The sequence below is a fragment of the Coregonus lavaretus genome (genome assembly GCF_964263955.1).
Source record: "Coregonus lavaretus genome assembly, chromosome: 18".
NCBI lineage: Eukaryota > Metazoa > Chordata > Actinopteri > Salmoniformes > Salmonidae > Coregonus > Coregonus lavaretus.
In genome coordinates this window covers 33,860,717-34,004,895 of record NC_140005.1, presented here as the reverse complement: position 1 = coordinate 34,004,895, position 144,179 = coordinate 33,860,717, and the positions used below count along the sequence as shown (strand labels likewise).

General features: G+C 44.0%; 1 protein-coding gene across 1 annotated transcript; it reads left to right on the top strand.

Annotated features, from left to right (window-relative positions):
* Positions 1-47,758: 47,758 nt before the first annotated feature.
* prkd1 (protein kinase D1) lies at positions 47,759-111,523 on the top strand (the record flags this gene model as incomplete). The annotated part of the gene is made up of 19 exons (XM_084182281.1): positions 47,759-47,965; positions 90,804-90,942; positions 98,516-98,647; positions 99,249-99,412; positions 99,766-99,789; positions 100,023-100,227; positions 101,007-101,084; positions 101,490-101,682; positions 104,553-104,676; positions 105,598-105,675; positions 106,140-106,419; positions 106,743-106,795; positions 107,227-107,299; positions 107,532-107,638; positions 107,919-108,080; positions 108,565-108,663; positions 109,531-109,798; positions 110,667-110,752; positions 111,290-111,523. 19 exons carry the CDS (start codon positions 47,759-47,761, stop codon positions 111,521-111,523), a joined length of 2,706 nt encoding a protein of 901 aa, XP_084038407.1.
* Positions 111,524-144,179: the final 32,656 nt, after the last annotated feature.

The window sequence follows — 144,179 nt, the reverse complement described above, 5'->3', positions numbered from 1 at the left end:
CTTAACCCAGCTCCTAAACCTAACCCTTTAACTACTTAGCTAGCATGTTAACTAACCTTAACCCCTAGCCTAGCTAACGTTAGCCACAAATTAGAATTTGTGTACTGTACACAAATGCTTTATGAAGAAAGAAAATCGTGTAACACACACGAAATGTGTTGTGATAAATCGTGTAATACACACAAAAAAGTTGAAGTCGAATAAATAATTTGTCTTTCACAATAAACTGTGCTGGTGTGTTGAGCTTAATTGGTTGATTCAAGCAGTACTACTACTACTAGTTATTATCATAATGACACATTTGCTAATTCCTAGATTGAGGTCATTCCAAGGTCATTGTTCGAGACTAGCATTATTCGAGGAGCACCGATCAGAATGTAATTCTTTAACTACGCAGATAGCTGCAGCCATATTAGCCTAGCCCTCCTTCGCTCAGCCATCTAATGAATAGGGCAACGTGGAATGTGCCACAGCCAGGGAAAATGGCCCTTCTCTCTCTCTGGAACCAGAGCCTGTTCATTACAAACTTAAAGCACTCAGAGCCAAAAGGCTCACTGCATGTCTCTCGCTCTCTCTCTGCTTTTCAATTGCGTAAATGCTCTATAAATATAGTACCAACATAGCAATACATAATTAACCAGGGTTCTGTCTTCCAAGCGTTCCTTCTTCCACACAGCTGGGTGAAGCAAGGGGTGCTTAGAGGGAAGTGGCGGGGTTAGGTTAAGTTCGCTCCACTTGGGCCTTTGAGTTGGCAAGCAATTCCCTGGATTATCTGGGTTTTCAGAATAAGGCATTATGTGCTTATTGACAACATTGGAAAACTAGCAACACCCACAGTGGAGGCTAGACGCCCACTGGTGGAAAACAATGCCACACAATCAAGTGCTCTGTAAATTGTTGTTGTTGCAATTGGGTTCACACTCCAAAAGGAAGATTATAAACTTTTACAGTGAAATGGTAATACCCTAATTCTTGTGTAATCTCATCCACTGGGATGGAATGGAATGCCATGGGAAATACATATTTGAGATTCTGTTTCCAACACCAATACCATTCCTTTTCAAATATAGTATCAACAAAAACAATGGGTCAAACCTAGAGAATTGTGTTGGATCTACATACCATATTTCTCATTTCTTTTGAAATAATTTTGGGACATGCACCATCAATACTTTTTTTATGTAACCAGTTTATGTCAAAAACTCTTCAGAGAGGAGGTACTGAAATCATGAGCGTCATGCGTGTGAGAAATGCCTGTCTGAATCACGGCTGGATCACCACTACTGTAATGGGATTAAATATTCCCCTTCCTCCTCTCCTCTCCCCTCCTATCAAATCAAATCAAATGTAATTTGTCGCGTGCCGAATACAACAGGTGTAGACCTTACCGTGAAATGCTTACTTACAAGCCCTTAACAACAATGCTGTTTTAAGAAAATAGAGTTAAGCAAATATTTACTAAATAAACAAGTTAAAAAATAAAAAAGTAACACAATAAAATAACAATGAGGCTATGTGCGGGGGTACAGGTTAGTCGAGGTAATTTGTACATGTAGGTAGTGACTATGCATAGATAATAAACAGCGAGTAGCAGAAGTGCAAATAGTCCAGGTGGCCATTTGATACATTTTTCAGCAGTCTTATGGCTTGGAGGAGCCTTTTGGACCTAGACTTGGCGCTCCGGTACCTCTTGCCGTGCGGTAGCAGAGAGAACAGTCTATGACTGGAGTCTTTGACAATTATTTGGTCCTTCCTCTGACACTGCCTAGTATATAGGTCCTGGATGGCAGGAAGCTTGGCCCCAGTGATGTACTGGGCCGTACGCACTACCCTCTGTAGCGCCTTACGGTCAGATGATGAGCAGTTGCCATACCAGGCGGTGATGCAACCGGTCAGGATGCTTTCGATGGTGCAGCTGTCAAACTTTTTGAGGATATGGGGACCCATGCCAAATCTTTTCAGTCTTTTGAGGGGGAAAAGGTGTTGTCGTGCCCTCTTCGCGACTGTCTTGGTGTGTTTGGACCATGATAGTTTGTTGGTGATGTGGACACCAAGGAACTTTAAACTCTCGACCCGCTCCATTACAGCCTCGTCGATGTGAATGGGGGCGTGATCGGCCCTCCTTTTCCTGTAGTCCACGATCATCTCCTTTGTCTTGCTCACGTTGAGGGAGAGGTTGTTGCCCTGGCACCACACTGCCAGGTCTCTGACCTCCACCCTATAGGCTGTGTCATCGTTGTCGGTGATCAGGCCTTCCACCATTGTGTCGTCAGAAAACTTAATGATGGTGTTGGAGTCGTACTTGGCCACGCAGTCATGGGTGAACAGGGAGTACAGGAGGGGACTAAGCACGCACCCCTGAGGGGTCCCCGTGTTGAGGATTAGTGTGGCAGATGTGTTGTTGCCTACCCTTACCACCTGGGGACAGCCCGTCAGGAAGTCCAGGATCCAGTTGCAGAGGGAGGTGTTTAGTCCCAGGGTCCTTAGCTTAGTGATGAGCTTTGTGGGCACTATGGTGTTGAACGCTGAGCTGTTCAGCATTCTCACATAGGTGTTCCTTTTGTCCAGGTGGGAAAGGGCAGTGTGGAGTGCGATTGAGATTGTGTTATCTGTGGATCTGTTGGGGCGGTATGAGAATTGGAGTGGGTCTAGGGTTTCTGGGATGATGGTGTTGATGTGAGCCATGACCAGCCTTTCAATGCACTTAATGGCTACCGACGTGAGTGCTACGGGCCGGTAGTCATTTAGGCAGGTTACCTTCGCTTTCTCCTGGTAATCCGTCTGTTGACCTGTTTAAAGGTCTTGCTCACATCGGCTACGGAGAGCGTGATCACACAGTTGTCCGGAACAGCTGGTGCTCTCATGCATGCTTCAGTGTTGCTTGCCTCGAAGCAAGCATAAAAGGCATTTAGCACATCTGGTAGGCTCGCGTCACTGGGCAGCCCGCGGCTGGGTGTCCCTTTGTAGTCCGTAATTGTTTGCAAGCCCTGCCACATCCGTCGATCGTCAGAGCTGGTGTAGTAGGATTCAACTTTAGTCCTGTATTGATGGTTCGTCTGAGGGCATAGCGGGATTTCTTATAAGCGTCCGGATTAGTGTCCCGCTCCTTGAAAGCGGCAGCTCTAGCCTTTAGCTCAGTGCGGATGTTGCCTGTGATCCATGGCTTCAAGTTGGGATATGTACGTACGGTCACTGTGGGGACGACGTTGTCGATGCACTTATTGATGAAGCCGGTGACTGAGGTGGTATACTCCTCAATGCCATTGGATGAATCCCAGAACATATTCCAGTCTGTGCTAGAAAAACAGTCCTGTAGCGTAGCATCCGCGTCATCTGACCACTTCCGCATTGAGCGAGTCACTGGTACTTCCTGCTTTAGTTTTTGCTTGTAAGCAGGAATCAGGAGGATAGAATTATGGTCAGATTTTCCAAATGGAGGGTGAGGGAGTGCTTTGTACGCATCTCTGTATGTGGAGTAAAGGTGGTCTAGAGTTTTTTTTCCCCTTTGGTTGCACGTGTGACATGCTGGTAGAATTTAGGTAAAACGGATTTAAGTTTGCCTGCATTAAAGTCCCCGGCCACTAGGAGCGCCGTTTCTGGATGAGCATTTTCTTACATTTTACATTTACATTTTAGTCATTTTGCAGACGCTCTTGTTTGCTTAAGGCCTTATACAGCTCGTTGAGTGTGGTCTTAGTACCAGCGTCGCTTTGTGGTGGTAAATAGACGGCTACGAAAAATATAGATAGCGTGGTCTACAGCTTATCATGAGGTACTCTACCTCAGGCGAGCAATACCTCGAGACTACCTTAATATTAGACATCGCGCACCAGCTGTTATTGACAAATAGACACACACCCCCACCCCTCGTCTTACCGGACGTAGCTGTTCTGTCCTGCCGATGCACGGAAAACCCAGCCAACTGTACATTATCCGTGTCGTCGTTCAGCCACGACTCAGTGAAACATAAGCTATTACAGGTTTTAATGTCCCGTTGGTAGGATAGTCTCGAACAGAGCTCATCCAGTTTATTCTCCAGTGATTGCACGTGATGCCAATAGAACGGATGGTAGAGGCGGGTTACCCAATCGCCAGCGAATTCTCAGAAGGCACCCTGATCTCCGCCCCCCTGTATTTCCTTATTTTCTTCATGTGAATGACAGGGATTTGGGCCTTGTCTGGGAGCAACATTATATCCTTCGCGTCGGACTCATTAAATAAAAAATCTTTGTCCAGTTTGAGGTGAGTAATTGCTGTTCTGATATCCAGAAGCTCTTTTCGGCCATAAGAGACGGTAGCATCAACATTATGTACAAAATAAGTTATAAACAATGCGAAAAAACACAATAGCACAATTGGTTAGGAGCCCGTAAAACGGCAGCCATCCCCTCCGGCGCCATTCTTCCAAGCCCCAACCTTGGGTCTCAGCCTTTATTATGCTTTCTACCATGGCATTGTTGAATACTCGTTTCTGATTGGCTTGAAGGTCATTCTAGAGCATGCATTATTTCCCTATAACACACGGGATAGGACTTGTCTTCTTTGCCTCGTTCAATTGAATTCCTCTGTATTATTAATCAGCTTTTAGGAGATTTGTGAACCACAGCCTTATCATGTGCAATGTTAGTAAATTCACCTGCAAAAACATGCCAACCTGGGCCCCAGAGCGCAGTGCTGCGCTTTTAATCCAACTTGACATCAATAATTCTGAGCTGTGGTTGAGGAGCAGACTTGGTGCAAACAGGGCAATTGTTTTCATGCTCTTTTAATGGTTTGGTTCAGGCAACACATCACAGTGCAGACGTTTCTCAACAGTGAGTGATTCTGTCAACGGGGGAGAGTCTGCGCCGGCCCTCTTAATTGCTTTAACAAAATATTGAGGGTTGTGGTGGAACCATCGAGCGTCCGGGGCACTCAGGGTTCCAGTATATAGTGGGTAAGCAGGGTTGTATTGATTAGGGCACAATGTAACGAAACAAGCATTTCATTGGACGTGTCCAGGTAGTCCCTCTGTTTTCAGTCCATTTTCTTCCGTTTAGTGCCTAATAAATACAACCCAGGTATTCTGAAGCCTAACCCAAATCACACTACTGTTGCACCAACCAGCGTACACCGCTGCTCCTCCTGCACTGAAATGAAACGTACTGATGCATAACCAAATCTGATTTGACACTTGAACAATTTGTTGTACATGCATTAACGTTCGTGTTATTATGACATGTGTTGGAATCCGTAAGGGCTCTGGGGGAGAGCCCCCCCAGAACCCCCCCGGATTTTCATCTCTCCTGGATGAAAAGACATGCTCATTAATAAGCCGACCATGAGGGCCCCTGACAGGATGGAGCCCAGGTCTTAACCTGGCAGGGGGCCTGCAGGTGAACTAATTTGTTCTGCCAGGTCAGGTTCTGCAGGCCTGGATTGGTGCTAATGATGGGAAGACCACGGATCAGAGCTCTGCCAACAAGTGTACAAACCTCAACCGCTCTGCCCAACCTGTCTAATGCTCCGCTGGAGTTCCTCTCTGGATTAAAAAACGTCATGACTTCCAGACCTTATTAGGCTGGGCTGGCCTGGCTCACTCTCCCCTGGTCTCTCCCTGCCTCCCCTGCTCTCCTCTTGCCTGCCTCAACCGGTCTCACCTGCCTCCACCTGACTGCCATTGCCTCCCCTGCATGTCTCCACTTTCCTAACACTGCTATCTCCCCTGCCTCCTCTGAGTAAGCAGACCACAGAGCAGTTTTGGCTGCAGCTTAATGAAGCATGGATAAGAGCAGAGACTCAACTACTCTGAACTCCCCCCCACTACAAATGGACATGTGTTTATAATGCATCACACTTCAGAGGACAAACAGTAGAGGGAGAGAGCAAGGGGACATCTTTCTTTTCTCTTCCTCTCTTTGATGGTGTCTGTCAAACAATATTTCCTCCAGGAAGAGCTTGGAGAGTTGTATGGCTTGCAATGTGGGTATAGGTCCTCCTCCCTCCAAATATGCAACACTGCGTCTTAGACTAGACAGAGCTATGCAGTAGTTTCTCTCTGTCATAAAATTGACAAACTATTCTTTATCCGTTTTTGAATATCATGTAGCCTTTAAAGAGGTAGGGACACAACACGATGGCTCCTTTAAAAAAAAGTCTCAATTCGGTTAAGAGCAACTGCCTATTGAATAGGAACAAGCTTTTGAGAGTACTGGCTTGGGATTTGTGCACTGATAGCTAGAGTGCAGGATGTCAACCATCTCCAATGCAGCCTCTGTATAGGATGTTTGCTATCTGAGTCCCGGGGACAGCTGCTGTGTATAAACTGGGCTGCATTTTAAATGGAATAAATTCAGCATATTTCATAAGCGTACATGCTCAGTGTTTGTGTTTAGGGCCAGAGGTGGCTGAGGGAGGATTTGCTGGCAACACTGTCATCCTAAACCCCATTATGCATGTTGACATGTTATTCTATCTGCTATCCTTTTTTTCATCCCTTGTAAAACACTGCATCTTAGACTTTACAACAACTGAACATTTACTTCTTATTTTTATATCCAGGTTTGTTAGTTAATGAAGAAATTGTCTGTTTGTCTTAAATACGTCTAAAATATGATTTAAAGAGTGTTTGGCTGGTGGCAGTATGGCCTAATAAACTGCCTCTTACTGCCTTTTCCCAGAAATATATTTGAACTTGGCAGAGGAAAGTTAACTTGGGCAAACACCACCAGCAGAACTAGCAATTAGCGAACAGCCAGTCATATGAGCATAGCTGTGTTAGTCTTTTTTAAATTATTTTTTCAAATCGACTGTTACTCACAGACTTACAAAATCTGAAACAGTGAATTTGTGACACGTTACATTAAGAGTATCAATGTATATTTGTAGTTATGCTCACTCAGTTATAATTGAGCTTCATTCTCTCCAAAGAATGAAGCCGTCTCTAGCCAACTCTCCTGCTATCTCTCTCAGAATTACCTTCTTGATCCAAACCAGTCAGGTTTCAAGACTGGTCATTCAACTGAGACTGCTCTTCTCTGTGTCACGGAGGCTCTCCGCACTGCTAAAGCTAACTCTCTCTCCTCTGCTCTTATCCTTCTAGACATATCCGCTGCCTTTGATATTGTGAACCATCAGATCCTCCTCTCCATTACTGCAACTCGCTGTTGGCTGGGCTCCTTGCCTGTGCCATTAAACCCCTACAACTTATCTAGAACGCTGCAGCCCGTCTGGCGTTCAACCTTCCCAAGTTCTCTCATGTCACCCCGCTCCTCCGCACACTCTACTGGCTTCCAGTTGAGGCTCGCATCTACTACAAGACCATGGTGCTTGCCTACGGAGCTGTGAGGGGAACGGCACCTCCTTACCTTCAGGCTCTGATCAGACCCTACACCCAAACGAGGGCACTACGTTCATCCACCTCTGGCCTGCTAGCTCCCCTACCTCTATGGAAGCACAGTTCCCGCTCAGCCCAGTCAAAGCTATTCGCTGCTCTGGCACCCCAATGGTGGAACAAGCTCCCCCACGACGCCAGGACAGCGGAGTCACTGACCACCTTCCGGAGACACTTGAAACCCTACCTCTTTAAGGAATACCTGGAATAGTATAAAGTAATCCTTCTAAAGTGGTTGTCCCACTGGCTATCATAAGTTGAATGCACCAATTTGTAAGTCGCTCTGGATAAGAGCGTCTGCTAAATGATGTAAATGTAAATGTCAATTCCAATAAGGGCTGCATGCAGCATTGAAGGGTACTGTAGCAATAGGAATGTGTAGTTGTGTATTCCTGAATCCCAGATAACCCTTTTGGTCTGTGAGCCCAGGGGATATCATGTTTGTTTTGGATATGAGGGTGTGTTGATATTGTCAGTGCTGTAACAAGCAGCCTTCCCCACCAATAGACGTGATCAGTGTATATCAGGGGTGTGGGGATGTGATGGCTGCCACACACAATATCCCCCACTCCAACAGCTCTCAGAGGGGTGACGAGGGGGGGCCCAGGTCACACAGCAAGCCACCCTGCATGGCCCGTTTCCATCGCCAGTCCACGTAGAGCCACTGGGGTTTAATACAATCTATAAACTCATGTCTGTTTACATATCAGCAAATGATACATCTCTCCAATCCACTCTCGTCTCATAGCATAATGTATACACAGAACACAGACGTTGTGTACACAAGACACGGAGATAGCTGGGAGCTGTGTGCTGTCCCTGCTTTCACAGCAGACTGTCACTTTAATAAATAAAGCGCTCACTCCAGCTAGCCACTCCATGAGGGCAGGCACAGCCACATTGCGTGCAAACCCAGCTCACTGCGTGAGCCTGGCTGCCTCTTGAGCCTAATCCAAACTGACATGTTACAGTAAAAGTACTTTATAAAATCAATATTAAATTCACAGCCTTTGACATCCTGGGGACATCTAAGATAAAGGGGAAATAAGGCGTAGAGTAAATAGTCCTACAGCAGTTGCTGATGGAGAAAGGTCGGGTAGGACACAGCGGACCGCGAAGGGGATTAGTGCAGTGCTATTCATGTTTTATACCAAGGTCTTGACATCAATGAAAACATTATAAAACGGCACGCAAACTCTGACAGAAAGAAAAAAAAGCAAAGCAGAGCACGGGGAAGACCCAGAGCTGCAGGAGCCGGCAGCATGCTTTATCACTGCTTCACCATTCAAAGAGAGGGAGGCTGGGGAGGAGGATGGCTCGGAGAGACTGCAGGAGCTGGCTATAGCACAGGAATAACACAGACTTGTATCCCTCAGTAGTATATTTACTCTATGTACTACACTAGATATGATTCACCTTGATTTATTTGTTTGTCCATTGACTACTGTTGAATGTTTGTCATTTTGCACATATACATTTTGTTAAAGCATCATAGATTGATTTGGTAACAGGGATAATTGCCCATAAACTGGAACGGCACAATCTGGGAGCTGTAGTTAGCCAGGTATGTATTTCAATAGTGGATGTGTGTGATGGGTGATTTGAAGGAGTCAGGCGCAGGAGGGTAAATCACAGAATACAGAGTTTATTCCGGAATACAGAGTTATGCAGGATAGCGTCAAACAGCCCAGTGCGCAAAACAGGCGCACTGGAACCAAACAGGCACATGGGGAAAATATACCCCGGCAATACAAAATACACGGAGCACAACCAAGCTACTCTCTCCTCACATTAAACAATCACCCACAAGGACAAGGGGGCAGAGGGAACATGTATACACGTACTAATGAGGGGATATGAACCAGGTGTGTGTAATAGACAATACAAAACAAATGGAATGATGAGATGTGATGCGGCAGTGGCTAGAAGGCCGGTGACGACGAACGCCGAAGCCTGCCCGAACAAGTAGAGGAGGCAGCTTCGGAGAAGTCGCGACGGTGGAAATCCTGCAACAGGGAGGGATCGAGCACCGTTCCCCCGGACCGTACCCCTCCCACTCCACGAGGTACTGAAGGCCCCCCACCCAACGCCTCGAATCTAGGATGGAACGGACGGAGTACGCCGAAGCCCCCTCGCTGTCCAGAGGAGGCGAAGGGACCTCCCGCACCTCAGACTCCTGGAGCGGACCAGCCACCACCGGCCTGAGGAGAGACATGAAACGAGGGGTTAATACGATAATCATGGGGAAGTAATAACCTATAAGTAACCTCGTTGATCCACAAACCGCGGGCTCAGCTTCCGGCAGGGCAGGCGGAGGGGCAGATTCCAGATCAAGAGCCATACCCGATCACCCGGTACGAAGACCGGGGCCTCACTGCGGTGGCGGTCAGCGTTGGCCTTCTGACGACGCACGGCGCGTTGGAGGTGGACGTGAGCAGAGTTCCACGTCTCCTCCGCGAGCCGAAACCAGTCACCCACCGCAGGAGCCTCGGTCTGGCTCTGGTGCCACGGTGCCAGAACTGGTTGGTAACCTAAAACACATTGGAATGGCGTTAGGTTAGTGGAGGAGTGACGGAGAGAGTTCTGGGCATATTCGGCCCATGGCAAGAACACCGACCACTCCCCCGGCTGGTCCTGGCAGTAGGACCGCAGGAACCTACCCACATCCTGATTTACCCGTTCCACCTGCCCATTAGACTCGGGGTGGAAACCAGAGGTCAGGCTGACCGAGACCCCCAGACGTTCCATGAACGCCTTCCAGACCTTGGATGTGAACTGGGGACCCGGTCAGACACTATGTCCTCTGGTATTCCGTAGTGCTGGAAGATGTGTGTAAACAGAGCCTCCGCAGTCTGCAGGGCCGTGGGGAGACCGGGCAGAGGAAGGAGGTGGCAGGCCTTGGAAAAGTGGTCCCCAACGACCAGGATGGTGGTGTTATCTTGAGAGAGGGGCAGATCAGTCAGAAAATCAATACTTAGATGAGCCCTTGGCCGTTGTGGAACTGGTAAAGGCTGTAACTTACCCGCTGGGAGGTGCCTAGGTGCCTTACTCTGGGTGCACACCGAGCAGGAGGACACATACACCCTCACGTCCTTAGCCAAGGTAGGCCACCAGTACTTTACGGTCAGGCAGCGCACTGTATGACCGATACCTGGGTGACCAGAGTAGGGGGATGTAGCTCTGTTGGTAGAGCATGGCATTTGCAACGGCAGGTTTGTGGGTTCGATTCCCACGGGGGGCCAGTATGAAAAAAAAAAATTATGTATGCACTAACTGTAAGTCGCTCTGGATAACACTCACGCACCACCAGACGTTGATTGGAGACAGCTTGTGTCAATTAAAATAACACTTCCTAGGATTTTCTACCTGCAGCAAACCTCGTGGATAATGCTGAAAATACGGGTAACCCCCTCCTGCCCCAAGGAAAACCCCCAAAATAACTGTCCCTATTTATAACAGTCATTTGATTTGATAAATTATATATACAATTAATTAAATAGTGGTAGGGATTACATGGATGTAATGACCTCATAGGTACTCTATGTACTGAGATCATAATTTTTTTCCCCTAATTCCTATTTACAGGAAGTAAAGATATATGCCATCAAATACATTTTCAGGGCATCTTTATAATCAAAAACCTACCATTTGCAGTTGAGGATAGACTATTCTAACATGGTGGCCCTGGGTCTTAGACCGTTAACCCTAACTGGGGAATTTATTGACCTGACTCCTCCTCGCTACATGCTGCATGTTGAGATACACAGGGAGGATTATCTTTGCCCCAAATACACTAGGAGCCTTAATTCCATCCATGCCAAGTGTGTGTGTGTTGGGTATTGTGCTGCCTGGCCTGATCTTCCCGACCTGGTCACTGCAGAGAGAGAGAGCCTGCCTGAGACAGGACGGAGGGGAGGATGGAGAGGGGAAGGGGACAGGAGGGTGGAGAGAGAAGTTTAATAGGTCATAGCCCAGAAGAAATGTGCTGTGACAAGGACGGAGGTTCTAAAAGGTCAGGGGAGAGGGAGCATGGCGGGTGACCCACCTACAGCCCCCCTTAGAGCCCTTAAATCTGGCATCATGCTGTTTAGGGAAGGGGGTGAGGAGCGGTATGTCGATGTGGGGTAAACAGCCATGTGGTTTGGTTGTTCCTCGATTTATTTATACAACCTGAAACTCGTCATCAAGTTGGTGATGGAGACTACAGACTAGTCACTTGGGATAGGGCTAGGCCATCAAGGTTTGAATGTCATTGAGTTGTCCTGTTCACTCATACAGTGACAGATGTTTTTGTGTGCAGAGTAGATGAAATGGATTCTAAAGAGGGATCCAATAAGTAGCAAAGATTCCTCTAGTTTTCAATGTTTTCTCTAGAATGTAGTGCATCAAACTACACTGAACAAAAATGTAAACACAACATGTAAAGTGTTGGTCCCATGTTTCATGAGCTGAAATAAAAGATCCCCAAAATTGTCATACACACAAAAAGCTTATTTCTCTCAGATTTTGTGCACAATCCCTGTTAGTGAGTCTTTCTCCTTTGCCAAGATAATCCATCCACGTGACAGGTGTGGCATATCAAGAAGCTGATTAAACAGCATGATCATTACAAATCAAATCAAATTGTATTTGCCACATGCGCCGAATACAACAGGTGTAGACCTTACAGTGAAATGCTTACTTACAAGCCCTTAACCAACAATGCAGTTTTTATGAAATAAAAGTAAAAAATAGATAAGTAAAAAAATAAAATAAAAATAATAATTAAAGAGCAGCAGTAAAATAAAATAACAGTAGGGAGGCTATATACAGGGGGTACTGGTACAGAGTCAATGTGCGCGGGCACCGGTTAGTCGAGGTAATATGTACATGTAGGTAGAGTTAAAGTGACTATGCATAAATAATAAACAGAGTAGCAGCAGGGGGTTGGGGTGGGGTTGGGGTGGGGTGGAGGTGGGGGTTTACACAAAAAGTCTGGGTAGATTCAGGTGTCTTATGGCTTGAGGGTAGAAGTTGTTAAGAAGCCTTTTGGACCTAGACTTGGCGCTCCGGTACCGCTTGCTGTGCGGTAGCAGAGAGAACAGTCTATGACTAGGGTGGCTGGAGTCTATGACAATTTTTAGGGCTTTCCTCTGACACTGCCTGGTATAGAGGTCATGGATGGCAGGAAGCTTGGCCCCAGTGATGTACTGGGCCGTACGCACTACCCTCTGTAGTGCTTTGCGGTCGGAGGCCGAGCAGTTGCCATAACAGGCGGTGATGCAACCAGTCAGGATGCTCTCGATGGTGCAGCTGTATAACTTTTTGAGGATCTGAGGACCCATGCCAAATCTTTTCAGTCTCCTGAGGGGGAATAGGCTTTGTCGTGCCCTCTTCACGACTGTCTTGGTGTGTTTAGACCATGATAGTTTGTTGGTGATGTGGACACCAAGGAACTTGAAGCTCTCAACCTGTTCCACTACAGCCCCGTCGATGAGAATGGGGGCGTGCTCAGTCCTCTTTTTTTTCCTGTAGTCTACAATCATCTCCTTTGTCTTGATTACGTTGAGGGAGAGGTAGTTATCCTGGCACCACACGGCCAGGTCTCTGACCTCCTCCCTATAGGCTGTCTCATCGTTGTCGGTGATCAGGCCTACCACTGTTGTGTCGTCGGCAAACTTAATGATGGTGTTGAGGATCCGCGTGGCAGATGTGTTGTTACCTACCCTTACCACCTGGGGGCGGCCTGTCAGGAAGTCCAGGATCCAGTTGCAGAGGGAGGTGTTTAGTCCCAGGGTCCTTAGCTTAGTGATGAGCTTTGAGGGCACTATGGTGTTGAACGCTGAGATGTAGTCAATGACTAGCATTCTCACATAGGTGTTCCTCTTGTCCAGGTGGGAAAGGGCAGAGTGGAGTGCAATAGAGATGTCATCATCTGTGGATCTGTTGGGGCGGTATGCAAATTGGAGTGGGTCTAGGGTTTCTGGGATAATGATGTTGATGTGAGCCATGACCAGCCTTTCAAAGCACTCCATGGCTACATACGTGAGTGCTACGGGTCGGTAGTCATTTAGGCAGGTTATCTTAGTGTTCTTGGGCACAGGGACTATGGTGGTCTGCTTGAAACATGTTGGTATTACAGACTCAGTCAGGGACATGTTGAAAATGTCAGTGAAGACACTTGCCAGTTGGTCAGCGCATGCTCAGAGTACACGTCCTGGTAATCCGTCTGGCCCTGCGGCCTTGTGAATGTTGACCTGCTTAAAAGTCTTACTCACATCGGCTACGGAGAGCGTGATCACAAAGTCATCCGGAACAGCTAATGCTCACATGCATGCTTCAGTGTTGCTTGCCTCGAAGCGAGCATAGAAGTGATTTAGCTCGTCTGGTAGACTTGTGTCACTAGGCAGCTCGCGGCTGTGCTTCCATTTGTAGTCTGTAATAGTTTTTAAGCCCTCCAACATCCGACAAGCGTCAGAGCCGGTGTAGTACGATTCAATCTTAGTCCTGTATTGACTCTTTGCCTGTTTGATGGTTCGTTGGAGGGCATAGCGGGATTTCTTATAAGCGTCCAGGTTAGAGTCCCGCTCCTTGAAAGCGGCAATTCTACCCTTTAGCTCAGTGCGGATGTTGCCTGTAATCCATGGCTTCTGGTTGGGGTATGTACGTACGGTCACTGTGGGGACAACGTCATCGATGCACTTATTGATGAAGCCAGTGACTGATGTGGTGTACTCGTTAATGCTATCGGAAGAATCCCGGAACATATTCCAGTCTGTGCTAGCAAAACAGTCCTGTAGCTTAGCATCTGTGTCATCTGACCACTTCCTTATTAACCGAGTCACTGGTGCTTCCTACTTTAGTTTTTGCTTATAAGCAGGAATCAGGAGGATAGAGTTATGGTCAGATTTGCCAAATGGAGGGCGAGGGAAAGCTTTGTACGCGTCTCTGTGTGTGAAGTAAAGGTGGTTTAGAGTTTTTTTTTCTTCTGATTGCACATTTAACATGCTGGTAGAAATTAGGTAGAACGGATTTAAGTTTCCCTGCATTAAAGTCCCCGGCCACTAGGAGTGCTGCCTCTGGATGAGCGTTTTCCTGTTTACTTATGGCCTTATACAGCTCATTGAGTGCAATCTTAGTGCCAGCATTGGTTTGTGGTTGTAAATAGACAGCTACGAAAAATATAGATGAAAACTCTCTTGGTAAATAGTGTGGTCTACAGCTTATCATGAGATACTCTACCTCAGGCGAGCAAAACCTAGAGACTTCCTTAGTATTAGATTTTATGCACCAGCTGTTGTTTACAAATATACACAGACCGCCACCCCTTGTCTTACCGGAGTTAGCCATTCTATCCTGCCGATGTAGCGTATATCCCGCCAGCTGTATGTTATCCATGTCGTCATTCAGCCACGACTAGGTGAAACATAAGATATTACAGTTTTTAATGTCCTGTTGGTAGGATAACCTTAATCTTAGGTCGTCCAATTTATTTTCAAATGATTGAACATTGGCTAATAGGATTGATGGAAGAGGCAGTTTACTCGCTCGCCGTCGGATCCTTACAAGGCACCCCGACCTACGTCCACGATATCTCTGTCTCTTTCTCTTGCGAATGACGGGGATTTGGGCCTTGTCAGATGTCTGTAGAATATAATTTGCGTCCGACTCGTTGAAGAAAAAATCTTTATCCAATACGAGGTGAGTAATCGCTGTCCTGATATCCAGAAGCTATTTTTGGTCATAAGAGACGGTGGCAGAAACATTATGTTCAGAATAAATTACAAATAACGCGAAAAAACACTCATAATAGTACAATTGGTTAGAGGGCTGTAAAACGGCAGCCATCTTCTCCGGCGCCATTCAAACAAATAAAACAACAACAACCTCGTGCTGGGGACAAAAGGCCACTCTAAAATGTGCAGTTTTGCCACACAACTCAATGCCACAAATGTCTCAAGATTTGAGGGAGCATGCAATTGGCATCCTGACGGCAGGAATGTCCACCAGAGCTGTTGCCAGATAATTTAATGTTCATGTCTCTACCATAAGCCGCCTCAACGTCATTTTTAGAGAATTTTATAGCACATCCAACCGGCCTCACAACAGATACATGTCTGTATTCCCAGTCATGTGAAATCCATAGATTATTGTCCTAATAAATGTATTTCAATTGACTGATTTCCTCATATGAACTGTAACTCATTAAAATCTTTGAAATTGTTGCATGTTGTGTTTATATTTTTGTTCAGTATAATTTAAACAATGGAGTGTATTACATATCTTAGTTGATAATTTTGTTAAATTCATTTGGAATAAATTGATTATTTTCATTTAATTCATTCTGAATTTATTTTAGATGCTGTGTTTTCTCTGTTAAAAGTGTTCCTCAACAGTAGCTACAGTTTACGTGGGTTACCCAACTGTGCCAGATTGTCATCGCAAGTGTTGCCTCAGTGCATGGGGGATGTGTTAGTTTAAGTGTTTATGTTTGATGTGACTTAATGTGAGTTGGAGGAGGCTGTTGCCATTCAAAGAGAGAACATAATGGAGGTTAAAAGTCAAACAAACTATGGAGGCATGATGAGGCATACGAATTAGCAGTGTTTGGGAAGCTACTCTGAAAATATAGTTTACCAAGCTATCAATTACTTCACACTGGAAGAAGTTAAGCTACACTAAAGCTACGCTTAAGAAAAATATTTTTGACTTAACTGAAGTTACTTTGAGTAAGTAGTTCACTACATCCAAACTACTTAGTGATCAATTATCATATCTAAAATGTCAGACTACATATTGCAAGAACAGAGTTAGATGTTAACAGAATATGTAATTTGAGAATTAGGGAGGTCTGATGCCGAAAAGTAAAGGACATTCTTGGTTACTTCACTCATATGTTTAATTTTTGCACAAAAAGTAGTGTGTAGTTCCAGTAGTTAGCTACACCACTACATGGCAAAAAACAATTAACTACTGAAAACACTACCTAGACTTGCATTTAGTTAAACTACCACCAAGCTACTGCAAAATGCAGTTAAATTACTAGTTGAACTACATGTAGTTCACTACTCCCAACACTTTGAATATTTAGTCAGTGTTTGTCACCTGCTTCAAGGGGTCACAGAGAACGTGTTTTGGGTTAAATGTTTTTGCATATGACTCTACATGCATAAAATTGTCAGTTGTGTTCAGATTTTCAATTAATATAATAATGATTAAGATGAAACACAAGGTCAACAATTTTTTGTTTTAGAGAAAAGCATGGGTTGAAACATTGTGCTTGTGAAAACTCATTGTTTAAAAACTAAAGTTAATCTGAGTCCCCTACCCTTAGCCCCCAAATAAGATTTTACTTTCACTCTTATAGAAATGATGGACACATCACAGGCCTAGCCAAAAACTGTTGACTTGCCCGCCAGCACACAATCCATTTCCCAGTGATGTACAGTACAATGAATAGTCTATCCTCAATAAAGTTAAACAGCGGCTACATCCAGCCAGTTCATCCGCCACAGCTATATCATCCTCACACTGAATGATTTCCTGTTCAAGCCTGTATTCTGATTTGATAGTTGTGAGAGTTTTGTTTGTTGGTATTGTGGGCTGTCCTGGGTTTTGTGCTCCCTCAGTGCCTCACCACACACCCAGTCGGTTAGGCTAGGCAGGAGGGAGAGCAGGGAGCACGGAGAGAGCGGCTGCCCGGCTCCCTCTGAATGGATGAATGACCTGACCTGAAAATCAATGCCTGCGTGGCTGTTGCTGGTTCCTTTTACAACATCAACACTGTGTAGCTCTGTAAGGGGATCCAGACACACTACAGTAGCTACTACTTTTCACAGGCTCATTTTGGCTGTTTTGTTAAGGACAATGATGGATGAGGGCACTGCTGAGACGGCCTGGACGGTGGCCTGTTGGTGACACACTGGGTGTGGGGGCATGGAGTTCAGCTTAGTTTGCGCTGAAATGGGACAATTTTGGTTTTCATTGAAGGTAACGATGATGTCAGGGAGACGGGTAAATCGGAAAAGGTGAAATAGTTTAATTCATGGCCAAAATGTAAGATGACATAACTATTTTTATAATATGTTAATAAATTCATAAATAATCTATTTAAAATCAACACTGCCTTAAAAAATGTATATAATCTATAATTTGCATTCTACATTGTTAACCCAAAAGCAGCCTAGCTAGATGTCCATCTGGGGAATGAAGGCCAGTATTGGACAGAGAGAATTCTGATATCCTTGTTTCCATAATTCATATAGGCAATGCACAAAAACCATTAGCCTCTGAAGTATGAGTCTCTTTAATACTACATGGCTGAATCACTGTTAGAAACTTCCCTTGGCTTGAACCAGCCCCTTTAAACCATCTGAGAGGAGAATGGAGAAAATAATATGGACTATTCTGGATGAATTCACTGACTCACCTGAGAAGAGATCAACATACCCAATTAAAAATACACCACTACAAAGAAAAACTCTTAAATTCACAGACGTGTTGTTTCCACTCAGGGGAAAGATCAATCTCGGTGGTTTATAATATACACTGAGTATTAAGAACACCTGCTCTTTCCATGACAGACTGACCAGGTGAATCCAGGTGAAAGCTATGATCCCTTATTGATGTCACTTGTTAAATCCACTTCAATCAGTGTAGATGAAGGGGAGGAGACAGTTTAAAGAATGATTTTTAAGCCTTGAGACAATTGAGACATGGATTATGTATGTGTGCCATTCAGAGGGTGAATGGGCAAGACAAAATATTTAAGTGCTTTTGAACAGGGTATGGTTGTAGATGCCAGGCGCACCGGTTTGACTGTGTCAAGAACTGCAACGCTGCTGGGTTTTTCACGCTCAATAGTGTGATCAAGAATGGTCCACCACCCAAAGGATATCCAGCCAACTTGACACAACTGTGGAATGCATTGGAATCAACATGGGTCAGCATCCTTGTGGAACACTTTCAACACCTTGTAGAGTCCATGCCCCGACCAATTGAGGCTGTTCTGAGGGCAAAAGTGGGTGCAACTCCATATTAGGAAGCTGTTCCTAATGTTTTGTACACTCAGTGTATTTTTCAGAGTCATCCTGGATTTGCAATTGATATGCATGCAGTTATACATGGTTTGTGATTGTAACACAAAATATTTTTGGTGAAATTATCTCATTGATACCAGTGCATCATTTGTACCCAAATTGTCTTGAATTAAACATAGGATTAAGCCCTCACTGTCTAACCATGTCCAAGTGGCAAAATTGTAAATTTAATTCATCTGTAGAAAGAAAGTGGCTGAAACCTTGACATGGCACAGTGTGTAGGCTATGTAAGACAAAACAGTGTTCGGCCACATCATCATTCATCACCACTCCTTCCTCTCACTCCTTCTTCTCCTCGAGAGTCCCACCATGTAACGACAGAGGGGGATGTCAATCGTGCTTCTGTCCCTTATTAGTGACAGGCCCTTTCTCTGTGGAGTGACAGACAGCTTGTTACACTCAACCTGAGGCTGAGGCTCGTTAACACGGCCTTCCTGGAATACACAGACATAATGAAAGAACCTGGCAACACATCTCACTTAGTCTATTAGCCTCTCAGTTTCCTCTCTGGGAAACTGCTCAGGGCCTCCTTTCAGACCAGGGCCAAACAAAGACCCCTCGTTCTTAAATGCCAGACAGCCCCACGGATGGACAGCTGGGTAGGAAATGTCACACCGTGTGCGGAATGCCCATTATCAGACACAGTCATTTGTTCTCTCTGCTCTCTGGCTCTCCACAATCCAACCCCCACTCCATCAATCCCTGTGTCCCTTCGTCTCCCCCCCCCCCCACCCCCCCGCTTTACAACCTGATATGGAATTGACAAATCAAGTCTTGTGTCGGTGACAGAATATAATCAACTAGAAAGTGCATGGGAGCCAAGTCCTCCAGCACCCATTCTGCTCAATCTAATTGGTTTTCGGCATCAAAGATGTCACTCAACGAGAGACTCCCCTTTTTTAGGCACTCCTCTCCCTCATTATGGCCTTGGGTCTGAATCCCATTTACAGGGGGACCATCAGTTCTCCATTCAGTGGGAAATCAAATTGGGAGGGGAAGGTAATAATTAGTCATTTCATTTGACGGCACATTTCTGTCTCCATTTAATCCTTGACACCCCAGGCCACTTTTCTCTGGTTGTCTCGATCTATGTGACCGCCACACCTGGCCTCATGGCACATGGCAGTGACATCATGTCATGGCTCCTCCAGAGGGTTAGGTGGGTGTTCAGTTCGCTCTATATTCATGGACAACCTCCATATGGACAATAGATACTCTGTTGCCTAATAGTAGTAAATGTAAAAGCACATCCATGACATCAAACGCACTAATGTAATACAATTTCAATGCATTAATGTAACGTAATTTTAGGAATATGATCAGGTCCGTGGGACAGAGACAAAAGGTCCTACCCCCACTGAGTGAAGCCATAAAAGACATTAAACAAATCAATCCCCCAAAAAAATGATTTGTCTTCTCAACATTTGAACTTGGTTTAAGCACTACACAAGCAATTAAAATAAATTCCATGAGAGTAATTTGCATTTACAATTTACAACCCACCCACTAGCCGTTGTCAGGTTGATAATGTACACTACCAGTCAAAAGTTTGGACACACCTACTCATTCAAGGGTTTTTCTTTATTTGTTAAATTTTTTTACATTGAAGAATAATAGTGAAGACATCAAAACTATGAAATAACACATATGGAATCATGTAGTAACCAGAAAAGTGTTAAACGAATCAAAATATATTTCATATTTGAGATTCTTCAAATAGCCACCCTTTGCTTTGATGACATCTTTGCACACTCTTGTTTCAAACAAATAGGCCTAGCTTGTGCATAACTATCACTACATGTAGCTAACAGGGAAGAAATCCGCTACTTTCTGTCTCTAACTCTAAAACTGAAGAAAAAAAAATTGATATACAAATGTTTTCTATAAAACTCAAACTAAATAACAACTAGTAAATCAGGTGTGAACTAACTGAAACTAAACAGAATTTCAAATAAAAATCGAAAAACCTAATAGAAATAAAAAACAAATATAGAAAGACAACTATAATACCCTTGATGTATGTGTTACATTAAAGTACATACTATATTTAGCCAGATTGTTCAAGATTGACTTAGAAATTGGACGTCTGAGCCTCCCGAGTGGCGCAGCGGTGCAGTGCTAGAGGCGCCACTATAGACCCGGGTTCGATCCCAGGCTGTGTCACAACCAGCCTTGACCGGGAGTCCCGTAGGGTGGCGCACAATTGGCCCAGCGTCGTACGGGTTAGGGGACGGTTTGGCCTGGGGGGCTTTACTTGGCTCATCACGCTCTAGCGACTCCTTGTGGCAGGGGGTCGCACTATGCATATACTGATCGCACTATGCATTTTGTGCGTGTAGATATGGTTGTCCTTGTTCGATAGAGCCATTGGACGTCTTTCAGCGATGTTCCTATCGGCGGATTCATTGCTAAATATACAAGCTGCCACATTTTTTCCAGTCTCTGTAAGACTACAACTCATGTGGGGTGGTGCTTCGTGCTCTAGCCCTGTCCCTTCCCCAAGGCGGGATTTTTTGAAAGGGACTCGGACACTAACAACACATTCCTTCGGGCAAAACTGAAAGAACTGACCAGACTGCAATGGCTTCAAGTGCTCATCAACACGAATTTAACAATGGAGCTTTTTTTTAAATGTTCTATTAGCTACATGGTGACATTCAACCATACATGTTTCAACTGGAATATAGAAAAGAAGTTTCTAAACAAAGAGTTTAATTTAGCTAGAAGCTCAGCTACAGCCAATTGGCAGCACCAATAGGGCAGATGACAAATACTATGGCTAGCTAAGTTATTTTTCCTACAAGCCACCTAGCTAGTTAGCTAACTTATAGTTTATCAACTGAAACCCATATTGTGTATTGCTGGCTAACATACAGTGTTACAGTGGGGGGAATATTTTTTTTGTTTGCTAACTTGGGTAACTTAGGTAGGTAGCTAGTCTAGCTAGATAGCTGAGTTTGCTAAACAACTAAGTTACAGGTAGCCATATCTATGACTAAAAATAGAAGAGGTTTTACAATTGGAGATCTATTGTATCTCGACTGTAGATATGGCTACTAAACAGCAAGTTACAATGTTACAATCAGCCACCTAAAGCTAGGTTTACGAACAAAAGTTAGCACATGACTGGAGTTGGCTAGCTAGTTAGCCTGGTGCCTGCTAACTTGATATACAACACTCCTCGTGTTTGTAACTTGTAACTGTAAATATTTTCACTAGCTAGTTATGTAACATCATTGACGAGGGTTGATTATGATTATGACCGTGGATGCATTTCAATCTCACGAAATTATAGGCATGACACAAAATAGGATTCCAAACAGATGTAAATAACAATTATTGGCTATCCAGCTAGCTAGCTAAGTTTACTAGCTAACAATGAGGAGAAAAATAAAGCTGGTTTTACTATAAAAATATTTACCTAAGCATGCCTGATAGACATGGCTGTACTTAGATACTGTCTGCCTACCTACCTAGGTACATTTATACGGTCTGGACACTGCAAAGTTTGAGGGTTATGCCATATTTATTTTTATTAGGCTAGATATTGTTCTAAATGTAATCTCTGTGTCTGTGCACATGCATGCATGTTCAACTATTCTACCATAATGACGATGTTATGCTGGCACAGTTCAACTGTAGAATAGAGTATAATTTATATTTTTTGTCTTACAGACAATACAGTGTGGATTCTAGATGGAAACTGAATTCCCTTGCCTGCATGTGTCATTGTAGCAGAACTGTATCCCATGAACTGTATCCCTCTCGATGGATTGGACATTTTGCTGGATTTCAAGCAGAAGAGGAATCACGAGGAGCTGAATGGCAGTTTGATAATGACAATACTCCTCCCACAGCTGTACAAGTATTCCCTGAACTTTACTACACTGATCATACTGTATTTTCTTACTCCTATGTTTCTTTGTGAATGGCAATATCATCATGACCACCTCTCCAATCATCTGCTGATCACCAGTTCTCTTAGCTACAGATTGTTACACCAGATAATGTGATTTAACCAAAGAATGTTGCTATCCATTACTGGGAGTTACAGGATAGGTACTGTTTGGTGTAGTACAGAGAATCTTCGACTAACCTTGGCGATGCTGTCTTCGTTCTCGATTTTGTGGAAACAGGAGTCTCATAAAATGTCCATGTCCAGTTGCAGGGGGTCAGTTTGAATTTAGAAAATGCTCCGTTACTAAAATAAATACTTTTTTGCTCCGTGAAGTAATCCAACAATGTGTATGCCGCCATCTTGTCTATTTCAAGTCTTCTCTCATTGTTCCCCCAGCCCATTGACTTTGACAGATAATCCTTGTCAATAGTAGCCCTTGGCAGGGGATTTCTGTAGACGTGTCTTTGTATTGTGTTTTGAGAATCTGCTGAGAGAAGAATGAGGTGGTTGTGTCATTACTGTTCTTGTCATGATTTTATACACAGTCTCTCTTGCTGTTTTTTGTCCCACAATCTTGTTGTGCTCCATAACCACAAGGTGTGTCCCCTCCTTCATGCTCATGTACCCAAAATTCATGGTAAGATCCTGTAATCCTGGTGGGTGGTATTGCCTACTGGACAGGATTTCTGTGTGTGATGGAGCAGAGAGAAATTCACACATCACATAACCTACTGGAGGGTCCAAATTCCATGATGCATCACTCTGGGCCTGGGGTCAGTCGTCACTGCCAGCCAGGTCCTGGTGAAAGACCAAACATCCAACCTCCCTCCGGCTCCATCCCACAGTCAGTCCGTCTCTCTGTCCAGCAAAACGTAAGCTCTCTCTTTCTCACTCACTCTCAAAGACACACAGACACACACAACATAACAATCACATGCTACTATGTGACTGGAAACAAAGACATACCTTTTGGAGAGGAATTAGGACTGTAATCCATCATGTGGCCATAATAACCATACTCCTCCCCAACTTTCACAAGGTCAATAGCTGAATTCCCATTGTGGAATGCATGCAGATAAAGGCATACACTTTTAATGAATGAATCAATAAGCATACTATAAGGGCTCGATTAAATCTGTATCGTGGAAGTATAGCACGATTAAAATGTAAAGGTAATTTCCGATTGAGGCGACATATGCAGCGATTACCGTGAATGCAGTTTCTGCGAACACGGGAACATTGCCTTTAAATTTCAATTGGGCTATAGAACAGGTCTTACGAGATACGGATTGAATAGAATCCTAAAATATCTCATATCAAAATGTATTTGGAACGCAACAGAATACAAGTCAAAGATGACATACTGTATATCAAATAAAAAAATGTGCTAAGCCATGTTTTCATAGTTTTTACATTTTAAAATTTTTTTTTTTAATCTGAGGTTAAAATCCCCCCAAAAGGAACTTCCTGCTCTCCTGTTGTTGGATGTTTACCCCAGGAAGCAACAGGAAGTAGAGTGTATAATGGGAGATGAATGTGCCTGTGTGCTCAGTACTGTAGCTCTATCTATCCGAGGCACCACCTGCTGTTTCTGTGCCTGTTTTCATTCAGTCTGTCATTCACAGCATAAGATATAAAACATCAATAAATAAATAAATAACCAGGGAATAAGTTCATTAAAATAATCATTTTACAAACTAGAAAAAGAGGCTTTGTGTGTGTGTGTGTGTGTGTTATTGTAGATGTAGTGATTCAAATGGAAATCTGAAATCTTGACATTCTGACACATTCTCTTTTAAAGATCTTTTCCATCTTCAGCATTTTCCTGGTTCTGATTCTAGAGGCTCACAGCTGGACTTTTGTTTCATTACATGTTTCATTTCCTTTTCTCATTACTGGGGGACTTGCAGTACACACTGATCACAAATCAAAAGGCAGAATCTTTGAGATGTAAAATCCAATTCAAAGCTTGATTTATTTGATACAATAAAGAGATTCCAATCCCAAACCAGTGTGTGTCCAAAATGACACCTTATTCCCTATAATGTAAGTTCACAAAAGTAGTGTATTTTATTTAGAATAGTGTGCCATTTCAGAGCTGTTGACAGATAAGAAGCTCTCCAGGAAAGATAACCCTGATGTGTTAATCTACCATCAACTAGCAGAGAAAGATGACAATAGGGTCTGTGTATATCGTGGCCAATAGTTATCCTACATTATAGTGTTCTGGGTTCAAATCCAGTGCCCTGAACCTGGCTGGAAGCACTTTTGCTCTGTTAAGCACATAAGCCATTTAGTGTGTGTGAAATTGTGCTGCTTAGAAATAATGCCATAAACTCCATCTTTATGCCATAATCAGAAGTCAGCAAAGACTGGAACCAACCAGTGGTTTTATAAGGCATCCACTGTATATTGTAATTCCAAATAGTTTCCTTTTTTTATACTGTACATGTTTACATAATAACAAAGTCAGTTGACTCTATAGGTCAAACAAATAGTCAACTTTAACCATTGTAAACGTACCATGCTGTGTACAGTACTGTAATTTCTTACACATTATGTGTTTTGTTGGGTCAACCCTTGTCAGAGTGATATGTTCATACAGTGGATGGGTGGCTGTGGCCCCAGCTTTGGCTGACTATCTGTTGCCTGGTGGGTTAAGCTGTGTGTGTGTGTGTGTGTGCGCGCGTGCGCATGCGCATGCGCATGCGTGCCTTTGTACAGTTCATGCGTGTGGGCCTGCGTGTGTGTCAGCTGCTGTCCCACTGCTGAACACCCTCCAGAGACTTAGTGGCTGATGGTTGCTGTCCACATTCTGAACAGGCACCCACCTGACCTGAGCTGCCAATCCTCAGGGCCTGAGTCCTGTTGACATGCTAACATGGCAGGCATGTAAGCTATGGCTCTGTTCCAATATCCACACTAGCATACCTATAAGAATGCATGTCCCGTGCTTCATTCTAGTTGATATTATAGTATAGATTGTAACCCTGGACCGGACCAAATCTGAACCAATCATAGACGTCTATGTTTCACAAGTAGAGTTCAGTACAGTACACAGTAGAGCACACTAGAGTTGAGTACTCCAACTCTACTGTACTCTACTGAGCTCTACTCTGTTGTACATGGTGTACCTATTTAGGATACATCACCGTTCATATCCATAATTATGCATTTCTGTGTAGTACAGATCAGGAACCCATGATGAAATTCCGTTACCACAATTCTGTTACCAGGTGTAAATCCACTTCACTTAATGTAGTTCAATAACCAAAATAGATATTTTCAAACTCAAGCTGTCATGTCATAGCGGAAACCCCATTCTTTCTGCAGACATCTTTGAATCTTAATTTGGTGCAGATACTTAAGAGTTTTTGGAAAAAACGTGGTCACATAAAAAACTGAGGGAGTTTTACCTAAATTATTTTACCAAACTTTGCATCTGCACAGTTCTTCCAGTAAATGTGTTTTTGTAAAATGTTCAGTGTACATTTTTTAAAGTAGTCATTGTGCATATACTTGTATGGTTTGATTTCAAAGTTTAAATGGTTTTTCTTTGGCATATATTTTAAGTGAAAAATCTGAGTCTCAGCGCAATTCCGTTACCCCTCTTCTTAGACACCTGCACATTGTCACATTATGCCACAGGGACTTCACAGGACCTGACAAAAGGGAATTGTGTTTTTCACATGTAGGTTTTCACATGTATCATGATTTTTTCACATATGTATTTCTATACATTAATTGTTGTTTCCTACATAAAAGGCAGTGCTGTGACAGCTCTGTCTAAGGGATGGTATCTTGAGATGTAGGATGCAGGCTAAATTCTCAAGTAGTCTCAAACCTATATAAGTCACATAGGTTGAGAGACAATATGGTGTATATAACAATATATGTCCACATTATTATAAATGCTATGCAAACCACACAAGTTATATAATCTCTAGATTTCTCCAGAGTTTTGACCAGACTACCAACGTGCCAAACAGGCATGAAGCATATTAATTCCTTGACTATTTTTGTTGGACATGCTGATTAAAGAACAAAATCTCTACAACATTGCACATACTATAAATGAGCATTCACCAATTGATTGTTCACTGTAGTTTGCTATGGAATGAATAAGTAGCTCAGTTGGTAAAGCATGGCGCTTGCAACGCCAGGGTTGTGGGTTCGTTTCCCACGGGGGGCCAGTATGAAAATGTATGCACTCACTAACTGTAAGTCGCTCTGGATAAGAGTGTCTGCTAAATGACTAAAATAAAAAAAGTTAAGTACATGGCAGCTTCCAACCAAAAAACACAGCAGTTTTAAATGAACTAGGCAAACAGTGCCCCCTGTTGGAGAGGATGCCTTAGAGCAGAGTCACAGTGAGAGAACTGTCAAAATAGGTTAGAGTTTTTTGGATAATGGATATTGCCTTTGGCCTCTACTTCTCCTAGACAAAATATAACAATTATGTAATCATGCTGAATAAGCATATTCAACGTCTAAACTGTGATACTGTCAACAAACCAGTGTAGCCTACTATCTGATTTCTCTTTGAAATTCGATTGATACACCAACTTATATATTTTTTTACACTAGGCCTACAGGAGGATACCATCCAAATAATATTCATCTGTTTTTGTGCAAAATTAGAAATTAAGTATCTAGGTATGACCAGTTTAGTATGTAGGCATCACCAGTGGTCCTCTGTAGCTCAGTTGGTAGAGCATGGCGCTTGTTTGGGTTTGATTCCCGGGACCACCCATACGTTAAAAAAAATATGCACGCTTGGAGTCGCTTTGGATAAAATCGTCTGCTAAATGGCATGTATTATTACCAGAGGAATGATAGAATGAAACACACAGTATCATTTGTCCTCTACAGCAGACTGTAGATGGCAGTGCAGAACACAAATTGAGCGATAGTCATTCACTATGCCTTGTAAAAAACATTATAGGATATCAAATCAAACATCTGAAAAAACATGAATTAATGACATTATTTTCCCCATTAATTTGATTAATTACTTTCTATTATCACTGAGTGCAATAAGAACTGGAAAATGTAAAAGGGAACTAGAGACTCATTTAAAGGTAGTTATCTTCTAAATAACATCTGTCTATCACAGTGTGTTGGAGGTATAGATGGTAAACAAATTCAGATGATTAACTCAGTCGAAAATATACCCAAAATACCCATTTTAGTTGTGTGGCTTGAGTCACAAATGGCTGGATGACTGAACCTTCATATCCTGTCTGCTCTGTAGATGGAGCTTTCACAGAAGCATATAAATAGAATTCATTCTAATTCTATGGACAGAACATTCTTTTTGGCTTGAACAAAGCTACATAGGCTACCTACTACCACTGTATCCTGCATGGCTTACCTAGACATAGCTATTTATGGTTGAACACGCAAATATCTTTGTGCACGGGGCTAATACTGGAATGAATCTGAAAATGATACACAAGACCAAGTGTCAGCGGTTTTCATGAGCAGTGTGCAGTCAGTCCTAAGTCTTTCCCTGCCTCACTCAGACTCAGCCCCTACTAGACAGCGACTCTTACATTTTCAGACATCGACTCATACATTTAGGACGGTGATTAAGTTGCTCTATTTATCCCCTTTGTGTCATCCGAATGAAAAGCCCATGGAAGTTGCTTTAGGGCAAGACGTCCAGTGTAAAGTAGACTGATGAGGGAGGGAAGACTGAGTGATAAAAAGGGATTCAGCTTGCAGTATGAATTAAGGTTAGGCCAAGTCAAATACTGGGTTGAGATGCACTATATATACAAAAGTATGTGGACACCCCTTCAAATTAGTGGATTCGGCTATTTCAGCCACACCCGTTGCTGACAGGTGTATAAAATCGAGGACACAGCCATGCAATCTCCATAGACAAACATTGGAAGTAGAATGGCCTTACTGAAGAGCACAATGACTTTCAACGTGGCACCATCATAGGATGCCACCTTTCCAACAAGTTAGTTTGTCAAATTTCTGCCCTGCTAGAGCTGCCCCGGTGAACTGTAAGTGCTGTTATTGTGAAGTGGAAACGTCTAGGAGCAACAATGGCTCAGCCACGAAGTGGTAGGCCACACAAGCTCACAGAACGGGACTGGCGAGTGCTGAAGCGCGTAAAAATTGTCTGTCCTCGGTTGCAACACTCACCACGGAGTTCCAAACTGCCTCTGGAAGCAACGTCAGCACAAGAACTGTTCGAATGGAGCTTAATGAAATGGGTTTCCATGGCCGAGCAGCCGCACACAAGCCTAAGATCACCATGCGCAATGTCAAGCGTCGCCATTGGACTCTGGAGCAGTGGAAACGTTCTCTGGAGTGATGAATCACGCTTCACCATCTGGCAGTCCAACAGACAAATCTGGGTTTGGCAGATGCCAGGAGAATGCGATCTGCCCCAATGCATAGCGCCAACTGAAAAGTTTGGTGGAGGAGGAATAATGGTCTGGGGCTGTTTTTCATGGTTCAGGCTCTTATCAAGAGCGACTGCATAGATTTTCATACTTATTTTGTACTGGAAGCAACTTTGAAGCAACTTTATAAGTTAGTGTAACTATACCAGTTAGTAGCTACAGTATGATGATGCTATTAACACACTCAGTCCAATATCAGTACTGTATCTTCATTTTGTCAGTATGCAAATCAAGGAGGCAGGCATGGACATATTATAGTTAATCTCACACTACCTCGTCTAGCAAGTCCATGAAAGCATCCATACCACATGCACACTCTTATGACAGGAAACAATAATTAAGCAAGCTAATTAGGTAATATGTAAATGTGTTTATGGTGGATACTGATGCGCAGAGAGTGAGAGAGAGATCCTAAACATTCAAACATGGGTACTGACGACATACATATTGTGAACACACACACACAGCCTTTAAAAGACAGGGAGCCGTTGTCATTGTAACGGAAGGAACACACACTCCAGTCAGTCCACACACTACTGTGAGAGAGAGCCAGGCAGCCTCTGAGACACAGACAGACCACTGGTGTCTGCCTGCCTGCAGGGTCCAAGTAGAATTTGTGATGATTTGACAAGAGTGCCACATTTACAGTACATAGCACCCCTGTTGTTTACGTTTGACACCAAGCAGTCAGAAACAATCTCATCTTGCCTGACCTAAGGAACATCATCTACTGTCTACACTACAGATGTGTGATGTTCCACCAATGTGCATTTCACTTAATTATTTCTCTCATTACCATTCTCACTCACAGTTACCATGTAAGAAGACTGAAACAACTGTCTAAGTATATGAAAGATGTCTCTACTAACTTTCTTATTAACTTGAAACACAATAAAGCTGTTTGGTACACATGTACAGGAGGAGTGTTTTTTATAAACAGCTATAGAAATGACAGTTCAGAGGAGGATTATACAACCATAATACACATTCCAACCAGTAACAAATAATAGGCATAGATATAGGACAAATGTCATCTCTCTAAACAGATTGATGGTGACATTTGTTCTACTGTTCTATAGGGAGCAGACCTGGGTTCAAATAGTAGGTCCTATTTGTTTTCTTTTAAATACTTTAGCTTTGCTCGATTGAGCTTGTCTAGTGCAATGGAACCAATGGAATAATCCCAAAAGTGCAAACCCAAACTCATCTGGCACTCCAGGCAGACTCAGACGCTCAACATTATTTTAAGAAAACCATAACTACGGTATTTGAACCCAGGTCTGATTCATGGATGGCTGCACAGTTTCAGATGAGCAGTCTGTCTGTTAGAGCCCACTGTGCCAAATGACCCTAGAACAAGGCACTAAGAACTGAACACTGCCGTCACGTCCCAGTGTCACTAAGTCACACTGATGTCATTACAAACATACAACCACCTAGTAGTATAGGTTGCAAAAGATTTCCCCAGCAATTGTGGTTGGAAGATTCCCAGAATCAGGAAGAAATAATCAGGAAATCCTCCAACCACAATTTCTAGAAAACCTGAGAATTTGGGGAAAGTCAATTAAATTGTGCAACTCTAAAATCACTACATACAGTGAGCTCCAAAAGTTTTGGGACAGTGAATCGTTGTTTTAGCTCTGTACTCCAGCACTTCTGAAATGATACAATGACTATGAGGTTAAAGTGCAGACGGTCAGGTTTAATTTGAGGGTATTTCCATCCATATCGGTTGAACCGTTTAGAAATTACAGCACTTTTTGTACAAAAGTATTGGGACAAATGCACTTATGTGTATTCTAGTAGTAAAAAGTGTAGTATTTGGTTCCATATTCATAGCACGCACTGACTATATCAAGCTTGTGAATCTACACATTTGTTGGATGCATTTGCTGTTGTGTTTCAGGTTATTTTGTGCCCAATAGAAATTAATGGTAAATAATGTAATGTGTCATTTTGGAGTCACTTTTATTGTAAATAAGAATATAATATGTTTTTGAACCCTTCTACCTTAATGTGGATGCTACCATGATTACAGATCATTCTGAATGAATCGTGAATAATGATGAGTGAGAAAGTTAGCATAAATATAATTTCAAATCCAGTGCTGGAGTACAGAGCCAAAACAACGTGTCACTGTCCCAAAACTTTTGGAGCTCACTGTATATCCCCCTTTTACAAACACTGAGGCTGCACTGAGCAGGTATAGACCATTCAAGAAATACAACTGCTGGACAATACCAAGGGCTCAATTCAATTGAACCCGGCCTGCATTGCTTTATTTCCGTAGATTATCACATGTAGATGTAGCTTCCAGTTTTCAGAATAAGATGTGTGTATGCACAGGTTGTAAACAAAGACAGAGAATGTATAATTGTGCTATGGTGGGTTGCATTGAATTCTAGCCAAAGTGGTCCAGAATGAAAAACCTACGCCTCAACCCTATGGATAGTGTGGTAGTAATCACGGCAGGAAATACAAGCACCCAGAGTCATACATAAAATATAATGATCAGGAGATGGTGCTGTAACAAGGTTCTCAAAGTGTCTATACTTCTTTGACTTGTTTCCGGATAAAACTGGTTCTATTCAACACATACTGCAGTAAGTGTCTAAGGACCTCTCATCCTCGTTCGTTACCCTCTCTCGTTATGTCAAACACGTTACTGTTGCCAAAACCTGATTTACTAGCTCTTCATTACATTACCTTCAACCGCGACATGTTAGTAAAAATTTGTTTTTCTTCCTCTAGTTTCACATTTTCTCATGCCATCTGTTAAAATCACCGGGGGAAAATAAAAAAAAGTTGTAAATGAACAAGTTTCCACGTGTTGAAGGTGAAAGTGGCACAGTTTTTAATTATACCTGGACTGGCGCTAATTCCAAATACTTAATATAACAAATGGCAAATGGGCTCTTGCCGGTTCCCCTGGTAATTGGGACGTTGTGTTCTCAGCATCTGCTACATTCATTAACGTTGCAATGAGCCCAGTTACAATATGTTCTTTATTTGTTCAAATTGATTCCCCTGAGTTTTGGGGAAAGGTGGGAAAGCTGCTGCTGGTGGTGGTGATGTCAAACCAACCTGGTGCCTGGAGCACTTCATTAGGGGCTTAGTTAGCTTAGCTCCTCCCTGGCTGGCTAATGCCTATGGAACCAATACCACAGATAGCCCTGGCTATGTACTGCACCAACACCACAGCAACCCTGGGTTAAAATACTATTAGAAATCTTTCAAATAATTTGAGCGTTTGCTATAGCATGCCTGGAGTGCCAGATGGGTGGGGTTTGCACTTTTGGGACTAATCTTTTGAGCCATTAAGTCAGACAAGCTCAATCCAGCACATATAAATGATTTGAAATAATTTCAAATAGTATTTGAACCCAGGTCTGGACCCCAGAACAGAACCAACATGATTGGATTCAACCCACACTCTCCAGTCTTCTGCTTTTACTTCATGCTCTTTGGGCAATGATGTTGCATGTTCTCTAATTACTAAAGGTGAGGACATGTGGATTGTCACATGTGAATATAACTAATAACAAACCTATCCAAAGATGAAAAAGGTCAAGAGAGAGGCAGTCTGTCTATATTTCACTTTCTCTACCATACACATACTGACTTGTATGCAAGCTCACAGACACACACACACACCCTCACACTAACACAGTGACACCTGGGATAATTACCCTGGTCTTTGGTACAGAGTGTCCTTGTATCTGCCAATCATATTCCCACTAATGGCCTCCACCACTCCCATACTCAAGAGTCTGTGCCTTTATTTAAATTAATTTCAGCTTACCTATTCTTTCTCCTCTCTTTTAAAAGAGGCCTGTTGTCCTCCCACACAAATATCTTCCCCCCATCACTCTTTACAATGGGAAATAATGGTTCAGAGGTAGGATTTTGAAATGAATGGCTTACATTAGATAAACACATTAAAATGTGTTATCTCTTTGTTTGTGTGTATGTGAGAGAAATAGTGAGAGAGATATGGAGAAAGACCGGGACGGAGAGAGAGGAGGGAAGCGAGGAAGGAGCAGCATTAACCATGTGTGTGTGTGTGTACGCACGCGCTTAGTGCGGTAGATGTGTTTTGAGAGCTGTTTGATTTTTTTGTACAAAGCCTCTGACTGTTTAGACATTTTGCCAATGAGCTTCTTCCAACACAAAAATATGAATGATACACTTGTTAATGACTGTCTAGATATACACTTTTACAAAGAAAACACAGGCTTTTGTTGTCCGCATCTCTAATATTCATGAGGCTTGATTTCATTGTTGTTTTCTAACATCCACTCTGATCACTGTATTGGTTTTGTTCATAGTATGACAATGGCCGTATAGAATGATAACATTTCATTATGAAGTTGCATAAAAAAATAATTCTCTGCATTAAATGTGAGTCATGATTTTATAAACATAGTAGTATTAGCTTGGCTATTTCTTGGTATGAATACGATTTAGCTCTATTGCATATGTCTGAAGTAGCTTGACCCTATCAATGAGCAGTAAGTAGTATCCTCTTGTCTCATTCAGTCTATGCTCCCATTAGTGTCTGTTAAAGCACCACCAAGCCTCGTTGATGTGTTGTCTTAAGTGTTACAACATAGGCTAGCTGACTTCCTGTGCAAACTGGGGTGTTAAGTACATCATGCACTTGCATTGGTCAAATTCATCTCATTAACAAAACTCGAATGGACACAACTGCCAAACAAAGACAAAAGCGCTGTAAAAGACATGCAGGCCAGGAACAATAAGTTATCCCTCCTGGATGGAGTTAGAGACAAAAAGGAAGTATCTGTGATCAAGCTGTTGAGATGTGGAGAGATCAAACCTGTCTGTCCGCCCGTCTGTCCGTCCGTCCGTCCGTATGTCTGTTTTGTTAGTCTATAATGCCCTATATCTGCGAACACATGTTCCATCTCTCACCCAGCTGTGTAGACTATAGATGTTTCTGTCGAGACTGATGCCTGTGATTCACATGGCGTTACTCTATACCCACACATTGTCAATGTAGCAACACTTTACTGATAAACAAGAACTCAGTTTGGTCAATAAATGATCTGTGGGTGTGTTGCTGTACTTAAGAGAGCCTTGGTAAAAAGCCCTTCAGGAGTGCCCTACTGTGGCTCCTTTAAAACACACAAATACCCCTTCTCTTCTTTCTCTGTGGCGGGCGGTGGTGGGGCGAGGCAGTTTTAGACATTTGAAGCCAAACAGCCTTTTGTTATTTACTGCAGCTATTTTCATTCTACACTGCTCGCCCGATGCTGGAGTGGTAAAATAGCAGTAATTGCTGGATCGTTTGCAGATTGTTTAGCTTGTGCACCAAACCAGATGAGAACCGCTAATGAGCACAGCTTCCAGCAGCAATTAGTGAAGCAGTCGTGTATATCACAGATGATTTGCAATTAATCAGATACATCTCATACTGTATATGTGTTTGTGTGCCGGCTGTTTGAAGGGCGGTGGGTTACAGAACCGAGGGGAGGGAGGAAGGGGGTGAGATGTGCATGTGTTCAATTGAGAGGAGAATTTACATGATACATAACCATGTGCGTCTCACCTAAGGGTTAGGTTTCTGTTGTCTTAGACCCAGTGTGGTTTTCATCACATGGGCTGTCAATACTTTCATCAATAGCTCCATCTTTGAATTTGAGAGCGGGGCTGCCGTTTAGCTGAGACACAAACTCAGGATTGTGGCTTTAAGTGGACAGCCCAGTGGAGGAGAAACAATACATCATATGAAATCAGAGTGACTGAGGCTCATTGATGGTAGTCATGACCGATGTCTGTGTCACTGCTGTGAGTGACACCTGAGAGACCATCAGATCAGACAGCTTTCTCTCTCCACTACACACCTCCTCTATATTATGTTGCTAGAGTAGACACAGTAGCAGCCAGTGGCCTAACAACACCATTAGAAAATCACTGTCAGGATACTGCACCTGATTGTTACTATTACAGGTTGCCATGGCAACAGGACCAACCACAAGGGCAACATCCAATCAACAAAGGACAAGCAGACCCTGACTCATGGTCCAGCTGCCAACCCATTCATTTGGCTGGTTTATCGCATTAAATATCCTCTCTACTGCAACTTACATTTACGTTACTACATGCTTCAGTTCAATGTGTCTGGATCAGTTGGTCGATTGTTTCTCGACTAAAAATGGCAGACACAATACGATGCAACATTTTTGTAACTATATGGTTTAGTAATGATCAGAGAAAGGCAGATGTATTATTTCTTGCAACTTTTCTAAAGGAACCCTTTGCTAGCATTATAAATGGCTTGAATTATAAAAGCTCTGTAGAGACCTCCTCCCTCCAGTGCACAGGAGTTCAATTAGCAGGTTTGAAACTGTAGATTGATATAGTGTGTCCCATAGGGGTCTATTATTACGTTTGCTGGCCCATGCACTGATTGCGGCTTCCACGCACCCACCACCAACACCCCTCCTGTAGCCACACCCAGGCAGCATAGCATCCAATTAATGTTCTCAGTAGCTTTGGGCAGAGTGCGTCTGCCTGCCTGTTGGGGCCTGGCCTCAGCTAACAAGAGGGGTGACAACATGGTCATTAGCTGCCTGTGACTATGTAGTCACAGAAAATACCCGTTAGGGGACAGTAGCAGTCCTTTAAAATCCCTAATGAACACAAGCCAGTGCATTGGCAGTCCCTCCCCTGCCTTCTCCAACCCAATTTAAGTTGTTTGTGGGAGACACAAAATAATTAAAGGTGCACTTTGTTGTTTTTTATTTGGGTTGAATGAGGGCTGCCCCTGCACTCACTGCTGCAATATGTTTTGTGCTGTTCGCTATTCAATTTCCCACTTAAGTATCAAAAATAGGCTTCTAGCGTTCACTGCCTCCCATTATGAAAGCTGGAGAGTTTGTTGTTATTCCTCATGTGAGAGAGAGGTGCAATTATTTACAGTTACACCAATCACATTTCATCATACACTTCTTTATGGTGGGGGATAAACAAGGCATAATGTTTATAAATATCTATGTAGAAGTATGAGGCAATAGCAATATTCTTATGTTTCACAACTGTCATTCAGTAAACAGTGATGAGTGTGTAGACCCACAGAGAGGGTGAGGTTCATAAACAAGATGATATGTGTGCTGTTTTTAACGGAGCTGTCAGTTGTCAGGAAACGGCAGGTTGGTTTCTACACTCATTTTGAATCTGGGGCTTCTGTACATTTACCTTAGTTAAGGTTGAGAGTGCTCCCATAATTTGTTAAATTGTGGTAATATTATTCACATATCTCAAAATAAGAGGAACATTTTGAATATTGTTAATTTTGTGTATCACTAGCCAATCTCTCAACCAACGTCTGCACATGTAATAGCAATGAGTTATAATGAGTTTTATGGTCGTTTTGCACAGATCTGTGCTTTTTTGCATGACGGAAATGTCACCCTTAATGTAATATATTTTTCACATTTCTGTGCTCAGAAAAAGCTACATTATCCACATATCCACTTTGTAGCTGAGCAATATACAAGTGTTTTTTTTTTGTGTAATTTTTTTTGGGGGGGATGGATCAGCTTAATATTGCAGATAGATTGTATCTTCTATCAATGTAATTGTCTGCATCACTTCCAATCCCCCATGTTTTTTTATATATATATACCAGTGTTAATGAAACAAATGTATAAGAAGTTTAAACATCGATCCCTTGTTTTATTCTTACCGCCGCCAATATAACTCCACAATAACATGTTTACCTCCTTAGTCGTGTGGATCAAACCTGTTTGCTCCATTATAATAAACAGTGCCTGTGTATGAGGATGCAGTTTTACTACTGATCTTAACATTTACATTACATTTTAGTCATTTAGCAGACGCTCTTATCCAGAGCGACTTACAGGAGCAATTAGGGTTAAGTGCCTTGCTCAAGGGCACATCGACAGATTTTTCACCTAGTCGGCTCGGGGATTAGAACCAGCGACCTTTCGGTTACTGGCACAACGCTCTCAACCACTAAGCTACCTGCCTCCCCAGAGAGTTGTATGGCATCAGCCGTGGATGGAGGAGAAATGTATTGTTGTGGTTCATCTCAGAGAAGGATTCCCAGTGCAGCAAATTAAGTCAGCCAACAGTTCCAAACATGCACATATGTGACTGGACTGGAAGGATATGCACCATACGGAAGCATCAGGCTTCTAGTTCCCCCACAAGTCACTAGAGCACACTAAAGCTGTCACATGTTTTTTGTGGTTGATGTTGAGTATTAAAGTCTGCTACAAAAGTAGTGTTATTTTTATGGGCCCTGAGATGGAGAGTACACAGATATTGCGTATAGTGTTCCTCACTACTGTGCTGCCCTTTGCTTCTTGTGTGAATTGATGACAAAAAGTAAACAACCTTCACCCAAAACATTTTCCTACAACATGGCATCAAGAGCTGTGACATTTTTACACCTACATGCATGTATCGCATTGTGATTTGAATATCACCCAGGGTAGGAATAACAATGGCAGACAGTGATAACTTACAAACAGGAACTGTTTGCGCTGTTACCACAAATGTGTCATAACAGATAATGTGTCTTCACCATAGGGATTTAAAGTAGAGCCAAAATGTAGCCATATAAGGAGGATACAATACTGTACAGTAAATACCGTACAGGTTAAAGTCATTTCAACATCAGCCTTGCAATAACAGGGTATGGCCAGAGGAGGCAAACGCTGATTACCTCTGACTTTCTCCACTGTTGTCATCTTACAGTAATCAGAGCCTGTGTATGGCAGTTGGTATATTGGGTATTGTAGTTGTAATATCTTTCTGGGTCCAGATCTTGGCTATCTTCCTGTCCATGGGTTACCTACCCCATGCCATGGCTCTAATCAGTATGTGTTAATTACAGTTGAAGTCAGAAGTTTACATACACTTAGGTTGGAGTCATTAAAACTCATTTTTCAACCACTCCACAAATGTCTAGCTTTGGCAAGTCGGTTAGGACATCTACTTTGTGCATGACACAAGTAATTTTTCGAACAATTGTTTACAGACTGATTATTTCACTTATAATTCACTGTATCACAATTCCAGTGGGTCAGAAGTTTACATACACTAAGTTGACTGTGCCTTTAAACAGCTTGGAAAATTCCAGAAAATGATGTCATGGCTTTAGAAGCTTCTGACATAATTTGAGTCAATTGGAGGTGTACCTGTCGATGTATTTCAAGGCCTACCTCAGTGCCTCTTTGCTTGACATCATGGGAAAATCAAAATAAATCAGCCAAGACCTCAGAAAAAAAATTGTAGACCTCTACAAGTCTGGTTCATCCTTGGGAGCAATTTCCAAATGCCTTAAGGTACCACGTTCATCTGTACAAACAATAGTACGCAAGTATAAACACACTGGGACCACACAGCCGTCATACCGCTCAGGAAGGAGACGCGTTCTGTCTCCTAGAGATGAACGTACTTAGGTGCGAAAAGTGCAAATAAATCGCAGAACAACAGCAAAGGACCTTGTGAAGATGCTGGAGGAAACAGGTACAAAAGTATCTATTTCCACAGTAAAACTAGTCCTATATCGACATAACCTGAAAGGCCGCTCAGCAAGGAAGAAGCCACTGCTCCAAAACCGCCATAAAAAAGCCAGAATATGGTTTGCAACTGCACATGGGGACAACATGGGGGTGCTTTGCTGTAGGAGGGACTGGTGCACTTCACAAAATAGACGGCATCATGAGGAAGGAAAATTATGTGGATATATTGAAGCAACATCTCAAGACATCAGTCAGGAAGTTAAAGCTTGGTCGCAAATGGGTCTTCCAAATGGACAATGACCCCAAGCATACTTCCAAAGTTGTGGCAAAATGGCTTAAGGACAACAAAGTCAAGGTATTGGAGTGGCCATCACAAAGCCCTGACCTCAATCCTATAGAAAATATGTGGGTAGAACTGAAAAGGTGTGTGCGAGCAAGGAGGCCTACAAACCTGACTCAGTTACACCAGTTCTGTCAGGAGGAATGGGCCAAAATTCACCCAATTTATTGTGGAAAGCTTGTGGAAGGCTACCCGAAACGTTTAACCCAAGTTAAACAATTTAAAGGCAATGCTACCAAATACTAATTGAGTGTATGTAAACTTCTGACCCACTGGGAATGTGATGAAATAAATAAAAGCTGAATTAAATCATTCTCTCTACTATTATTCTGACATTTCACATTCTTAACATAAATTGGTGATCCTAACTGACCTAAAACAGGGAATTTTTACTTGGATTAAATGTCAGGAATTGTGAAAAACTGAGTTTAAAGGTGTATGCAAACTTCCGACTTCAACTGTAAATGCATTGGCACATTTCCAAAATTAGTAAATGGGCTGATGTATACTTTTCAGCTCATCTACTAACAACCTTGAAATGTTGGCATTGTCTACAATGATGGCATAAACTTTCCAATAGGTTTTCACAGCCGCAGCAGCAGCAGACTGACTACAGATGTAGGATCTTAATTTGAGCCAGTTTGCTACAGCAGGAAAATAATCCTGCAACAACAGGAAATATGAATTATTATGTGGATTATAATGAATGGACATGTTTTGTAGGGGTTGATACATTTTTCATAAGGGCAAAACAAGTCTGACATTTTAAAGTGGAAATTACAAACTTTAGAAGCCTTTTTAAACTTCGAATACACTTCAAGTTTGCATTACCTGAAGTGCAGGAAAACTCTCAGCAACAAAATAGTGATCGAATTAAGATCCTACATCTGTACATGTCTTCTCTCCTCCGATGTACAATGTAGAGATTACCTTGTCACTTCTGATCACTTCTGACTATGATTAATGAGAGAGCCAAGTTAATTGCTGAGTGAGAGGAGTGCAGTGCTACTGCTACAGAACACTGAAAAAAAGGAAGTGCTTAACTGAAAACTGTCATACCTGACAAGCCATAATCATTTCTTCTCCTTTTCTACATGCTTCCAAAACTCTCTCCTGCTTATTATATAAATTGCAATTAGGAGTCATCATGACATGCAACAGGAGGTCTTGACCTGTAATATCTCATACTTAGAGAGGCCTTATTATCCTCTGAGAGGTGCTTTGACAAATGTTGGTGATTGACATTGCATTTGGTTCCTGTGTGACATGCAAAGATAATCTTTTGACTCTGATCTACTGTAATATATTTTACAGATTCATGAGTGGAATAATTTTGGTTCCCTTTGTTGGGGAGAAGACTTATGTCACTACGGAGACTTTTGGAGTCAAACATGAAATGACGTACAGTCATTTCAAAGGTTACCCACCTGAAATGGAAACATGTTGCTTACTTGGATCAAACTAAATTATATATTGTTTAATGTCCACGAAATGTACAAAAACCAATGAGCAAAGAGGGGAAAATAGAACTGAACTACACATAATTATAGATAAATAACAAACTTTATTCACTAGACTAAAACAGAAAGAACAACTATAATTTTCGGTTTGGCAGAGGTAACTATGACCTAAAATAACACACAGCTAGCTATAACTAGAAATAGATTCGAAACGTCCATCTCTTGAAATAGGTACAATTGCTCTGTGTAAAGTGCAAGGGCTGAAAAACATTGAACATAACAGCAGGTCTCTAGTCTCTTTTACTATCTTAGCATAATCATAATAATAGCATAATCTATTTCAATAAGGGGATCCATAATTATGATCCAGATGCATTTGTGATCATAAAGCTGCAGAAATGATTATCTAATCTTTCCATTAGATCAGGGTACACTCTTAGAAAAAAGGGTTCCAAAAGGGTTCTTCGGCTGTCCCCATAGGAGAACCCTTTTTTGATTCAGGTAGAACCCTTTTGGGTTCCATGTAGAACCTTCTGTGGAAAGGGTTCTACCTGGAACCAAAAATGGTTCTTCAAAGGGTTATCCTATGGGGACAGCCGAATAATCCTTTTAGGTTCTAGATGGAACCTTTTTTTTCTTTGGACCTTTGCATGTAAGAAGGGACACCAGGGTCAACATCCTGTACAGATGTAGGATCTTAATTTGAGCCAGTTTGATACAGCAGGAAAATAATCCTGCAGCAACAGGAAATGTGAATTATTATGTGGATTATATTAATATTAATGGACATTATTTGTAGGGGTTGATACATTTTTCTTTAGGTCAAATCAAGTCTGACATTTTTATGTGTAAATTACAAACTTTAGAAGCCTTTTTAAACCTTGAATACACTACACTACCAGTCAAAAGCTTTAGAACACCTACTCATTCAAGGGTTTTTCTTTATTTTTTACTATTTTCTACATTGTAGAATAATAGTGAAGACATAACAACTATGAAATAACACATATGGAATCATGTAGTAACCAAAAAAGTGTTAAACAAATCAAAGAATATAATAATATAATATGCCATTTAGCAGACGCTTTTATCCAAAGCGATTTACAGTCATGTGCGCATACATTTTTACGTATGGGTGGTCCGGGGATCGAACCCACTACCCTGGCGTTACAAGCGCCGTGCTCTACCAATTGAGCTTCAAATAGCCACCCTTTGCCTTGATGACAGCTTTGCACACTCTTGGCATTCTCTCAACCAGCTTCATGAGGTAGTCACCTGGAATGCATTTCAATTAACAGGTGTGCCTTCTTAAAAATGTATTTCCTTCTTAATGCATTTGAACCAATCAGTTGTGATGTGACAAGATAGGGGGGGTGTATACAGATGCTAGCTGTGATGAGTACTGAGGATATGAAGAGGCAGGACGCAGACGCAGGAATTAACAAGGTCAAGGCTTACTCAAAGAGAATTAACAAAGATAGAGTACATGACACGAAGCAAAACAATCACACACAACATGACACAGAACAGTCCAGGGTTAAATAGGGGTGGTGATGAGATGATGAGGTGCAGGTGCTCTGGAGGTGATTAGGGTGCGTTGGGTTTCCATTCCGGTGTTGCTGAGGTGGTGCGCTCAGACCGGTGGCTCAGTAGACCGGTGAATCAGAGCGCCGGAAAGGGGAGCAACGGGAGGAGACGTGACAATAGCCCTATTTGGTAAAAGACCAAGTCCATATTACGGCAAGAACAGCTCAAATAAGCAAAGAGAAATGACAGTCCATCATTACTTTAAGACATGAAGGTCAGTCAATACGGAACATTTCAAGAACTTTGAACGTTTCATCAAGTGCAGTCGCAAAAAAGATCAAGCGCTATGATGAAACTGGCTCTCATGAGGACCGGCACAGGAATGGAAGACCCAGAGTTACCTCTGTTGCAGAGGATAAGTTCATTAGAGTTACCAGCCTCAGAAATTGCAGCCCAAATAACAGAGTTCAAGTAACAGACACATCTCAACATCAACTGTTCAGAGGAGACTGTGTGAATCTGGCCTTCATGGTCGAATTGCTGCAAAGAAACCACTATTAAAGGATGCCAAAGAAGAAGAGACTTGCATGGGCCAAGAAACACGAGCAATGGACATTAGACCGGTGGAAATGTGTCCTTTGATCTGGAGTCCAAATTTGAGATTTTTGGTTCCAACCGCTGTGTCTTTGTGAGATGCGGTGTGGGTGAACGGATGATCTCCGCATGTGTATTTCCCACCGTAAAGTATGGAGGAGGAGGTGTTATGGTGTGTGGGTGCTTTGCTGGTGATACTGTCTGTGATTTATTTAGAATTCAAGGCACACTTAACCAGCATGGCTACCATAGCATTCTGCAGCGAAAGGCCATCCCATCTGGTTTGGGCTTAGTGGGACTATCATTTGTTTTTCAACAGGACAATGACCCAACACACCTCCAGGCTGTGTAAGGGCTATTTTACCAAGAAGGAGAGTGATGGAGTGCTGCATCAGATGACCTGGCCTCCACAATCCCCCAACCTAAACCCAATTGAGATGGCTTGGGATGAGTCGGACGGCAGAGTGAAGGAAAAGCAGCCAACAAGTGCTCAGCATATGTGGGAACTCCTTCAAGATTGTTGGAAAAGCATTCCAGGTGAAGCTGGTTGAGAGAATGCTAAGAGTGTGCAAAGCTGTCATCAAGGCAAAGGGTGGCTATTTGAAGAATCACAAATCTGAAATATATTTGGATTTGTTTAACACTTTTTTGGTTACTACATGATTCAATATGTGTTGTTTCATAGTTTTGATGTCTTTACTATTATTCTACAATGTAGAAAATAGTAAAAATAAAGAAAAACCATTGAATGAGTAGGTGTTCTAAAACTTTTGACTGGTAGTGTATGTTTGCATTTCCTGCTGTGCAGGTAACAAAAGATTGATCAAATTAAGATCCTACATCTGTACAGTGAGTTACCTTTAGCAACCTGATGATTGAAATATTTACACAGGTATGCATGAGATCAATATGTTTTCTAGCTAACTGTTCCTTGTTTTGTCTTTTTTGTGAACCATTTTTGTTAAACATATAAATACATGCTGGGATTCAAACAGAGAATAGGCTTTACAGACAACAGACTTTGCAGATGCATACAATGACAGAATATATTTCCATCAAAAAGAGGATAGTCTCACACTGTATCAGCCTTCCATACAAACACACAGAAACACATCCTCTAAAAGGATTCATAATGGTTCTCTCCCTCTATTTTTCAAAGGTTTACAATAATCTGAGTAATTTGCTGCCACGGTCAGGAGCAGGCCTGGACGGATGGAATCCATCCACCCACCCACCCATCCATCCACCCACTCATCTATCTATCCATCCATCCATCCATCCACATCCATCCATCTCAATGAGAGTCCAGCAGGGCTCTCATATGACATATTTCACATATTGAACTTGACATGATGGTGCAAACAGGACTTTGGAACAGGACTTTGTCTACTCTCATATACTGTACGGTGTATATTTTAGTTAGTTACATCTCCTTATGTTATATATTATTATGCATTATGTAAGCTATTAAATCATGTAATGCTACAAATGTGCATACAGCTTGACCATGAAAATGGGTTGAGGTTCAAACTGTGACTGTGGATACAGCGCCTATACAGATCAGAATGAGAATTATACCTTGACATTCGGGGGGGTCTCACTTTTTGTCACGGGACCTCCTATGTGTGCACATCTTTTATGGGCTTAATAGAAAGAGACATCTGTTACAAAACGCCAAAAAGTGTAATGACATTCGACAATTGTCATTGGGTCTACATTCTACACTCTAGAATTAATTGATGCGTCTTGCTGACCCACTTGTCATCTCCCGGGATGTTAAATTAATAATGATTAAAAAAACATGACACAGAGGTGAGGAGGTTTGTTTCATTTAGTATAAGCATTCATTTTTTCTTCTTCATATTTACCACTGTAGCTGTACAAATTGCATTTTAAACATATAGCATAATTATTAAATTTGCATTATTTAGAGACACCCCCCCCCCCCCCCCCAAAGTTTGGCTTTAGTTGCATTTAGGGGGGTTCAGCTCTCATTCAGGTGGGTTTAGCCCCCCCCCCCCGTTTGGTATGGTTACTAGAGACAGAAGGTTACTTAAGGTTACTTAAGGTTACTTAAGACAGAAACGATAGGACGGAGGTTGGTCATGGAGGATGGGTGGGCGTATACCACGACCATCTAGCGATCCAAAGCTTGTGTGTTTGAGTTGCGTCGGGGACAACTGTAACATTTTAGCTAACCCTTCTCCTAACCCTCATTCTAACCTTAACCCAATTCACTTAACCTGTTACGTAAATTATCCTAACCTTTGTCGTTAGTTCTCCTAAGCGCCAACATAAATTCTCCCCGTAATTCTCCTTTGGTGTTACAAGCAACAAGCAACCTGGTCGCAGAAAGACACAGTGTACAAAACATTAGGAACACCTGCTCTTTCCATGACATAGACTGACCAGGTGAATCCAGGTGAAAGCTATGATCCCTTATTTATGTCACTTGTTAAATCCACTTCAATGAGTGTATATGAAGGGCAGGAGACAAGCTAAAGAAGGACTTTTAAGCTGTGTCTGTGTGCCACTCAGAGTGTGAATGGGCAAGAAAAAATATTTAAGTGCCTTTGAACAGGATATGGTAGTAGGTGTCAGGCGCACCGATCTGAGTGTGTCAAGAACTACAACGCTGCTGGGTTTTTCACGCTCAGCAGTTTCCTGTATGTATCAAGAATGGTCCACCACCCAAAGGACATCCAGCCAACTTGACACAACTGTGCCCCGATGAATTGAGGCTGTTCTGAGGGCAAAAGGGGGTGCAACTCAATATTAGGAAGGTGTTACTAATGTTTTGTACACTCAGTGTACGTCCTCCAAGATGTATGACAGTCCCTCCAGAATTCCACGATTCTTGCAGAATCAACAATTCCCTGCATATTATGCGAGGGCTTGCAAATTTCACCAATCACCACACTATTACTGCATAAAACAGTCCAATCATTGCAATTGTATCGCATAAAACTGACCCATCACCGCAGTACAAAAAAAGGGCTTGCATTTCAACCAATCACCGCACATTTACCACATAATATGATTAAATCAATCCACATGTAAACAAACCTTTTCCCTCGTCAGCGCATTTTCGCAACAAATATGGCAAAATCATTAAATATTGCAATGCAAAATGTCAGAATTGCCGCAGCAAAATTAAGCATTTTTGCCTGCAAATATCAGGAGGGACTGGTATCAAATCAAATCAAAGTTTATTGGTTGCATACACAGATTTCAAGATGTTTCTAGCTCCAACAGTGCATTAATACCTAATCCAGAAAAATTAAGAAATCAAGAAATATCAGAACGAGCAATGTCAATGATTGGAATATACAGTGCATTCGGAAAGTTTTCAGACCCCTTCCCTTTTTTACACATTTTGTTACGTTACATGCTTATTCTAAAATGGATTAAATTAAATGTTTTCCTCATCAATCTACACACACTACCCCATAATGACAAAGCGAAAACAGGTTTTTAGAATTGTGTGATGATAAGTTACGTCATCCAATTCGTATTCTATTGTACAACAGGATAAGACATATGATAGGCTACTACTATACATCCTAATTCGTATGATATTATACGACCACTATTCCATTCATGATATACCCTGATATAACGCAATTTTTTAATTTTTTATTTTTTTATTTTTATTTCACCTTTATTTAACCAGGTAAACCAGTTGAGAACAGGTTCTCATTTACAACTGCGACCTGGCCAAGATAAAGCAAAGCAGTGCAATAAAAACAACACAGAGTTACATATGGGGTAAAAAAACATAAAGTCAAAAATACAACAGAAAATATATATACAGTGTGTGCAAATGTAGCAAGTTATGGAGGTAAGGCAATAAATAGGCTATAGTGCAGAATAATTACAATAGTATAAACACTGGAATGCTAGATGTGCAAGAGATTATGTGCAAATAGAGATACTGGGGTGCAAAAGAGCAATGCCGTGTCCAAAATGGATGCAATTCTGTTCGCCGTATGTCCTTTTTACACAGTCTTAACCCACTACTGGTAGGACAAGTGTGTCTGTAACACAAGATGGGGGAGAGCCTGTCTCTCGTCAGAAATCACATTTATTTGGGGATATAACCTTTTCATTCAAGACATGAGAAACATATTGTTTCAGGTGATAATAAAACATGTTTTGTTTAGTTACTTTTTCCTCAACATGTTTGTCTTACTTCCTAGCAACTCAAGCTAGCTTACACAGAGCAGTTAACGTTAGCTAGCTAGCTGACAGCTAGGCTAGGTTGAACCCACTGGGCACACACTGGTCTAACCAATGTTGTTTCCACATCATTTCAATGAAATGGCGTTGAACCAACATGGACTAGACGTTGAATTGATGTCTATGCCCAGTGGGAAGTTACTGTAGCCACACCTAATAATTATAATCATATACAAACGTCACTACCATCACAATAAACTTTTCGGAATTAAAATGGGAGGCTACAGTCATAAAATATAATTGTCTTGACATCCATTGTTGCATTATTCAACATTATTATTAAAATAGTAGCCTACTAATTTATAGTAGCCTACATTATGTGGTTTGGTAGCCTAACTTCCTGTTCTATTGATGGACTAAGTATGATGTATTCATTTCGCAAAGGAGCCTTGGAACAGTGGGAGCTGCGATGCCACTCTGTTGCCGACGGTCCTCATTGAAATGAATGAGATCTGACGCAAAGCCACAGACTTTATGGAACAGATTTACGTACCAATTATGGAACCGATTTACGTACCAATTGTAATGAATTGCCCTGAGGCCAGGTTGGTTCAATTGCTCCTCTGATCACTTGTTTTGCACCTGTTCAAAATATGGGCCTACTTTTTTAAACGTATACAATTAGGCTTAATTAGCCATGCTTAGACTCTTGTGCTTTTTGGTGAATTCCTGAACGTGGTTGTCCAATTGCCTTATCCATAAAATGTACTTCTAGATTTGTCTCTAACAGAATGGAAGTCTAGTTGGTGGAAAATTATATTTTAATTGAGTCAATATTTCGGATGTTTGGCAGGATAGCTCAGTGGTACCAAGCCTAATAAACGTTCGATTTCGCTCCTCGTCACCGCTCTGCTCTCCATCCCTCTCGCATCATCATGTCTCAATGATGAGATGAGAGCGATTGCCACGTTAACGTGTTAGTAGGAACTACGAAACTCAAAACATTTATGACTTGCTATCTGGTAGAACACGGCACGTGCATAACTACCACCAGTTAGAAAGTAGGACATTTCAGAGTATTCTACTTCCGACTAGCACATGAACGCGGCATAACATCAGCCAGCCAGGCAGGAGGCGGGCTCTGATTACATCCGAACGTTAAACGTAACTGACGTATATGGCTTCATCATCATCGTCTTTCACCGCTCAAATTATGATATGTTTCAACATTTCTTTGGTTTCTATCATACGTTTTATTAGGCTAATCATCTCTCGTCATAATTTGCATTCATGACACGGTCGGAGATTTGAAGTTGTGGTTTGATATTCAAAACAGTTTTGCGGTTAGAAAAGTAGATTTACTCACCTAGAGTATGTCGAGTCGTTATTGTTTTGACTCCCGGGAGATTAATATGAGTGCTCCGCCGGTGATCCGACCGCCGAGTCCCCTGTCCCCGGTGTCCAATGGCATCTCTTTCCAGATCCAGATCGGGCTGAGCCGCGAGCCCGTTCTGTTGGGCTCTGTCGACTTCAGTCTCGCTCAAATCCGGAAGATGGCATGTTACATCGTGGACCAGAAGGTAACAATATCCTATCACTTCTGTAATGCTATCCTTATGATTTAATTAGTTTTAAATTAAGCACATATATAGTTCTTAGTGATATATTAACTTTTGCACACATGTTTACATTCGGGTATTAGGTATTCAGTTTACTGTAAGGCATGACATAATCCATATGGGATCGATAATTAGGCTATGTTTGACCCATACAGTAGGTCTGACCTAAACATTTTCAGTTGCTGTCGGTTCCATTCTGATGTTGCGCCCAATGAACAACTTAGAAAAGTCCTTGATGTCACATTCAATAATTTGTGCCAATAAGCAGGACAACACTTCTATAAGTTACTGTATTTATTGGTAATGGAAAGATATAGGCTTACTAACAAAGATGGTTGATCATGCAGAGAAAGGAAAAGTTCAACATATCTAATGAAATAGAGAATCCACATATTTGATAAAGTTGTAATTGATCACTTATCAACAACATGCGAACTACACCACCCCCTTTCCCCATAATCATCAGGCCTGTAGCCTATACTGTGTATGCATGACCATCTATATTAAAAAAACCCTGTATGTTTTATTGTCACACACTGGATAGGTGCCGTGAAATGTGTTGTTTTACAGGGTCAGCCATAGTAGTACGGCGCCCCATGAGCAAATTAGGAGTAAGTGCCTTGCTCAAGGGCACATCGACAGATTTTTCACCTTGTTTGGTTAAGTGTGCCTTTAATTCTAAATAAATCACAGACAGTGTCACCAGCGAAGCACCCCCACACCATCACACCTCCCCCTCCATGCTTCATGGTGGGAACCACACATGCAGAGATCATCCGTTCACCTACTCTGCGTCTCACAAAGACACAACTGTTGGAACCAAAAATCTCAAATTTGGACTCATCAGACCAAAGGACAGATTTCCACCGGTCTAATGTCCATTGCTCGTGTTTCTTGGCCCAACCAAGTCTCTTCTTCTTATTGGTGTCCTTTAGTAGTGGTTTCTTTGCAGCAATTCGACCATGAAGGCCTGATTCACGCAGTCTCCTCTGAACAGTTGATGTTGAGATGTGTCTGTTACTTGAACTATGTGAAGCATTTATTTGGGCTGCAATCTGAGGTGCAGTTAACTCTAATCAACTTATCCTCTGCAGCAGAGGTAACTCTGGGTCTTCCTTTCGTGTGGCGGTCCTCATGAGAGCCAGTTTCATCATAGCGCTTGATGTTTTTTGCGAGTGCACTTGAAGAAACTTTCAAAGTTCTTGAAATTTTTCAGATTGACTGACCTTCATGTCTTAAAGTAATGATGTACTATCGTTTCTCTTTGCTTATTTGAGCTGTTCTTGCCATAATATGGACTTGGTCTTTTACCAAATAGGGCTATCTTCTGTCACAACACAACTGATTGGCTCAAACGCATTAAGAAGGAAAGAAATTCCACAAATTAACTTTTAACAAGGCACACCTGTTAATTGAAATGCATTCCAGGTGACTACCTCATGAAGCTGGTTGAGAGAATGCCAAGAGTCTGCAAAGCTGTCATCAAGGCAAACGGTGGCTACTTTGAAGAATCTCAAAAATAAAATATATTTTGATTTGTTTAACACTTTTTTGGTTACTACATGATTCCATATGTGTTATTTTATAGTTTTGATGTCTTCGCTATTATTCTACAATGTAGAAAATAGTAAAAATAAAGAAAAACCCTTGAATGAGTAGGTGTGTCCAAACTTTTGACTGGTACTGTATATATATACACAGTGCATTCGGAAAGTATTCAGACCCGTTGACTTTTTGTTTAGTTACAGCCTTATTCTAAAATTGATTAAATAAATGTTTTCCTTCATCAATCTATACACAATACCCCATAATGACAAAGCGAACATGTGTTTTTATAAATTTTAGCAAATTTATAAAAAATAAAATAAAATAAACGTTATTTACATAAGTATTCAGACCCTTTGCTATGACACTCGAAATTGAGCTCAGGTGCATCCTGTTTCCATTGATCATCCTCGAGATGTTTCTACAACTTGATTGGTAAATTCAATTGATTGGACATGATTTGGAAAGACACACACCTGTCTATATAAGGTCCCACAGTTGACAGTGCATGTCAGAGCAATAACCAAGCCATGAGGTCAAAGGAATTGTCCGTAGAGCTCTGAGACAGGATTGTGTCGAGGCACAGATCTGGGAAAGGGTACCAAAAAATGTCTGCAGCACTGAAGGTCCCCAAGAAGTTTGTAACCATCAAGACTCTTCTTAGAGCTGGCCGCCTGGCCAAACTGAGCAATCGGGGGAGAACCCGCTGGTCACTGACAGAGCTCCAGAGTTCGTCTGTGGAGATGGGAGAACCTTCCAGAAGGACAACCATCTCTGCAGCACTCCACCAATCAGGCCTTTATGGTAGAGTGGCCAGATGGAAGCCACTCCTCAGTAAAAGGCACATGACAGCCCACGTGGAGTTTGCCAAAATGCACCTAAAGGACTCTCAGACCATGAGAAACAAGATTCTCTGGTCTGATGAAACCAAGAATGAACTCTTTGGCCAGAATGCCAAGCTTCACGTCTGGAGGAAACCTGGCACGGTGGTGGCAGCATCATGCTGTAGGGATGTTCTTCAGCGGCAGGGACTGGGAGACTAGTCAAGATCGAGGGAAAGATGAATGGAGCAAAGTACAGAGAGATCCTTGATGAAAACCTGCTCCAAAGCAGACCTCAGACTGGGGCGAAGGTTCACCTTCCAACAGGACTATGACCCTAAGCACACAGCCAAGACAATGCAGAAGTGGCTTTGGGACAAGTCTCTGAATGTCCTTGAGTGGCCCAGCCAGAGCCCGGACTTGAACCCGATCGAACATCCCTGGAGAGAACTGAAAATAGCTGCGCAGCAAAATGTGGAAAAAGTCAAGGAGTCTGAATACTTTCCGAATGCACTGTATATACAATATATATATATTTTATAATTCATGGATTATGTTTTACATAAAAGTGCGGTAAATGTGTATATTTTCCTCTTTCAAAAATATATTGTTCGAAACAAGCTGTTCAATTACTTACTACTCTGCCCCTCAGTGACTGCCAGCAGCAGCAGTTCTGCCTCCACGGGTGTGTTAGGCCGTGCGAACATTGCTTGGATTGTTTTGCCAGCTATTTACTATGAGGGGGAACTGCCCCAATGAAATCGCAGGATTTCATATCATAAATTATAACAGCACTAAGTAGATGGACATTCCTGGGGTTCTCAAATGTGCGTTCAGTCAGAACTTCTGGGTCTGCTTGTCAAGGTAGATGTAGGTGGGTGTGGTGGTGGAATCAGGCGCAGGACGCAGAACGTTAGTCCAACAGACTTTAGTAGATGCACACAAAAACAATTACGAATAAATGCCCTGAGGCGAAAACTCCGCACGTAGGCGAAAATAACGGGCGCACATACAGTTGCGACAAAACACTCCAAACAATATGGAGAAATAGCTCAACCGAGCAAACAGTAGAATAACAGCCTACCGGCACGACAGTAAAACAATAACACACAACACTAGACAAACACAACGAGAACTTATAGGACACTAATTACACTAAACGATAACAGGTGTAACAACAATCAGACAAAAGCAAACGAACATAGAAACATGCAACGGTGGCAGCTAGTATTCCGGAGACGACGAACGCCGAAGCCTGCCCGAGCAAGGAAGAGAGGCAGCCTCGGCCGAAACCGTGACAGTACCCCCCCCTTGACGCACGGCTCCAGACGTGCGCCGACTCCGGCCTCGGGGACGACCAGGAGGACGCGGAGCAGGGTGCGTCGGGTGCCCACGATGGAATTCCGTCAGGAGAGACGGGTCCAAAATGTCTCTCCTCGGCACCCAGCACCGTTCCTCCGGGCCGTACCCCTCCCACTCCACTAGATATTGGAGACCCCCCATCCGACGTCTCGAATCCAAGATGGACCGCACGGAGTACGCCGGTGCCCCCTCGATGTCCAATGGGGGCGGGGGAGTCTCCCTGATCTCACTTTCTTGGAGTGGGCCAGCTACCACCGGCCTGAGAAGAGACACATGGAACGAGGGGTTAATACTTTTATACTCAACAGGTAGTTGTAATTTGTAACACACCTCGTTCAACCTTCTCAGGACTTTAAATGGCCCTACAAACCGCCGACCCAGTTTCCGACAGGGCAGGCGGAGGGGCAGGTTTCTGGTAGAGAGCCAGACTCGATCACCAGGTGCGTACACCGGTCCCTCACTGCGGTGGAGATCGGCGCTCGCCTTATGACGACGGAGGGCCCGCTGCAGGTGGACGTGTGCAGCGTTCCATGTCTCCTCCGAGCGCCGCACCCACTCATCCACCGCAGGAGTCTCGATCTGGCTCTGCTGCCAAGGTGCCAGAACCGGCTGGTAACCCAACACACATTGGAAAGGGGTTAGGTTAGTGGAGGAATGGCGTAGGGAATTCTGGGCCATTTCGGCCCAGGGAACGTACCTGGCCCACTCCTCCGGCCGGTCCTGGCAGTATGTTCTAAGAAACCTACCCACATCCTGGTTCACACGTTCCACCTGCCCATTACTCTCCGGGTGGTAACCCGAGGTGAGGCTCACCGAGACCCCCAACCGCTCCATAAAAGCTCTCCAGACTCTGGAGGTAAATTGGGGACCTCGATCAGACACAATATCCTCGGGTACCCCGTAGTGCCGGAACACATGGGTGAATAGTGCTTCGGCGGTTTGCAGGGCAGTAGGAAGGCCCGGCATAGGGAGCAAACGACAGGCCTTAGAAAACCGGTCCACAACGACCAGTATAGTGGTATTCCCCTGTGAAGGAGGAAGGTCAGTGAGGAAATCCACCGAGAGGTGAGACCATGGTCGTTGTGGAACGGGCAGGGGTAGTAACTTACCCCTAGGCAGATGTCTAGGCGCCTTACACTGGGCGCACACCGAGCAGGAGGAAACATAAACCCTCACATCCCTCGCCAACGTGGGCCACCAGTACTTGGCACTAAGACAGTGCACTGTCCGGCCGATACCAGGGTGTCCAGAGGAGGGTGACGTGTGAGCCCAATAGATCAATCGATCCCGAACCTCGAGCGGAACATACTTCCGACCCTCCGGGCATTGAGGTGGACTAGGGTCGGTGCGTAACGCCCGCTCGAGTTCAGCATCGACCTCCCACACTACCGGTGCCACCAGACAAGACTCCGGCAGTATGGGAGTGGGCTCCACGGACCTCTCCTCCGTGTCATACCGCCGAGACAGTGCGTCTGCCTTACCGTTCTGTGACCCAGGGATGTACGTGATCTTAAATGTGAACCGGGTCAAAAACATATTCCACCTCGCCTGGCGAGGGTTCAGCCTCCTCGCTGCCCGGATGTACTCCAGGTTACGGTGGTCCGTCAAAATGAGGAAAGGGTGTTGAGCCCCCTCAAGCCAGTGCCTCCACACCTTTAGGGCCTGTACCACGGCTAACAGCTCCCTGTCCCCTACGTCATAGTTTCGCTCCGCCGGACTGAGCTTCTTGGAATAAAAGGCACAGGGGCGGAGTTTAGGTGGCGCGCCGGACCGTTGCGAAAGCACGGCTCCTACACCGGCCTCTGACGCGTCCACCTCTACCTGAAATGGCAAAGAGGGATCCGGATGCGCCAGCACCGGGGCCGAGGTAAACAGGTCCTTCAGCCTCCCAAACGCCCTGTCCGCCTCGGCTGATCACTGCAGACGCACCGGACCCCCCTTCAAAAGAGACGTTATGGGAGCTGCCACCTGTCCAAAACCCCGGATAAACCTCCGGTAGTAATTCGCAAACCCCAAAAACTGCTGCACCTCCTTCACAGTGGTTGGCGTTTGCCAATTACGCACGGCTGACACCCGGTCTACCTCCATCTTCACCCCTGACGCAGACAACTGATAACCCAAAAAGGAGACCGACTCCTGGAAGAACAGACACTTCTCTGCCTTGACATACAGGTCGTGCTCCAACAGCCTCCGCAACACTCGGCGCACCAGGGCCACATGCTCGACTCGGGTAGGCGAGTACACGAGAATGTCATCTATGTACACGACCACCCCCTGCCCCTGCATGTCCCTGAAGATTTCATCCACGAATGATTGGAAAACTGAAGGAGCGTTCATCAACCCGTATGGCATGACAAGATACTCGTAATGGCCCGAGGTGGTACTAAAGGCTGTCTTCCATTTTTTCGCCCCCCCTAATGCGCACCACGTTGTACGCGCTCCTGAGATCTAATTTAGTGAAGAAACGCGCCCCGTGCAATGACTCCGTCATGGTCGCAATCAGCGGGAGTGGATAACTGTACTTCACCGTGATCTGATTGAGACCACGGTAGTCAATGCACGGGCGTAACCCCCCATCCTTTTTCTTCACAAAAAAGAAACTCGAGGACGCAGGGGAAGTGGAGGGCCGTATGTATCCTTGTCTCAGAGATTCGTCTATGTAAGTCTCCATAGCTCTCTTCTCCTCCTGAGACAGAGGATACACATGGCTCCGTGGGAGCGCAACTCCTGCCTGGAGGTCTATCGCACAATCTCCCTGCCTATGGGGAGGCAACTGCGTCGCCCTCGACTTACTGAACACAATAGCCAAATCCCCATACTCAGGGGGAACGTGCAATGCGGGCACCTGGTTTGGACTCTCCACCGAGGTAGCCCCTACGGAAACGCCTAAACATCGACCCACACACTGGGCAGACCACTCCATCAGAGCCCTCTCCTGCCACGAAATAGATGGGTTATGGGTACTCAACCAGGGCATGCCCAGCACCACCGGATACGCAGGCGAGTCGATCAGAAATAGCTGGATCATCTCCTGATGACCCCCCTGCGCACACATCCTAAGTGGCGCTGTGACCTCCCTGATCAAGCCCGCACCCAACGGACGGCTATCTAGGGCATGAACGGGGAAGGGAACGTCAACAGGGAGAAGGGGAATCCCTAAGGCTAAACAAAATTTCTTATCAACAAAATTCCCAGCCGCGCCTGAATCTACCAGCGCCTTATGCTGGGAATGAGGTGCTACCTGTGGAAAACGCACAGGCATACAGAAGTGTGCAACAGAGAGCTCTGGGTGAGTGGGGCGCCTACTCACCTGGAAGGACTCCCCAGTGCGGGACCTGTCGTCTTCTCCCCTAGGAGGCCATCCCCAGCACCTAGCCGCGGTGTGTCCTCCCCGACCACAGTTGGTGCAGGAGATGGATCCCCTCGTCATCCGACCCCTCCTCTCTCTAGCGCCAGCGCCCCCGAGCTCCATGGGGCACGGCTCGGAGGCGCTGGAGGGTGAAATGGACGGACCCCCCTCGGGACGTCCGCGGGTAGCTAGCAGGGTATCCAGCCTGATGGACATGTCGACCAACTGGTCGAACGAGAGGCTGGTGTCCCTACAGGCCAGCTCCCTACGGACGTCCTCACGTAGACTACATCGGTAGTGATCGATGAGGGCCCGCTCATTCCACCCTGCATCCGCCGCTAGAGTACGGAATTCTAAGGCGAACTCCTGGTCACTCCTCTTCCCCTGCCGGAGGCAGAACAGACGCTCCCCCGCCGCTTTCCCCTCCGGGGGATGGTCAAACACCGCCCTGAAGCGGCGGGAGAACTCGTCGTAGGTGATGGTGGTAGCGTCGATTCTCCTCCACTCTGCGTTGGCCCATTCCAACGCCTTACCGGAAAGGCAGGAGATCAGGGCGGACACGCTCTCGTGTCCCGAGGGCGCCGGGTGCACGGTGGCCAGGTAAAGCTCCACCTGGAGAAGGAATCCCTGACACCCGGCAGCGGTCCCATCGTAGGCCCTCGGGAGCGAGAGTCGAACTCCTCTGGGTTCCGGAGCGGGAATGGGCTGACTTGCCGATGGTGCGGGCAGGGAGGATGGTGGTGGAGGTGTCCCTCGGGTCTCCCAGCCTCGGATGGTGGTGATCACCTCCTGCAGTGCGGACCCCATCCGCAGGATCTGGTCATTCTGCTCGCGGACCCGGTCCTCCAGCGTCGCCTGTGCTGCTGCGGCTCCTGCTGATTCCATTCTTGGGGTGTGTTATTCTGTCAAGGTAGATGTAGGTGGGTGTGGTGGTGGAATCAGGCGCAGGACGCAGAACGTTAGTCCAACAGACTTTAGTAGATGCACACAAAAACAATCACGAATAAATGCCCTGAGGCGAAAACTCCGCACGTAGGCGAAAATAACGGGCGCACATACAGGTGCGACAAAACACTCCAAACAATATGGAGAAATAGCTCAACCGAGCAAACAGTAGAATAACAGCCTACCGGCACGACAGTAAAACAATAACACACAACACTAGACAAACACAACGAGAACTTATAGGACACTAATTACACTAAACGATAACAGGTGTAACAACAATCAGACAAAAGCAAACGAACATAGAAACATGCAACGGTGGCAGCTAGTATTCCGGAGACGACGAACGCCGAAGCCTGCCCGAGCAAGGAAGAGAGGCAGCCTCGGCCGAAACCGTGACACTGCTCTACTCTCCCTCCCAATATGTCTCTTGTGCCAGATGGCTTACTTCCGCACGTGAGACTAGATCTGCTCTATCAGGTACAGATGGCGCTAATGCAAAAAGCAAATTGTAATGAACTTGTAAATAAATAATCATAACAGTCATGAGATCCTGGGACCTGATAAACCGGACATCTACATCCAACAAGAGTCGAAGTACCTTCTGTCCTTCGACTCTTCGTCCTTCCACTCTTGTTGGAGTGAATTATATAATATATACGCTAGCTAGCACCTTCTCATTGTTGATCTGGTTGGACAAAAAAGCATGACGGTGGCTTATTGTTTCCCCCCATGTTGTTTATCAGGTTCTGCTGTAGGTAACAGGGCGAGATGTTGTGTTGACTAAAACAGCATTAAACCGGGTGTATCACAAAGCATTATCAAATTAATTAGCCAGCTACAGTAATTTTGAGAAACATTGAGAAATAGTTTAGTCCATTTTTTTGGGGGTCAAATTACCAGTTATCTACCTTTGATAAGCAGCTAGCATGCCAATGTCAAGTCTTTAAGCTAATATCAGACTAACTCGGAACAATGAATTTATTTCAAAATCAAAGTTAACTGGCTAGCGCATCATGCTTTGTGACATTATGTTAGCTAGCTATCTATCCCCAGTTAGATAATGTGTTTTCATTTATTGCATCTGCATGCTTGTTGTGTTTTCCCTTTTGCGTTCGTTCGTGAGCTGGCTACATGTTCTAAATAGTATAGTCTAATCTGTTCAAAACAGTGGCAGCATGTGCAGCAGTGGTCATTTGGTTTTTGACATGCAAAAGTGAAATAGGTGTATTTATGCTGTTCAAATGCACAGATCACTTTATATATCTTCTCAAAGAAACTACCTGTAGTTTGAAAACTTGGAATCATATTTCTGTCATGCTGCTTTGTTGACTCCAACCACCTCTCGCCCCGGGTATTCAGCCAATCAGTGGCCGCCACTGACCAATTTATAGAGAGGATCTTACTGTGGCAAAGAGAATTAGATCATCAAAGGGCAATGATGAGAAGTTCCTGGAAAGGGTCTTATTATAGAACATATATGGACATGTCTCTCTGTCTGATACTGACACAGTATCCCGAGTGGCGCAGTGGTCTAAGGCACTGCATCTCAGTCCTTGAGGCGTCACTACAGACCCCCTGGTTTGATTCAAGGCTGTATCACAACCGGCCGTGATTGGGAGTCCCATAGGGCGGCGCACAATTGGCCCAGCGTCGTCCGGGTTTGGCCGGTGTAGGCCGTCATTGTAAATAAGAATTTGTTCTTAACTGACTTGCCTAGTTAAATAAAGGTAATAAAAAAATAAAAAAGATGCTGATACTGTCAAACTGTGCCTTTCAATTATGTAGAGTGATACCTACAATTACATGCTGAACAAAGATTTACTGTACAGTGAGGGAAAAAAGTATTTGATCCCCTGCTGATTTTGTATGTTTGCCCACTGACAAAGAAATGATCAGTCTATAATTTTAATGGTAGGTTTATTTGAACAGTGAGAGACAGAATAACAACAAAAAAATCCAGAAAAACGCATGTCAAAAATGTTATAAATTGATTAGCATTTTAATGAGGGAAATAAGTATTTGACCCCTCTGCAAAACATGACTTAGTACTTGGTGGCAAAACCCCTTTTTTCCTCACTGTAGTTATCTGTAGTTAAACAAATAGATACCCTTTGTTTTTACACTGCTGCTACTCGCTGTTTATTATCTATGCATAGTCACTTTACCCCTACCTACATGACCTCTGTCACGTTCGCTAGAGTGAGTAGACCAAGGCGCAGCGTGATGAACGAACATGTTTATTTATCTTAAGTGAAACTACGGACAACAACCAAAACAACAAACGATACGTGCAGTCCTACGGTTAACACAGAAACAAACCAAACGGAAACAAGATCCCACAAACACTAAGGGAAACAGACTGTTTAAATATGGCTCCCAATCAGAGACAACCAGCAACAGCTGACACTCGTTGCCTCTGATTGGGAGCCACTCTGGCCAACATAGAAAATCAACAACTAGAACTCCCACACAGAACATAAACACATAGAATCTACACACCCTGGCTCAACATATAGAGTCCCCAGAGCCAGGGTGTGACAGTACCCCCCCCCCAAAGGCGCGGACTGCGACCGCGCCTCAACAAAACCCAAACAGGGGAGGGCTGGGTGGGCATTCCTCCTCGGAGGCGGTTCCGGCTCCGGGCTTGACCACCACCCTTCAATAATCCCCCCGTAGCGCCCCTGGTCCGGTCTGGCCCCGCTGGCTGGAGCTGGACTGGACATCGAAGGAGCGGATTGCTTAAGCTCCGTTGTGGAGCAGCTGACCGGCACCTGATCAGGCACCGGTGACCCAGGCACGGGTTGTGCCGGACTGACGACGCGCACCCCTGGCTTGGTGCGTGGAGCAGGAACGGACCGGACCGGGCTGACGATGCGCACCCCTGGCTTGGTGCGTGGAGCAGCAACGGGCCGGACCGGGCTGACGATACGCACCCCTGGCTTGGTGCGTGGAGCAGGAACGAACCGGACCGGGCTGACGATGCGCACCCCTGGTTTGGTGCATGGAGCAGCAACGGGCCGGACCGGGCTGACGATACGCACCCCTGGCTTGGTGCGTGAAGCAGGAACGGGCCGTACCGGGCTGACGACTCGCACCCCTGGCTTGGTGCGAGTGGCAGGAACAGGCCGGGCTGGCGACGCGCACCGTAGGCTTGGTGCGAGGAGCAGGAACAGGCCGGGCTGGGCTGGCGACGCGCACCGTAGGCTTGGTGCGAGGAGCAGGAACAGGCCGGGCCGGGCTGGCGACGCGCACCGTAGGCTTGGTGCGAGTGGCAGGAACAGGCCGGGCCGGGCTGGCGACGCGCACCGTAGGCTTGGTGCGAGTGGCAGGAACAGGCCGGGCCGGGCTGGCGACGCACACCGTAGGCTTGGTGCGAGTGGCAGGAACAGGCCGGGCCGGGCTGGCGACGCGCACCGTAGGCTTGGTGCGAGTGGCAGGAACAGGCCGGGCCGGGCTGGCGACGCGCACCGTAGGCTTGGTGCGAGTGGCAGGAACAGGCCGGGCCGGGCTGGTGACGCGCACCGTAGGCTTGGTGCGAGTGGCAGGAACAGGCCGGGCCGGGCTGGCGACGCACACCGTAGGCTTGGTGCGAGTGGCAGGAACAGGCCGGGCCGGGCTGGCGACGCACACCGTAGGCTTGGTGCGAGGGGCAGGAACAGGCCGGGCCGGCGATGCTCACCGTAGGCTTGGTGCGGGGAGCAGGAACAGGCCGGGCCGGGCTGGCGACGCGCACCGTAGGCTTGGTGCGAGGGACAGGAACAAGCTGGGCCGGGCTGGCGACGCGCACCCTAGGCTTGGTGCGAGGGGCAGGAACAGGTTGGGCCGGACTGGCGACGCGCACCATTAACTTAGTGCGGGGAGCAGGAACGGGCCGGACCGGACTGGTGACGCACACCACTTGCTTGGTGTGAGGAGCGAGACTGGGTTTCGTCACAACCCTCCGCTCCCTCAGCTGCCTACCTAGTTCCTCTCGCCGTGCCTCTATTCTCACCTTCTCCCTTATCGCCTCCAATAGCTCCACCCTCTGCACCACTAACTCCTGCTCCCTCTGCACCAATAGCCCCCTTAACCTGGTGGCCTCCTCACCTAACCTCTTAATACGCCCTGTAGCTGCCTCCTGCTGCCCCGTCGCCCATGCCGTGTGCCCCCCCCTAAATTTTTTTTGGGGTTGCCTCTCGTCCGTCCGACGACGACACTGTTGACGCCGTTGCTCCTCTCTCCGTCGCGCCTCTACCGTCTCACTCCATGGACGGCGATCCATCCCGGCCTGGATTTCCTCCCAGGTCCAGGACCCCTGCCCGTCCAATATTTGCTCCCACGTCCAGGCTGCCTGCTCCTGGACACGCTGCTTGGTCCTGGTATGGTGGGATCTTCTGTCACGATCGTCGAAGGGAGTAGACCAAGGCGCAGCGTGATGAACGAACATGTTTATTTATCTTAAGTGATACTACGGACAATAACCAAAACAACAAACGATACGTGCAGTCCTACGGTTAACACAGAAACAAACCAAACGGAAACAAGATCCCACAAACACTAAGGGAAACAGACTGTTTAAATATGGCTCCCAATCAGAGACAACCAGCAACAGCTGACACTCGTTGCCTCTGATTGGGAGCCACTCTGGCCAACATAGAAAATCAACAACTAGAACTCCCACACAGAACATAAACACATAGAATCTACACACCCTGGCTCAACATATAGAGTCCCCAGAGCCAGGGTGTGACACCTCGACTAACCTGTACCCCCGCACGTTGACTCGGTACCGGTACCCCCTGTATATAGCCTCGGTATTGTTTATTGTGTTACTTTTTTTAATTTAGTAAATCTTTTCTTAACTCTATTTCTTGAACTGCATTGTTGGTTAAGGGCTTGTAAGTAAGCATTTCACCTGTTGTATTCGGCGCATCTGACAAATAACATTTTATTTTATTTGAGTGTGCAGGTGTAGATGCGCATGATGTATAACGGATAGTCGTGTCATCCTCCACTTTACATTCAAGTCCTGATCCAAATAAGATCTTGCAACCATGAACCAGCATAACCATAACTATTGACATGTACAGTCCTTTAATACATTTGCCTGATGTTGGACACTGACACGAGGTCGGGCGGCTGTCTGCAGTCAACCCCTTGACGTCTTTATCACTTCTTCAACCACGGTCCCTTCAAAATGCTGTTTCATAGATCTAATAGACTGTGAACAGGCCATCTCATTGGAATCCATTAGAGCCAAGCGTTATCAGGACTAATTAAAGGGATGGCGCCTTTGTTTGAAGTTTTACCACCTTTTTGCATTACCACTCTTTACCGCTCTTTTCTTTCAAGTGTCCTTATTAATCAGTTGGCAACACTTTGGTTCCTCACAGGGAGTGCTAACTTCCTTGTTCAGTCAGTGTCAGTCCATAAGTAGAGCTGTGATGTGAGCAGTGAGGATCACTTATGGCGCTTTTCCACTGCAGGGCCGTGCCGTGCCGCACCATGAATATCACGGTTTCTATTTAGTTTCCATTTGCCCATGGCCAGCTTGATTCCTGGAAGCAAGCGAGATATTCAGTCATAGCTCCCCTGGCTGAGCCATAGGCTACACATCCATCCCACAAGTCCTTCAATCAACTGCATCCTTCCACCACCAATTCCTCTTTCTTCTTCTTCTTCTTCTTCTTCTTCTTCTTCTTCTTCTTCTTCACACCAATTATTTCTTTATTTCGTCACCCACTTTAAAGTTGAATCATATTCAAGACTGGGATGCTCTCAAACATTCATAGTGTAGTGGATACAGATGACTGCTTGGAAATTGGTTTGAGAAACAGACATAATGTATGTGATATATATGAAGATAAAGATGGTGAATTTTATATCATGACGATAGCCAGTTGTATTTCCCTTTTTCGCCACGGCTGTGTACGGTATACATTTGGATAGATCTGAAGGTTTATCCCATGCGTTTTACAAATGAGAAACGTTAGACAAACATTAGTTATAGTTTACTGTACGTCTCTCCAAGGTATTAAACATTAATTAGCTGATATTAAATTCTGTGGTCAGTTCCCCAACGTTTGTCTCCTAGTTATAGAATGGTGCCCTAGTTGCTTGGCAACTGATTATGATTTCCTGTGAAGTATCCATTTGAGTGCCATTATCCTGACGAGAGCCACGTGCGGTAGAGTCACGTACTAGCACGCACGCACACACACACACACACACACACACACACACACACACACACACACACACACACACACACACACACACACACACCTACCCTTGGGCAGAACAGAACAGAAGATGAATGCTGTACAATGTGCATCGGCCATTGTGAAGCAGCTGTTTTGGAAAGCATTCAGCGCACCATGCACCTTCATTAGCATAAAATAAATGTGGTAGAGGATCACCATTCCCTTTTAGGATCATTGCCCTTTTCTGCCCCAGCACTCTGAGTGCTCTCCCCTTAGTGTCGGCACCATAAAAACCCTCTTTGGTCTCATCTGCTAATCAACTAGTAGGATGTATAAACCTATAGGGTCGACTCTGTCCAAAAATAGATGTACCAATCCCAGATTGCCCCTTTAAAAGAGATGCTATTAGAGATGCAAAAGCCGCCCTCATTACAGAGCATTGTACTGATCCTCACCACAGAGAACAGGTAGAGATAGACAACAAAAGAATCTGCCTCTGCCTGTTAATTACTTTAGTGATTAAGTAAACACTGCACAGCTCAATTATTGAAATGACATAAATTTGCTGTGGTTTCTGTCAGTGTTAACGTGGTGAGCTGAAAGGTTAGCTCATTATGATGTCTGTGGAAAGCAAAAGCTCTGAAAACACAATTATCTTCTCCTGCGTGGCAATGATGTTGCCACTGCTGCCATTCCAAATATAAATACAGTGCGATGCTGTGAATGTTTTCTCACAAACAACATCCTCGTAAAAAAATTCTAAAGTGACGTTTTCATGTTTGCAGAAGTGGATCTCAAGTCAAAGCTGTAAACAAACACGAATCAAGGTGAAACCTCTTTTAGATGAGAAAAATAGGAAGAAAACATTGCTAATTGGAAATACAAAAAAACTTTCATAATATGCAATACTTTTTTTTATTCATGTGTTTCTAGTGTTGTGGTGGTAACCCTTCTTTTGTATTACATGTTAGGTGTTAGTACGACTAGATTATGTATAATAACGTCAATAGTTTTACAACACTCGAATCACTTCCTTGATATTTTCTAAAGATCACCACATTTTAATAAAAAGTAATGGTATATAATTGTCTTGTTATTCAAAACTATACTACAATGTCAGTGATCTCTGTGCATATTTCCGGTTGATCATGAATATTACATTCTGTGAGAAGGAGGGCACTATAACTCTTCACCGTTCTCACACCCAGTGGCGTGTATTCATGGATGCCAAGGGAAGCCAGGCTTCCCCAAAAAATTTACCAAGAAAAAAAGAAAAAAACATGTAAAATAATATATTTAGTCTCTCCGTGTTTGATAATCTTCTTTCAGTTCGCAAGTGGCTGAATGTATCTCACCGGAGAAAACATCAGAGCGAGCGAAACAGCGCCCCTCTGTCTCTGTATCTGTAGGCCATCTATCTGATGCTGTCTGGTTCAAAAGAGTATGACATTGTTGCTGCCTGTAGCATTGAATGCAAGGGAAGCAAGCAAGCATCTGGCTTCCCTTGATAAAAAAAGTATAACATAATAGCCAATCAGCATTGAGCTAAACTGAGTGAGCTCAACTGTGAATGGTTCTGGTGCACCTATAAAAAGCCAGTTTGGATTTGGGGGTCACTCCTATAAATCGCATCGAGAGCATAAAAAAAAAAAAAACATTTGATTTCACCTTTATTTAACCAGGTAGGCCAGTTGAGAACAAGTTCTCATTTACAACTGCGACCTGGCCAAGATAAAGCAAAGCAGTGCGATAAAAACAACAACAACACAGAGTTACACATGTGATAAACAAAAACATACAGTCAATAACACAATAGAAAATCTATATACAGTGTGTGCAAATGTAGTAAGTTATGGAGGTAAGGCAATAAATAGGCCATAGTGCAAAATAATTACAATTTAGTATTAACACTGGAGTGATAGATGTGCAGAAGATGATGTGCAAATAGAGATACTGGGGTGCAAATGAGCAAAATAAATAACAATATGGGGATGAGGTAGTTGGCTGGGCTAATTACAGATGGGCTGTGTACAGGTGCAGTGATCGGTAAGCTGCTCTGCAACTGATGCTTAAAGTTAGAGAGGGAGATAAGAGTCTCCAGCTTCAGAGATTTTTGCAGTTCGTTCCAGTCATTAGCAGCAGAGAACTGGAAGGCGGCCAAAGGAGGTGTTGGCTTTGGGGATGACCTGCTGGAGCGCATACTACGGGTGGGTGTTGCTATGGTGACCATAGCATACATCATTGACAGAAACAACTTGAATTGTTGCATCTCGTTGCTAGCTAGCTAAAATTGTCCCTTTCCTAAATTAGCCATGGATGGAGATAGGGATTTGGACTTGTGGTTTTACTTAATTCTCTGTACTGGCCAATGATTTTAATAGCAATTCTGATTCAACCATTCATTCATACATTGTGCCCCTGGCCTGAGAGGATGGAAGTTCAATATGTAGCTAGATGTAGAAGGCTAATGTTAACGAGCTAACGTTGCCCATGAAAGGAAGTTAGGCTAGCGACCAAGCAAGCATTTTAGCCAGGTAGCCAACAAAAAATAAAAGTGTGTACTGTATGACAGAGTGATAGACCGTTTCGTCAACATGAAAGAGAGGAGGATGGCATTGGCATTTCTCTATAAGTAGGGAGAGTCAACATGTTTTTTCTACTTGCACGAACATGCACACACACACACACACACACACAGAAATCAGAAACATGGACAGCCACATCATATTTAGCTTACGTTGATTGGACTAAATTGTTTTTGGTGGGTTTTAGTTGTCACTGTATTAGACTAAGCATAGGTGATTTGATGATGTTGAAGTTGAAATGGTGCTGGAATAGTGGAGGCAGCTCCTGTTTTCTTTGTGACTTGCGGTAATTCTTTCTGGTTCTAAATCAGTAGTTTTTTTGTGGTCCAAAAATGTCGGAAACATTAACTCGCTTGACCACGCTGTAGGTCATGTAACTGTTTGTTACATTAAATATGCTTTGTGGTGTGGTGAATGATGGATGGAGTCAGGCGCAGGAGTAAAATAACCGGATGCAGATTTATTCCTTCCAGACATACAATGCGCCTACAACGGCAATCGAAACAGGTACAGGGGAAAAAATCCTCCCTGACCAAACACAGTCTCAGAAAATACAATAAATGTAATGACACAGGGGAAAATCAACCCTGGCAAAATAAATGAGAGAGTATCTCAACCGAGCTACTCTCCTCCCACATAGAACAATCACTCACAAAGACAAGGGGGCAAAGGGAACACTTATACACAGACTAATTAGGGGATGAGCACCAGGTGTGTGTGATTGGCAAGACAAGACAAGTGGAGTGATGAGAATGGGAGCGGCAGTAGCTAGTAAGCCGGTGACGACGAACGCCGAAACCTGCCCGAACAAGGAGGGGAGGCAGCCTCGGCGGAAGTCGTGACAGTACCCCAGCGCGCCGACCCCGGCCTCGGGGACAGCCAGGAGGATGCGGAGCAGGGCGTGCCGGATTAATACGGTAATCAGGGGGAAGTAATAACCTGTATGTGACCTCGTTTATCCTCCTCAGGACTTTAAACGGCCCCACAAACCGCGGGCTCAGCTTCTGGCAGGGCAGGCGGAGGGGCAGATTCCGGGTCGAGAGCCAGACCCGATCCCCCGGTATGAAGATCGGGGCCTCCCTGCGGTGGCGGTCAGCGTTGGCCTTCTGACGACACACGGCGCGCTGGAGGTGAACGTCTCCTCCGCGCACCGAAACCAGTCATCCACCACAGGAGCCTCGGTCTGGCTCTGGTGCCACGGTGCCAGAACCGGTTGGTAACCTAAAACACATTGGAAGGACGTTAGGTTAGTGGAGGAGTGGCGGAGAGAGTTCTGGGCATATTCTGCCCATGGCAAGAACACAGACCACTCAGCCGGCCGGTCCTGGCAGTAGGTCCGCAGGAACCTACCCACATCTTGATTAACCCTTTCCACCTGCCCATTACTCTTGGGGTGGAATCCAGAGGTCAGGCTGACCGAGACCCCCAGACGTTCCATGAACGTCTTCCAGACCCTAGACGTGAACTGGGGACCTCGGTCGGACACTATATCCTCTGGTACCCCGTAGTGCCGTAAGACGTGAGTAAACAGGGCCTCCGCAGTTTGTAGGGCCGTGGGAGACCGGGCAGAGGAAGGAGGCGGCAGGACTTCGAAAAAGCGGTCCACAATGACCAGGATGGTGGTGTTACCATGGGAGAGGGGAAGATCAGTAAGAAAGTCAATACTTAGATGAGACCATGGTCGTTGTGGAACTGGTAATGGTTGCAACTTACCCGCTGGGAGGTGCCTAGGTGCCTTACTCTGGGTGCACACCGAGCAGGAGGAGACGTACACCCTCATGTCCTTAGCCAAGGTAGGCCACCAGTATTTATCGGTCAGGCAGCACACTGTACGACCTATACCTGGATGACCAGAGAAGGGTGACGTGTGTGCCCAGTAGATAAAACGATCACGGATAAGAGCAGGCACGTACCGCAGCCCAGCTGGACACTGAGGTGGAGATGGATCTGTGCGTAATGCCCGCTCTATATCCGCCTCCATCGCCCACACTACCGGCGCCACAATGCAGGAGGCCGGGAGTATGGGGGTGTTGTCGGCCAATTACACACGGCTGAAATGCGATCTCCCTCCATCTCCACACCTGAGGTAGTAATGCGGTATCCGACTGCTGGAAAAACTCACACTTTTCTGCCTTGGTATAAAGGTAATTCTCCAGCAGTCGGACCAGTACCTTGCGAACCAGGGACAAATGCTCGGTGCGCGTAGCGGAATACACCAGGATGTCATCGATGTAGACCACCACACCGCGACCAAGCATGTCCCGAAACACCTCGTTCACAAAGGACTGGAAGACGGATGGAGCATTCATCAAACCGTAGGGCATCACCAGGTATTCATAATGCCCCGAGGTTGTGCTGAATGCTGTTTTCCACTCATCCCCTTCCCGAATACGCACCAGGTTGTAGGCACTCCTGAGATCTAATTTGGTGAAGAAGCGGGCCCCATGCATTGACTCAATCACTGAAGGAATGAGGGGAAAAGGATAACTAAATCGTATCGTCACCTTGTTCAGTGGTCGATAATCAATGCACGGGCGTAAACCGCCATCTTTCTTCTTCACAAAGAAGAAACTCGAGGAAGCAGGTGAAGTGGAGGGATGTATATACCCCTGGCACAGGGACTCGGTGACGTATGTCTCTATAGCCTCCGTTTCAGCCTGCGACAGGGGATACACATGACTCCTGGGAGGTACAGCGTCTACCTGAAGGTTTATCGCGCAATCCCCCTCCCGATGAGGTGGTAATTTAGTCGCCTGCGTCTTGGAAAACGCGAGCGCCAGATCATGGTATTCGTGAGGAATGCGCACGGTGGGGGTACCGTCTGGACTTTCCACCGTGATTGCACCAACGGAAACACCTAGACACCTACCTGGACACTCTCGCGACCACCCCGTAAGAACTCTCTGCGGCCATGAGAAATTGGGGTTGTGAAGGGCTAACCACGGGATACCTAATACTACAGGGTAAGCAGGAGATTCAATAATCAAAAATGTGATCTGCTCAAAATGAGTCTCCTGGGTGATCATGGTGACTGGTACAGGAACCTCCTTAACTAACCCGGACCCTAATGGTCAACTATCAAGGGCTCTGATGGGGAGTGGAATGGATAGGGGAACCAATGAAATGCCTTGACGGCGTGCAAATGCCCTGTCCATAAAGTTCCCAGCTGCGCCTGAATCGACTAGCGCCTTACACTGGGGAACTACCATGTGATCGGGAAAGGAGATAGATAGGGTACAGTGCGCCGCAAAGGGTTCTGAACAAGTGTGGGTGTTCGATACCTGGGGTGATGCGTGAGTGCCCTGCCTACCGCCTCCAGAACCAAAAGAACGTTGACTGCGACATGAGGTGTATTGTCCCTTCGTGCCACCAGAGTGCTCTCTCGACCGGTGGCTCCACCCAGCGCCATCTGCTCGGGATCCGAGTCGTCCGGGGTGGGAACGGGCAGACCCCTACCAGGACGTCCTCTGGCTGCCAGCAGATTGTCCAGCCGGATGGCCATATCCACCAGTTGGGAGAACGATAGCATGGCATCCCGGCAGGCTAGCTCCCGTCGGACGTCCTCCCGTAGGTTTACATTTACATTTTAGTCATTTAGCAGACGCTCTTATCCAGAGCGACTTACAGTTAGTGAGTGCATACATTTTCATACTGACCCCCCGTGGGAAACGAACCCACAACCCTGGCGTTGCAAGATCAGGTTATATGCAAGTTTACGCTCTACTACAAAATACATCACAGTTGTGTACTGTATACTAGTTACAGTATGACTATCAGGGCAATGATAGTTACGAAAACAGATAGGCTATAGTCTGTGGGAAAAGGACTCCAGTATATTCACAGTTGTTATATACAGTACGCCAGTGGATAGGAAAAGACTCTTGAAATTGGCTTGACAAAATGAGCAACTGTCATAGCCAGAGGCCTCGAGTCAAAACTTCAATGTACAGAAGGATATTTACAACCATCTAAATAATACACATCATAATCCAATGTAGCCTCTGCACTGCCGAAAAGTCTTCAGTCATGAATCCAGAGCCTGAATCAGTTTAAAATAGTTCAGGGTGACTTGAACGCAAAAACATAATCTTGTCATAATATTGACACCGATATTAATATAATATTAATTAATATTAAGCTCCATCACATTGTTTTTTCTACTGAAATGCCAGATTGAGAATTTGGAACAAAGACCGGATAGGATGCAGTAGCCTATAGTTAGATATGGAGGATACCATGGATAGAAGATGGATGGAGAGCAAATTAATGTACATTTAATGTAAATTAATGATTGAGGGGAATTTACAAAAAAATATAATTCTGAAAAATATAATACTTTTATGATTGACATAAAATCAAAGACTCTATCATCACCAAGGCTTGCATGATGTAAAATGAAATACAATTTTATAATATAAAACTTTAACAAAATAAACATTTAATGTCAACACACCATGTTGCAACAGGCTCAAACATCTTACAATGGTACACAAATGCAGTCAAACAAATAATTTGCAACTGTAAACTGCAGTATAATAATACATGGACCTAAGCAAACACACACAATAGTTGATATGCATATGTATTCTATACACACATGAATATCCTTCACAAGATTAAGCACTCTGAACTGTACAATATCTGCAATGGGAACTGTTGAGCAAAACACTGTTTTTGCATATACAGTAATACTATTCTTATAATACAATAATAAAATGTCCACACAAGAAAATGTTAAGCACAAACCCAAAAAGGCCACAAAAGTGCATAAAACTTCAGTTGGAAACCACTGGTAGGGAAGGGCTACGGTGTAGGAGCTGGGATGGACCACTGCTTTGCCTCGCTCCTAACCTCAGAGATCTACATGATTCACTTTTAGTGGAGGGCACTCACTACCTCTGGAGTAGATATCAGGGATGTTCGCTCTCACATCACACACACGAACACACTCAAACAGAGTCAAATGCACATCGACACACGCGGTCACCATCCGAGTTTCACACACAAAGGTTGGGAGAGATGATGAAATGACATTGACACTTCCAACACTTAACAAATGATCTTCTAGTAGCGGCGTGACACCGGTAGGTGGCACCGGAAATGGTCGATCAGGGCCCGCTCGTTCCACCCGGACCCCGCTGCCAGCGTCCGGAACTCCAGCGCGTAGTCCTGTGCGGTCCTTGTCCCCTGCCTCAGCTGGACCAGCCCCTCACCCGCCTCTCGACCCTCGGGCGGGTGATCGAAAACCACCCGAAAGAGGCGAGCGAACTCCCTGTAGTCCTCCAACGCGGCTCCTCCTTCGTGCCACACCGCGCTGGCCCACTCCAGGGCTTTCCCACAGAGGCAGGAAACGAGGATGGATACCTTCTCCCACTCCAATGGCGCCGGCCTGATGCTGGAGAAATACAGCTCCAGTTGGAGGAGGAGTCCTTTACAGCGCGCTGCCGTCCCATCAAACGCCGGTGGCCGGGATATCTGGATCCCTCCGGGTGCTGGGGTGTAGGTGGCTGGATCCGGTTGGCCAGCTGGTCTCGACAGATCGGGTCCTCTCCTCTCCAGGCATTGGACGACCTGAAGAACCCGATCCATCGCTTCCCCCAAGCTGGCCAGCATCGTGGAATGCTCCTGGACCCTTGCCACGACTCCATGCATGCGGTCTTCTCCTGCTGACTCCATATCAGCGGGTGAGTGATTCTGTGGTGAATGATGGACGGAGTCAGGCGCAGGAGTAAAATAACCGGATGCAGATTTATTCCTTCCAGACATACAATGCGCCTACAACGGCAATCGAAACAGGTACAGGGGAAACAATCCTCCCTGACCAAACACAGTCTCAGAAAATACAATACAATAAATGTAATGACACAGGGGAAATCAACCCTGGCAAAATAAATGAGAGAGTATCTCAACCGAGCTACTCTCCTCCCACATAGAACAATCACTCACAAAGACAAGGGGGCAAAGGGAACACTTATACACAGACTAATGAGCACCAGGTGTGTGTGATTGACAAGACAAGACAAGTGGAGTGATGAGAATGGGAGCGGCAGTAGCTAGTAAGCCGGTGACGACGAACACCGAAACCTGCCCGAAAAAAGGAGGGGAGGCAGCCTCGGCGGAAGTCGTGACATTTGGATTTGACTGGACAGAGGTTGCTCTCCAGTTTTGTGATGAAACAAAGGTGTGGTTGAATTTATTCTGCCACTGTGTCTTCTTATTGTCTCGGCCTTTAGGCCTATATATCACGGTCGCAAGGCATATGAACTAACAGTTTATAGAGCAAACAACGCAATTATCACAACACATAGGTTGTAATATGGCTTTTTTTCTGGCTTCCCCAGTGATTTTACCCACGCACCGCGACTGCTAACAACACACGCCATGAGCCCTGGTCAAAAGTAGTGCACTCTATAGGGAGCCCGCCATTTTTTATTAGCACACTGTAGACTAGAGCCTAGCAGAGCCAGTGTAGAGTAGGCCTATTGAGAGCCAGCAGGACATCAAAGAGCTGCAAAATAGTCTCTAATAAAGTGTGAAAATACAGCTATTAAGGTAACAATTAGAAACTTAACAGTCCTAAAATAAAACTATAATTAGATACAGTGCACAAGTCAAATAAAATAAAAAATAGCTTATTCTCTTTGTCGACTATACGTGTGTCTGGGAGAAATAGTGACAGTTGGTCAAGAATACAGTACATTAGAGTACAGTGCATGTCAGATTCAGGTGTTAAACATCTTAAATGCTTGTTAATGAGTACAGTATACTGCATAAGATCCATTTCTTATGCATACAGTATACATACTTATTTAACAAAGTGAGTGAGCACTCTAGACCCTGGTTATTCCCTGTAAACTGAGATGCAAGTACAGTATGGTAACAATTAGGAATTTGAGTTACAGTGAAACACGTTAATTGATTTTGTTCCAGTAATTAATATTCACAAACAATGATCTACTTTCTTTACTGGCCATGGACACCCACCCATTATACCCCATGGTACCAATTATTTCCCAGCTCTTTAGTAGATATCTCTCTAGCTTTCAAGACATTCGCTTTTAATGCATGCATCCAATACTAGGGTTGTAAAATTCTGTTAACTTTACCAAAATCCACAGGTTTTCCAGAAATCCTGGTTGGAGGATTCCAGATTTCCTGCTTATTCCCTCCTGATTCCAGCAATCTTCCAACTGGTATTTCTGGAAAACCAAAGTTACCGGAATTTTGCAACTCTGTTCAATACACCAAGATCCCTGAAGCGTTCAATAAATCACATCCATTATTTTGCAAGATAGCAATATGAACTGTGGTAGGGTTAGTCTAGACTAGAGAGTTTGCCTTCAGCTTGCAATTTATCTGTACTTTACTGTATACTGTTTTGAGGGCTACAAGAATAGCAATAGCTACAGCGATAGCTCTTCTATGGCCGCCAGTCATAGGGTTTGTGTGTGTGTGTGTATGTGTGTGTGTGTGTGTGTGTGTGTGTGTGTGTGTGTGTGTGTGCAGAGGGAGGCAGAGAAACAAAAGCATGGTCGTCTAACAGTATTGACCAGTGGTTGTCTCTCACACCATAGCCAGCTACAGCCAGCCTGCAGAACGCACAGTGAGAAACAGTTTGGAGTGGTAGACATATGAGAAACCGCTGCTCATACCACACAGGGATAATACCCCGGCTGGAGACTAGAGGCACATTGACAGAAATGCACAATTTTGGTTTACAATAACAGATTTCTTGCATTTGTTTTGGTCAAGTCTTTTCTATTCAATGAGTATCATTGAATGAATGGGAGAGAATGTGAACATGAGGAACCTGGATGAACTACAGTTTTGTGTGAGTTGCTAAACCTGATATGCCTCTCATGTGTTTGTATATTGGAGAGCACATGTGACTGTGAGGGTCAGATATGGGCCTAGAGCAGACGATAACCAGGTGTCGAATCGCATCTCTGCATGTCTGGCAGACATATCAGTGTGGATGTCGGATCACCACCTCAAGCTGAACCTCGGCAAGACGGAGCTGCTCTTCCTCCCGGGGAAGGACTGCCCGCTCCATGATCTCGCCATCACGGTTGACAACTCCATTGTGTCCTCCTCCCAGAGTGCAAAGAACCTTGGCGTGACCCTGGACAATACCCTGTCGTTCTCCGCTAACATCAAAGCGATGACCCGATCCTGCAGGTTCATGCTCTACAACATTCGCAGAGTACGACCCTACCTTACACAGAAAGCGGCACAGGTCCTAATCCAGGCACTTGTCATCTCCCATCTGGATTACTGCAACTCGCTGTTGGCTGGGCTCCTTGCCTTTGCCATTAAACCCCTTCAATTTATCCAGAACGCTGCAGCCCGTCTGGTGTTCAACCTTCCCAAGTTCTCTCATGTCACCCCGCTCCTCCGCACACTCTACTGGCTTCCAGTTGAGGCTCGCATCTACTACAAGACCATGGTGCTTGCCTACGGAGCTGTGAGGGGAACGGCACCTCCTTACCTTCAGGCTCTGATCAGACCCTACACCCAAACGAGGGCACTACGTTCATCCACCTCTGGCCTGCTAGCTCCCCTACCTCTACGGAAGCACAGTTCCCGCTCAGCCCAGTCAAAGCTATTCGCTGCTCTGGCACTCCAATGGTGGAACAAGCTCCCCCACGACGCCAGGACAGCGGAGTCACTGACCACCTTCCGGAGACACTTGAAACCCTACCTCTTTAAGGTATACCTGAAATAGTATAAAGTAATCCTTCTTCTCCCACCATAAAAAAAAAGGTGGTTGTCCCACTGGCTATCATAAGTTGAATGCACCAATTTGTAAGTCGCTCTGGATAAGAGCGTCTGCTAAATTATGTAAATGAATATGTAAATGAAGTAGGCTGCATGACGGTTGTCTGCTAATTAATTACGTTAAATTATCTGTTTACTTTGAGTGTTCATGCTAAGTGGTGACTAGGGGTTTGAATAATCCAGATTAATAAAGCAGAACTTCTTCTTCTTAACAAAGTGTATTAGTTTACTCTTAGAACATAATATTACTGAGCTTAGTTTTTTATCAAAATTAAGCTTGAATTTCCTCTGCGAATTATGCTACTATTTGAATTCCAATGTGACTTCATGCCAGGCATGGTCCAAGCAGTGTAATTAAAAACATCACCTCACCATAATTTCACATCACCTCACCATATTTTTTTACGGTGCTGTACTGGCTACACACTAATTGAAACCGAACATAATTTCAAGGTTGACCTATTTGTGTGGATAAGATGTTTCAGATTCTACAGTGGGGAAAAAAAGTATTTAGTCAGCCACCAATTGTGCAAGTTCTCCCACTTAAAAAGATGAGAGAGGCCTGTAATTTTCATCATAGGTACATGTCAACTATGACAGACAAAAGGAGAATTTTTTTTCCAGAAAATCACATTGTAGGATTTTAAATTAATTTATTTGCAAATGATGGTGGAAAATAAGTATTTGGTCAATAACAAAAGTTTCTCAATACTTTGTTATATACCCTTTGTTGGCAATGACACAGGTCAAACGTTTTCAGTAAGTCTTCACAAGGTTTTCACACACTGTTGCTGGTATTTTGGCCCATTCCTCCATGCAGATCTCCTCTAGAGCAGTGATGTTTTGGGGCTGTCGCTGGGCAACACGGACTTTCAACTCCCTCCAAAGATTTTCTATGGGGTTGAGATCTGGAGACTGGCTAGGCCACTCTGGGACCTTGAAATGCTTCTTACGAAGCCACTCCTTCGTTGCCCGGGCGGTGTGTTTGGGATCATTGTCATGCTGAAAGACCCAGCCACGTTTAATCTTCAATACCCTTGCTGATGGAAGGAGGTTTTCACTCAAAATCTCACGATACATGGCCCCATTCATTCTTTCCTTTACACGGATCAGTCGTCCTGGTCCCTTTGCAGAAAAACAGCCCCAAAGCATGATGTTTCCACCCCCATGCTTCACAGTAGGTATGGTGTTCTTTGGATGCAACTCAGCATTCTTTGTCCTCCAAACACGACGAGTTGAGTTTTTACCAAAAAGTTATATTTTGGTTTCATCTGACCATATGACATTCTCCCAATCCTCTTCTGGATCATCCAAATGCACTCTAGCAAACTTCAGACGGGCCTGGACATGTACTGGCTTAAGCAGGGGGACATGTCTGACACTGCAGGATTTGAGTCCCTGGCGGCGTAGTGTGTTACTGATGGTAGGCTTTGTTACTTTGGTCCCAGCTCTCTGCAGGTCATTCACTAGGTCCCCCCGTGTGGTTCTGGGATTTTTGCTCACCGTTCTTGTGATCATTTTGACCCCACGGGGTGAGATCTTGCGTGGAGCCCCAGATCGAGGGAGATTATCAGTGGTCTTGTATGTCTTCCATTTCCTAATAATTGCTCCAACAGTTGATTTCTTCAAACCAAGCTGCTTACCTATTTCAGATTCAGTCTTCCCAGCCTGGTGCAGGTCTACAATTTTGTTTCTGGTGTCCTTTGACAGCTCGTTGGTCTTGGCCATAGTGGAGTTTGGAGTGTGACTGTTTGAGGTTGTGGACAGGTGTCTTTTATACTGATAACAAGTTCAAACAGGTGCCATTAATACAGGTAACGAGTGGAGGACAGAGGAGCCTCTTAAAGAAGAAGTTACAGGTCTGTGAGAGCCAGAAATCTTGCTTGTTTGTAGGTGACCAAATACTTATTTTCCACCATAATTTGCAAATAAATTCATAAAAAATCCTACAATGTGATTTTCTGGATTTTTTTCCCTCAATTTGTCTGTCATAGTTGACGTGTACCTATGATGAAAATTACAGGCCTCTCTCATCTTTTTAAGTGGGAGAACATGCACAATTGGTGGCTGACTAAATACTTTTTTCCCCACTGTATGTGTAGAAACATAATAACATTTTCCTGTAGGTTAGCCTTGGAATGATGTCCTGTACTATATTGCATATTTCATAGTTTTGTTTTTATTCCTCATGCATTCACCACTAAATGTAGTTGATGAATTCATGAAAACAAACAAATTCACATCCCAACTTGCAACAAAGGACCAGAATATTCTTCTCTCAGTCCACCTCTGAAAGTATGCTGTTTTTTTACTACTGGAGCGTTTGATACCCTGATCCTCGCTATAAAGCATGTGTGAAACGCAAACGACCCTGGCTAAAACGAATCCTGGACCTGCATGAGTAGTGGGTCCAAGATCCAGGACCAGAGTACCATGTATTGTGATGTGGATCACGTGGAATCTTTTTGCCTGTTGTAAAGAAGCTAGCTCGCTAACATCATGTAGAATGTGTGTCTTGCTAATCGTACCCTGAAACGGTTATTTTCAGGTTTTGTGAAAGCAAAATGTATTCGGTAGAGTTCTCACAAACGCTCCAGGAAACCAAACCAGGGTACCGAATTTCATATGTGAAAACGCCCCAAGACACTTCTTGTTCAACTGCAGCTGCTAGTGCTACTGATGTTTTTACATGTTTCTCTTTGTCATGTTGATGTAATTTTATCAGGCACATAAATATAACATTTTAAAATAAAGTTATTTGGCCATGAGAATACTTGCACTTTGAACTCGACTGAGACACTTATAGTATGGGGTCACTCAGACAGGGGTCACTCAGTCAGGAATCACTGACAATGTTGATCTTCACAGTGGATGCTGCAGCCATCAAGGTGAAAGAAAAGAATAGGTTGATGTTCCAGAAAGAAAGGAAGGAAGGAAGGAAGGAATGAATGAAGGAAGAACACGACAACAAGATTGTAGTGTATAGCGTAGGCGTGAAAGGGCAGAGCGGCAGTTACAGCTGTATGGGGGATTCACACAGGCTGAAGCGCTTTCAGAGACTATTTCCCCCTCAGCCAACAGACCGAGCCACAGCTGCTTCTAGCAGTGTTAAAAACAGTTGCTTGTTACACCATCCATGACACAACTTCAGCTAGCTACGACACTGACTGCGCCTATTGTTTGAGGGAAAAGATGGCCTTCAAATTGATGTTCTTTGTACATTGCACTTATCCTAAAAAACATATACAGTGAGGGAAAAATGTATTTGATCCCCTGCTGATTTTGTAAGTTTGCCCACTGACAAAGACATGATCAGTCTATAATTTTAATGGTAGGTTTATTTGAACAGTGAGAGACAGAATAACAACAAAAAAATCCAGAAAAAACGCATGTCAAAAATGTTATAAATTGATTTGCATTTTAATGAGGGTGTTGACGCTCTGTTTGTTTGTTTAGTGTTTACGCATGGTTACGTATTCACTCGCCTCTGTTTGTTTCGAGGCCGTGTATTGTATTTTTGCACTTTTGACTAGTAAAGTCTGTTGGACGAAGCCTCTGTGTCCTGCGCCTGACTCCTCCACCACATCCACATCGGTTCATCTGACAGAACAACACACCAACCATGGAGTCAGCAGGAGCAGCTGCGACACCCAAGTCGCTGGAGGAACGGATCAGCTATCAGGACACCATGATCCGGCAACTTGGGTCCGCCATGGACGAGGTGTCCAACACTCTGCGCCGGTTGGTTACTGGGGAGGTGCCCACGTTTTCTTACACCATCCCATCACCAACGGCCAGTCCTCCTCTCTCAGCAGGGGAACCCAGGGGCATTCGGCTCTCGCTCCCGAGGGCATATGACGGTTCTGCAGCCGGGTGTCAGGGGTTCCTCCTGCAGGTGGAACTTTACCTGGCTACCCTACACCCAGCGCCCTCGGGATACGAGAGCGTCTCTGCCCTCATCTCCTGTCTATCCGGCAAGGCGTTGGAGTGGGCCAACGCCGAATGGAGGGGAATAGACGCCGCTACCATCACCTACGCGGAGTTCTCCCGCCGCTTCAGGGCTGTCTTCGATCACCCACCTGAGGAAAAGGTGGCGGGGGAGCGTCTGTTCCACCTCCGACAGGGGAAGAGGAGCGCACAGGAGTTCGCCCTGGAGTTCCGGACTCTAGCGGCGGATGCGGGGTGGAATGAGAGGGCCCTCATCGACCATTACCGGTGTAGCCTACGAGAGGACGTTCGTCGTGAGCTGGCCTGCAGGGACACCAACCTATCCTTCGACCAGTTGGTGGACATCTCCATCCGTCTCGACACCCTGCTGGCTACCCGCGGACGTCCCGAGTGGGGGTCGTCCATTCCACCCTCCAGCACCTCCGAGCCGATTCCCATGGAGCTCGGGGGTGCTGGCGCTAGAGAGAGGAGGAGAGAGAACCCGAGGGGGGCCATCCCCTGCACCAACTGTGGCCGTGGAGGACACACCGCGGCCAGGTGCTGGGGAGGGTCTCCTGGGAGAGGGGACAACAGGTCACGCACTGGGGAGTCATTTCAGGTGAGTAGGCGCCCCACTTACCCAGAGCTCTCTGTTGGTCACATGAGTATTCCTGTGAGATTTCCACAGGTGGCACCTCATTCCCAGCGTAAGGCGCTAGTAGATTCAGGCGCAGCTGGGAATTTTATTGATCGTGCATTTTGTTATAGGTTAGGAATTCCCCTTCGGCCGGTAGAAGCCCCCTTTCCTGTCCACGCCCTAGACAGCCGGCCGTTGGGGTCGGGGCTGATCAGAGAAGTCACAGCACCACTTAAGATGACGACGCAGGGGGGTCATGAGGAGATCATTCAGTTTTATCTGATTGACTCTCCTGCGTACCCCGTGGTGCTGGGGCTTCCCTGGTTAAGCACCCATGATCCTACCATTGCGTGGCAACAGAGGGCTCTTATGGAGTGGTCTGCCCAGTGTGTAGGGAAATGTCTAGGTGTTTCCTTAGGGGCGATCTCGGTAGAGAGTCCGAACCAAGTGCCCGCAATGCGCATTCCCCCTGAGTATGAGGACTTAGCACTTGTGTTCAGCAAAACGAGGGCAACACGGCTACCACCTCATAGACAGGGGGACTGTGCAATAAATCTCCAAACAGGAGCGGCACTTCCGCGGAGCCGTGTGTATCCCCTGTCTCAAGAGGAGACTGCGGCTATGGAGACTTACATAGCCGAGTCCTTGGCACAGGGATACATACGGTCCTCCACTTCCCCGGTTTCCTTGAGTTTCTTCTTTGTGAAGAAGAAGGACGGGGGTTTGCGCCCGTGTATTGATTACCGTAGTCTCAATCAGATCACGGTTAAGTACAGTTACCCTCTTCCACTGATTGCGACTATGACAGAATCATTACGCGGAGCGCAGTTCTTCACAAAGTTGGATCTCAGGAGCGCGTACAATCTGGTGCGCATTAGGGAGGGGGATGAATGGAAAACGGCATTTAGCACCACCTCGGGTCATTACGAGTATCTCGTCATGCCATACGGGTTAATGAATGCTCCTTCAGTCTTCCAATCCTTTGTTGACGAGATTTTCCGGGACATGCATGGGCAGGGTGTGGTAGTGTACATCGACGACATCCTAATGTACTCTTCTACACGAGCCGAGCATGTAGCCCTGGTGCGCCGAGTGTTGAGAAGACTGTTGGAGCATGACTTGTATGTCAAGGCAGAGAAATGCCTGTTCTTCCAGGAGTCCGTCTTCTTTTTGGGTTATCGGTTGTCCGCGTCTGGTGTGGAGATAGAGGTAGACCGTGTGTCGGCCGTGCGTAATTGGCAAACTCCAACCACTGTAAAAGAGGTGCAGCAGTTCTTGGGTTTTGCTAATTACTACCGGAGGTTTATCCGGGGCTTTGGACAGGTTGCAGCTCCCATTACGTCCCTGCTAAAGGGGGGTCCGGTTCGTTTGCAGTGGTCAGCTGAGGCGGACAGGGCATTTGTCAAACTGAAGAACCTGTTCACCTCGGCCCCGGTGCTGGCGCATCCGGATCCCTCTTTACCATTCCAAGTAGAGGTAGACGCGTCCGAGACCGGTATTGGGGCAGTCCTGTCACAACGGTCCGGCACGCCACCTAAGCTCCGCCCCTGTGCGTTCTACTCCAAGAAGCTCAGCTCGGCGGAGCGCAATTATGACGTTGGGGACAGGGAGCTGTTAGCTGTAGTCCAGGCCCTAAAGGTGTGGAGGCATTGGCTTGAGGGGGCTCAACACCCTTTCCTCATTCTGACTGATCACCGTAACCTGGAGTACATCCGGGCAGCTAGGAGATTGAACCCTCGTCAGGCTAGGTGGAACATGTTCCTGACCCGGTTTGTTTTTAAGACCACATACATCCCAGGGTCCCAGAACGGTAAGGCAGACGCCCTGTCCCGGCGGTATGACACAGAGGAGAGGGCCATTGAGCCTACTTCCATACTGCCGGAGTCTTGTCTGGTGGCTCCGGTGGTATGGAAGGTCGATGCGGAAATCGAGCGGGCACTGCGTACCGACCCTACTCCCCCCGAGTGTCCTGTGGGGCGGACGTACGTTCCGCTCGAGGTTCGTGATCGTCGTATTTATTGGGCTCATACATCACCCTCCTCTGGACATCCAGGTATTGGCCGGACAGTGCACTGCCTTAGCGTAAAATACTGGTGGCCAACGTTAGCTAAGGATGTGAGGGTTTATGTCTCCTCCTGCTCGGTGTGCGCCCAGTGTAAGGCGCCTAGACATTTGCCCAGGGGTAAGTTACATCCCCTGCCCGTTCCACAATGACCATGGTCCCACCTCTCGGTGGATTTTGTAACCGACCTACCCCCTTCCCAGGGGAATACCACCATTTTGGTCGTTGTGGATCGGTTCTCCAAGGCCTGTCGTCTCCTCCCAATGCCGGGTCTCCCTACTGCCCTACAGACCGCCGAGGCCCTATTTACCCACGTGTTCCGGCACTATGGGGTCCCCGAGGATATTGTGTCTGACCGAGGTCCCCAGTTCACCTCCAGAGTCTGGGGGGCGTTCATGGAACGCTTGGGGGTCTCGGTGAGCCTTACCTCGGGGTACCACCCAGAGAGCAATGGGCAGGTTGAACGAGTCAACCAGGATGTGGGTAGGTTTCTGAGGTCCTATTGCCGGGACCGGCCGGAGGAGTGGTCTAGGTATATCCCCTGGGCAGAGATGGCCCAGAACTCTCTCCGCCACTCCTCCACCAATTTAACACCTTTCCAGTGTGTTTTAGGGTATCAGCCGGTCCTGGCACCGTGGCACGAGAGCCAGATCGAGGCCCCTGCGGTGGACGAGTGGATTCGGCGCTCGGAGGAGACGTGGGACGCTGCCCATGTCCATCTGCAGCGGGCCATCCGTCAACAAAAGGCGAGCGCCGATCGCCACCGCAGTGAGGGACCGGTGTACGCACCGGGAGATCGAGTCTGGCTCTCGACTCGAAACCTGCCCCTCCGCCTGCCCTGCCGGAAGCTGGGTCGGCGGTTTGTGGGGCTCTTTAAAGTCCTGAGAAGATTGAACGAGGTGTGTTACAGGTTACAACTGCCTATTGAGTACAAGAATATTAACCCCTCGTTCCATGTGTCTCTTCTCAGGCCGGTGGTAGCTGGCCCACTCCAAGAAGATGAGATAGGAGAGACCCCTCCGCCCCCTTTGGACATCGAGGGGGCCCCGGCGTACAGGGTCCGGACCATCTTGGACTCGAGGCGCCGGATGAGTGGTCTCCAGTATCTCGTGGAGTGGGAGGGGTACGGTCCAGAGGAACGGTGCTGGGTGCCTAGGAGGGACATCCTAGATCCATCCCTCCTGACTGAGTTCCACCGTGGGCATCCCACGCGCCCGGGTCCGCGTCCTCCTGGCCGTCCCCGAGGCCGGGGTCGGCGCACGGCTGGAGCCGCGCGTCAAGGGGGGGGTACTGTCACGGTTTCGGCCGAGACTGCTCCTCCTCCTGGTTCGGGCAGGCTTCGGCGTTCGCCGTCCCCGGAGTACTAGCTGCCACCGTTGAATGTTTCGTGGTGTGATTGCTTTGGTCTGTCTTGTACACCTGTGTCTGTTTGTGTTCTGATTACGTGTCCTATAAGTTCCCTGTTTTGTATTGGTTAGATTGTGTGTTGTTGTCTGACTGTATTTCGGAGCTGCGTGTTGACGCTCTGTTTGTTTGTTTAGAGTTTACGCATGGTTACGTATTCACTCGCCTCTGTTTGTTTCGAGGCCGTGTATTGTATTTTTGCACTTTTGACTAGTAAAGTCTGTTGGACGAAGCCTCTGTGTCCTGCGCCTGACTCCTCCACCACATCCACATCGGTTCATCTGACACAATATAACTAGTAACTTATGCCTGTAAAATTCCTGTGCTTTTAAAAGTAGCATATCTTCCCCATAGGGGGGTAAATGACAAGGATCAGTGTCTCTCTGCTTTTCTTTTGCTGGAAATGACATTCAGCAGATATACAGTGGGGAGAACAAGTATTTGATACACTGCCGATTTTGCAGGTTTTCCTACTTACAAAGCATGTAGAGGTCTGTAATTTTTTATCATAGGTACACTTCAACTGTGAGAGACGGAATCTAAAACAAAAATCCTGAAAATCACATTGTATGATTTTTAAGTAATGAATTTGCATTTTATTGCATGACATAAGTATTTGATCACCTACCAACCAGTAATAATTCCGGCTCTCACAGACCTGTTAGTTTTTCTTTAAGAAGCCCCCCTGTTCTCCACTCATTACCTGTATTAACTGCACCTGTTTGAACTCGTTACCTGTATAAAAGACACCTGTCCACACACTCAATCAAACAGACACCAACCTCTCCACAATGGCCAAGACCAGAGAGCTGTGTAAGGACATCAGGGATAAAATTGTAGACCTGCACAAGGCTGGGATGGGCTACAGGACAATAGGCAAGCAGCTTGGTGAGAAGGCAACAACTGTTGGCGCAATTATTAGAAAATGGAAGAAGTTCAAGATGACGGTCTGGGGCTCCATGCAAGATCTCACCTCGTGGGGCATCAATGATCATGAGGAAGGTGAGGGATCAGCCCAGAACTACACGGCAGGACCTGGTCAATGACCTGAAGAGAGCTGGGACCACAGTCTCAAAGAAAACCATTAGTAACACACTACGCCGTCATGGATTAAAATCCTGCAGCGCACGCAAGGTCCCCCTGCTCAAGCTAGCGCATGTCCAGGCCCGTCTGAAGTTTGCCAATGACCATCTGGATGATCCAGAGGAGGAATGGGAGATTGTCATGTGGTCTGATGAGACAAAAATATAGCTTTTTGGTCTAAACTCCACTCGCCGTGTTTGGAGGAAGAAGAAGGATGAGTACAACCCCAAGAACACCATCCCAACCGTGAAGCATGGAGGTGGAAACATCATTCTTTGGGGATGCTTTTCTGCAAAGGGGACAGGACGACTGCACCGTATTGAGGGGAGGATGGATGGGGCCATGTATCGCGAGATCTTGGCCAACAACCTCCTTCCCTCAGTAAGAGCATTGAAGATGGGTCGTGGCTGGGTCTTCCAGCATGACAACGACCCAAAACACACAGCCAGGGCAACTAAGGAGTGGCTCAGTAAGAAGCATCTCAAGGTCCTGGAGTGGCCTAGCCAGTCTCCAGACCTGAACCCAATAGAAAATCTTTGGAGGGAGCTGAAAGTCCGTATTGCCCAGCGACAGCCCCGAAACCTGAAGGATCTGGAGAAGGTCTGTATGGAGGAGTGTGCCAAAATCCCTGCTGCAGTGTGTGCAAACCTGGTCAAGACCTACAGGAAACGTATGATCTCTGTAATTGCAAACAAAGGTTTCTGTACCAAATATTAAGTTCTGCTTTTCTGATGTATCAAATACTTATGTCATGCAATAAAATGCAAATTAATTACTTAAAAATCATACAATGTGATTTTCTGGATTTTTTAGATTCCGTCTCTCACAGTTGAAGTGTACCTATGATAAAAATTACAGACCTCTACATGCTTTGTAAGTAGGAAAACCTGCAAAATCGGCAGTGTATCAAATACTTGTTCTCCCCACTGTATGTGCATCCGTTGTGTCAAGTAAATGAATAGCGTTCAATCAGGAAGAGAGTCTTGGGTTCCGCTGCCATGACAACCCTACTGTTACAGTGGGGCTGCTGTCATGGTGACCTAAGAGTCAGTACCACACTTAGGCCTACGTCTGTATATATTTGTGTACAGACCTCATTAGAGGCTGACAGTACAGAAATATACTGCTATTAACTAGGTAGAGAATATTGAGATATACCTTTTTATGTTCCTGGAGCTGTTTTGCATTTCAACTAGACCAACATATTACTGGCATCGCTATTATGGTGTATTATTCACCATAGGATTCGGTTGGATTGCTCCATACACCAAGATAACATATTTGATTTATAGTACAATTGTGAGATGTTTTACTTTTAAAAAAATGACAATCAGTTCAAACTAATAATATGTGTCATCAATGTTTTGATAACAAACTACAATCAATAAATAGGAATTAGAGCTGAGCCTTCTCAACGTCAATAAGAATACAGATCCACAACACTCTGACAACCTTTCCTCCTGCAACAATTATTCCATTAGTCCTACTAAGTGTTAGTGTTCATTTGCTGTCAGACACCGCGCCATGTGTGATCTGTATTGACTGGATGGAGCAGAGCAAAAGCTCATGGGGATTTAGAGCATGTGATTTAATATTTGGTAGGGATTATCATTGCTCATTCTCATAGATTTTTTAAAATGTATCAGGTCTTCTCCTCCTTTAGCTGTTTCAATTGCATTCTTATCCTCAGGTGCTACCTTTGTAAAACCAGGAATTATCTCTCAAACAGAGTTATTACAATAATAATATTATACAAATCAATTGTCAGTGTTACTAACAAGTCCTAATTTGATTAACAGACGACAAACGACAGTGTCAAACAACAGTGTGTGTGTGTGTGCATAGCTGCAGGAAGTAGGGGTGCTGAGGGTGTTGCAGCACCCCATGAAAAATCGGAATTAAAAAATATATTATATATTTTCTTTAAGTAGTGCACTGGGTCTTTACTAGTCCTGTATTAGCAGACGGATATAGCCATCTGTAGCGTGGACAATTGTTTTATTCTTCTGCACCCCCCCCCACAACCTTTTTCTGGCGTGTGTTTGTGTGTGTGTGTGTGTGTGTGTGTGTGGGTGATGTGAGCTTGGCTAGATGGTGAAATAGTGGGATTGGCTACATGTTGTTATAACCAAGCCCAGCAGAGTAGATCAATAGCGGGTGATGCACAGCAGTGTTTCCCTCACCATAGTACACAGGTCAGTCAATATGTTGCTCTTTTCTTTGACATTGGATTGATAAGGGGGATGTTATTCCTAACCATATAAATCGTGTTTAGACGTATAGTGCAAGTTAGGGCTGGGCGATATGGCCAAAATATCATATCACAATATTTTTCTAATATTTGACTGTATGACGTACATTACTGTTCAAAAGTTTGGGGTCACTTAGAAATGTCCTTGTTTTTGAAAGAAAAGCATTTTTTTTGTCCATTAAAATAACATCAAATTGATCAGAAATACAGTGTAGACATTGTTAATGTTGTAAATGGCTATTGTAGCTGGAAACGGCTGATTTGTAATGGAATATCTACATAGGCGTACAGAAACTCATTATCAGCAACCATCAGTCCTGTGTTCCAATGGCACATTGTGTTTGCTAATCCAAGTTTATCATTTTAAAAGGCTAATTGATCATTTGCAATTATGTTAGCACAGCTGAAAAATGTTGTGCTGATTAAAGAAGCAATAAAACTGGCCTTCTTGAGAGTAGTTGAGTATCTGGAGCATCAGCAATTGTGAGTTCGATTACAGGCTCAAAATGGCCAGAAACAAATAACTTTCTTCTGAAACACGTCAGTCTATTCCTGTTCTGAGAAATGAAGGTTATTCCATGTGAAAAATTGCCAAGAAACTGGCAGCTTCATTAAATAGTACCTGCAAAACACCGGTCTCAACGTCAACAGTGAAGAAGCGACTCCGGGATGCTGACCTACTCCGGGATGCTGACCTCCTAGGCAGAGTTGCATAGAAAAAGCCATATCTCAGACTGGCCAATAAAAAAAAAATATTAAGATGGGCAGTCTGAGATATGGCTTTTTCTTTGCAACTCTGCCTAGAAGGTTAGCATCCCGGAGTCGCCTCTTCACTGTTGAATTTGAGACTGGTGTTTTGCGGGTACTATTTAATGAAGCTGCCAGTTGAGGACCTGTGAGGCACCTGTTTCTCAAACTAGACACTCTAATGTATTTGTCCTCTTGCTCAGTTGTGCACCGGGGCCTCCCACTCCTCTTTCTATTCTGGTTAGAGCCAGTTTGCGCTGTTCTGTGAAGGGAGTAGTACACAGCGTTGTACGAGATCTTCAGTTTCTTGGCAATTTCTCGCATGGAATAGCCTTCATTTCTCAGAACAAGAATAGACTGACGAGTTTCAGAAGATAGTTATTTGTTTCTGGCCATTTTGAGCCTGTAATCGAACCCACAATTGCTGATGCTCCAGATACTCAACTAGTCTCAAGGAGTCCAGTTTTATTGCTTCTTTAATCAGCACAACAGTTTTCAGCTGTGCTAACATCATTGCAAAAGGGTTTTCTAATTATCAATTAGCCTTTTAAAATGAAAAACTTGGATTAGCAAACAAAACGTGCCATTGGAACACAGGACTGATGGTTGCAGATAATGGGCCTCTGTATGCCTATGTAGATATTCCATAGAAAATCAGCATTTTCCAGCTACAATAGCCATTTACAACATTAACAATGTCTACACTGTATGTCTAATAAATGTGATGTTATTTTAATGGCCAAAAAATTTACTTTTCTTTCTAAAACAAGGACATTTCTAAGTGACCCCAAACTTTTGAACGGTAGTGTATTTGAAGGTAATTTATGTTTTTGAATAATAAAAGTTCTAAATATGCTTCGTGAGTAGTGCATGATCCTATGGGGGGCTTTTCTCTTTTCTGATAGTTTTATACTGTTCAATCAAATTTCAACCCAAAATATATATTTTTTAGCATTTTCATCCATTTCTGAATCTCCTGCACACTGTTATAATTTCTCCTCTCTTGCTGTAGCTCATCTTGAAACGTTCTAAAATGTTATGTCACCAGTGCTTGTTTTGTTCACATTTTTATTAGTCATCTGGTGATCACCTTTGGAGCTCCGGCCAAGCAAGGCATTTGATTGGTTTGACGTGTTGCGAGGCGTAACTGATTTATACCGGGTTCCGACCCCTCGTTAGCTGATTTCTGCCATGGAACTTCCCCAGGCTTCCCGTTTTAGGGAAGAGGCTACCCTAACCCTAACTCTAGCTTCATTTCCACATCCCGGCTCAACCCTAAACCTAGCCTCAACCCTATCCCTAACCCTAGCTTCATATCAACTCCCGGCTCAACCCTAACTCTAATGTGGACATGTAGCTAGGGTTAGGGTTAGGGTTAGGGTTAGGGTTAGGGTTAGGGTTAGGTTTAGTTTGTCTGTCTGTCTGTCTGTCTGTCTGTCTGTCTGTCTGTCTGTCTGTCTGTCTGTCTGTCTGTCTGTCTGTCTGTCTGTCTGTCTGTCTGTCTGTCTGTCTGTCTCTCTCTCTCTCTCTCTCTCTCTCTCTCTCTCTCTCTCTCTCTCACTCTCTCTCTGTCTGTGAGTGGATATGTCTGTCTGTCTGAGTCTTTCACCAATTTACCCATTGCATTTCTATCACCAACTTTTTTGCCTTGAATGCAATGTATTGACGTATGCGCTAATACCCTTGATGCATATTTATGCGTCAATATCCTGTCTGTGGAGGTGGGAAAGTGGCGAGAGAGGTGGAGGTGGGAGAGAGAGGAGGGAGAGAGAGAGGAGGGAAAGAGAGAAGGGAGAGGGAGAGAAATAGATTAGAGGGAGGGGGAAAGAAAGAGGGAGTAGAGGGGGAGGGGGAAGAGAGATAGAAGAGAGGGAGGGAGGGAGAGCGAGAGAGGAGGGTCATGTTTGTGATTGCTTTCTCTGTGCGTCCATATTGTGATCCTAATCATCCCCCATTGAATGCAATGTATTCACTTAGGCATTAACCATGTGACACTCATCTTTTCCTATTGACATAAGCATCAACACTGTGACACTCATCTTTTCCCATTGACTGCAATGTATTGAGAAAAATTTCAACCTTGTGACACTCATCTTTTCGAATTGACTGCAATGTATTGAGAAAACACTTTAGCTACTGTGACATTTTATTTTTTACAAAATCGTGCCAGGATGACGTTTTAAGGCTGATAATGGGCTGGTATTTTTAATGTATTTATTGGCAGTTCTTACTTTCACCACAAGGGGCAGTGTACTGATTTCTAGGGTCGTTTTGGCAACCGTGCTGATTGTTCGAGTTTTATCATTGAAATAACGTTATGTAAGGTAAAGTAAAAATCCAAACCGGTCCATGCATCTACAGTGGCTTGCGAAAGTATTCACCCCCCTTGGTATTTTTCCTATTTTATTGCCTTACAACTTGGAATTAAAATAGATTTTTGGGGGGGTTGTATCATTTGATTTACACAACATGCCTTTCACTTTGAAGATGCAAAATATGTTTTGGTGTGTGAAATAAACAACAAATATGACAAAAAAACAGAAAACTTGAGCGTGCATAACTATTCACCCCCGCAAAGTCAATACTTTGTAGAGCCACCTTTTGCAGAAATTACAGCTGCAAGTCTTTTGGGGTATGTCTCTATAAGCTTGGCACATCTAGCCACTGGGATTTTTGCCCATTCTTCAAGGCAAAACTGCTCCAGCTCCTTCAAGTTGGATGTGTTCCACTGGTGTACAGCAATCTTTAAGTCATACCACAGATTCTCAATTGGATTGAGGTCTGGGCTTTGTCTAGGCCATTCCAAGACATTTAAATGTTTCCCCTTAAACCACTCGAGTGTTGCTTTAGCAGTATGCTTAGGGTCATTGTCCTGCTGGAAGGTGAACCTCCGTCCCAGTCTCAAATCTCTAGAAGACTGAAACAGGTTTCCCTCAGACTCCCGAGTGGCGCAGTGGTCTAAGGCACTGCATTGCAGTGCTAGCTGTGCCACTAGAGATCCTGGTTTGAATCCAGGCTCTGTCGTAGCCAGCCGTGACCGGGAGACCCATGGGGCGGCGCGCAATTGGCCCAGCGTCGTCCAGGGTAGGGGAGGGAATGGCCGGCAGGGATGTAGCTCAGTTGATAGAGCATGGCGTTTGCAATGTCAGGGTTGTGGGTTTGATTCCCACAGGGGGTAGGAAAAAATAAATAAAAATAAAATAATGTAAGTCGCTCTGGATAAGAGCGTCTGCTAAATGACTAAAATGTAAGAATTTCCCTATATTTAGCACCATCCATCATTCCTTCAATTCTGACCAGTTTTCCAGTCCCTGCTGATGAAAAACATCCCCACAGCATGATGCTGCCACCACCATGCTTCACTGTGGGGATGGTGTTCTCGGGGTGATGAGAGGTGTTGGGTTTGCGCCAGACATAGCGTTTTCCTTGATGGCCAAAAACCTCAATTTTAGCCTCATCTGACCAGAGTACCTTCTTCCATATGTTTGGGGAGTCTCCCACATTCCTTTTGGCGAACACCAAACGTGTTTGGTTATTTATTTCTTAAGCAATGGCTTTTTTCTGGCTGCTCTTCCGTAAAGCCCAGCTCTGTGGAGTGTACGGCTTAAAGTGGTCCTATGGACAAATACTCCAATCTCTGCTGTGGAGCTTTGCAGCTCCTTCAGGGTTATCTTTGGTCTCTTTGTTGCCTCTCTGATTAATGCCCTCCTTGCCTGGTCTGTGAGTTTTGGTGGGCGGCCCTCTCTTGGCAGGTTTGTTGTGGTGCCATATTCTTTCCATTTGGATTTAATGGTGCTCCGTGGGATGTTCAAAGTTTCTGATATTTTTTTAGAATCCAACCCTGATCTGAACTTCTCCACAACTTTGTCCCTGACCCTTTTGGAGAGCTCCTTGGTCTTCATGGTGCCGCTTGCTTGGTGGTGCCCCTTGCTGAGTGGTGTTGCAGACTCTGGGGCCTTTCAGAACAGGTATATAGATACTGAGATCATGTGACAGATCATGTGACACTTAGATTGCACACAGGTGGACTTTATTTAACTAATTATGAAATCCAAATAAAAATCAATTTAAATTACAGGTTGTAATGCAACAAAATAGGAAAAACGCCAAGGGGGATGAATACTTTTGCAAGGCACTGTATACCGGTATAGTAAAACACAGTTTACTGCCCAGCCCTGGCATTGTGCTTGTTGACCTAAAGCACACCACAGTTTGACCTCAGACTTTAGATAGATTAGGGAATGTGCTGCTCTATCCAATATGTTTCTATCGGCAACATTCTGAATGTTTCACCTCACTAAATACACCACAGGTTTGTTTTGTGTCTTTGCTTTGGACTGTTTTCTAGTATCCTGGGTCTATATTTGAATTAAGCACAAGTAATTTTCTAACTGCATTAAAAGAGAGTAATACGCCCTATTGTGTGTCTGTTAATGTGGGCTCTTTTGCAATGGACTGTGTTGCCTGTTTGGTTAAACACCTACCTTACATTTACCAGAGAAGGACAATTTCCAAGTCTGTTTGTTGGCTATAGGCTTCTGCCTCTTGGTAAACACTGTATATAACATATAAGCTGTATAATAAGACATCATAAGGGCTCATAACAGTCTGCATCATTATGGGGCTCCATAATCAGCAGCATAGCACCAATGCAATTCCATTTGAAGAGGCATATTACTTTGCTGTAACTTGCATTGTTACTGAATGGAGACTGTGATGAACAGCTTTGTAAATATCTCTATATTATCAATGGGCAGTTGGGTATCAGTACTGTATCATCATTTGTGAAAGGTTGAACCCTGGGCTCTGTAAATTGAAGTTTGTTCCTCTAAATGTTATTAGGTTAATCTGCACTAGTCTGCTGTGTGAGATGTCTCCAGAAGGGAGACATATTTCTTCTTGTGTTGCCTGAAAACAAAGCAGAGAAGGACGTCTTTAATTTGACTATTAAGATGTTGTTTTAAATTGTCTAAAAGGAAATGATTGTACATTTCTTTCCACTTAATCAACAAGCAATAGAGCAACACATCTGTTTTGAATAGAACTATAGTCAACCAGACAAGAAAACCTATCAAATGTTAACCAATGCCAGCTACTCTTTTTTTCTCTCCCACACAGTTACCTGAGTGTTGCTTCTATGGAATGTATGATAAGATCCTGCTGTTCCGCCACGACCCAGGCTCAGAGAACGTCCTCCAGCTGGTGAAATGTGCTACAGATATCACAGAGGGAGACCTGGTGGAGGTGGTGCTATCAGGTTAGACCAGTGCTCACTACACACTACATGCTACACACTACACGCTACCTGGTTGAGGTGGTGCTATAGTACACACCAGGTAAGACTATAGTACACACTAGAACAGGGCTTTGTTCGTTAGGCATCAAACGGAAGAAAATAAACTGAAACAGGGAGGAACTACCCAAACTTGACCAATAAGAAACATTCATTGTGATTTTCTGTTGCAAAATGTTTCAGAACATTTTGTTACGGCTGCCATGATGAAAATGACCCAGGCCCTCCTTAGAAGGTCACACATGGCACAACCTTATGTCTTCCTCTGGATTGAGATGTTTCTATCCATGCCATACACATTTGAATATGTAGCATGCACCTGTTTGAGGGTGAGTTCTGTTCACCTGTGTTCTGTTTGCATATAGGCTAATCTCTGTTTGCATATTTTGTATACATTCATATGACCTTTTTCCACACAGTGTATTAATGCAATTGAACATAGGCCTATTGCATTCACTGGTTCTCTTCAGCTGTATTTTCTGTTAGTTATGTAGCCGCTAGAATAGACCATTTGATATAGGGAAGAGAGGTGAACTCTCCTATGAACCCTTGAGTTTGAATAATAGCAGAAAATGGAAGGTTCCTTTGGTTTTGTTCTAAATACAGAACATGTTCAAGCTTCATACAGATTATGAACAGAGTACAAAGCATCTCCATAATAGCAGCTTGAAAAGGAGGAGAGAGATACAATGTTATCCAGCGTAATGGAATAATCAGATGACACAATGATAATAGTGAGGACATAATGTTAATATGAAATTTATCTAAATGGCATAAGCGTGTATTTATTCTATGTGCTTAGCTAATAGCTACTGTATGGTTAATTGACTCAGTCATCACAACAGACAAGAACATGAATAACTGGCTGCATGACAAATACAGAGCTAGAGGGCATGTTGCTGTCTAGCTGATAAGCCACCTACAAAATATCATTCATTCAGATAATATCTTGTTTAAAACCACCAGGGTTAGCTGCCAATCAGAAACACCAATACACAAGTCAAGGTCTGGAAATGTGGAACTATACCAATATGCAAATTAACCAATTACTGTAAGTTATATCTCAGATGCCCATCTCTTGTGAAGTAATAAAGCATTTATGAAAATAACAAAATAGTAAGTCGTCACACAAATCTTTAATCATGTCTGTGTATTGAACCAGTGATGTCCCTCTGCTTTGTTTAGGCAGTTTTCTGCTCCCCTCCACCCCCTCCAGTTGTTTGGCTGCCACACCCGACAACAAATCAGGGGTGTGCTTATCCTAGCCCAGGAGTAGGAAGTGATCGAAGTATTGCCTTTGACACTGCTAAAGTGTTTTTACGAACGCTTGGCAGGCTTTCTCTTCCCCCTCTCAGTGCGCTACAGTATGATGGTAATTTAATTGTGGCTGTGGTACATAGACAGGGGGAGACATTGGGTATACTGACACCTCCGCTACCCCCTGGCTACACCCCTCGCTGGGAAGGAGAGGGCTCAGGTTATTTCGTGATTTAGACGCCCAGATGCACACATTCTAATGACACACTCGACAGCTGAGAGAGCGGTGAGCATAGAATAAAAGTAACTCAGGAAGAACCTTACAACTGTCAGAAAGAAGCAGTGAAGACTAGACAGTCTGTGATTATTAATTGTGATCATTCCCACCGTGCAGCTGCTCTGAACAAAATGTGTCCTCTGTTGACTGTGGTGTGTAAATTGCTGTCTAGTTCTGTTACTGTTTCAGCATCAGAGGCAGCGCAAAGTGAATCCTAACTGCGTGGATTCTAATGTGTGGCTATTGTGTTACGTTAAGAGGTCACACGTTATAAAGGTTCACTGCACAGATGCTGCTAACACTCTCTGTGACTGTCTGTCTGCAATGTTTTTTTGTACTACTCTCGTTGTTCAGTTGATCTCAGCTTATGCTCGCACTCACATTTGAGGTAGAAGTTCGAAACAAGTTATAACCTTTTTCTGGTTTTAACTCTTGATAAGCTCAGAAAGTATGAGTGGAGAGAGTGTCACGCTAACATAGAGCAGCTGCTATAGGAGGTTCACCACAGGAGCCAAAGGCCAGTACACTTGTGCTCCACTGAACTCATCAATAAAATCATCAATTCCCTTCATAGATGATCACTTCGGTTAAATATTCTACCTACAAGGAGAAAGAAAAATGGTAATGGTTGGTAAATGAACATTACGGTGTGTTACACTCTATCCCAGAGAGTTGTTTTCACCAGCCAGTCTTCCTGTCAAAGATCTCACGATTTGTGTTTCTTCGTTTGATATTTTTCGACTTCTTGAGCAACTTAATGAGGGTGAAGATGGATAGGATGCCAAAGACACTTTTGCTGTTACCAGCATGAAGGTGTGAACAACATACATTTGTTACGCTGGAGCAGGATGGATGCTACTGGATGCAAACGGGTGTGCACACCAATCTGTAAACATAAAATGGGAGAGAGGAAGAAGTGAACATTAATTCTGTCCAATGGAAATGCTTTCCCCCCGGTTTGTACACTGAAATGTAACACTCTAACACCATTTGCCATTGCGAAACAGTAAAATTATAAATACTGTAATGTACTGGAATGCAGATATACTGTGTATCATGTGAGCTGTCTTCACCACCGCAGTGTATCTGTATATTCATCAGTGTTTGTTTTCTTTTAGTGTTTATAGTTATGTAGAGAAAAGCTGAACTAAGCAAGCAGAAAAGACACTAGAACTACTAGTTAGACATAGGAACACATTTGCAAATAAACATAGGTTTTTATTTAGATTAAGTGTACCTAGGTACCACATTGTCACGTCTCCTCCAGTTGCTCCCGTCCGGCGCACTGATTCACCGGTCTACTGAGCCACCGGTCTGAGTGCACCACCTCGGCAACACCGGAATGGAAACCCAACGCACCTTAATCACCTCCAGCGCACCTGCACCTCATCATCTCATCACCACCCCTAGATTGCCCAGCTGAATGCCGCCATGCAAGAAGTGCTCCAAACGCTGCATAAACTGACCATCGCTCCGGTTCCACCTCCGGGAGCGGCGAGTGCACCCAGTCCACCTCCTCCCGTGCTATCACCAACGTCTGAGGGACCCCTCGCCCTGCCGGAGCACTATGATGGGAAAACGACGAAATGTAGAGGCTTCCTGCTACAGGTTTCACTGTATCTGGCGCGTCAGCATGGGGCATCTCCATCGGACCAAGCCAGGATAGCGCTGGTGATTTCGCTACTGAAGGGAAAGGTGCTGGATTGGGCCACGGCAGTCTGGGAAGGAGGTGAGGCCGCGGTGCTTCCCTACTCCACCTTCCTCGCTCGGTTCAGGGCGGTGTTCGATCATCCCACGGAGGGAAAGGACGGGGGTGAGCGTCTCCTCCGGCTACAACAGGGAGAGGTGGCCACGTTCGAGTACACCCTGAGCTTTCGCACGATGGCGTCGTCTTCCGACTGGAATGAGCGTGCTCTGCGCACAGCCTTCAGGAGGAGAGGCTTACGGGAGGACATCACGACGGAACTCGCATGTCGGGACGATGAGATGGACCTTGATACCCTCATCGCCATGTCCATTTGTCTTGACGATATGTTGAGAGACCGATGGCGTTCCCAACACCTCCCGGAGCCTCAACGCTCACCCCATCGGAGCTGTGGAAGCCGCCCTGCCTCAGAGTCCTCACCCATGGAGGCGGGCAGCACCCCCTACACCACCACGGACCACAGATCTCCTGGCGGCTCCCTATCTAGGCGGTATGACTCCCGTCGCCGCTCCATGATTGTTCCGTCATCACCTGTCACCAAACCATTGTTTTTAGTTCCCCTAACGGTGAATTTAATTTCTTCTCTTCGCTTTCCATGGCAATGATAGATTCCAGATCAGCGGGGAACCTAATAGATAGGGAGCTGGTCTCTGAATGGGGGTTGCCCACCATGCCACTGCCTTCTCCGCTACACGTCACCTCGCTGGACAACAAACCACTTGGATCAGGCACCATTATGCACGTCACTCTCCCCATCACCTTTCCCACACTACCGGAGCACCACGAGGAGCTGTCCTTCCACATCGTCACGTCACCCCTTCACTGGATCGTCTTGGGATTGCCCTGGCTCAGACTACACAACCCCCCATCAATTGGATCACCAAGAGGATCACAGCCTGGTCCCCCTCATGCTGGAGGACCTGCCTGCCGGTGGTTTGTTGTTCCACGTCAGTGGAGAGTCCAGAGTCCGCCCTCCAGCCCAACATTCCACGTGAGTATGCAGATCTCTTCGATGTCTTCTCTGCCTCCAAGGCTAAGTGTCTCCCTCCTCACAGGCCCCGGGACTGTGCCATTGACCTGCTGGAGGGACAACACCCCCAGAAGAGTCGCATTTACTCCCTCTCCATAGCGGAGACTGAGGCCATGGAGAAGTATGTGGCGGAGACCCTGAAACAGGGGTTCATCAGACGCTCTACCTCTCCTGCCTCCGCCAGCTTCTTCTTCGTGGCCAAAAAACACGGAGGACACAGGCTGTGCATTGACTACCGGGGGCTGAACGCAGTCACCACCAAGTACCGATACCCCCTCCCTCTGGTTCCGTCGGCCATTGAGCAGCTGGGAGGGGCCCGGTACTTTACCAAGTTGGACCTGAGGAGTGCCTACAACCTGATCCGAATCCGGGAAGGAGACGAGTGGAAGACTGCATTCAGCACTACCTCAGGCCTCTATGAATACTGCGTCATGCCCTCGCCAACGCACCTTCCATGTTCCAGTCCTTCGTCAATGACATGTTCCGAGACATGCTGAGTAGACAGGTGGTGGTGTACATCGACGATATCCTGATCTACTCTGCTACGTTCGAGGAGCACGTCAGGGACGTCAGAGCGGTCCTACTCCACCTCCGGGAACACAGCCTGTTGGTGAAGGGGGAGAAATGCGAATTCCACCAACAGGCCATCTCCTTCCTGGGATACAGGATCAGTCCTTCATGGAAAGAGCGAAGACGGACGCCGTCAGGTCATGGCCAGTCCCCACCACCATCAAGGGCCTACAGAGCTTCCTGGGCTTCGCACATTTCTACCGGCATTTCATCAGGTCCTTCAGCTCCATAGCCGCCCCGCTCACCTCTCCTTAAGGGGGGGCCTCAGAAGCTGGCCTGGAACCCTGAGGCTGACGCTGCCTTCAAGAGGCTGAAGGAGAGGTTCACCACAGCGCCCCTCCTAAAACACCCAGATCCAGCTCGTCCTTTCATCCTGGAGGTGGACGCATCTGAGGAGGGCGTGGGTGGGGTCCTCTCCCAGCGGCAAGGTAAGCCAGAGAAAATGTATCCCTGTGCCTTTTTCTCGAAAAAGCTTACCCCCGCAGAGAGGAACTATGGAGTTGGAGACAGGGAGCTGTTGGCGGTGGTCCTCACTCTGGAGGAATGGAGACACTGGCTGGAGGGTGCTGTCCATCCATTCCAGATTCTCACTGAACACCGGAATTTGGAGCACATACGGGCAGCGAAACGGATGAACTCTCGTCAAGCTCAGGAGGACCCAGCGCCTGCCAACGCCCCTCCGTGTATGTACCCACTCCGGTGTGACGCGCACCCTACATTCTCTCTCACAAAATTACTGGTGGCCCACCTTGGCTACTGATGTCTCCCGCTATATCAACTCCTGTTCCGTATGTGCCCAAACAAAGACATCTCGGAACGCCCCGGCAGGCAAACTAGTTCCTCTCCCAGTGCCTCAGTAACCTTGGTCACACCTGTCCATAGACTTTGTCACCGACCTCCCACGTTCTGACGGCTTCACCACAGTCCTGGTGGTCGTAGATTGGTTCTTCAAATCATGTCGTTTTTTGTCACTAACTGGTCTTCCTTCTGCGCTCCAGGTTGCTGAGGTCCTTTTCCAACAGGTCTTCCGATATTATGGATTTCCGGAGGACATCGTCTCAGACCGTGACCCCCAATTCACCTCCCGAGTGTCGAAGGCTGTCCTGGAGAAGATCGGGGCCACAGCCAGCCTCACTTCCGGGTATAGGCCTCAGCCGAATGGGCAGGTGGAACGCATGAACCAGGAGCTGGGGAGGTTTCTTCGTTTTCCACTGTCAGGACCGGCAGGGTGAGTGGGCGAGGTTTCTTCCCTGGGCAGAATATGCCCAGAACTCCCTCGTTCACTCCTCCACAGGGCTCATTCCCTTCCAGTGCATCTTGGGCTCCCAGCCGGCCCTGGCCCTTTGGACACCCAGTCAGAATGATGCGCCCGCTGTCGACGAGTGGTTCCGCAGGGCCGGACAGGTCTGGGACGCCGCCCATGTCCATCTCCAGAGGGCCATTCGTCGGCAGAAGGACCAAGCCGACCGCCACCACAGTGAGGCCCCCGTATTCCAGCCTGGTGATCGTGTCTGGCTGTCCACTAAAAACCTCCCTCTCCGACTGCCCTGCAAGAAACTGAGCCCCCGGTTTTGTGGGGCCGTTTAAGGTCCTCCGGCGGATAAATGAGGTATCGTACCGGATGCTCCTTCCCCCTCACTAACGTGTCTCACCCACTTTTCATGTGTCTCTCCTCAGGCCGGTGGTTCCTGGTCCTCTGGCGGATGCCGTCTCCTCCCGTTGCTCCCCTCCGGCGCTCTGATTCACCGGTCTACTGAGCCACCGGTCTGAGCGCACCACCTCGGCAACACCAGAATGGAAACCCAACGCATCTTAATCACCTCCAGCGCACCTGCACCTCATCATCTCATCACCACCCCTATATAGCCCTGGACTGTTCAGTGTTGTGTTGTGTGTGTGATTGTTAGGGTCTTGTCGTGTACTCGCTCTTTGGTGTTCTCTTGCTCAGTGTTAAGTAAACCTTTACATTGTTGATTCCTGCGTCTGCGTCCTGCCTCTTCGTATACTCAGTACTCGTCACACACATTCACATACACACTCATTTTCTGAAATATGTAATGACAGTTTACAGGTTGTTAAACTTCCAACCATAGCTTTGCCTTTAGAAAAAAGCCAAAACAATAATTGAACTAATTTACCAAACAGAATTGCTAATCAGAATGTATTCTACTTGAGCATGTTGAGACAAGCATGTTGGTGGGGGATGTGTGAGTTAGATGAGGCAGTCTCATGCTGAGCTGTCCACTCTATCCCATTGGCCCAATGCAGCCTAACAGCATCAGCCAATTAGAAAATCATAACTCCATCTGCAGCAAAAAGCCTTTACCTCAAAATATATCATACTGTACCAGCGAACGCCCATTAATTTTTTTATCCTACATCCGTTGAAAACATGGTACCACTACATCGCTATTTAAGGAATACAACTCAGTTCTTACATTTTAGTAATTTAGCAGACACTCTCATCCAGAGCGACTTACAGGAGCAATTAGGGTTAAGTGCCTTGCTCAAGGGCACGTCGACAGACTTTTCACCTAGTCGGCTCGGGGATTAGAACCAGCAACCTTTCGGTTACTGGCACAACGCTCTTAACCACTAAGCTACCTGCCACCCGCCGAGTGCTGTTTAAATCTGGGAGTGTGAAGAAATGTTGAAATGGAACCATTGACTATTGTTGTTGTATGTTGACCTGTTCTAGCCTCTGCCACAGTGGAGGACTTCCAGATCCGTCCCCATGCCTTGTTTGTCCACTCCTACCGGGCCCCTGCCTTCTGTGACCACTGTGGAGAGATGCTGTGGGGCCTGGTGAGACAGGGCCTCAAGTGTGAAGGTAGGTACTGTACAGTAGGAGCCCTGGACTACGTCTCAAATGGCACAAGTCGGGCACTTTGTAGTGTAATAGGGTACAATTAGGGACACAGCCCTGGGCCCATTTGAACATATTTCTTTAAGTTCCAGCCACTCCAACACCGTTACGTAACTCTAAGAGAGAATTAGGGTACATGGGATACAGGCCACCCAGGTGTACTCTAGTCTGAAGAGGTCTCTTCAGGGTTCGGGATGAGCAGCAATGCCCCTGCTAGAAGAGTGTTGGGATGAAGAGAACAATTTGTTTTCTCTCAGGCTGAAGTGGTAGTTGGAAAGGAGTTGGAAAGGTAGTGCATAGAGTGGATGGAGGCAGACACAATAGCCTAGCATGTATAAAAGTGTAGTAGTACTTACTGTGGTGTCTGACTGGAATGGTGGCGAGCTCATGAAGGAAACTTTCCCAAAGACGAAGTTTCAACAATCCATGAATGACTTGGTCGATTAGATGATTCCTACTTAGTTCATAAAGACGGTCTCTCACCAGTTTGATGCAAGTACAAAAATGGCCACGTTACACGTGAACTCACCTTTGCTCTGAAACCGTCTCTTTTTCTCCTCCGAAGGTTGTGGTCTGAACTATCACAAGCGCTGTGCCTTTAAAATCCCAAATAACTGCAGTGGTATATGCAAGCGGAGGTTGTCCAGTGTCTCTCTGACCGGCTTGACCACCCTGACCACCACACGGTCCAATGAACCTTCACCTTTCACCTCTGACGAAGCCTTACTGGTGAGTTTACCCCTGGTTACTGTGGGTCATCAGGAAGAGCCACTCACACATGCCCAAGCTCACACGGGCATGGACGCATGCACGGATGCAGATACACGCACCACAGATTACTACATGCCCTACGCATTCCCAACCTCCCAATGACAAATTGTTGGATTACAATGAGAATCATGTTCCTGCTATAAAAGACCTGATGTGATTCTGCAAGACCTGTTGCTGGTTGTGTTCGTGATTCATTCTGTAGGAGCAGCTCTTTACTCAAGCAGCAGTCAGTCATGTTTGTGAATATCTGTCAGGTTTAACTCTGATCTCTCTCCTCCCTGTGTGTGTCCCTGTCCTCGCTGCATGCTCAGTCTTCAATCAGTCCCGGCATGGAGGTAGGTACCCTAAAACACTCCTCTAATATACCCTGCCGTCACCTATTGCAGTGTCAATACGCCTATTATCACCAGAAACACCTCACTCTTTCTCTGTTTTTCCCTAAAGTGTCATATGCCCAAGTAAGACAAGTAAGACAAAGAACGGAGATTGTATAATATAATAGTAGTTTATGTAGTTGTTGCTTGTCATGTGCTACCTACCATGTGCCTTGACCTACTACCTTCTACAGCAGAAGGCACAGTCAGACGTCTTTCCTGGCAGAGAGAGAAGGTCCTCTTCCTACACCGGCCGGCCCATAGAGTTAGACAAAATCCTCCTGTCCAAAGTCAAGGTGCCTCATACCTTCGTCGTCCACTCCTACACACGCCCCACCGTCTGCCAGCACTGCAAGAAGCTACTCAAGGGCCTGTTCCGTCAAGGCCTGCAATGCAAAGGTACAGTAGGGTCTGGAGAGAGAGACTTGAGATAATGAGAGGTTGACTGGTGGTGGAGGAGGTGGTGATACTGTAAGACGGTGTGACTCACCTGTGGGCTTTTGCCAGCTCAATATTTTCATGTGGTATTATTTTAGGATATGTCAAGACTTTGTTGTCACAGAGTTGGCAAAGCTAACAGATGGTAGTTGTTTCTCCCTCAAGCTTTATTTGTGACATCTTTAATAACTATTATGGTCTGATTTAGATAGCCCTGTAACTGTATAATTACATGGTAATCACAAATGCAGCAACAGTGTTGTTACTACCATAGAGATCCCATAATTCACAGATATTATGTACTGTAATTCTATGGTTACTACAGTGTAAACAGTATGAAAAAATTTATGCACTCACTAACTGTAAGTCGCTCTGGATAAGAGCGTCTGCTAAATAACTAAAATGTAACAAAAATGTAAAATGTAAACAAGCAGTCATGTTGCTTTCATTTATTTTGCGGCCAAAACCATTTGTCCCTGAAATGATGGCTGGGAAATGTATTTTTTTTAGCAGCTGTTGTTAGTGTATGTGTAGAACTGTACTGTATATATACAGGATGTGATAGTATCATATGAGAGACAGTTCAATAGGTACTCTAGCAGACAGATAACGTGTTTGTAGTCACAGTGCTATTATACAGGTTTCATGTGGATGTGCCATCTATCTCTCTCTCTTTCCTTTCTCTATCTCTCTCTCACACACATTCTCTCACACTCTCTGTTTCTCTCTCACGGTTACAGATTGCAAATTCAACTGTCATAAACGATGTGCGCCCAAAGTGCCAAACAACTGCCTTGGAGAAGTGTCTAAAAATGGAGGCAAGTCTCACTTTAGATAGTCATTATTTTGCTTTAAGTATGGCAGATCTTTCCAACTAAGTGGTAGTCCATCTCATACCGTTTTTACAGAAATGTCACAGGATTGAGATGTTTTTCTTTCAATTCTGCAGCATTTACTTCAGTTATCAGAGACTGTAGAAAGTCAATCAAATAGTATACCAGCTGAATTCTTGGAAGTACCAGAATGTTCCTTGTAAATATCGACCAAATTATGACTGTCAAATAACATCACTGTTTTATTTTAAAATCTCTATTCTTTGTATTTTTCCTCTTTTGGATCCTACTTTCTTCTTCTTTTAAAAACAGGTATTCTCTGGCATACTTAATTTTTGACTTTTTCTAATACCTTGTGTGTGTTTCCACATGTTCCTCCTCCTCCTCCAGAACTACTGAGCCCAGGGGCGGAGTCTGATGTGCTGATGGGGGAGGGTTGTGACGACCACGACAGTGACAGGAACAGTGGTCTCATGGATGACATGGAGGAGGCCATGGTGGCTGACTCTGGCCTGCTGGAGGCTGGCCATGGGGAAATGGGAGACCTCCACGACCCAGAGGACGACTCCAACAGGGCTATAAGGTGATTGACTGGGCCTGGGACTAGGATTAGGCCAGGGGGACACCCCAATGGCTACGACAGTAGTCATAGTTCCTCTTACAATATCTACTCTAGCATACTGCTTAGAATGAAGCAATGTATTGGGAATTAGTATGCTGGTATGGGCATTGGAAAGTACCTTACTCTCAGGAGTGGTAGGATAATCATCTATTGAATGTTTTCCAACTTCTCTCTCTTCTCTGCGTTCATTCAATGAGTGAACAAAAAAGAAGACCCTATCCCTAGCTTCTTGTCCACACCCCGGCTCAAACCTAACACTAGCCATAACCTTAACCCTAACCCTAACCCTAACTTCATGTCCACACCCCGGCTCAAACCTAACACTAGCCATAACCTTAACCCTAACCCTAACCCTAACTTCATGTCTACACCCCGATTCAACTCCCCATGTGCCCATGCACCCTGTCCCCCTTTTGGGTAACAGACCTCAGTCCCCTTACCTAACCCTAACCCTAGCTTTATGTCCACATCCCGGTTCAACCCTAGACTCAACCACAACTCTAACCCGAGCTTCATGTCCACATCCTGGTTCAACCCTAGCCTCAACCACAACTCTAACCCAGCTTCATGTCCACATCCTGGTTCAACCCTAGACTCAACCACAACTCTAACTCGAGCTTCATGTCCACATCCCGGTTCAACCCTAGCCTCAACCACAACTCTAACCCAGCTTCATGTCCACATCCTGGTCCAACCATAGCCTCAACCACAACTCTAACCCAGCTTCATGTCCACATCCTGGTTCAACCCTAGCCTCAACCACAACTCTAACCCGAGCTTCATGTCCACATCCTGGTTCAACCCTTAGCCTCAACCACAACTCTAACCCGAGCTTCATGTCCACATCCTGGTTCAACCCTTAGCCTCAACCACAACCCTGACCCTTGATTCATTCAAGAAAGCTACAGCAAAGTTGATATTGTGAGATTTCAAAACGTTTAAAACCATGACTAGAGAGAGACTGTCAACGAATACAGCAAAGAGCTGCTGTTTTTATGATTGAGTTCATGTTTAAGTTCTTACTCAGCACTGTCAACACTTTGTATTCAACACTTTTATAAGCCATAAAATGCGTGTTCTTCCTATTTACAGTCAGCGCTACAACAAGCGGTAAGGAAAGAGTAGGAAAGTGTAGCGATAGGCTTGCGTTGTTGTTATTATTGGCAGCTTGGGTCTTTTTTTATATTGAATAATATTTCACTTTCTCTTTTCGTAGGAGTAACGACATGAATTTGTGCATGAGGCAGAAATAATGCATAGCGACTCGTTTCACTATCAGCTGGAAGACGGTGTCCCTTTTTGGTCAGTGTCAGTAGAGGAAAGGGAGAGCGGAGGGATGTTGAGAGGTGGACCCTCAGTCTGCTGCTCTCTCCCTCCACTGAGACTGACCATCAGATGCAGGCACCATCAGCCCAGTAAAATACAAATAAAAAGCAAATTATTTAAATGTACGCTTACTCAGCTGTGCCTCACAACTAATACAACATTTATTACCGGTGTGATCATATAGCCTATCTAAAATTTTGAAAGATATATTTTTTAAATGTCCCGAACAACAATGCATTGGCAGGGCAATTCAAGCAAAGCCAATATACCCTGGTATTTTATTGGGCCTATAGCTTACTGCACAAACCTCATTGCTACAGTACTGTTTTTAAGTGGCTAATGTTGCATAGGCTTACATTTTTAAGTCATGAAAAAACAAAATCTGAGCGGTAGCTCTCGTCTTGCATTTTGACTCAAAGTGATCTTGACTCAGAAAAGGTTGGTGACCACTTTTCTAGAGTTTTCCCTGTTAACACTATCAACGTTTCCCTTTACCGTGGCAATTGTGATCGAATCAACGCAATATTAGCCACTTTCAATGCAACATACCGAAACAAAACAAACTATGCAAGAGATTTTGTTGTAGGCAGAACGCATCGGAGTAGGATTCTATTGCATTGACATGCATGACTCAGTCCGTACTCTACGCAGACTGGTTCGACATAACCTGTCAGAGCTGCAGTAGGCCAATATGCAAATAAACCATTGCTATGAATGGATCTGTGCCATTTACTTTGAACTGGACTGTGTTTACAGCATGATCGGTCATGAGTAGATGCGCTTGTTTGGAGATCAAAGCAAGAGCTGCATGTAACGACATGTGCACATTTTGTTCATATCCTTTGCTAGTTAGTGAGTTATTAGCCCAGTTATAGATCATTTGTAGTCAGCAATAGGGGAGTGATTGCTTCCTATAAGAGCACAAAATGTGTACATTTCTAGACATCTTTGAAAAGTGAGTCAGGTAAAGAGCTTTTTTTTGTCTTAAAGGGGCAGTGTTGTATTTTGAGACAAGCTTGAATAAGCTAAGTAGCCAATAGTCAGAGGGTAGCATTATTTGTCTGATTCTCTGTAATAATGGGAATAATAATGCATTTTATTTTGTAAAGTAGTTTCTTGCATCAAACAACACAACAACATTTTCAGTCACCTCCTTGTCTGAAGAACAAGTGGATGAACAGGTTAATGTCAAGCCCTGCATGTTTTTTTCAAAAGTCTCATGGAATGTAGGCCTACATTGAACACCACACATTGGCTGCTACTGTAGGCTGAATGATAGAACAGCTATTTCCATGTTAAAATGTTATGGGATGCATTTTTCTCCATAGTTTTTTTATGGTAGGCCACTCTGGTAGGCCTACATTATGATAAAATAGCCACAGTAGCTTACTTGACCACTGTTAAAACTGTAACTTAAAGCAGGTACAGCCTCAGTGTTCATGGTAAACGCGATTTTCACAATGTTCACCGCCAGAGTTTTATGTTTGACTCCCTTCGTTCCAAAGCCCGTCTACTAGCAACAATATCCCGCTGATGCGAGTGGTCCAGTCAGTCAAACACACCAAGAGGAAAAGCGGTAATGTCATGAAGGAAGGTTGGCTAGTGCACTTCACCAGTAAAGACACTCTGGTAAGTCTGATTGTCTTAATGTATTATTGTCACATCAACTAATCGATCTGCTGTAGAGTTGCAAAATTCCAGGATTTCTGGAAAACCAGAATTTGGGGGAAATTACCGGAATTTTGCAACACTAATCTGACACCATTTTATAGACTTGATCATATTTTCTGTGCTGTTTTTCTTTAATGTATGTTTTGTGTTTGTGTATTTTGTGAATGTCGATCGAATTTTCCCACTGTTGGAATAATAGACTTTACTTGTTACAGGGTTATTAAGACAATGTTATTACTGGGAGCCAACACTGTGGTATTTGTTACAGGGTTATTAAGACAGTGTTATTACTGGGAGCCAACACTTTGTTACTTGTTACAGGGTTATTAAGACAGTGTTATTACTGGGAGCCAACACTGTGTTACTTGTTACAGGGTTATTAAGACAGTGTTATTACTGGGAGCCAACACTGTGGTACTGTAGGCCTATAGAGTACTGTACAGTATGTGCCAAACAACACCCCATGTTTAATACATGCTCCATTAGTGTGTGTGATTGTTTGATAAATAATGACCAGTAAAGCGTAAAATTCAGTTGTAGTACGAGAATATGGACACGTCTCCAATCTGCTGTTCATGTTCCCAGGTGATTTAATTAATACAAAGTTTCGACCATTAGGTCTTCATCAAGCATCCATGTTTTTCATGAATTCACCTATAACTCTAGCACCTGCAAATAAAGTACCTGGAGATGCGTATGTTCTTCAGATTTTGTACACCTCTCCAATCTGCCATGGGCACTGACCTACAGCATAATAGATGCTTAGCATAGATGGGAACCCCCATTGGCCAGAGATGAAACGCACCATGAACATATGGAATATTGTCCCAGTCTGCGACAGCGGTAGTTAACAAGGCTCTCGATCTGTTTCCACTACAGAGGAAAAGACACTACTGGAGGCTGGACAGCAAATGCATCACGCTTTTCCAGAATGACACAGGAAGCAAATACTACAAGGTAAGAAATCAACTGTTATGAAATCGATCAATTGAAATTGTATGTTGAATAGATTATTATGGGTGAGGAGTGAATGAAATTCAAGAACGGAGGTTATTGCAAACAAATTTGCTGTAATTTAGGGTAAGAATAAGACAAGGTAAACATGCACCAGCGCATGCAGTTTTACACTGTACTCCCTACAGATAAGCAGGCTGCAATCACTTTGTCATATAAAATCTTATGGAGAATTGATCAAGGTATAATGTCATTTGTAGCAGCAAGAAATAGGCAGCCTGGTCCAACAAGACATTGATCAGATTAAAATACAAGTACTCTAACCACTACTGCTAAATTACTACATCAATCAATCAAATATATTTCAAAAAGCTATTTTTACAACAGCTGTTGTCACAAAGCGCTTTACAGTAACCCGACCTAGACCCCAAACAGCAAAGAGCAAGACTACCTCTGCTGTGTATCAGGAAATTCCGTTGTCAGAGGTGTTGTCTCTGGACCCAGCCAAGACCTTCAACCTGCTGTCTGAGGGCTCCAACGCCCACTGCTTTGAGATCGTTACGGCCAGTCTGGTCTACTACATAGGGGAGAACCTGGCGAGGCCGGAGGGCCCGGGGAGCATGTCGGCCCACAGCAGTATGCTGGTCAGTGGGGTCGGGCCGGACGTGGCCCGTATGTGGGAGATCGCCATCCAGCACGCCCTCATGCCCGCCATCTCAAAAGGACTGTCGTATGGGTCACGCCACAGTACGTATAAGCAGAATTAATTGGATAGATTAAAGCTAATAGAAATGAATGTAATTGAATTGAAGCAACCTTATCTTACTCAACACTAGGGTTGCAAAATTCTGGTAACTTTCCCAAAATTCCCAGGTTTTCCAGAAATCCTGGTTGGAAGATTCCCGGAATCAGGAAATCCTAAATCCTCCAACCAGGATTTCCGGAAAGACTGGAAATTTTGGGAAAGTTACAAGAATATTGCAACCCTACTCAGCACTAGGGAGGAACACTCTCAAGGTTATAGTATGGAATACTCTTAAAGATATGATTAACTTCTCTTACATCAACAGATGATGTTTCCATCAGCATTTCAGTGTCCAACTGCCAGATTCAAGAGAACGTGGTAAGTAGAATTTGGTCTTACATTATTTGAACGAGCCTTTGGGTATATTTTCATTTTCACTTCAGATTTAGTGAGTATAATATGGCAGTAATGGAAGGTATATTTATAGTCACATTGGCTCCACATCTAGTTCATGTCTGCTCTTCGTGCATAGTTAGATTTCTGAGTTGAGATCATCCCCTAAGTAGCTCAAATTGTGATTATTTTGATTACCCACTCAGCCAAGCAGTTGCCATAGCTACTGTCAATAATTAGTCACAGTACCACTGGTTATAATTGTATTTCTGGGCAAGTCTTCCAGACGTGTATGGGATTAGCGGGTATTAAATTGTCAGATGAGAAGAGATAAAAGTGATTGTAGACAAATATTTCTGACAGTATACACTTGAAGCTTTCATTTAAACCCATTTAATGGATTTTTACATCTACAGGATATCAGCTCAGTGTATCAGATATTCCCGGATGAAGTCCTTGGATCTGGGCAATTTGGGATAGTTTATGGAGGTGATGCATTTGTACCACCTTGTCACACCGATAACCTGTAAAAAAATGTTTTAAATTGATTGCATGAGGAACACATCCTTGATATAAATTCTCTCCTGATCTTATCCTAGCAAAATATTTGCATGACCAAGGAGGTGTTTATTGTATTGTGAAGTTATAAATATAGTGCACACCTGTATAAACATGTAACTTGCCTTTGATTTCTCCATAATATAATGTCGCCAAACTACAGGAAAGCACAGAAAAACTGGCTGGGATGTAGCAATTAAGATCATTGACAAGTTACGCTTCCCCACCAAGCAGGAGAGCCAGCTACGCAATGAGGTTGCCATCCTCCAGGTAAACACACCAGCACGTATGGCTTATTGTGCTCCTATGAAACACACTATTATAACCTTTTTCTCAAATGTTGCCAGACACAAGTTATGTTGAGCACATGAGAAAACAACAACAGATCTAAAGACAAAAATAGAGCGAGGCTCTTGATATTGTGTCAGTAGGTAGATAAGGTAAATAATGAGGTAATTATCATGACAACACAGTGGGTGTTTGAAGAACCTGTCAAGCTCTCGGCCTGCTGCCTTTAAAAGGTTCCTGTGTTTCTGTGTTTCCTTACTAGAACCTGCATCACCCTGGGGTAGTGAACCTGGAGTGCATGTTTGAGACGCCGGAGCACGTCTTCGTTGTCATGGAGAAGCTCCATGGAGACATGCTGGAGATGATCCTGTCCAGTGAGAAGGGGAGGCTGCCTGAACGCATCACCAAGTTCTTCGTCTCACAGGTAAGCCTGGCTGACAAGCATTGTTACTCGCAGACAATGGACAGTTGTGCAGTAGCAGTGGCACACACACATACTGTATACAAACACAGTCAGTGAAGTGTGGCAGGTAGCCTAGCAGTTAAGAGCGTTGGGCCAATAACTGAAAGGTCGCTGGTTCTAATCCCAGAGCCGACTAGGTGAAAAATCTATTGATGTGCCCTTGAGCAAGGCACTTAACCACAATTGCTCCTGTAAGTTGCTCTGGATAAATGACTATAATGTAAGTGGCTTACAGGAATGCTTAATGTATTTTTCTGATGATAATATCCGTGTTTAATCATGTGTTGTTGCACATTTAATTATGATATGGAACCTATTTATATATTTAAATTAATGTTTTGTGGTATATAAATGCAAATGACCAGATTATATATAGTTTTTAAATAATCCCTAATAAAAGTAATCATTCACTGTGTAGAAATAATTAATTTCACCTATTTTTTAGATTCTTCAGGCTCTTCATTATCTCCACTTCAAGAACATTGTCCACTGTGACCTCAAACCAGAGAACGTCTTACTGGCGTCCTCCGAAGCTTTTCCACAAGTAAGAAAACCTCCAGCTCAGCCTCCAAACAAGCCAAAACAGAAACATACATTTCACAGACATAAACAGACATCATCTATCCGTCTCCTCTAAAATAAAGTGGATGATTATGCATACTGCACGCTCAGTGCCTCTACAATGTTCTGTTCTCTTGATTTTAATGATACACTTCCAATGACGGTCCCCTTCTCTCCATAGCCCTCTACTGTACTGTAGCCTCCCTGCCAGGCGGAAAAGGACTATGAGTCACTGCCCTTTAGGCATTGCCAGGCATCGGATGGGTGTTAAAAAATAGATTGCATTTGTGTTATTTACAACAAATATTTTCTGAAAGGGAAGTAGTCAGTTCTTGTATATCTGTTGTTCATTTCCCAAAATATGCTCTGCCAACATCACTGGCATCATCACACTGCTAAGATCTGCCATCTTGTGCAGTCTTGCCGAAGTCACTGTTTTGGTAACCTTCTGGTAACATTCTGTAGCTACAGTAAATCGACTGTAGACCATATCATGCCCATGTCAAACAGACAGTGTGATAATTTGCCTTTAGCGTAAACCTTGCCAGCTGAACATTATTATGTCTGGAACAAACTGTTTAGGTGGATAAAATACTGGATGTTATGAATTAGCTTTCTCTAACAAGTCTAAGTTTGGTTAGACAACTACAGTACTGTTCCTCTAGTATGGAACCCTGGATTACCACCGTGCGCTCTCATGTTTGAGTGAATACTGTGGCATCGTAAGATTGACTAGTGTGAAGTTGTGTTGTAGTCGACCTTCAAACATGGCCATGTCTCAAACGGCACCATATTCCAAATAGAGTGGGGAATAGGGTGTCATTTGAGACGCACCTTATTTGTGTCTCAGGTGAAGCTGTGCGACTTTGGCTTTGCCCGCATTATTGGAGAGAAGTCTTTCCGTCGGTCAGTAGTGGGTACTCCGGCCTACCTGGCCCCTGAAGTCCTAAGGAATAAGGGCTACAACCGCTCCCTGGACATGTGGTCTGTGGGGGTCATCATCTACGTCAGCCTCAGTGGTACTTTCCCATTCAATGAGGACGAGGACATTCACGACCAGATCCAGAACGCTGCCTTCATGTACCCACCCAACCCCTGGAAGAAGGTGTCCCAGGAAGGTGGGTGTCTGTCGGGCAGCAATGAGTCATGCATTACTGTGATAACTGTATTACTGTAAACTAACATTTTATATAGTTGTGTTTGAAGGATACATCATTGCTCTGAAAAGCAGGGTCTCCCTGAGGCTCTGTTCATTGTCTGGTTTTTGTAATCATATTGTGAAAGTTTGCTACACTGTCAGAATGCCTTTATGATAATCTGACTTACATTTACCAAGTCAGTGACTCAGTATTATGTTTACCTGAGGGAGTATGCTGATTTTTTTTATCATTGAATCATGTTCGGGCCTGTCTGGCCTGCATATGAACCTCTCTTATCATGACTCGTACTCTCACCTGTAGTGCCTCATGGCTCACAAAAGCACTATGAAAGTCTACAACACAAATCCTTGCCCCAAGACTTATACTGCTATTGAATTGAGCTGATGGCATGCACCATTGTCCATGTGAAGAGAGAGAGAGAGAGAGAGAGAGAGAGAGAGAGAGAGAGAGAGAGAGAGAGAGAGAGAGAGAGAGAGAGAGAGAGAGAGAGAGAGAGAGAGAGAGAGAGAGAGAGAGAGAGAGAGAGAGAGAGAGAGAGAGAGAGAGAGAGAGAGAGAGAGAGAGAGAGAGAGAGAGAGAGAGAATTCTAGAATTCTTGTTGCAGCCTATTCATGTGCATAATGCCAAGCGATCCCTGGTACTATAGAGGAGGGCCTCAAGGTCAAGAATCCCAACTGGGGCTCAAAGAGCCATGACCCCTGAAATAATCTTAACATGATGTTGGTTTTGCTCATTAGCGCTTGCATGGCTCTGAAAGGGGCCTGTACCAAATCCTCCAGGTTTCCCACCATGACTTATCCTCTGACGGCCTGCTTTGTTGTTCCAGCAATTGACCTCATTAATAACTTGCTGCAAGTCAAGATGAGGAAGCGCTACAGCGTGGACAAGTCTCTCAGCCATCCCTGGCTACAGGTAAACCTTACTCTGAACTAAACTAGATATTTAACAGACATTATTACAGATATGGAAACAAGTCTCTCAGCCATCCGTGGCTACAGGTAAGCTACCCTTAATCTCTAAATGAGAGATTTAAAATACAATGTAGCAGATTAAAAAGGTACTGTATATATCACAAAGGAGTAAGTCTCTCAGACATCCTTGGCTACAGTAAGTCTCTCAGACATCCCTGGCTACAGTAAGTCTCTCAGACATCCCTGGCTACAGTAAGTCTCTCAGACATCCCTGGCTACAGTAAGTCTCTCAGACATCCCTGGCTACAGTAAGTCTCTCAGACATCCCTGGCTACAGTAAGTCTCTCAGACATCCCTGGCTACAGTAAGTCTCTCAGACATCCCTGGCTACAGTAAGAGAGATGAGAGAAATGAGTTTGTCCTCCAACAGCTGCAAAAAGTTGTATAAAAAACCCAATTGACACAATCACATGAAAACAATTGATGCTGTAGGCTAATGCTAACTGCTGTGCCCCTCTGCTAATGATGTCCCTCTCAGGACTACCAAATGTGGCTGGACCTGCGCGGCCTAGAGTGGAAGATGCACGAGCGCTACATCACGCACGAGAGCGATGACATCCGCTGGGAACGCCACGCCGAGCAGCACGGCCTGACGTACCCTGCCCACCTGGTCAACCCGCACGCCAACGTCAGCGAGGGGGTGGAGCCTGACCCTGAGTTGGAGGAGGCGGACACCATGACGGCCCTCAGCAACAGAATCAGCGTGATGTGAATACTGTAAACGCAGGGCTACTGCCCCCTTAAGAGTCAGCATGCTGTAGTATGCTCACTCCCTCCACAACACACCACACCACAGCAAAACGGACTGACTGACTGACTCCTCCACTCCCAGCCAGGAAGTAGGGGCTCGACATCCAAACCCTGCCTTTAAACTAACTGCCTAACGAACAAAGAATCTCATTTCTAATAGTCTGTAGATGAGTCACCCAGGTGTATTGCCTAACTGCTTAATGAAAGTGAATCTAATTACTAAAACTGTAATACTTTGGGTATGAGTGATCATCCAGGTGTACTGCATTTTAAGTCAACAGCAGCAACCAATCCCCCAAAAAAGCATTTTGCATCATCATGATGATGTGGCCGGTGACACTTTGCTTCTTGAAAGTCCAGAGAAACAGTGAATGAAGAATACCTGTAAGCATCTGTCCTCATCAACAGCTAGCTGCTTTTCTTGTCTAGTATTGAAACTGTTCATGATGTGATGCTGAATGTTGAATCGTATGTGTGCTTGTGCTCTTTGCACAATTGCAACCAGCCTTTAATGCATTTTTGCCTGCAGGGAAGAAATTATTTTATCTGGCTACATATTTAAATAAATATGTTTCAAAGCAGATATGTAAGTGTTTACTAACACTGATTTTTTTAAATGATTTGTGAGTTTACTTTAGTGTACACCCCTATTTCTCGCCTAATGCCTTATATTCTGACCTACATTTTGAGTACACTGGCCACAGGAGTTTTTAAGAACGTTGTTAAGTTATTTTAAACATGCCACCCATACTCACTCTGCATCTTCATCCATAGTTTAGGGGGACTGCATGAAGAATGAGAATGGGAGAATCAGTGAGAAAGATGAGGAAATAAGACAACCCCCCCCCCCACCCCCCCCCCACCCACACTGTGAAGAGAAAGTCAAGCCAAAGGTGAGACAAACCCATATGTACATTATCTGAATGACACTGATGTGAGCGAAACCATTATTCACTTAGAGATCCATGTTGAGATTATGCTTATCTGATTGAGAGGGAGGACAATCAAAATTGGATGGTTGATTTGATGTAGAGAAAAAGGCCTAGGTCGGTTGGGTGATTCGTTTGGGGGACTGATTCATAATCACTTTAAAAAGCAAGACGTTATTTTTGTATTATTTTAAGTTTTTAAGTATTTAAGTTATCCATTTCATACTGTAGAGACACAAAGGAAAATAACAAGTAGGTGGTTTATACTGGCACATTGAGAAGTTACACGCACTGTTGAACGTACAACCATTTCTATTCTACCAGAAGATGGCGCTCAATACAAAATGTTTTCTGTTTTAGCCAATGGATCAGTGTCCATGCATACCTATTATGTATGCATGTTTATTTGGGCAACAAGGGCTACAAGAAAAACATACAAAATTAAGAAATACACTAAATGAAAACAAATATGTTTTGATATTAGCCACATGCATTCCATGCATGACAAAAACATTAATATTATATTAGACAACACAATTACCGGCCTTGTGACTGAGCCCCTGATTTGCGTAAGGTAACATATGCCTATTGTAGGCTATACTCAAATAGCCAACCGCAAAAAATAAGAACGGCCGTGAATACTTCAAGTAAAATAATTTGCAAACACTAAGGCATGTAGCCTATATTTCTATCGAAACAACATTATTAACTCAACAAGAGCGAAGTGCATCCTTCCTTCCAACTTACAGAAATATTAGACTACTGAAACTACCATAAACTTAAATTACCAAGTTAATTTCACAAAATTATTTTATTGAGAGGATGAGAACCATGCCGCGCAATTCATTTGCATTATCTCATATTTTCTGTTGAACAAATGCAGTAGGCAATCTGTGTGCACTTCCCGGCATATTTATCAAAATAGCGGAAGGGGTTTCACACCTTGCCGTATGAAAGCTATAGATGCATGATTAGATTCAAGATTTGCAAAATCAAAATTAGCTATCTGGCCTATCGAGAGAGAGAGAAAGGCAGCAGAGAAGCCCTCTTCTCTTTATAATATAAGGTTTGCTTTTGTACGCATTAATAATTAGGATAATTGACTTATTAAGAACATTATTACAAACATATCACAAATAGCATACTGTAGCCTATATCAAATAAGAGCTTATGAAAAGTCAACAATACGTATTTGGAAAGGCCGGATATTCACTTGTTATAGCTATAGGCTATAGCCTACTTTGGGTGTGCACAATTACATTTACATTTACATTTTAGTGATTTAGCAGACGCTCTTATCCAGAGCGACTTACAGTTAGTGAGTGCATACATTTTTCATACTGGCTCCCCGATGCACAATTTTTCGGGTATAACGCAACTAAAATTGACTTGGACTGAAATAGGTTCCGGTACTCATTTTGGGTGCCGTTACTGTTTATATTTAGGTGCAGGAGAGCCACAATACTTTTGAGCTAATATTCTATAAGAGAAACAGGATCTCTAGCAGTAGAAAATGTGAGGTGCCGGTACTCAACTCTGGTGAGCTCCTGCCCAAGTCAAGTGCTGGTCTCCCGAGGATTTAAATAAGCGCCGAAATTTTCAATATGAACATTTTAATTGTACTAGTCTATTATTGTTCTTATTAGCAACTGTATTATCATTAGTCTACTGTTATTATTATTTAGATATGTAACTGATTGTATTATTATTTATTATTATTAGGCTACATTATTATTAACAATGTTATTTTTGTTGCTGTTATTAGAATACTATTATTATCGTTATTTAAATATCCTAATATTCATACTATTATAAAAAAAAAAAGATTTACTAATACATAAAAAATAGCCTACATTAACAATTATAACATGATAATTATATTTCTATGGCGGGAAAATGCCACAAATAAACGATCATTGTAATATTGTGTCATAGTCTAGCCTTAATCACAGCGCGCGCGCGAACCAAATCACAGAGAACCAAACAGACATCTCAATAATTATAATCAAATCAAACGGGAAAAGTGTAAAAAAATAAAATAATAATAATAATAATAATAATAATATAATAATATATATATATATATATATATATATATATACAAAGGATGGAACCAATTTATAGGCCCTACTAGTGACTGAAAATGTCACCTCGAATAGCCCTCATCTGTAATGGCCCCCATGTCTGCAAAAAATAAATAAATCAATCAAATTCACATAAAAGTCATGTATTAGCCTAATCTGCATATTCTGTTTGCACTGCAGAGGTTTGGCACATTTTATTCAAAATAGAAGAGAGCTGTCGACAACGTTTATTTTCTAGCGGGTTGTATGATGGATTTGTAGGAGAAGAAATGTAGTTGACATGCTAATGAGAAATCACAAGTTCTACCGATAATAAACCATATGTTCTGTTTCCAGAGAAAACATGGGATTGTTGCCTTAGTAACTCGTTTATTCATCCTGTCACTGTTGGCACAAATAATTCCACCAAAAGGAAAACAAATGTAAGAACAGTTTACCACATCAAAATTATTTAGTACTTCTGTTAGACAACAATAAAAAAACAGACAAATACTCCTACTCCACCCAATTCCATGTTTGCACACAGAAAACAACAAAGTAAAAGACGCTGCATGCATAAAGTAAATGAATAGCCACAAAACGTCATCGTCATCAAATGTGGAATTGTTATAATAAAACATCCCTTTGCAAGACGAGGAGGGCATGTCCATTTTGAGAACATAGCCTACCAACCAAACGACACTTCTTCATGTAGGCTAGGCTACACTAAACTACAGCAGGTGGTCTGTCTTTCTCTCCGTGCACCGTTTAGTGATGGCTTTGATTCAACCTCTGATATTGATTTTGTGTCAGGACTGTTTTCCTTTCCATGTCGGTCCCAAAGGATCATTTGAAAAGAGTTTCTCAACTTTGAATATAGAATGCTTGGTGACCATTAATGCGTCCGTTGGTGTTTATTTGATTCAACAACACACGTACATTTATAGATCTGTTGTTTCCCTATAAGCGCAGGACTATAGCGCCTGGGCTCATGAGCCCATGCGAACGAAGCGAATCCATTAGCGCGCGGAATAGTGTGGTGTTGAGTGGATGGCAGGTTGCGGTCTCAAGAATGTACACCTGCAGTTGTACTCTGCCCTCGGTCACTCTGCAACTCCAAACACATTCCTTACTACAACCGTGCTTGCACCGGTCAGTGAGCAATGACAACATGAGACAACTTTTCAAGCGTAACTCAGCTATAAACAGACCTTTAACACACACAAACATTGCCTACACATAACACTGAGTTTTAAATGACACCCCTCTTTAAATAGCCTATCCCACAGAACAAATATATTTATTTAGCCTAATGAAAGTTTTTTCATCTTCTTTCTTTTCGTTTGTAGGCCTATTTCATGTCCACAACTTGCACTCAGACATACATACAGTAAGCTCCAATAGTATTGGGCCATTGACAAATGTTTGGTTGTTTTGGTTATGTACTCCAGCACTTTAGATTTTAAATGATACAATGACTATGAGGTTAAAGTGCAGATGGTCAGCTTTAATTTTAGGGTAGTTTCATCCAAATTGGGTGAACCATTTTGAAAATACAGCACGTTTTGTACATAGTCTCCCCATTTTAGGGGCCAAATGTATTGGGACAAATTCACTTATATGTGTATTAAAATAGTCAAAAGTTTAGTATTGGTCCATATTCCTAGCATGCAATGATTATATAAAGCTTGTGACTCTACAAACTTATTGGATGCATTTGCTGTTTGTTTTGGCCCAACAGAAATTAATGGTAAATAATGTATTGTGTCATTTTGGAGTCACTTTTGTTGTAAATAAGAATATCATATATTTCTAAACACTTCTACATTAATGTGGATGCTACCATGATTACAGATAGTCCTGAATTAATTGTGAATAATGATGAGTGAGAAAGTTACAGACTCACAAATATCATACCCCCAAGACATGCTATCCTCTCACCATTACAATAATGGGAGGATAGTTACTTTTGGTGGGGTATGATATTTATACCTCTGTAACATACAGAGCCAAAACAACAAAAAATGTGTCACTGACCCAATACTTTTGGAGCTCACTGTATGCCTATTGTACAATTGTAGGCCTATGCTATTAGCCTATTCCATAGATGGCAGCTATTGATGTCTGCCATACAGTTATTTAAACTATGTCATTTAGATATAGGCTCTAAAACTGTCAGCTTGTAGGCCTAATTATTTCATTTTCACTTGAATCAGAACGGTGCATAGATTTGAACAAATTAGAAGTCAACCCTGTTCTCTACATTAAGCTTTTATTATACCCATCGGCATGCCGACATTTGATAGGGATCTGTCTTTATAAATAATACACTCATTGCCACTTTATTGGGAAGCAAAAACATTTAGTCTGTTTGCATTTGAAATATTAAGTACAATATGACAACACACATTCGTGCATGGAATAGGCCTATTGATTTATTTGTCTGTAGAAGAGGAAATATATTTAAATATAAGTTTCACAAATGAAACATACTTTTCCAATAACTATAGCGCTAGATGTTGCTAGGTCGTGCACGAGGAATGTATAAAATACATATCCAAAGTATTATAGACATTGTGTTCCAATTGAAACCAGGTTTAGCTCAACTAAAGAATCTGACTTTCAGACAAATTGAATTAATAACCTTACAAATCACACACTCCACATGGGCTGTTCTCAATCAAAATATATTACATCAATTAAACATTCCATTCATTCCAATTATTCAAAAGCATCAACTAAATGAATTGACTCCTCCAATGGCCCTGAATACATTTACTCTCTCACTGCTTGTGTACTTTATGCCCTAGCGCTGGAAAAAGAGTGCCAAATAGTTTTGAATCTAATGAAGACAATTAGTTATTAGAATTAGTAGAACTTGGTAGCATACACAGATGGAATACCTAATGCCATTAGATGGAGCCTGAGGTTTGTTAAATGGGGTTAGGTAAGAGGAGGGGCACACAATCCACAATGGCCCATTTTTTAGGCTGAACCTTGCACTCTGCTTCACACCCACTGAGAAGCTCTTCAGATAGTGGTGTTGGAGGGCTGAAGCCTTTGTTCCACATCCAGGTCAGCCCTCCAGTGCTCTACTCTCTTTAATATTTCAGCAATATTGCCATCCCCTTAGTCAAAACTTAAACTTAAAACAATAAATGTATCCTCTGGATGCCCCCATAGGGAGCAGTTCAAGTTCTACAAATTGGAATAGCTAAATATTATGATAACCTTTTCCTTCCTAATTTGCAGTGGAGTCTGAACACATGCTAGGATCAACATCAATTACTGTGCAACATTTCAAGTGCATGGTTCATGGAAATGTCAGGGAGTTAGTGTTGGGGAATGCGGGGTCCCGGGATAGGGGCTGGGATGGGATCAACCTTGCTGCACTGCACTGTGCCAGATAGCATCATGGGAACTTATTTAGCCAAAACACAAATGCGCTGTTGTCTGTATCCACTGCAGGCTATTGTCTTTGTGTGGGTAGAGAGAATCTGAAGTCATAAAGCAATTTTCCTGTCAATTCATCTTGAGACAGATTCACATATGCATGTTCACAGGCTTCCTCTCCCGTCTCCCTCAAAGTCTGTTTGCCTGGGATTTCACACCTAGCCTGTTTATGCTCATATGATTTTGTTTGTTATGTTAGTGCTAGCTGTTTGGGCAACAGAGTAGTTAAGAGGCTCACAGAATTTCCGTGCTGATCGCTCAACGTTCACTCTGCTGCAAAATGTCTCTGTGTCTGACTCTGACTAGGAAAGAGAGAGAGAGAGAGAGAGAGAGAGAGAGATAGGCCAATGGATAAATAGCACTGATTATTCCACCGTACTCTCCTAGAAGTTGTTGGATTAAGTTATTCTGGGTCACCACTTCTCTCTCTCTGGCTGCCAGAACAGAGCCACCCGGCGAGCGAGAAGCCCCACTGTGTCTGAAATTCAATAGTTGGCATCAATGAGCACACCCTGCCTCGCACGCAAGGGGCCAGGAGCAGAAGTGGTCGAGCAGGGAAGCATTTCCCTTATTGCCCCCACCATCACCATCCTCCACCACTACAGCAAACTCTGTGCAGTTACACCACCAACACTGCAACGTTCCTGTATGTTTGTGTTAAGCTTGGTATGCCAGACTGACCAAGCGAATGGGTGCATTCTGCTGGGATTGAGGGAGGCAGGCATTGGATGCCTAGATGCTAGGGATTCTTTGAGTCTCTGCGTGTTCTTGGGCAATATGGTGGAGATTAGTGGGATTACAGGCTTGGCAGAGGGAGGCGGGTTTAGGGTTTAAACAAATCTTCCTCTCTGGCTCTGCATAGACACAGCAGGTCAATGTTAGTGGTCCTCTACTCCACACGGGTCTACCCGGGTCTTCCCTTAGTGCTGTCTGTTGATCCTGCTTCATCTCCAAAGCATGTTATTCTTCTAATTAGCAATTAAGAGGAACATAAATATTGGTCTTAACTCTAACTGGGCTGGGCCTGCTCATGTTATGCTACGTACATAGCACTCTGAGCAGCTTTCTTTGTGTCACTGATGTGCCGTTTCTGTCTGTCAGTCCACCCACTCTATCTCCTGCTCAGTCAGTCAGTGGTTATATCATAGAACTATTTTATTCAGATGAATTAACAGTCTGTGTGCCAGTTGCTGGGAATGTAGGTCAGATACTGGTTTGGTTTCACAGACAGTAGAATGTTGATGAGAGCTGGACCTGGGTGATTCTGTCTGGAGGAAAAAAGAAGCAAAAACATACAACCAGCTTTTCATGTACAGTAGTACAGTTTATATGTTATTTCATATGTTCATGTAACATTTGAACATGTCTCTTTTGTAAAAGAGAGTTTATGAGAATAATCTGTAGGATCAAAAGTTAAATGAAAATATGTCATATCCTGTGTAGAATAAGAATGCTGTGAAAATACAAAATAACATTTTATTTTCCTGACCTTCTTTTTGCTCTTGAGTGCTTGTGTAGTTTCACCCTACCCACTGAGTTTGACAGGTTTTTGACTGACGTATGTGTGATTATCAAAATAAGATGGAGGAACTCCGTTGAGTCTCACACTTGAGATAAATGCAAATATATTTATGACTGCCTAGGAATTTCCACCCTACAAAGTGTTCTACATGAATACTAGAAAGTGTATTTGATTCCTTAAATAGTTTTTCATAAACAGCTATCCCACTGGGCACACCACGTCATTTTAACATGGCGAATTGGGTAATATTTGGTAGATATGTTGATCAATGAGATTCCAACCTATTTTCACCCACTTAAAAAAACAGACAAAAGTTTGTTGAATTCCCAATGTGTTATCACTATGCTTTCAACCATCTAAAAGCACAATCAAATTCCAATGGAAAATCAATGTCAGATTTTTGGTTTAGTTGTCACATAAATGTGGTATCACTTTCAACCATTTAAAAGGACACCAAAGTTGAAATGGGAATACAATGTCATTTTTACAACAAGTAATTTGTTATCACTGTGCTTGATCTAATAGCGCAACCAAATGGCCTGGATTGCAGTTAGTTGAGATTACATTAAAGTACATGGTGCAAGTGATCAATGTCGTTTGAGATTCTGTGCAGATTATTATAGCAATTGTAAAGATTTCCACAGACCTGAGACCCTGAACATGCATGTTTTCTATGATTACATAAGAAGACATTTATTGTTACAGTCACCTCAAAATGTGGCCATGGATGTGTTACTCATTTTAAGGTGGAATAAATACTGTTACATTAGTTTGTAAGATAACCTTAACATTAGGCTATTTACTGTCTTACACAAAAGTAATATTGAATTGTGTTTGGTTGACAACACAACCAAATATCAACTTTTGAAGTAGATGTATGTTATGCTTAGATAGCTCCATCTGTGCCACTGAGTCTGGCTTTAATTCCAGTTTGTCTACAAATAAAAAATTCATATGTTGGATTCACGTCTCTATTTCAATCAAAATCTAAGTTAAAGAATAGGACTAAATCGAATCAAATCAAACTTTAAATGCACTTTAAATACAGTTTGATTTGATTTAATCCTATTGTTTAACTTTTATTTTTGGTTGAGATGGAGACGTGAATCCAACATATTTATTAATTAACTTGTAGATTCCATTTGATATCAACCAAAGCTTGAGTCCCTAGGCCTATATGTGTTGTGTATTTTTTGTTGAATCCTGGGCTGAATTGAAATAATAGCTGTTGATGACTTCCCAAATGCTATATAGGGCTAAATAGCATAATTGATGATATATGATTGATAAAGGATGGTTACATTTCATTTGCTCTGTTGAACCTAGCCTTTGGAATGACTTCGATAGCAACACTCTATTAAGTGGAGATTTTTCAACAATCATTCTCACGATAGCACATTGGTAATAGTCAGTGACAAATATCAAAGCTAACTAGGGCTGAGCTTGGTTAAAACCCTCGATGGGAGACCGAAGGGATAGCTTGTAGATAGGTCAACTCTCCGGTAGGAGGTGCTGCCAAGCCTATTTTTTTATTTTCTTATAGTGAATATTACGTTGAAGATCTGATATTGTTTCAAAGGTACAAATTCAACATATTTTGTACAAGGTTTGTCTAGGTTGAAAATTGGTTACGATGACGACATAATCCTGTGGTTGAAATTTGACCCTCAAAACAACAGTTGATTACTTTTTTCAAAGCCAATGTATTTTCCACATAGATTCCATGTCACAATACATTGACAAATTATGTTGAAATAACGTTGATTTAACCAGTTTGTACCCAGTGGGATGTTTATTTTACACTATAGTGGATATATAAAGTGAACCTGTCAAGTAATGCATAGACTCCAAACTCAAGACTCACAATAACATTTCCTAAAAGGGATGTAACATATTCTCCTAAACCAGCTTCTTCCAAAACCTTTAAACTGTATAATTTAGATGGCAAGTAAAACACCACCATCAAAGTAATTGTTTCTATATAAAAAGCAATGGGTGGAAAAAACTTTTCTTTTAAAGAAAGAGTTCTCATCATAATTTAATGCACTTAATTAATTCCATCTCACTTTAAATGTCCTTTAAAAAGAGAGATAGGGAGAGAGAGAGAGAGTGCGAGAGAGAACGAAAATGAAGGGTATGTTCAGCGGTTCATTAAAAAAATTAGGTATTGTGCAAGCATCCCTCCAGTTCGCTGGATTTTTTAAATGAGTAAATATTAACAGTAATATCATGCAATTTTCTCCGGTCGTGCTCACCTTGCTCTCTCTGTTATTCACCACGGTGACACCAGTGGTGTTTGCTGAAGCTGTGTCTAACGTCACCTTGGTAACCATAATCATAAAAGACCCCTAAGTGAGAAAGAGAACATTTGAGTCCAGAGCTTTAATAAGGGCCCCTATGATAAACCAATGTTCTAAAGGCATGAAATTAGAGTTACATTCATAGGAGCATCATAATCTCAATCAGAGCAAGGGAGATTGGATAACTGTCCATTACAGAGACCCCAGGATAGCTCCAATTTGAACAGGAACTAAAGGAAAAATAATAAAGTCCTTTGATTGGTTTCTCTCTCGCGTGTCCTTTGGATAAAGAGGTTTCTGGGTAAATACCTGTTAGGCATGCAACAAACATTTATAGTTCTAAATGATAATCTAAATATTCAGTATATGATGTATATTATAATGTTCTCCTTTCTCACAGTAGGGCTGACTGAGAGTATTACTTTTACTTAAATCAGAGAGAGAAGACAATTCTCACGACATTTTAGAGGTGTTGAGAGCAAGTTGATTTTGTGATTTAATCTTAGATTCTATCACCTCTAATGTGTAAATGTTCGATATGAAATACATATTGCAGTCTCACAGCCTGTAATTCAACATTCTACAGATATGTAAAAAAAAAAAAAATGTCCTAATGGAATCCAAGACTGATTTAATTGTGATTCCTCTTTCTGACTAAATTAAATAAATATATTGAAGGGGGGGTCGGCCGGTCCAACTCTAGGTGTCATAAAAAATACAATTCACCACCCTCCTCAACGTTATAATATTTGTACATGACCCTCTCCTTGTACTGTAAAATAAATTGCACCCCCCCAGATATATATAATTTACATAAGTATTCACACCCCTGAGTCAATACTTGGTAGAAGCACCTTTGGCAGCTGTGAGTCTTTCTGTGTAAGTCTCTAAGAGCTTTCCACACCTGGATTGGGCAACATTTGCCCATTTATTATTTTCAAATGTCTTCAAACGCTGTCAAATTGGTTGCGGATCGTTGCTAGACAACCATTTAAGTCAAAACTGTAACTCGGCCACTCAGGAACATTCACTGTCTTCTTGGTAAGCAACTCCAGTGTAGATTTGGCCTTGTGTTTTAGGCTATTGTCCTGCTGAAAGCTGAATTCATCTCCCAGTGTCTGGTGGAAAGGAGACTGAACCAGGTTTTCCTCTAGGATTTTGCCTGTGCTTAGTTCCATTCCGTTTCTTTTTTATCCTGAAAAATTCCCCAGTCCTTAAAGTTTACAAGCATACCCATAACATGATGCAGCCAACACTATACTTGAAAATATGGAGCGTTGTACTCAGTAATGTGTTGTATTGGATTTGCTCCAAATAGAGGCATTAATTTCTATTGGGTACAAAATGATCTAAAACACAACCAAAACAGACAGCAAATGCATCCAAGCTTGATGCAATCATTGCATGTTAGGAATATGGGACCAAATAGTAAACTTTTGAATACTTTAATAAACATATAAATGAATTTGTCCCAATACATTTGGTCCCGTAAAATGGGGGGACTATGTACAAAAGTGCTGTAATTTCTAAACGGTTCACCCGATATGGATGAAAATACCCTCAAATTAAAGCTGACAGTCTGCACTTTAACCTCATCATCATTATATAATTTCAAATCCAAAATTGCTGGAGTACAGAGCCAAAACAAAAAATGTAATGTCCCAATAATTTTGGAGCTCACTGCATGTGGCCACATTATTAAAGGATGACTTAGTAGAATGATGATCTGCAACAGATAGCGCATCAGTATCAGAAGTAAAAATACAGCCAGACTGGCCTGCTACTGTGCCTTTCATAAACTGTTGAGAGTAGACCCACAACTGATCCAAATGGAATGAAACATTCATATCACAGGGCTTTTGTGCCAGTATTCAAATAACATTTTCACTGCAGCCAGAGTAGAATTTTATACTCACTTACACAAACAATAATGGCATTATTCATTGCATTGTGGTGTTGTAGCCTAGTGTAGGTAGGATAATTGTATTGTCTCTAAACAAGACCAATAGGGGAGACTTTTGAGCTGTGTGTCTCATGTCTTCACTGTTCTTTCATGCGCAATGATGCACATGGCCTCTCTGCTGCCTATCAGCTATTCCTATTTGTTCTTGTCGATTCATATAAAAAATGTATGCAGCTTTGAATGCTTTTATGTGTGGTATGATTGCAGATCTGGACAAATGATCCACCTACCACTATTGTCACTATGAATGGTGGATAGAGGGCAGGATAGACAGTTAGACTGGTAAACTATATTGACCTGTGGTATAGTAAAGGTTAGCGTGTGGAAAAGCATATTGCATAAGGGAAGTACCAAAACACCTTCATATAGGGGAGGTGCATGAAGCAGATGAGGACATTTGGCTAGGATGGAAGCAATTGTATAGTAAATCCTGCAAAAGAACGAATGTAAACCAGGGAACAAACTCACTACCCTCCCCTGTGCCCAATACAAAACCACACAACCCTCCCCAAAACAAAAGTAAATAGTTTGACAACCCTCCCTTATTTTGGACCCCTCCTCCAGGATCTGTCCCTTACTGGTTGTAGTGTCCTTTACCATCCATGTGGATTTACTGTATATAGGAGAGGCTAGAAGCCTGGGTCAAGGTTACTGGAGTATCTATGTGTACTTCTGTCGGGGGCCAATAGGGGGCACTATACACTACACACTCTACTACCCCAAAATCCACCTTACAGTGACAAGAACACTGGTGTAGAGGCTACTGTCCATGAGGTATAGGACTAACTAATCTCCAACTTCAATTTACCTTCACCCAAGGTCATTACAGCAAAATACCTTCCAAGTGTATTTCCAAATACATTACAATATTCAATTACTTGTGTTTAAAAATATATATATATCAAAATACTTACTTCAAAATGTATTTGACAGTAATTGAAATACCTTAATATTATATGAAACCAGATTTGATTATAAATGCAATCTAATATCCTGTAGGTTGCCCGTGGGTATACAAAAACCTAGTAACATGACCTTGTCTTTGTAGAAATTGATGAAAAGTGCACTTGTTTGCAAATTGCTAGCCACTTCAGTTGAGCTTTATGTATTTAGCTGTACTGTGTTTTCCTAAAAGAGATGGTGTCTGCCTCACAAAATCACTATCATTTTATTCGGCCCCATAAGCCCCTGTCTCTTTAGCCTGTCTTGAGTTCTAACAGATGATCTGTGGCTGGCTGACATACATTACATTACTGACATACATTACATTACTCTGGTGGGAGTTAAAGCTACAGAGCTACAGTTTGTACGACTCATTCTATTCTTGTTATGTACTGGATCACCGTTCTGCATTTTATGTTCAGGAGAAAAGTTTAAAAAAAGAAAATGAATTGAGGGCAATGTAATTGGCCAAAGTAATGGTCCTCCGACTATTTACTTGAAACACATTCTTTTTCAACCAAGCGTCACAAATAGTTTGCCTAGCTGACATTACTTCTGCCTAGAGGAATCTAATTAGACAGTCACATGAAGTAAGCCTCTGTGTCCCTCATTTTAAGCAGTGTCACATGGCTCAGAAAAATACGTTATTTGGTCTTTGTGACTGAAGGGCTCTACCTGATGTTTCAACACATCAAACACCTTTTCAAACGACTGCTTTGACAACTTCCCTGTAGTAGTTTGGCCAGTTTTATTCGAAGTGACCTGGGTTATATTCCGATGGACTCTTGTTAGTCTGTCAATATTTATTTGATGGTTGTAGGTGTGACTTTTATAACTTTAGACTTTCTGTGCGAACAGCACCATTAGTATGATTTGCCTACTGTAATGATAATGGTATAGGAATATTTCACATGATTTCCAGTTTAGCCTCTGCATCGTCAAATAATGAATCAAGTACGCTATATTTGACATTATGAACATAAAATCATTGTAGATATTACAGGGTTTGCCCCTGCATCTTTGAATAAGAAGTATATTTGATCTGAACGTAACATCAAACATTTTAGCTATTTTATTCAGCTAAGAGAAATTTGCAGCCATATTCTCCCCAGCTGACTGAGCTAGAGGTGAACTGACACTACTGCTGACAACTGGCCTGGATTTCACCTGCTATGTCATCTATACGACCGACCATTTACAAATATTCTGATCCAAGGCATGTTGACTTGGTCATGGTTGTTTATACCAGTGGTCCAACAGCATTAATCAACAGCCAGCAGAGGTATTTGAAGAGACTGGTTCCCTGGCTAGAGAAGATAACACTCTGGTGGCCCACGATGAGTTCAGCCTGAGGAGAGAAGAGAGAGAGAAAGTGAAAGAGAGAGAACGAGAGAGAGAGGGGGAAGACAGAGAGATAGACAGAAAGAAAGAAGAAGTCGTGTAGGAGCTGGCTGATCCTGATAACCTCTGATAACCTTGACCTTAGGACGTAAGAAGTAATTCTGGGATAACAGAACTCCTCGCCATGCAGTAGGAAACTAGCCTTATTCTAGTTCAGCTAGCAGCTGTAATGGTTAGCCTAGGCCTACTCTAGTTCAGTTAGCAGCTGTAATGGTTAGCCTAGACCTACTCTAGTTCAGCTAGCAGCTGTAATGGTTAGCCTAGGCCTACTCTAGTTCAGCTAGCAGCTGTAATGGTTAGCCTAGACCTACTCTAGTTCAGCTAGCAGCTGTAATGGTTAGCCTAGGCCTACTCTTGTTCAGTTAGCAGCTGTAATGGTTAGCCTAGACCTACTCTAGTTCAGCTAGCAGCTGTAATGGTTAGCCTAGACCTACTCTAGTTCAGCTAGCAGCTGTAATGTGTCCCATATAGTAGCTGTGCTGTGTGTCCCATATAGTAGCTGTGCTGGGAGGAGGTCGTCGGGTAAGCTTGGCGTCGGGTAAGTTTGGCTTTATACATAGCTTGGGCTTTGTCGAGTAAGGCTTAAACTATGTATTTAGATTGTAGTTAGGTATTGTAGGTAGGTATCGTGGGTTGTTGTAGGTAGTTGTTGTATGTAATTATTGTAGGTTAGTATTGTATTCGGCGGTGCCGGGTGTAGCACGAAGCTAGCTAGCTAGCTAGCTAACTCACCACCTGGACTAGCTGGCGAGTAGCTATTAGCAACGGTATAGTTGTTTCACGCCTGAGAGTGCCTGTAATTACGCCAGCTGGCTGCCTACAATAATTACATACAATAATTGCCTACCATTCAGCTGTTTTCTAACCTCATTGTCTGAACCATTAACGTTAGGTAGCAAGTGGCTACTGTGCTTGAAAATTAGCAAGCTTGTTGCAACCTGGATAGCTACTTGTAAACAATAGCTGGAACGACCGAGCGAACAGACGCGAACTGGCTGAGTCAATTCAGTGGCTAGCTTTGCACTTGGCTAGCTAACAGTAGCTGCTAGGGGTAAGTCATAACCTACACTTGTGTTTTGTTTTTTACATATTGATAGCCCGAGTCGCTCAAGGAATTCGGGACATGGGTGACTAGTTAACGTTAGTTTGGCTCTCTCTGTGTGTTCGTGCCGTGAAAGGAGGGGTTCTTCTTTGTCTGAAAGCAATGGCTAGCTAGTTTGCTAACTATTCTAGCTAACTAACTGGCTGAATAAGTTGACGACGGACTCGCTCAAGCTGTCGGGACTAACCCACAACGTTAGACACGGACACGAACGATCTGCTTGCGTGTTGATACACTGGTGGTTGTTGTGGCTGAGTATTGGCGCTAAACCCTGCTGTTGGAGACCGGCATGCTAGCTGGCTGTGGCATCTTATGACGAGGTGCCCGGACGTTTTTCACGGAATAATACTGCACCTAGTTAGCTAGCTGAATAAACTAGGTTAGTCTATTCCTAGAAAACATTGAACCGCTGTAGTTTACAACAATTATAGTTTCTGAGGTGGAAGTTGGGAGAGTTATATTTGGGAGTTGTGGTGAGGGAGGCCCCGCTCTCTCCTTTCCCAGATGTTTAGTTCATTTTATTCCGATCTCCTCTGCATTATTGTAGCCATCTGCTGCAGCCTGTCAACTATGCCTCTGCCTATCCCTGTTCTCTCCTCTCTGCACAGGCTACACAAACGCCTCACACCGCGTGGCTGCTGCCTCCCTAACCTGGTGGTCCCTGCACGCACGACCCACGTGGAGTTCCAGGTCTCAGGCAGCCTCTGGAACTGCCGTTCTGCTGCCAACAAGGCAGACTTCATCCCAGCCTATGCTACCCTCCAGTCCCTCGACTTCTTGGCGCTGACGGAAACATGGATTACCACTGAAAACACTGCTACTCCTGCTGCTCTCTCCTCGTCTGACCATGTGTTCTCGCATACCCCGAGAGCATCTGGTCAGCGGGGTGGTGGCACAGGAATCCTCATCTCTCCCAAGTGGACATTCTAAATTTTTCCCCTGACCCATCTGTCTATCTCCTCATTTGAATTCCATGCTGTCACAGTCACTAGCCCATTTAAGCTTAATATCCTTGTCATCTATCGCCCTCCAGGTTCCCTTGGAGAGTTCATCAATGAGCTTGACGCCTTGATAAGTTCCTTTCCTGAGGATGGCTCACCCCTCACAGTTCTGGGGGATTTCAACCTCCCTACGTCTACATTTGACTCATTTCTCTCTGCCTCCTTCTTTCCACTCCTCTCCTCTTTTGACCTCACCCTCTCACCGTCCCCCCCTACTCACAAGGCAGGCAATACGCTTGACCTCATCTTTACTAGATGCTGTTCTTCTACTAATCTCACTGCAACTCCCCTCCAAGTCTCCGACCACTACTTTGTATCCTTTTCTCGCTCCCTCTCCTCCAACACTACTCACTCTGCCCCTACACAGATGGTAATGCGCCGTCGCAACCTTCGCTCTCTCTCTCCCGCTACTCTCTCCTCTTCCATCCTATCATCTCTTCCCTCTGCTCAATCCTTCTCCCTCCAATCTCCTGATTCTGCCTCCTCAACCCTCCTCTCCTCCCTTTCTGCATCCTTTGACTCTCTATGTCCCCTATCCTCCCGGCCGGCTCGGTCCTCCCCTCCAGCTCCGTGGCTTGATGACTCATTGCGAGCTCACAGAACAGAGCTCCGGGCAGCTGAGCGGAAATGGAAGAAAACTAGACTCCCTGCAGACCTGGCATCTTTTCACTCCCTCCTCTCTACATTTTCTTCATCTGTTTCTGCTGCTAAGGCCACTTTCTACCACTCTAAATTCCAAGCATCCGCCTCTAACCCTAGGAAGCTCTTTGCCACATTCTCCTCCCTGCTGAATCCCCCCCCCCCCCTCCTCCCTCTCTGTGGATGACTTCGTCAACCATTTTGAAAAGAAGGTTGACGACATCCGATCCTCGTTTGTTAAGTCAAATGACACTGCTGGTCCTGCTCACACTGCCCTACCCTATGCTTTGACTTCTTTCTCCCCTCTCTGACGGCAGGCCGCCCAACAACCTGCCCGCTTGACCCTATCCCCTCCTCTCTTCTCCAGACCATCTCCGGTGACCTTCTCCCTTACCTCACCTCGCTGATCAACTCATCCTTGACCGCTGGCTATGTCCCTTCCGTCTTCAAGAGAGCGAGAGTTGCACCCCTTCTCAAAAAACCAACACTCGATCCCTCTGATGTCAACAACTACAGACCAGTATCCCTTCTTTCTTTTCTCTCCAAAACTATTGAGCGTGCCGTCTTTAGCCAACTCTCTTGCTATCTCTCTCAGAATGACCTTCTTGATCCAAACCAGTCAGGTTTCAAGACTGGTCATTCAACTGAGACTGCTCTTCTCTGTGTCACAGAGGCTCTATGCACTGCTAAAGCTAACTCTCTCTCCTCTGCTCTTGTCCTTCTAGACCTGTCTGCTGCCTTTGATACTGTGAACCATCAGATCCTCCTCTCCACCCTCTCCGAGCTGGGCATCTCCGGCGCGGCTCACTCTTGGATTGCGTCCTACCTGACCGGTCGCTCCTACCAAGTGGCGTGGCGAGAAGCTGTCTCCGCACCACGTGCTCTCACCACTGGTGTCCCCCAGGGCTCAGTTCTAGGCCCTCTCCTATTCTCGCTATACACCAAGTCACTTGGCTCTGTCATATCCTCACATGGCCTCTCCTATCATTGCTACGCTGACGACATACAACTAATCTTCTCCTTTCCCCCTTCTGATAACCAGGTGGCGAATCGCATCTCTGCATGTCTGGCAGACATATCAGTATGGATGACGGATCACCACCTCAAGCTGAACCTCGGCAAGACGGAGCTGCTCTTCCTCCCGGGGAAGGACTGCCCGTTCCATGATCTCGCCATCACGGTTGACAACTCCGTTGTGTCCTCCTCCCAGAGTGCGAAGAGCCTTGGCGTGACCCTGGACAACACCCTGTCGTTCTCCGCTAACATCAAGGCGGTGACCCGATCCTGTAGGTTCATGCTCTACAACATTCGGAGAGTACGACCCTGCCTTACACAGGAAGCGGCACAGGTCCTAATCCAGGCACTTGTCATCTCCCGTCTGGATTACTGCAACTCGCTGTTGGCTGGGCTCCCTGCCTGTGCCATTAAACCCCTACAACTCATCCAGAATGCCGCAGCCCGTCTGGTGTTCAACCTTCCCAAGTTCTCTCACGTCACCCCGCTCCTCCGCACACTCCACTGGCTTCCAGTTGAAGCTCGCATCTGCTACAAGACCATGGTGCTTGCCTACGGAGCTGTGAGGGGAACGGCACCTCCGTACCTTCAGGCTCTGATCAGTCCCTACACCCAAACGAGGGCACTGCGTTCATCCACCTCTGGCCTGCTGGCTCCCCTACCTCTGCGGAAGCATAGTTCCCGCTCAGCCCAGTCAAAACTGTTCGCTGCTCTGGCACCCCAATGGTGGAACAAGCTCCCTCACGACGCCAGGACAGCGGAGTCACTCACCACCTTCCGGAGACATTTGAAACCCCACCTCTTTAAGGAATACCTGGGATAGGATAAAGTAATCCTTCTACCCCCCCCCCCCCCCCCCCCCCCCCCCCTTTACTCCAACCCCCCCCCCCCCCCCCCCCCCAAAAATAAATAAATAATAATAATAAACATTGTAAAGTGGTTATCCCACTGGCTATAAGGTGAATGCACCTATTTGTAAGTCGCTCTGGATAAGAGCGTCTGCTAAATGACGTAAATGTAAATGTAATGTAATGGTTAGCCTAGACCTACTCTTGTTCAGTTAGCAGCTGTAATGGTTAGCCTAGACCTACTCTAGTTCAGCTAGCAGCTGTAATGGTTATCCTAGACCTACTCTAGTTCAGCTAGCAGCTGTAATGGTTAGCCTAGACCTACTCTAGTTCAGCTAGCAGCTGTAATGGTTAGCCTAGACCTACTCTAGTTCAGCTAGCAGCTGTAATGGTTAGCCTAGACCTACTCTAGTTCAGCTAGCAGCTGTAATGGTTAGCCTAGACCTACTCTAGTTTCAGTTAGCAGCTGTAATGGTTAGCCTAGACCTACTCTAGTTCAGCTAGCAGCTGTACTGGTTAGCCTAGACCTACTCTAGTTCAGCTAGCAGCTGTAATGGTTAGCCTAGACCTATTCTAGTTCAGCTAGCAGCTGTAATGGAGAGCATTATAATTGTGCCTAGTGCCCAGTGCAAACCAGTCTATTCTAGTCCAGCTAGAACTGCACTGAGAGGAGAGCTGGTTAGAAGGAGGTAGTAGATAGTCTTGCAAGGTAGAATTATTGTTATGCCAAGTGTTGTGATCTAAACAGGTATTGTATGTGGCTGGAAGTTGCACTGTGAGAGGAGGGTGGTAATCCAATCTCAGTCTTGTAAGGGGCTATTAAATGATTGGAGTATGTAGTCTGAACATCATAATATTTCACTGGCCCTTTGTCTGCGCTTTTTTGTGCAAATCAGTGCTAATCAAAGAGTCCATTTGCTACTTGAGGTAGATTGGTAAATTATTACACATTCACCAAATGAGTGTCACAATGAGCGACAAAACCACCATGCAATCACATCACACTGTATCTGAAGTATGGAAAAACTGAAATGGGGCTTTTGATTAATTTTGTAATAAAAGGTGGAATGGAACGATGCTGTGAGAAATATTGTATTTATGCATAAGATATACTGCCTAAACAGATTTAAGAAGGGCTAAAGAATTTGCTATATTAGATAGTCACTGATTGTGCATACACAAATGTGCCAATACTAAATCTGATAAATGTTATTCATTATTGTCATTCATACTTCTAACAACTTTGAATATCTACCACTTTGATATTTGTTGTGAGAAGGGGGAAAATCTTTTTACATGTTTAAAATATGGATAGCTCTCAACAATATGCACAATATAAATAGATGTCTCAATGATTTTCTGTGGATATTTGTCATTATCTGAAGATTTGACGATTAATACGAAGTAATTCTATTCATAGATTACTAATGCACTCATACCCTGTGTTTGTTAGCTTTCTTTCTTTCCACTGCTTGCATAATGATATACAGTGCCTTGCAAAAGTATTCATCCCCCTTGGTGTTTTTCCTATTTTGTTGCATTACAACCTGTAATTTAAATTGATTTATATTTGGATTTCATGTAATGGACATACACAAAATAGTCCAAATTGGTGAAGTGAAATGAAAAAACTAACTTGTTTCAACAAATTCTAAAAAAAAAAAATGGAAAAGTGGTGCATGCATTTGTATTCACCCCTTTGCTATGAAGCCCCGGGACCACCCATACACAAAAGAAAATGTATGCACGCATGACTGTAAGTCGCTTTGGATAAAAGCGTCTGCTAAATGGCATATTATTTATTATAAGCCCCTAAATAAGATCTGGTGCAACCAATTACCTTCAGAAGTCACATAATGAGTCAAATAAAGTCCACCTGTGTGCAATCTAAGTGTCACATGATCTGTCACATGATCTCAGTATATATACACCTGTTCTGAAAGGCCACAGAGTCTGCAACACCACTAAGCAAGGGGCACCACCAAGCAAGCGGCACCATGAAGACCAAGGAGCTCTCCAAACAGGTCTGGGACAAAGTTGTGGAGAAGTACAGATCAGGGTTGGGTTATAAAAAAATATCTGAAACTTTGAACATCCCACGGAGCACCATTAAATCCATTATAAAAAAAATTGAAAGGATATGGCACCTTCCAGCAGGACAATGACCCTAAGCATACTGCTAAAGCAACACTTAAGTGGCTTAAGAGGAAACATTTAAATGTCTTGGAATGGCCTAGTCAATGCCCAGACCTCAATCCAATTGAGAATCTGTGGTATGACTTAAAGATTGCTGTACACCAGCGGAACCCATCCAACTTGAAGGAGCTGGAGTAGTTTTGCCTTGAAGAATGGACAAAAATCCCAGTGGCTAGATGTGGCAAGCTTATAGAGACATTCCCCAAGAGACTTGCAGCTGTAATTGCTGCAAAAGGTGGCTCTACAAAGTATTGACTTTTGGGGGGGGGGGGGGGTGAATAGTTATGCACGCTCAAGTTTTCAGTTTTTTTGTCTTATTTCTTGTTTGTTTCACAATAAAAAATATTTTGCATCTTCAAAGTGGTAGGCATGTTGTGTAAATCAAATGATACAAACTCCCAATAAATCCATTGTAATTCCAGGTTGTAAGGCAACAAAATAGGAAAAACACCAAGGGGGGTGAATACTTTCACAAGCCACTGTAAGGTGGAGGAGGGTCATTACAGTGGCTAGTGGAAGTCTACATACCCCTTGCAGTCTTCACATTTTGTTGCCTTAAAATTAATTTGTTTCCTACAGATCTGCACGACCCTCTCCAGATTTTCAAAGTGAGATTTTCCCTACAGATCTGCACAACCCTCTCCAGATTTTCAAAGTGAAATTTTCCATACCAAAAAAAACTCTAGATGTCTTGATTGCGTAGGTTTTCCCACCCCATAGTTAATACTTGGTGGAAGCACCTTTGGCAGCCATTGCCTTTACAGAACTCGTAGGTCAACATATTGTACATGCATTGTTTTTGTCAAAATTGCTCAAGCTCAGTACATTTAAAATCAAATCAAATCAAATTGTATTGGTCACATACACATATTTAGCAGATGTTATTGCCGGTGTAGCGAAATGCTTGTGTTCTTAGCTCCAACAGTGTAGTAGTATCTAACAATTCACAACAATACACACAAATCTAAAAGCAAAATAATGGAATTAAGAAATATATATATATTAGGATGAGCAATGTACAGTAGAATACAGTATATACATATGAAATGAGTAAAGCACTATGTAAACATTATTAAAGTGACTATTTGGTTGGGAATCATTGATGGACAGCAATATTCAAACCTGGTCTCTGATTTTCAAGCTAATGTAAGTCTGAGACTGGACCACTCACCACCTCTTTTGCATTAAAACTTTTGTAATTGTCCCGCTGAAAAATACAACTATCCAAGGGTTAGGTTTTCAGAAGACTGAGGCGGGTTTTCCTCAAACGTTTTACCTGGTCTTTGCTCCTTTCATATTTATTTTGCTCCTGACAAATTTCCTTGATAATACATGCCTCTATTTAGAAAATCCAAACGCTAAACATATTGTTCTTAGGGGCATATTGAGTTATGTTTAATCCTATACATTCCTTTGTACCTTCAGTCCCTTGCGTTTTTCTTGCTGGCACTTCGTGGAGAAAATCAGGTGGGAGAAGCTAGTGAGAAAAGAGTGATGAACACTACAGTGACACTGGCATTGTTGCTAATACTTCAAGACATGGACGACGCATAACATCTGGTTGACGTACTGCACTAGACTGTTTCTCACCATCCTTTTAAATTAACTTGAGAGTTAACGCCTTGTAAGGTGAGGCCATTGTTCCCTACGCTGTACTAATCTACCAGGGACTATTTGTGTTCGTGTTCCAATGAATCTGTCTAATCCCATTTTGGTGGGCCAACAGGTATTTATGGTTTACCATCAAACTACATGGGCCCACTGACTGGTGTGTGTTTCTACTCTGGGAAAGGACCTTCTCCCCCCGGGGGCCAAGCCATGCCAATCTGTCTGTGTTGTTCCTAACCCTGGGAATCCACATCCACATTGTGTACATGGTAAGAAAGGTAATCCGCACGGATGGTCTCTGTGAATCATGGACACATTGAAAGTCCCAGCCCTCTCATTATTCTCAACCACAGTCCCCTTGGAGGAGGGGGGATGAGGGGGGGAAATGATGACGACCTGCGATGCCTTAGCAAACCCTAGATACAGCCAGGGCGCTCATTACCAATCTGTTGGAAGGGTCCCTGTGCGGCCCGAATGCCTCAGCTGGTCAGGTAAAGGGGGTCAGATCCTTTCTCCGCCTCAACACAATGTACTGCAGAAGGCTCCACAGTGCACTGGAACAGCATGCCTTTCAGACGAGCTGCAGGTGTCACAGACCACCAACCCCCCCACCACCACCAACCCCCCTCACCTACCAACCCCCCTCACCTACCACCCCTCCTTCCATTTGCTGTCAAGCAACATGGAATAACATAGTGGAAATACGGAGGGAAAGTGAAATAATGGTGCGGCAAGTGTTTGCCTGATCTCCCCCCACATAATCCCTCATGAACTGCAATTTGAGGTGACTGATATGGGTGGGAGAGTCGGTGTACCAAACCACACTCTCCAATTCGGATCCCACCCTTTTGCAGATTAATAGAGAATGTAATGTAACAATTAGATCAGATGGAAAAATACTAGAATAGAATATTGGATCAGATCAAATGTATTTTGTGTGTGAGATGAATGAATTAAAAACACGCAGACCTGCTTCACCTGTTGGCTAATTTTGTTTTGTGCTCCTCGGAAGAAAAGGCTTGTGCCCCAATGGCACCCTATTCCCTGGTCAAAACTAGTGCACTATATAGGGAACCTGGCCGAAAGTAGTGCACTAAATCAGGAATAAGGTGCCATTTTGGGTCGCAACCAAGGTTTGTGAAAATCTATTAATACAATGTGACATGATATATCACATTTTCACTCTCCTCTTATGTTGACGGTTTCATCCAAGAACATAAAGAATCACCTGTTTAATTTGAGTTAGCTATTTGCTTGTTTTGATGCAGTGTGTGTGTGTGTGTGTGTCTGTGTGTGCACTGTCGAGCTGTGTTCTCAATGCTCTGATTAGTGACTGCAAGGAGGGAAAACACATCTGCATGTTATTATCACACACCACAGTAATTCCCTCTCTGATTTCCAGAGACGCAGCAAATGTAAATTCAGACAATGGGTGCCGTCAATAATAAAGATACTAGTGCCTGTTTTAATCACATATTCGTATTGAGATGAGAGCAGAAATAGTTTGTAATTGAGGAGAATTTGATAGAAACACGATTTTAAAAATGCCAGCAAAAAATGTCAGTATTTCAACTCTCAATCCAATGTCAAATCAAAGTTTATTGGTCGCGTACACAGTTTTTCAGATGTTATCACAGGTGCAGCGAAATGCTTATGTTTCTAGCTCCAACAATGCAGCAATATCTAACAATACAATAACAATACACACATATTGTTATGGGCAGGATACTGATTGAAGGCCGGCTAGTGATGACAGTGATGTTTAACAGTCTGATGGCCTGGAGATAGAAGCTGTTTACCAGTCTCTCGGTCCCAGTGAGATGGAAAGTATGGAAAATAATAGAAAATCACTATTCTATTCCTATTTATGTATTAGAATCCACATCATTGGTTTTCACAAGCACTGAGAGCGAGACAAGCATGCCCAGATGCCCATTCACGTCTCACCCAGCCAGAGGTTGTTCCCTAACACTTTTGAATGAGCGTTCATTTGAGAAGCTGGAGAGTCATGTTTGTTTCCAAACACGGTGCATTGTGAGGGTGATACCTGACACCAGCATGCCACCTGAGCAAATACAGGAGGAGGGAGAGGGAGGGAGGAAGGCCCAGCTGCTGATCTGTCTTCTCCTATCTACCTTACTGGTCACGCACACACCTGGCTGGTCACACACACCTCAACGAGCCTCAGCCCCTGTCTGTTACAGCAGTCACACTGGCTGCCTGATGGGAGGGGACAAGTCAGGTGCTTTCCCACGGCCCCCTTGACGCTATGCCGTGCTGCCACTGGCCTGCACTCCACTCAACATGGGATTTTATTCCCAGGACAGCTTCCCCCTTAGACCTGGGTTCAGAAAGTATTTGACATCAGGCGAACGTCAAAGATTGAGGTTCAACCGAGGTCCTGATTGACTCTGGGTAGTCCTCTGTAGTCAATAAGACTAAAAAAGATTGGATCCTGTCAGGTGCTGCTAACCTGAAGTCTCATACTACCGTGGCCACCTAATCATCCCCCAGCTCTCCACTGGCACATTTACACTTTATGCAGTTACTGCTAACATGACCCCCATTTTCTCCAAAACACAATACAATAGAGGCAGGATACTTGTCCACATGATTAAGCATGTATTTAATGTAGCAAAAATGACATTAACTCATTTTCGACCAAATGAGCAGTTACTGCCTTTTTGCTTGGTAGGGCAGCATACACCCCAGTTCGTTGTTTTAAAAGAGAATGTGTTGTTGTCAATCAATTTACCTGGTGAGCTAAAGGTAAAATAAATCACAGTTTGGGTATCTAGATGAACACACTGCCACATGGGGTATTTCCTTTCATTGAAATACCAAGAGAGGCCATCCGTTGGACACCTATTCCAAACAAAATTATTCTGATTGAAAATTGGTTATTAATTATATATTGATGATGATTCTTTTTCTGTTTATAAATGTATTTGACACAAGCTAGAAAAATATATTAAGGTTATTTGAAGAGGATCTTTAATTAGCAAAAAAATGACATAAAGTCTTTCATGTTGCATGAAACATGGTCGAGCTCACGTAGCGAATTACGGCCATGTGGAAGTGTATATTACTGTGAGAAAGCTACATTAAGTGCACAACAAGTGCTTGAGGTAATTCCTTGATTGACAGATGGCTGTCCCATTATATGAGAATGATAAGTGACTCTCTATTCTGAGAGACAACTTCCTCTTGACAGTGACCCGACCTTTGACCCTTGACCTGACTCTTGTTCCTCCGCTGGTTCACTAGGGCCATTCTCCACAGGTGCAGGACAAAGAGCAAGACAAGGGAGGTACTAAGTGGCCACAGATTTATTGTTATCTCCCTAAACTACATCCTAAAGCCGAGGTGAAGAGGCAGATATGAAGCTCTTGGGACTTGTATAGTTAGTGCTGCTGTCTTATGGCCTTCCCTTGGACATCAGTATGACTGGGGAACAGAAGACTGGACATGGGAGGGAATAGGACATGAGCGGGATGGGTGGGGTCTGGGGGACCTCCCCCACAAAAACATTGCTATTTTGAAAGTGGGGCTGCAGCTTCTCCATTTGCTCCATTGCTCAGGTGGCTATGGACTAGGGGACAGACTGGGAAACAGGGAGAGAAGTGGAAGTATGAGATAATGAACTCCATTCATCTCTCAAAGATTACTCTCAGCTACCTGGCTTCGATTCATGGAAAATTCTGGTATCTTATAGTTATTGAAAATCTAACTTTTTGTTAGTAAGTAAATAAATAATTGACGTTATGGTGAGTTATATTTGTCATGTTCAGATCATTTAATTATCACTTAGGTAAACAACAGCAATCCAAAGATGCACTTTTGATATTATATCAAAAATGTAACTCGGTCCTAGTAAGTAAATCAATCATTGACATTAAAATGAGTTATATTTGTTATGTTCAGATGACTTAATTATCACTTAGCTACAAAACAGTAATACAAAAATGCTAAATGTGAAAACGTTGATTTAATTATTTTCTAAGTGTTCCTAAACTAATAGTGTGTACTCTTAGTTTTAATAATGCTATTATTCGGATGGTAATTACATGGTAGATAAATAGCCACAATATTACCTTTGGACCAACCTTGAAATAAATCAAACGTGTTTACTGCTCCACAACGTTGATCATTATTAAATAGCCTTTGATCAGGGGGCACTGCCCAGTCAAAAGTGGACTGCAACCCCCCCACAAACCCACATAGAGGCGTGAGAATAATAAATAAATAATCATAATAATTTCATTCTTCCCAGTCCAACTTGATGATTGTTCACTTCCTTCCTGTTGGTGTATAATGATTAATAGCAGCTTAGTCCTGGAAGGAGGGCCCTCTTTCTCTTTACATGGGAGCTGCTGGAGAATGAATTAATATGCTTTCTCTCCACTCAGCCAGAGCAGCACAGTGCGTGGTAGAGGAATGGCATGATTACAGTATGCTATCAAGAACATTTGTTGTTTCATTTGAGCATTTCCCCCAGCATGCTGGAAGCAACATAACAACTCTGCTTTTGTTTACCGAATGCTTCATTATGTGGAGACAAGCTTGAGGTTCCAAACACCTGCTACTACCCAAATCACATATTCAATTATTGTGCTTGTTTAAGATTATCCAAATATTTTGTCCACTTACCATGAACAAAACAGTACTAAAGTGATTACAGGGCTGCTGTGGAGTCAAGTTTCTTTCTGCCGGAGTGCAGCAGGGCTCGGGGAGAAGAGAAGGCAGCAGCATGGACAAGGGGAAATTGACTCGCAGATTCTCAGAGGTCATCCAGATAGGTCAAGGGTCACGAACTGTGGTCATTATTCACCCTCAGAGTACTTTGATGAGTAACATGACCCTTTGTAGACAGGGGTTTGCAGATAATTGGTCTGAACAAAATGCTGTGATTATGTTAAGCCTCATTGCCAAGGATGACATTTTGATAGAAACACTTTCGGTGGGGAAGTGAACTACAGTACTTGTATTAAGTACTTACTTAATATTACTTTTCAAATCAATCAGGGAATATTAATAATATTTCATGTGAAACCACCACCTGCACCTATCAGAAGGCTCATTGTTGTCACAGAATTGTGCAAACTAATTGTAATGACATTCCACGTTTTTCATTCATTTCATGGCGAGAGATTGTAGCCACCAAGTAAATATAGTGCCTTATTGCTTGTTGATAAATGAAAAAGTACAGCATGAATAGCGATCACTGATAGTTAGTAGGTTCCTGTTATTATAAACCTACACTTGTAAAGAACCAAATCTATTTTTTTAATGGAAAAAATCATTTTAAGTTGAGTGTATTTTTCTTCCAAGGTATAGTGGTTATTTGTTCATTGTGTTGGTGTCAGGCAGTTGACATATTTCTAGTACAGGGGTTGGTGGCGCAGGTGAGGCAGCCAGCCAATGCAAAGAGAGTGTCTAGGGAAACAGAGACATCATGCCTGGGCCCAGGGTTACCTCGATGGCATGGGTTATGTCCCAAATGGCACCCTATTCTCTTCACAGTGCCCTGTGGGCCCTGGTCAAAGTAGTGCACCATGTAGAAAATAGGGTGCCATTTGGGAAGCAGCCAGTGTGTTTTCAGTGGCCATTCATTACTCACTAGTGGTGGTGGTAGAGGGACTGTTGAATATGGCCAGGGTTGCCTTGTGAGCTTTGACTGACAGGGTGCGTGCAGAAATGGGTTGTGGGAGGGGTGAGTGGAGGTAGGGGTGCGGCTGGGTAAGAGGGGCAGGTTTGTGATGGGAACTCCACTTAAGATCTGAATTGCCTTCTCCATTCCAATCAGCTTGGTGGAAGTTAAATGAAGTGCCTTTCCTTGTTCTCCCCTTCACACTTCCTCCCTGTCTGCAAAGAGAGACTCATGCGGGAGTCTGACAGCCGCACAATCACTTCTCCATTCACCACTGCTCCTATTTTAGCTTAACATAGAAAGGCATGCGTTGGTTTTAACACATGGCTATAGCAATTAGACCGAGGGGAAATATTTGAAAGAGACAAAGCTAGCGTCTTGGATTTAGCCATGCAGGTGTTTCAGAATCAGGAGGACAGGCTAGGAAAAAATGTGGGAAACATTTATTTGTTTTGTCTCTTCTAGCTCTGTCAATCATAACAAACTATGAAACTGGTTAATTAGACAAGAGTAAGGTTTAATATGGGTTGTACCCCCACTCTGGGTTGTAATTCTGGGTTCAGACTCAGGGTTCTATCCCCGCTCAGCATTCTAATTCTCAGTTCTAACCCCACTCTACTCTTTCTATTCAACATATTTCACATCAAGATGCATATGTTGTTTGTGAACCACCATTCCCCCACTAATCACTCTATAACTGTGTATATCAATTATCGAGTAGTGACAAGCTAGAGGCAGATAAACATTATGTCAGATAATGTCTCTGACTTAAACAATCAGAGAAAATAATTGGTTTGTGTGTGAGAGTTCTTCTCTGTGACTTATTGTTCTGTTAGATTACAGGAATCTCATTCCCCATTAGAAGATATGGAGAGAAAAAAACATTCAATTTAATCAAGCAAATGTTCACTCACACATGAACATTGTACAAAAACATGTAAATACATTGGCAGACACAATAGATAACTTGTGCAATATGAGTGTAAGAACACGAGGTGCCTGGGTGAAGTATTTGTTTAAAAGAATAGAAGAATGGGAGAGAAATAACAGATGCAGCAATTAGGAGCCTATTGCTGCAGCAGTGGAGACATGACAGGAGTGGATGACAGTGGCTTTCACCCTCACACCCCCTTGTCTCGTACATGAGTCCCTTAACAATCCCTGTCAGGAACACTCTTTGAGAAGTGCTTGCACTAGACAATGGCTCTTCACCCTTATTTTGTGCTCTAAGTAGTACTGCAGAATGCTGGAAGGAGCTGAAAACAGGCCGTAATGTGAGAAAGACGGGCAGCCATTGTGGAAAGTGTGAAAACCAGAAGGACCCTTTTCAGAGGCTCGCCTGAAAGTGCTATGAAGACCTTTAGTCCTTTGCTCTCCCTGAATCCCCAATTAGACAAACATTAACATCAATTAAGCCTTTATACGACACAGGTTCCATATAATTACCTTAATGGGTTGACGCTTTCTTTAGCGGCAATTTCTTAAACAAACTTGAGCCTTTGTGTGACGGGCTAAGAAAATGTTCAGCAGGGAGTATTTGCTTTTGTCAGGCTTTCTAAAGAGCTTGCTGAATTGTTCTATTTAACAACAAACACCTTCAGAGAGGACCCTCGAGCAGCCCCAGTTCCCACCACATCACACTGCACTCTTCCAAGCTGATTATCCATCCCCACAAGACACATGTAGTGAGGGCTAGGATACAAAAGGCCTCAGTGAGTCTGGCCAAGGCTATGCATGGAGGCAGACAGGGCCCAGAGAGAGAAAGAGAGAGAGAGCTTTCTATTTAATGTCCAAAAAGAGCCAGATCCACTCCCTGTCCAAGAAACAAAATTAGAGGGGAGAATTAGAAAAACAGGATCTGGTTTATAAACAAGGCAAATCCTCTACTGGTGAATTGTAAAGGAGCCATCACTAATTAAACAAGGACCGGCTGCTTCCATTCCTCTCCTCCTGCCCCTGTTCTGACACCTCTCTCCTCTGGCATCTGCACCAAGGCCTCTTCTTTTACTTACACAGCAAAGCACAGTCACAGGGCCCCAACATACAAACCACTGAGACTGGTTGTTGTTTACACATGAAAATGAAATTATTTGACTTTTAGTGATATGTTCTTTCTGGTTATGGCAAGAACATCTGATTGGATTCTGCATTGAGCAAGCATGATTAGACCTCTAACATTTCTCTTAAGGAAGATATCACTTCAACTTCAAAACATGTTTTAACCATTTATATATACTGAGAATACAAAACATTAAGAATACCTGCTCTTTTGATGACATAGACTGACCAGGTGAATCCAGGTGAAAGCTATGATCCCTTATTGATGTCACTTGTTAAATCCACTTCAATCAGTGTAGATGAAGGAGAGGAGACAGGTTAAAGAAGGATGTTTAAGCCTTGAGACAATTGAGACATGGATTGTGTATGTATGCCATTCAGAGGGTGAATGGACAAACAAAAGATTTAAGTGCCTTTGAACGGGGTATGGTAGTAGGTGCCAGGCGCACCAGTTTGTGTCAAGAATTGCAACGCTGATGGGTTTTTCACGCTCAACTGTTTCCTGTGTGTATCAAGAATGATCCACCACCCAAAGGGACATCCAGCCAACTTGACACAACCGTGGGAAGCATTGGAGTCAACATGGGCCAGCATCCCTGTGGAACGCTTTCGACACCTTGAAGAGTCCATGCCCTGACGAATTGAGGCTGTTCTGAGGGCAAAAGGGGAGGCAACTCAATATTAGGATGGTGTTTCTAATGTTTGGTATACTCAGTGTACCTTGATTTTGGACTGTGTCTGTATAGTGAGTAGTTGATCATGTATAGATTCTAATGAAGAAGGAAATACCTTCCTACCACAGAACCTAGAGTAGCATTGACTCTGTAGTCATACCCTACTTTTGTTCAAAGTTTATTCCATGCGCCACTACATCAGATGGTAATAGTATTAATAAATACATAACAGTGAACCACTAGTATTTGCTTTGTGGGCCAACAGAACAATATTATAACTGACCATCAGAGACAAAATGAACTCTAGGGGGCAGTAGCTCTTCAGGACCATGCTGAGTTTCTACCTATTATAGGCCCAGCCATGGCCACACTAACACACTACTACCAGAGCTGTAGCAAGCCACGCCATCAAACCTCAGGGTCCAATTGGCTTGTCAGTTGTTATAATGAAGTGTTTGTGTGCTCAGAGCAAAAGGTGCCTGGCTGTGTGATTTGGAATAGGCATGGGAAGATAGATCGAGAGGGATAGATGGCTTCTACCTGTAAAAACTATACAGTGGCATGCGAAAGTATTTACCCCCCTTGGCATTTTTCCTATTTTGTTGCCTTACAACCTGTAATTAAAACTGATTATTTGGGAGTTTGTATCATTTGATTTACACAACATGCCTACCACGTTGAAGACGCAAAATAAGAAATAAGACAAAAAAACGGAAAACTTGAGCGTGCATAACTATTCACCCCCCCCCCCCCAAAGTCAATACTTTGTAGAGCCACCTTTTGCAGCAATTACAGCTGCAAGTCTCTTGGGGTATGTCTCTATAAGCTTGGCACATCTAGCCACTGGGATTTTTGCCCATTATTCAAGGCAAAACTGCTCCAGCTCCTTCAAGTTGGATGGGTTCCGTTTGTGTACAGCAATCTTTAAGTCATACCACAGATTCTCAATTGGATTGAGGTCTGGGCTTTGACTAGGCCATTCCAAGACATTTAAATGTTTCCCCTTAAACCACTTGAGTGTCGCTTTAGCAGTATGCTTAGGGTCATTGTCCTGCTGGAAGGTGAACCTCCGTCCTAGTCTCAAATCTCTAGAAGATTTAAACAGGTTTCCCTCAAGAATTTCCATGTATTTAGTGCAATCCATCATTCCTTCAATTCTGACCAGTTTCCCAGTCCCTGCCGATGAAAAACATCCCCACAGCATGATGCTGCCACCACCATGCTTCACTGTGGGGATGGTGTTCTCAGGATGATG